This window comes from Oncorhynchus mykiss, chromosome 3 (genome assembly GCF_057628025.1).
Source record: "Oncorhynchus mykiss isolate SJ-2025 chromosome 3, ASM5762802v1, whole genome shotgun sequence".
NCBI lineage: Eukaryota > Metazoa > Chordata > Actinopteri > Salmoniformes > Salmonidae > Oncorhynchus > Oncorhynchus mykiss.
The window spans coordinates 69,726,150-69,848,045 of NC_143024.1; the positions used below are offsets into that span (position 1 = coordinate 69,726,150).

A 121,896-nucleotide genomic window follows, 5' to 3' on the forward strand; every position below is an offset into this window, starting at 1 on the left:
GGGTGAGGAGTTGCAATCTATTGCAGAGAGAGCCTGCAAAGTTCTGTCATACTTTCCAGGTCTATACCCAAACAGTTTGAACAGTTTGAAAATCAACCTCTCCAGAAATAAGTCTCACTGTTGCCGCCTGCTATCGACCCCCCTCCGCTCCTAGCTGTGCCCTGGACACCATTTGTGAATTGATCGCCCCCCATCTAGCTTCAGAGTTCGTTCTGTTAGGTGACCTAAACTGGGATATACTTAACACCCGAGCAGTCCTACAAGCTAGATGCCCTCAATCTCACACAAATCATCAAGGAACCCACCAGGTACAACCCTAAATCCGTAAACATGGGCACCCTTAGACTCTATCAATCACCGTGTTCTTATCGGCAGACTCAATAGCCTTGGTTTTCTAATGACTGCCTCGCCTGGTTCACCAACTACTTTGCAGACAGAATTCAGTGTGTCAAATCAGAGGGCATGTTGTCCGGACCTCTGGCAGTCTCTATGGGGGTACCACAGGGTTCAATTCTCGGGCCGACTCTTCTCTCTGTATATATCAATGATGTCGCTCTTGCTGCGGGCGATTCCCTGATCCACCTCTACGCAGACGACACCATTCTGTATACTTCTGGCCCTTCCTTGGACACTGTGCTAACTAACCTCCAAACGAGCTTCAATGCCATACAACACTCCTTCCATGGCCTCCAACTGCTCTTAAACGCTAATTAAACCAAATGCATGCTTTTCAACCGTTCACTGCCCGCCCGCACCCGCCTGCCCGACTAGCATCACCAACCTGGACGGTTCCGACCTAGAATATGTGGACAACTATAAATATCTAGGTGTCTGGCTAGACTGTAAACATCTCCAATCCAAAATCAAATCCAGAATCGGCTTTCTATTTCCAACAAAGCCTCCTTCACCCACGCCGCCAAACTTACCCTAGTAAAACTGACTATCCTACCGATCCACGACTTTGGCAATGTCATCTTACAAAATAGCTTACAACACTACTCAGCAAACTGGATGCAGTCTACACAGCGCCACCCGTTTTGTTACCACCCACCACTGCGGCCTGTATGCTCTCATTGGCTGGCCCTCGCTACATATTCGTCGCCAGACCCACTGGTTCCAGGTCATCTATAAGTCTATACTAGGTAAAGCTCCGCCTTATCTCAGTTCACTGGTCACGATAACAACACCCACCCGTAGCACACGTTCCAGCAGGTATATCTCACGGATCATCCCCAAAGCCAACACCTCATTTGGCTGCCTTTCCTTCCAGTTCTCTGCTGCCAGTGACTGGAACGAATTGCAAAAATTGCTTAAGTTGGAGACTTTTATTTCCCTCACCAACTTTAAACATCAACTATCTGAGCAGCTAACCGATCGCTGCAGCTGTACATAGTCCATCTGTAAATAGCCCACCCAATCTACCTACCTCATACCCATACTGTTTTTATTTGATATACTTTTCTGCTCTTTTGCACACCAGTATCTCTACTTGCACATCATCATCTGCTCATTTATCACTCCAGTGTTAACCTGCTAAATTGTAATTATTCGCTCCTATGGCCTATTTATTGCCTACCTCCTCATGCCTTTTGCACACATTGTATATATGCTTTATTTTTTCTACTGTGTCATTGACTTGTTTGTGTTATCGGCTTGTTTATTGTTTCTCCATGTGTAACTCTGTGTTGTTGTCTGTGTCAGACTGCTTTGCTTCATCTTGGCCAGGTCACAGTTGCAAATGAGAACTTGTTCTCAACTAGCCTACCTTTTTAGATAAAGGTGACAAAAAAATAAAAATAATAAAAAAATAAATAAATAGGGTTAGGGGCAGAGAATCCCAGTGGAGTGAGGGGAACTGACCAGGCAGAGACAGCAAGGGTGGTTCATCTCTCCAGTGCCTTTCTGTTCACCTTCATACCCTTGGGCCAGACTACACTCAATTATAGGATCTACTGAAGAGATGAGTCTTCAATAAAGACTTCAAGGTCGAGACCGAGTCTGCGTCTCTCACATGGATAGGCAGATCATTCCATAAAAATGGAGCTCTATAGGAGAAAGCCCTGCATCCAGTGTTTGCTTAGAAATTATATGGACAATAAGGAGGCCTGCGTCTTGTGACCGTAGCGTACGTGTAGGTATGTACGGCAGGACCAATTCGGAAAGATAGGTAGGAGCAAGCCCATGTAATGCTTTGTAGGTTAGCAGTTAAACCTTGAAATCAGCCCTAGCCTTAACAGGAAGCTAGTGTAGAGAGGCTAGCACTGGAGTAATATGATCCAATTTTTGGTTCTAGTTAAGATTCTAGCAGCCGTGTTTAGCACTAACTGAAGTATATTTAGTGATTGATCCGGGTAGCCGGAAAGTAGAGCATTGTGGTAGTCTAATCTAGAAGTGACAAAAGCTCGATAGATTTTTATGCATCATTTTTGGACAGAAAGTTTCTGATTTTTGCAATGCTACGTAGATGGAAAAAAGCTGTCCTTGAAACAGTCTTGATATGTTTGTCAAAAGAGAGATCAGGGTCCAGAGTAACGCAGAGGTCCTTTACAGTTTTATTTGAGACGACTGTACAAACATCAAGATGAATTGTCAGATCCAACAAAAGATTTCTTTGTTTCTTGGGACCAGTGCTATGATTGGGTCTAAAACCAGACCGAAGCATTTCATATACATTGTTAGGCTTCAGGAAGGCAGTGAGTTGCAGCGCAACAGCTTTTTCAAATTTTTTTTGAGAGGAACGGGGGATTTGATATAGGCTGATAGTTTTTAAAATATTTTCTGGGTCAATGTTAGCTTTTTCAAGAGAGGCTTTATTACTGCTACTTTTAGTGAGTTTGGTACACATCAGGTGGATAGAGAGTCGTTTATTATGTTCAACATAGGAGGGCCAAGCACAGGAAGCAGCTCTTTCAGTAGTTTAGTTGGAATAGCGTCCAGTATGCAGCTTGAATGTTTAGAGGCCATGGCTATCTTCATCAATGTGTCAAAAGATATAGTACTAAAAAACTTGAGTGTCTCCCTTGATCCTAGGTCCTGGCAGTGTTGTGCAGACTCACGATAATGGAAAAATATGCAGATTTGAAGAGGAGTCCATAATTTCCTTTCTAAATAAGTTCATGATTTTATCACTGCTGAAGTGAAAGCCATCCTCTCTTGGGGAATGCTGCTTTTTAGTTAGCTTTGCGACAGTACCAAAAGTAAAATGTAGGACCGTTCTTATTCTCCTCAATTAAGTTGGAAAAATAGGATGATCGAGCAGCAGTGAGGGCTCTTCGATACCGCACGGTACTGTCTTTCCAAGCTAATCGGAAGACTTCCAGTTTGGTGTAGCTCCATATCCGTTCCAATTTTCTGGAAGCTTGCTTCACGACTCAGGTATTTTCTGTAAACCAGGGAGCTAGTTTCTTATGACAAATGTATTTTGTTTTTAGGGGTGCGACTACATCTAGAGTATTACGCAAGGTTAAATTAAGTTCCTCAGTTAGGTGGTTAACCGATTGTTGTACTGCTATGTCCTTTGATACTTGGAGGGAGTCTGGAAGGGCATCTAGGAATCTTTGGGTTGTCCGAGAATTTATAGCATGGCTTTTGATGATACTTGGTTGGGGTCTGAGCAGATTATTTGTTGCAATTGCAAACATAATAAAATGGTGGTCCGATAATCCAGGATTATGAGGAAAAACATTAAGATCCACAATATTTATTCGATGGGACAAAACTAGGTCCAGAGTATGACTGTGGCAGGAGTAGGTCCAGAGACATGTTGGACAAAACCCACTGAGTCGATGATGGCTCCTTTTGGAGTGGGTCTGTGGACTTTTCCATGTCAATATTAAAGCCACCAAAAATGTGAATATTATCTGCCATGACTACAAGGTCTGATAGGAATTCAGGGAACTCAGTGAGGAACGCTGTATATGCCCCAGGAGGCTTGTAAACAGTAGCTATACAAAGTGATTGTGTAGGCTGCACAGATTTCATGACTAGAAATCTGATCGCTGGAGGATTCTTTTTTTTTACTGCGGGTAATGGAGTCGCCAAGGACTAGAGTTTTCAATTTGTCAGAGCTAATGGTGGGAGGCTTCGGTGTCTCAGACCCCATACCGGGTGGAGGAGAGACCAGAGAAGGTTCGGCCTCTGACTCGTTTCTTACTGGGGAGAACCGGATAAAAGTTTGTCAGCTGAATGAGCGTCACTGGTTGAGCATTCCTACAGCATTTCCTTCCAGAAGCAATGAGAAAATTGTCCGGCTGCGGGGACTGTGCGAGGGGATTTATATTACTATCTGTACTTATTTGTGGCACAGACACGGTTTCATCCTTTCCTACACTTAAATTACCCTTGCCTAACGATTGCGTCTGAAGCTGAGCTTGCAGCATGGCTATCCTCTCCATAAGGCTATCGTTCTCCTGTATATTATGAGTACAGCGACTGCAATTAGAAGGCATAATGTTAATGTTACAACTTAGCTTCGGCTGGTGGAGGTCCTGTAGAGCCATGTCCAGATAAAGCATCCGGTGTGGAAAAGTTGAATGAAAAAAGTCAAGCAAGGGAAAAAAATGTAAATATAAAATGGTAATTAAAAAGTAAAAACCTTAAAGTTGGTAGGTAGCAAAGTAATGCAAGCAACAAAACGCACAGCAGCACGTAACTAGACTTTATGATGTGCTACAGGCCCACACAGAGGTGTCACGTTCTGACCTCTATTTCTGTTGTTTTGTATTTATTTAGTATGGTCAGGGCGTGAGTTGGGTGGGCAGTCTATGTTTGTTTTTCTATGTTTTCGGCCTAGTATGGTTCTCAATCAGAGGCAGGTGTCATTAGTTGTCTCTGATTGAGAATCATACTTAGGTAGCCTGGGTTGCACTGTTTGTTTGTGGGTGATTGTCTATGTTAGTGGCTTGTGTCAGCACAGGGGCCTGTTGCACAAAAGTAGAATTAAGACATCCGGGATAAATGACTCAGCTGAGCTCAATGAAGCCAAAACATGTGCGTCCAGGCTTAATTGGTTGCACAAAGACCAAGCCAGGATGAGCAGACACGGATTCATTAAGCCAGGTGAAACCAATCCTGGATAGGTGCGCGCTCACGGCTCACTCAAATAGACCCCGCCACAGATCACAGATTAACTGATTTACCATGGCAACTAGAGCCGCGTACTTTTCCCCGTCGGAAGCACAAATCCTCATGGAGGCATACGAGGAGGTAAAAGATATAATTAAGAAGAAAGGCAACACCGCCACAGTGATAAAGCAAAGAGAAAAAGCGTGGCAAAGTATTGCAGACCGCCTGAATGCGTAAGTAGTGCACAATTACACACTCACCGCTCCGCTGAAACATCACAATTACAATTCAAATATTTAATTCACATCTCCAAAAATGCAGTTGTACTGTAATTATGAAACGGTTAATTTTTTTTATTGAAATGCACTGCAGATATGAGTGAAATTGTGTAAAGTAACTCCATCACACTGTATAAAGCTATGATAAAATTTTTGATATTTTTACTGAAAACAAGACAAAAATACCAAGTAATTTTTTGCAGTGTGACTCCATTAAGTGTAAGTGTGTGTGTGTGTGTGTGTGTGTGTGTGTAGATTAAACATGAACGGGCCAAAACGGACATGGCAGCAGGTCAAAATCAAATACAAGAACATTCTGCAGAATGGTATGGTCCCTGACTAATATTTAACAAAGCACAAGCATATATTGTACCCAGAAGGTGCCTGCTCACACATTGTCTGTACTGTTTTAGCAGTGAAAAAGAATACCCACAGACAAGGCACGGGTGGTGGGTCACCAAAGGCTGACCTTACCCCAGCAGAGGACATGGCCTTGGAGCTAAATAAAGGCAGGCCCGTCTTAGAGGGGATCCCTGGGGGGAAAGAGACGAGCATAGGTTCCTCCCAAGATGCCACCCGCTTCATTCAAGGTATGTCCTTCCATCTCTACATGGGATACAACCACATTCATATTGAATCAATTTGGACTGTCTGACTTTGGTTTACCTATTGCCTTGCAGTGTCTGGCAGCACTGTGTTCCTGTTAGAGCCACCAGCACAAGCACCAGACGATGCTGATCCAGTGAGTACTCCATCAAAGGCATACTGTAGGCCTGGCATGTCTTGTCTACTAGCTTCAATATGAATCCGATTAAATGTGATAGGGTGAAGGCCCCAGTGCAGCAGCAACAGCACATGATGGAGACGATGATGAGGAGGAGACCATCTCTCTGGATTCCAGAAGGCATGAGGTATCATGTTAAGACTGTGAAAGTACTATTTACTCTACAATGGTGAGGAGTCCTCATCAAAATCAAAAAATCTAATTTCTTTTACAGGACCCAGATGCTATACAGTGGGAAAACCAGCCTGGCAACATAGTGCGTATTAATAAAAGGACACCACATCCTGCCAAATTCCAGCTGCGCTAATTGTATTGTGTTCACAGAGCTCACAAGCTATCAGAAAGTTGTATGGCAACCACCTCCGGTGCCAAATAGAACTGGCAGACATAGACATTCAGTACAAGAAGAAAAAGATGGAAAATCTTGCACTGGAGTTCGAAATAAAAAAGAGGACAATTAGGAAACTGGACCTTGAAATAAAAAAACTTGAGAGGGAGGTGAGATATGCCTTCAATGTACACTGTATGCTAACTGTAACACAAATGTATTAATCATTATTTTTCTTTCCTCCCCCAGCTCCAAGAAGATGACACAGCTCAAAATAAAAATTAGGTATATTCTCGTAAAGTCAAGTGAGCCATGACATATGAGCTCTTATTGTGAGCACACAGGACGGTGGCATCTTTCTAAGGTTTTTTTTATTTTCCCAGCAATCAGTACAACCAAGTCATCGTTATAAGGCATCGCCCTCTTTTGCCCACCCCCCCCAGCACCAGGTGTGGCCACTAGCCTATATGAAGGCCCAAAATTGTGTGTTCCTTTCTGCTCTGACAATGGCATGCCCATTCGTGCGAGATGTGGTGGATGAAGAAGCACTTGTGCTGAGGAGAGCCTTCAGGTGAGAAAGGGTCTTCAGGGACCGGTTGGACCCACTGGCCTTCCCTGATGACCATCTATATGAAAGATACAGGTTTTCTGCAGAAAAGCTACATATTGTTTTTACAGTTTTGATACTTATGACAATGTGATACTTAATATTCTGGCACATCAGCATGTCTTTGTTTATGAAACCATACTGAAGTACAATTTCACGAAATGCCCCACATCTGTCATTTTAACAACTGTCCTCCTTTAAAACAACTGGTTACAATATTATGACTTGTGTTTTTTTCCCCTCTGTGGCCCTAATATTCTAGCATTTTATATATAGCCTTATAGTCTATGGGAAACTGTAAATTATCTAATGATAGCAACATCATCTAAAAATCATTTTTTATCCAAAATCATTGAAATTAATGATCACAAACGTTTAAATAACAGTGGGTCTAGTTATATGTGATAACAATGTATAGTGAGCAGTGAAATAACTATTGGTTTCCATTTGTGGTGACTGCTGACTGACATTAGGGATGAGATTAAATAGATCCTGGAATTTAGCCTGGTCTGGAGCAGGCTAGCTCCACAGAATAAATCTCCATGGTAATTTATACCATAACATATCCTCCTGCCCCCTATCCATCTTTAGTGCAACCGGATTACGGATCAATTGAGCCAGGATCACCAAGATATCCTGGCTTAATCCCTTATCCTAGTTTTGTGCAACAGGCCCCAGGTCTCATTTTGTAGCTTCACGGTCGTATTTGGTTTATTGTTTTCGTTACTCTTTTGCATAGTGTTCAGTCTTTCTTTATTAAAGATTCACCATGGACACTTACCACGCTGCGTATTGGTCCTCAGATCCATCTCGCCTCTCCTCTTCAGATGAAGAGGAGGACGGCTGTGACAAGAGGTATACACAGACACCATTAAAAGGGCTCGGGAGGAGGAACTTGGTTCAGAAATCTCAGATGAGGACTGGGTAGAAGCTCTCAGGAATATAAACCACAGATCAGTGAATGCCAGACACAACCTTGTTTAGTTTAAGGTGATACACAGGTTACATTACTCCAAGGTTATACTGCATAAAATATTCCCCGACAACTCACCACTGTGTAAGAGGTGCAAGCAGGATGAGGGGACTTTGAGTCACTTATTTTGGACAAGTTACATACTTACTGTTAGTTAAATACTTACTAAGTTACATACTTACTGGGATCTCATTTTTTATTACTTATCTAAAGCCTTTGATAGAGTTATAACCCCAGACCCATTGATCGCTCTGTTTGGTACAGTTGATGGGAATAATCAGGAAGGGACTCTATTAGTCAAAAGGCTCATATTGCAATTTTGGAAATTGGAGACTTTACCTACCTTTGAAATGTGGTTAGGGGATTTAGGGAATGTAATGCATATGGAAAAGTTTCAATACAATTCCCATGTTTTACAAATATGGCAGCCAATACTGGATAAATGGGCTATTCCCCCTTCATAAGTAGGTTGATGATCTGATGCTACTATTTTCTGTACTTCACTCAATATTTATTTTAGTTAAACTACCCTGCTTGTAATGACTGTCTTCTTATATGCTGTCTTCTTATAATAGGTACCACCTAAAAGGATTTTAAAATTGTTTTTTTGTATGTGTATGTGAGTTAAGTTGTCTTGTCCTCTAAATTTGCCATCCCATTCAACAGTACAATGAATGTCAATGTTTGTATCTCTGTCTTCTTTTTTTATTGGAAAATAATAATATTGGAATTAACATTTCTATTCTCACTAAGACAACTGGAACAAACATGTGCTTAAAGGAGAATAATCAGATTTATTCAAAACAGTCAACTTTCATAAAGAACATAAATTATGTACAGAAAAGTATTTACAGACATGTGCATAGCCAATAAAGATTTGGACAATAACACTTTTGATACATAATAAAAAGTTTTAAAAAATGTAAAAAGACGGAACAGCAGCTTCTGCCATTTTTAGGGTGAAGGTGTGCGTCTCTTTGTTAATAACATTAGAAATTGCGCACCAGCTGTTAAGGAAGTCTCAAAGTTTTGCTCGCCTGAGTTTGAGTACCTCATGACAAGCTGCAGACCATACTATTTACCAAGAGAGCTTTCATCGATATTTTTCATAGCTGTCTATTTACCACCACAAACCGATGCTGGCACTAAGACCACAATCAATGAACAGTATAGGGCCATAAACCAGAAAATGCACATCCAGATGCGACACGTCTAGTGGTTGGTGATTTTAATGCAGTGGTACCAATGCACCAACAGGACCCTTTAATGCAGGGAAATTGAAATCTGTTTTACCTCATTTTTACCAGCATGTCACCTGTACAACTAAAGGCGAAAAAACTCTTGATCATCTTTACTCCACACACAGAAAGGCAAACTAAGCTCTCCTTTGCCCTCCATTTGGCAAATCTGACCATAACTCTACCAGTGATGTGCTCAATACGGAAGTCGTCCAATGAAGCGGATGCTTAGCTACAGGACTGTTTGGCTACTACAGACTAGAATATGTTCCAGGATTCATCCGATAACATTGAGGAGTTTACCACATCAGTCGTTAATAAGTGCATCAACGATATCATCCCCACAGGGAGGGTACATACATATCCCAACCAGAAACCATGAATTACAGGCATCATCCACACAGAGCGAAAGGTTAGAGCTGACGCTTTCAAGGAGCGGAACACTAATCCATATGCTTATTAGAATTCCGCTATGACCTCCAACGAACCACCAAACAGTCAAAACATCAATACAGGACTAAGATCGAATCCTACTATGCTGGCTATAACGCTCGTCGGATGTGGCAGGGCCTGTAAACTATCACTTACTACAAAGGGAAACCCAGCCGCGAGCTGCCCAGTGACCCGAGCCTACCAGACGAGCTAAATTCATTCTATGCTTGCTTTGAGGCAAACAACACTGAACCATGCATGAGAGCACCAGCCATTCCAGATGACTGTGTGATTACGCTCTAGCCTGTGTTAGCAAGACCTTTAAACAGGTAATCAGACAAATTACCAAAACACGTACTCAGAGCATGTGCTGACCAGCTGGCAAGTGTCTTCACTGATATTTTGAATCTCTCCCTGACCTCGTCTGTAAAACCTACATGTTTCAAGGAGACCATCATAGTCCCTGTGCCCAAGAACACTAAGGTTACCTGTCTAAATGACTATCGGCCTGTAGCACTCACATCTGTAGCCATGAAATGCTTTGAATGGCTGGTCATGGATCACATCAACACCATCATCCCAGACACCCTGGACCCACTCCAATTCACATACCACCCCAACAGATACACAGATGACAATCTTTATTGCACTTCACACTGCCCTCTCCCACCTGGATAAGATGAACACCTACCTGAGAATGCTGTTTATTGACAATAGCGCAGCATTCAACACCATAATGCCCTACAAGCTTATCACTAATCTCAGAAACCTGGGACTGAACACCTACCTCTGCAACTGGATCCTGGACTTCCTGACAGGCCGCCCCAAGGTAGTGAGGGTATGTGGTTGACCTAATCACTGAAAATGATGAAACAGCCTATAGATAAGAGGTCAGCGACCTGGCATTGTGGTGCTAGGACACCAAAATCTCCCTCAATGCCATCAAGACAAAGGAGCTGATCATGGACTACAGGAAACGGAGGTCTGAGCATGCCCCCATCCACCTCAACGGGGCTGTAGGGTTGAGAGCTACAAGTTTATCTGTGTCCACATCACTTAAGAATTATCATGGTCCACACACGCCAACACAGTCTTGAAGAAGGTACGACAATGCCTCTTCCCCCTCAGGAGGCTGAAAAGATTTGTCATGGGCCCTCAGATCCTCAAAAAGTCCCTCAGCTGTACCATTGAAAGCATCTTGACTGACTGCGTCACCACTTGGTATGGCAACTACTTGGCATCTGACCACAAGGTGCTACAGAGGGAAGTGTGTACAGCCCTGTACATCTCTGGGGCAGAGCTCCCTGCCAACCAGGACCTCTATACCAGGCGGTGTCAGAGAAAACCCCCTAGAAATTGTCAAAAGACTCCAGCCACCCAATTCAGACTGTTCTCTCTGCTACCGCAGGACAAGCGGTACCGATGCACCAAGTCTGGAACCAACAGGACCCTGAACAGCTTCTACCCCCAAGCCATAAGACAGCTAAATAGTCAGTCCATGTAGCTATTGGTGAACTATTTCACTATCTGGATTGACCCTTTTTGCACTAACTCTTTTGACTTATCACATACGCTGCTGCTACTGTTTATTATCTATCCTGTTGTTTAGTCACTTTATCCCTACCTATATGTACATATCTACCTAAATTTCCTCGTACCCCTGCACATCAACTCGGTAATGGTACCCTGTGTATATAGCTAAGCTATCATTACTGATTGTTTATTTATTCCTGGTGTTATTATTTCTCTCTTTTTCTCTGCATTGTTGGGAAGCAAGCATTTCACTGTTAGTCTGCACTTGTTGTTTATGAAACGTGACAAATACAATTACATTTTATTTGTCTGCCTTACAGGTCACTAGCCTGACACAGAGAGATGCTCCTGGGCCTTACAGGCAGCCTTACCTCAGCTGATAAGCATCTGGTCAAGGCAGACAAGCAGGAAGTGAGTATATGAGATAATTGAGGCCTTACTCAGTGCAGCAGCAGTAGCAAGAATGATGAGGTAAGAGAAGAGGAATCTATAGACCATTACCTCAGTCTGGCTTAGCTGGACCTAGTTGTCTAGTAACAACACATACTCTCAATGACACCACCACCTTTTTAGGAAAGAATCACCCAACTCCTTATCTGTGGAGAAAAAACATAGCATAAAATCTGATGATGATGCCGGTTTTGGAACCTTTGGAACATAGGTATCTGTTCCTGATAGAAATGAAATGAAAATGTGTTCCTGCTTGATTAGTCTGTAAATAGCCAGTGATAACCACCTTCAGCGCTCACATCTGTAGCCAAGGAATACTTTGAAAGGCTGGTAATGGATCACATCAACACCATCATCCCAGACACCCTGGACTCACTCCAATTTGCATACCGCCTCAACAGATCCACAGATGACGCAATCTCTATTGCACTCCACACTGCCCTTTCCCACCTGGACAAGAGGAATACTTACGTGAGAATGCTGTTCATTGACTATAGCTCAGCATTCAACACCATAGTACCCTCCAAGGTCACCAGTAAGCTAGGGACCCTGGGACTGAACACATCCCTCTGCAACTGGATCCTGAACTACCTGATGGGCCGCCCCCAGGTGGTGAGGGTAGGCAACAACACATCCACCAGGCTGACCCTCAACACACCCTCAGGGGTGAGTGCTTACTCTCCTCCCGTACACCCGGTTCACACACGTCTGGGTGGCCTCACACGACTCCAACAACATCATTAAGTTTTCTGACAACACGACGGTGGTAGGCCTGATCACCGACAATGATGAGACAGCCTGTAGGGAGGAGGTGAGAGACCTGGCAGTGTTTTGCCAGGACAACAACCTCTCCCTCAACGTCAGCAAGACAAAGAAGCTGATTGTGGGCCACAGGAAACAGAGGGCCAATCACACCCCCATTCACATTGACGGGGGTGTAGTGGAGCAGGTCGAGAGCTTCAAGTTCCTCAGTGTCTTCATCACTAAGGATATATCATGGTCCACACACATCAACATAGTTGTGAAGAGGGCATGACAAGGCCTCTTCCCCCTCAGGAGGCTGAAAAGGTTTGGCATGGGCCCTCAGATTCTCAAAGAGTTCAACGGGTGCACCATTGAGAGCATCTTGACTGGCTGCATAGCCGCTTGGTATGGCAACTGCTTGGCATGAAACCGCAAGGTGTTACAGAGGGTAATGCGTACGGCCCAGAACATAACTGGGGCCGAGCTCCCTGCATTCCAGAACCTCTATACCAGGCGGTGTCAGAGGAAGGCCCTAAAAATTGTTAAAGACTCCAGCCAACCAAGTCATAGACTGTTCTCTCTGCTACCGTAATGGCAAGCGGTACCGATGCACCAAGTCTGGAACCAACAGGACCCTGAATAGCTTTTACCCCCAAGCCAAAATACTTCTAAATAGTTAACCATATCGCTACCCATGCTATCTGCATTGACCCTTTTGACTCATATTCCTAGTTATGTTATACATAGCTACCTCAATTACCTCGTACCCCTGCACATAGACTCAGTACTAGTTCCCCGTGTATATAGCCAAGTTATCTTTACTCATTGTGTGTTTATTATTACTTTTGAATTATTTCTCTATTTTCTCTCTTTCTGCATTGTTGGGAAGGGCCTGTAATTAAGCATGTTACTCTACACCTGTTGATTATGAGCATGCGACGAATAAAATTAGACTTAATTTGATTATTTTGAAAAACTAAAATGAAACTACATGTTGTAGTTTCACTGATAGTCATACTGTAGTGGTTGAGATCTCTCGAAACTCTCTCACTCCGGTAACTACCCTCTTGGACCCAATGCTTCTTTATTCTTCCTTCTTTAACAGTTACCTATGCTGTGGTTGCTGGCATGGAATCAAGGAATGTTCAGAACGCACCTGAGAATGTCAACAACAAAAGTATTTAGAAGACATGAAATCACACACAATGGGCATTTATTACAACAGAAGCTTCAGTTCTGTGGTCGGTGGTGTGGGCACGCATCCCATTTCTCGTCCGTAATCCAAGATAAAATAAAACATTTCGGGGGGGGGGGGGGGGGATTTGAGGAGGGTTGGAAAACGCAAGATGGTATCGCAGCCTTTGCATCATCTAAGAAATCATCAAGGAATCAGAGACTGTGTGTGGCATGGCACTCACTCCCTTCCCCTGATAGCGAGCCAAAACGTCAAACTCTGTGAAATGAAACGCGATCGAATGATAACCACAGCAAACTCTGGACTTGTGTCCACACCCAAAGGAAAACCCATTCAGTCAGTCTGCCAGACAGACTCCACTCACTGTACGCTTTGATTCCACATCCCTCTTGGTAACGACTCGCAATGTCTAGTATATTAATATGGACAATCTGTCTAACATGAGATACAGGTCAAAAGCAAATGTTCCATCATTTTTCGTCTTTCAGATACAGAGAAACTGTTTTTTTCTCCCTCTCCTTCCCCCCTAGCAGGCGCCAGTCATTAGTTTGAAGAACTGAACATTGTCGTCTTATACCTACTGTCGTCAGAGAGAGAGAGAGAGCTCACAAAGCTGCCTTTTGAATGGTATAGTTTGAGTCTTTGAGTAATCTTGGCACCCCAGAACAAATCTCCTGCTGTTAGAGAGATTCTCTGGTGCTTTTATATACTTTTTAGCCAGTAGTTCTGACAGTAGCGCTCACGACTCAAAAGTGGTTACTAAGTCACATACAGTGCTTTCAGAAAGTATTCACACCCCTTGACTTTTTCCACATTTTGTTGTGTATAACAACCTGAATTTGAAATTGATAACATTGTGATTTTTTTGTCATTGGCCTCCACACAGTATGCCAAAATGTTCAAGTGGAGTTGTTTTTCATTTTTTACAAATTAATCAAATAAAAAAAGCTGAAATGTCTTGAGTCAATAAGTATTTAACCCCTTTATGGCAAGCCTAAAAAGGTTCAGTAGTTAAAATGTGCCTAACAAAGTCACATAATAAGTTGCATGTTTTTTTTATCATTACATGATCTTTGAATGACTCTCTCATCTCAGTACCCCACACATACAAGTATATGTAAGGTTCCTCAGTCTAGCAGTGAATTTCAAACACAGGTTCAACGACAAAGACCAGGGAGGTTTTCAAATCCCTCGCAAAGTTGTTAATCTATTGGTAGATGGGTAAAAATAAAAAAAGCAGACATTGAATACCCCTTGTGAAGTTATTATTTACAATATGGATGGAGTATCAATACACCCAGTCACTACAAAGATACAGGAGTCCTTCCTAACTCAGTTGCCGGAGAGAAAGGAAAAGGCTTAGGGATTTCACCATTAGGCCAATTGTTAAAACATGTAATGGCAGTCATAGGAAAAAACTGAGGATGGATCAACAACATTGTAGTTACTCCACAATACTAACTTCATTAACAGAGTGAAAACAAGGAAGACTGTACATAAAAAAGTATTCCAAAACATGCATCTTGTTTGCAACAGGGCACTAAAGTAAAACTGCAAAAAAATTGGCAAAGCAATTCCCTTTTGTTCTGAATACAAAGTGTTATGTTTGGGGCAAATCCAATATAACACATCACTGAGTAAACACTCTCCATATTTTCAACCATAGTGGGGCTGAATCATGTTATGGGTATGCTTGTAATCGTTAAGGACTGGGGAGTTTTTCCGTATGAAAAAAAAGGAACGGAGCAAAGCACAGGCAAAATCCTAAAGGAAAACCTGCTTCAGTCTGCTTTCCACCAGACAGTGGGAGATTAATTCACCTTTCAGCAGGACAATAACCTAAAACACAAGGACAAATCTACACTGGAGTTGCTTACCAAGAAGACTGTGAATGTTCCTGAGTGGCCAAGTTCAAGTTCTGACTCAAATCTGCTTGAAAATCTGTCAAGTCTTGAAAATTTGACAGAGCTAGATCTATATTTTTTAAAGAATAATGATCAAATATTGTACAATCAAGGTGTGCAAAGCTTGTAGAGTCCTATCCAGAAAGACTTACAGCTGAAATCACTGCCAAAGATGACTCTAACATGTATTGACTCAGGGGTGTGAATACTTATGTAAATGAGATATTTCAGTACATTTGCAAACATAAAAAAAAAAACATGTTTTCACTTTGTCATTATGGGGTATGGTGTGTAGTAAATGGGTGAGATAAATATTTTTATTTTTAAATCAGGCTGTAACACAGCAAACTGTGGAATAAGTCAAGTGGTATGAATACTTTCTGAAGGCACACTTTGTGCAGATATGTGCACCACATCATTGCTCTCTGTGTCTCCCTCTGCTGTGTCCATTGAGCCGCTGGGCCCGCCATGCAACCTCATTGGATAACACCGGACAGGCCTCTTGCTTGTTGACACTCAAATGAGAGGGGTTGAAGCTCATTGGCTCAAACTAATTGCTAGGGGGCTGGTCCACGTGGAGGGCATGTATGTAGGTTTAAAAAATACTTTTAGTCGCCAAGCTACCGGAGCATGTCTTTAATATCTGTCATAAGAGACTAGCATATGAGGGCATAAGATTGATGTTATTCTGTTCTCATATCATCGGCCAACACCTCATTCATTACTGATTGCATGCCATAGTCCCGGCTGAAGGACCAATAGGACTTTCCCATGAAGTCATCCATACACCAGGGGATATCAGTAGACCAACACTACCACAGCTCTTCTCTCCACATCACATCAGTGCTGTGTTGTTGATGATGTCTGTGGCTTGGAATTATCCTGGGACATGGACATGTTTTGATAATCACGGCTGTACATTCCGATCGTTCTTTGCCATAAAAAAAGAACAAGTTTAGAAGTAAACTATGAGAATGTAGTCTCTCTATCATACTCTCTGAAAATTGTCCAGCTCTTTAAATCAGAATGCCAGAATTCCCCTGACTTTGTAGGTGTATGACTACAGAACCACATCTAACATCCCACCTCTCTCTACCACATTTTTATCTCACCTGACAATACTACTTACTGGTAGGCCTATATTATTTTTTTTCCAGGACAAAGGATCCTTTTTGCTTTCTTTGATGGGAGTTTTGCTGCATCTTGTCTGGCCTGACTCAGTTCAACCCTGCATAGTTAGGTTGTGTTTTGGAGAGGGGTGAGGATGAAAAGGGCCACGGACAGAACAATGGAGCACCTGCACAATAATGAGCCCTCAGACTGAACACACATGCAGCTGGCTTGGCTGAGGAGTCACGCACGCACGCAATAAAAATGAGCATACATTCCTAAAATACAAATCCTAACATAAAAACATGGTAGTAAAACAATTGTTTTACAAAATATGAGAAGTGGATGCTAGTTGGACATGATGGAGCTAAAGAACTTTTAACCATATGGACACACACACACACAGACACACACACACACTTATGGCTGGCTCTCTTTAAAGTGGTCAGAGATTATCTTCCACCACACCTTACATCCCCCTGGATGGAATTCCCCCTCTCACACCCACCCACACCAACGTGTCATTCTTCCCCTGAGTCGTATTCCGGTATCTTCACAAAGGAAGAAACTGTATTTGTCTTTGGGTGACCGGGCCATTTAATGGGCAGAGAGAGAAAGAGATAGATGGCCTGAGTAGGTTCATTCACACGTGTTGTCAGTGTCACTATCACTACCAGCTATCAGCTTTCTATCGTCACTTGAATGTGGGACAGAAACTATGTTCAGTTCAAGGGTGAACAAAAGAAAGTCTGTTTACTCTCTGCTTCTACTTTTAACTCTGCCAGCGAGTGAGAGAGAAAGTAGTACGCAGCTAGCTAGGACATTAGTCATCAAGAATGTCTTTCCCTTTTAAAGGAAAAAAAAATCCCATCATCCAGAATACTAGACTTTGAGTGGCTAAATTTAATCTGGCTGGTCAACAACAAGATTTCCAGACCTGTGGATATCATGGATCATATTGAAGGAATGAGGGGGCCAGAGGGGTGAGAGGGAGGTAGGGGTGAGGGGGAATGGAGCAGCTCCCAGGCTCCATAGCGGCTCAGTGTCACAGAGATTGAATCAATAGGGGGGCTATTCAAACCTCACCACTTGTCTAACTAAGTACACTGTAAAAAATATCCGTCATTTTACTGGAGAGAGACAACTCAGGACTGCCATGTGCCAAACTTTGTTTTCAGAAATGTTTTTGCCTTGAAGGTTGAACTCCTCTGTGGTAAATAATTTAGGGTATACATTTTATGACAGCTACTGGACATACAGTGCATTCAGAAAGTATTCAGACCCCTTGACTTTTTCCACATTTTGTTACCTTACAGCCTTATTCTAAAATTGATTCAATAATTCCCCCCCCCCCCTCATTAATCTACACATAATACTCCGTAATGACAAAGTGAAAACAGGTTTAGACATTTTTGCAGAAAATATAAAATATAAGCTGAAATACCTTATTTACATAAGTATTCAGACCATTTGCCATGAGATGTGAAATTGAGCTCAGATTCATCCTGTTTCCATGGATCATCCTTGAGATGCTTCTACAACTTGATTGGAGTCCACCTGTGGTAAATTCAATTGATTGGACATGATATGGAAAGGCACACACCTGTCTATATAAGGTCCCACAGTTGAGAGTGCATGTCAGAGCAAAAACCAAGCCATGAGGTCGAAGGAATTGTCCGTAGAGCTCCGAGACAGGATTGTGTCGAGGCACAGATCTGGGGAAAGGTACCAAAAAATGTCTGCAGCATTGAAGGTCCCCAACAACACAGTGGCCTCCATCATTCTTAAATGGAATAATTTTGGAACCACCAAGACTCTTCCTGGTTCTGGCCGCCCGGCCAAACTGAGCAATCAGGGGAGAAGGGCCTTGGTCAGGGAGGTGACCAAGAACTAAATGGTCACTCTGATAGAGCTCCAGAGTTCCTCTGTGGAGATGGGAGAACTTTCCAGAAGGACAACCATCTCTGCAGCACTCCACCAATCAGGCCTTTTTGGTAGAGTGGCCAGACAGAAGCCACTCGTCAGTAAAAGGCATATGACAGCCCGCTTGGAATTTGCCAAAAGGTACCTAAAGGACTCTGGTCTGATGAAACCAAGATTGAACTCTTGGCCTGAATGCCAATTGTCACGTCTGGAGGAAACCTGACAACATCCCTACGGTGAAGCATGGTGATGGCAGCATTATGCTTTGGAGATGTTTTACTGCAGCAGTGACTGGGAGACTAGTCAGGATCCAGGGAAAGATGAACGGAGCAATGTACAGAGAGATACTTGATGAAAACCTACTCCAGAATGCTCAGGACCTCAGACTGGGACAAAGGTTCACCTTCCAACAGGACAACAGCCAAGACAACACAGGAGTGGCGTAGGGACAGGTCTCTGAATGTCCTTGAGTGGCCTAGCCAGAGCACAAACTTGAACCTGATCGAACATCTCTAGAGAGACCAGAAAATAGCTTTGGAGCGACGCTCCCCATCCAACCTGACAGAGCTTGAAAGGATTTGCAGAGAAGAATGGGATAAAATCCCCAAATACAGGTGTGCAAAGCTTGTAGTGTCGTACCCAAGAAGACCCAAGGCTGTAATCACTGCCAAAGTTACTTCAACAAAGTATTGAGTAAAGGGTCTGAATATTTAAATGTGATAGTTCACATTTAGCTAATTTTTTCTAAAAACCTGTTTTTGCTTTTCCAGTATGGGGAATTGTGTGTAGATTGATGAGGAAAACCTGCTTTTTTAATACATTTTCTAACAAGGCTGTATCGCAACAAAATGTGGGAAATATCAAGGGATCTGAATAGTTTCCGAATGCACTGTATCGTTAATTATATTTTAGCATAACATCATAGCTCCATCCTCGTTGATGGAAGATTAGCTGCCTGATGATGTGCTGTAGCTAGCTAACGTTAGTTCAATACAAAGCTGTGCCTTGAAATTAAAATGTACTGTAGCTAAACATACCATTTTTATTTCCAGCAGCTATCGTAAAAATGTATCATATAACCTAGCTCTGTAATATAATTGTGTTATTGCCTGGACTGTTAGCTAACTAGCTGTCTTTAGTTCATTCAGTTTTGGTGCCTTCTTGAAATTCTCAAAGTTGAACACCTCCACCATAAACAATTTCACTGGCAAGCTATATACGCTAGCTATATAATAGATCTGCTTGATATCATGCGTTTGTTGCTGCTGGTGTGTTAGCTAAGTTAGCTAATGTTATTGTTACGTAGCTAGTTAACTGGCTACAGCCAGGGTCAGATGGTAAACGCTGTCACTTGGCAGTGAATTAACATTGGACTAGCTATTTTAACTACTGTAACTTAGCTTAAAGTTCTGGTCTGGGTATCTCAAAAGCATAGTATCACTAAGATCATCTTAATTCCATTCAAACTAAAATACTACCTTAGGGTTACTAACGTTATGCTTTTGGGAAACCTAGCCCTGGCTATTATGAATCTCAAGGCCCAGCGTTGTAATGAGTGAATGAACAGAGGACATCATGAATTTTCTAGCTGTCTAATGTGGTGAAAGGATGCTGTACTGCCAGCTAAATTAGTAGTTTGTTAGCTCACTCACTCGTTCAGATTAACTTGGCAAATGTCAGCTAGCTATTTAGGTATGATAACAGGGTAGCTCACGTCAGTTCAGATAGTAGGACCCATGATTGTCATGGCAATGAAAGGCTCTTTTATTGTGTCCTTCAGATATCACAAACAGTTGGATATCACTCAAATAGCACCTGTTCACCTATGTGACAAGAACTGCATTTCTGTTGGGTTTTTCACAACATTTTCCTGTGTGTATCAAGAATGGTCCACCACACAAAAGACTTCCAGCCAACTTGACACAACTGTGGGAAGCATTGGATTCAACATGAACCAGCATCCCTGTGGAAAGCTTTCGACACCTTGTAGAGTCCATGCCCCGACTAAATGTATATACAGCATATAGAGTACAGTGTATTTCTAATTATGCTGTGACCTATATATAGATACCAGATTGATTGCTGTCATTGACAGTTTTGTATGGTGCACATTATAAATATAAGTCCAGGTGTGAATTCTACATATTAAAGCTTTTTCAAATGGAAGAATTTTAATGATCTTATAATGCGCTCAAAAGTTACTTAATCAATAAACTGAACGTCTACCATCGCTCATGATTTGTTTTTGTTATTTTGTGATGTGTTCTATCCATAGGACCAACGGCTGTCCCCAAGCCCTCTCAACCAGTTTCGTCAGAGCCTCCTCCAACATTAAGAGCAGGTCCCAGTTCCCCATCCAGTGAAGTGTTCACAATTCCTTGCAACAAATTACTCTAACCTCACTCTTGCAATGGAAGAAAAGAAGGGACCAGGCAAATCACTAAGAAGAGAGATGGTTTGTATTGTCACTGATGATCTACTTAGCAAAGAGACCAGGCACGGAAGACAAAAGCTTGGCAAGTTGCTAAAGAGATCCTAGAGAATTATCCCAGCACTTTCCAAGACAGAAGTGGAAAGAATGTAATTGGAACGGGATACGGTTCACTCCATGTACAGATGGAAAACGGAAATCAAGAACTCCTTGAGGCTGACCTCTGCACCAACAAAGAGGCAAGCAGTGAGTGAAGATGGGGTGAAAATGGTGGGAGAAGGAAGTCAAAATGTTCAGATCGTTATGGATGCGTGGAGTGGCAGGCAACAGCACACCTGACACGCTGATCCTCAACACAGGGGCCCCTCAGGGGTGCATGCTTAGTCCTCTCCTGTACTCCCTGTTCACCCATGACTGTGTGGACAAGCACAACTCCAACACCATCATTAAGTTTGCTGACAACACAATAGTGGTAGGCCTGATCACCGACAACAATGAGACAGCCTATAGGGAGGAGTTCAGAGACCTGGCAGTGTGGTGCCAGGACAACAACCTCTCCCACAACATGAGCAAGACAAAGGAACTAATCGTAGACTACAGGAAAAGGAGGGGCCGAGCACGCACCCATTCACATTGACGGGGCTGTAGTGGAGCGGGTCAAGAGTTTCAAGTTCCTTGGTGTCCACATCACCAACAAACAATCATGGTCCAAACAAACAAAAACAATGGTGAAGAGGGCACGACAACACCTTTTCCCCCTCAGAAGACTGAAAAGATTTGGCATGGGTCCCCAGATCCTCAAAAGGTTATATTTCTGCACCATCGAGAGCATCTTGACCGGTTGCATCACCGCCTGGTATAGGATCTACTCGTCATCTGACCGTAAGGATCTACAGAGGGTAGTGTGTACTGCCCAGTGCATCACTGGGGCCAAGCTTCCTGACATCCAGGACCTACACTACCTAGAAGGTCAGCAACCCAGAGTTGCCTCTACACTGTTGACGTCGAGACGGGTGTTTTGCGGGTACTATTTAATGAAGCTGCCAGTTGAGAACTTGTTAGGTGTCTATTTCTCGAACTAGATACTCTAATGTACTTGTCCTCTTGCTCAGATGTGCATGCAAAATCTTTTCTGTCTCCTGAGGGGGAATAGGTTTTGACGTGTTCGCTTCACGACTGTCATGGTGTGTTTGGACCATGTTAGTTTGTTGGTGATGTGGACACCAAGGAACTTGAAGCTCTCAACCTGCTCCACTGCAGCCGCATAATGTGATACATTCAATATAATTTGACTCTCACGGAAGAACTGATTGAAAAGAAAATGCATACGAAAACATTTGCATCCAGTGCATTGCAATTAACATGGAAAGCAGTGTGAACACATGGAGGAGTGGCTCTACCTGTTCGAGGCGGCCCGTCTCTCCGATCACACAAACACCCTCCATGGCATAGCTGGCTGAGGAAATCTCAAGAAAAGAAAAGAGCATCAAGGACTTCCTTGAAACAAAATATGGTGACAGAGCTATGCGAAGACCCAGTAAAACTGCTATCCTGCATTGCAGAATACTTAAAGGAAAGTCCAGAGGAACTTTTATTTCAAAATGTTTTTTTATTTGTTATATCTTTGTCCACGTAATTGATCACGTTTTTTAAATTTTCTTGGTCTTTTGCCTTTTAGTTACTGCATTGAACTGAGATTGAACAGAATATCCCAAGCACCCCCTGCATCAACATCATGGGTTTGTAGTGTGAGTTGTTTTCATTTTCTTCTCCCAACTATTTAAAGTAGAACACTGACCATAGTTTACTTTTCACTCCCATTCATTCCAATTGATTCTTATTCACGCCCATCACTTGTACAGAATGAAATCGCCAACACATTTTTGGGACACTGAAGCATTTTTTCCCTTTTGTCTCTATACTTCAAAAGTTTATATTTTAAATGATACAATGACTACAGAGGTTAAAGTGCACATTTTCAGCTTTAATATGAGGGTATTTTCATCCATATCAGGTAACTGTTTAGAAATTACAGCACCCAAATTCATAGCATATGAATGATTACATCAAGCTTTTAACTCTTGCAATGGTTTGCAATGGTGAGAGGTTAGGATGTCTTGGGGGTATGATATTTGTGCGTCCGTCTCTGACTTTCTTACTCATCATTATTCACGATTCATTTAAGTTTATCCGTAATCATGGTAGCATCCACATTAATGTAGAAGTGTTTAGAAACATATTCTATTCTTATTTACAATAAAAAAGACTCCAAAAGGACAGTGTTATTTACCATTAATTTCTTTTGGGCACAAAATAATCTGAAACACAGCCAAAACAAACAGTTATTTTACTTACTTTTTATTCTAGAAGTTTCCTGGGGATCAATCCAGAACGGGGGTCAAAGACCGAGATGAAGGGGAAAAAACAACATCACATTCCTCCCAAACTGGAAGACAGGTGTGTTGAATTTATCTCTGAACTGATCAATTAGCTCATTTGGTCAGGTGTTGTGACTAGTTGGAGCAAATTCCTGCATTACCTGTGGCACTCCAGGAACAGGAATGCATACCCCTAGTCACTACCATCATGGGACTTTAATTAATTGTTTTATTCTGTGTTATAGCATTTAACTCACATAATGCAAGGTGCATTTAATGTGAAAACCATGGTATTTAAAAAAATAATCAAACCCGAAACCCGACCACAAAGAGCACTAATCACTCATTACTATGAATTTGAAAATTATTTCGTTAACTTGTTCTCTCTTTCACCAATAAAGACAACATCAATGTGTACTTTTGGTCATGGATTTATTATGGTTTACACATTGCTATTTCTAATATTGAATGTATTTGTTGTATTGAGGAATCTATTGTTTGTTCTTTTGCAACAAATGTTTTCTTTTTTTCTTTTAACTACTTAATCTGATAATTGAAAAATGTCTTTAAAATAATAGTTTCTGTACATTTACAAAGCCTACATAGACAGAGGAAAATAAGAAAAAGGAACTTTGTGTATATACGTACATGGAGGGAGCACTATTTTAACAACATTTCCATATATCTGGGTCTCCTGAGTGGTGCAGTGGTCTAAGGCACTGCATCTCAGTGCAAGAGGCATCACTGCAGTCCCTGGTTTGAATCCAGGCTGCATCACATCTGGCCGTGATTGGTTGTCCCATAGGGCGGCGCACAATTGGCCCGGGGTAGGCCATAAATAAGAATTTGTTCTTAAATGACTTGCCTAGTTAAATAAAGGTTAAATAAATATACAGACAGAAAATCTACTGGCAAAGAATGAACAGTATATTTTCCACTATTTTATGGACAGTTCCTTCAAAGAAATGACAGAAAATACTGTATAAACACAGTGACTGTCCATTAATAGACAGATATTTGAATAAATATGTAAAAAAAAATAAAAATACAAATAAAAAGTATTCCCTTTAATCTATTACAGGGAATGTCCGTAAAAATAAGGAAAAAAACATGTTTTTTAACAGATTTATACAAATATCAGCTCCATCTATTAACGAACACTGTGTTTATACAGTATTTTCTGTCATTTCTTTGAAGGAACTGTCCGTAAAATAATGGAAATTGTAACAGTAAGTTTTGGTCAGTAAATTTTATGTTTTTATATGGATTATTTTTTTTACAGTGTATGTGGCATAGGGGACTATCAGCTCTTTCATAGCCATGGCCAGTGCTGCCCCTGCTGAAGGAAAGGTCAGGGGGCTCCTTTGCTTTGTGGAGGTGATCCCTACCCTGGCTAGAGCTGGGCTAGGCTAGCCACTGAATGACATACAAACGTGAGCTTTGTGGCCCTGAGTGTACCTTAGTGCTCTGGAAGAAAGGAGGTCAAGATGGTGGAAGGAAGGGGTGAGAGGATGAAGGGGGAGGAGGTGAGGGTTTAGGAGCTAAGGGGTCTGAGGGGGGATGGGGTAGGTTTAGTGACAAGGCTCTAGTTGTTTTCCTGCAGAGGGAACAACTTTAACGTTGTTGACTTGCTGTGTCAACCTCCCCCCACGTGTTGACCTGGAGTGCAGCATATTTCGTTGTTTTTGTTTCATCCATAAACAGAGTAGAAGAAGGGGGTGTACGGAGGGAGCACAGTTAGCACAATCACTTAGAGTGATGGGTTAATGAACTTTCTGCTCATTAGTCGCTTGCAAATATGTTTTCATGTCTTCAAAGCCCTTCTACACCGCTTTACTCCCCCTGTGAGTGTGCTGGTGGCTTCTAGTGCAGGTCGCTCCAAAGGTCACAATGTCACCCTGCGTTGGAGGGTGAGGTAAACAGGGGAACAATAAGCCTTGAGGTTGATCCTAAGACACCGACTGTTTGTTAATGTCCGTAGTCTTAAGAAGAAATGGGACGTTTATTTAAAGGGTATCTAAAGTACATAAGTCCACTACACAACTACACAGCTAACAAGCCCCAATATTACAGCAAACCTAAGAACAATCTGTTGTGTACTAAGCTTAGAACTGCTCTATATGGTGATCCTGAGATCAAACACAATGGTGAAAGAAGTAGGAATGGTAACTGTATTTTCACTGGAACACATCTGTTGAAAGTCTGCCGAAAAGCCAAAGCTGAGAAAGTATAGTATGTTTCAAACAGCCAAGGCAACTTCACCAACATAAAACTTGTATAATATGAAATGATATAGAAATATTTTTTAACACCTAGTTTAAGTGTTTAGTTGAGCAGTTCCTCCTTCGCAGTCCCAAACATGCTATTCACCCAACAGGCCAGTGTCAGGCGTAGCTATCTAGCGTACCCACTTGGCACATATAAATGGATACATTTCAACCAATTATCTCCAAGAGTGTTTTTGGGAATGCGTGGCGTGTTTTGAACGGTTTGTGCTTGTGTGTGTTCTGCTCATGTTGTACAAGGAGATCATACATAAACTCTCAACATGTTGGTAAATGTGTTGGCTCATTCTGTTTACACAAGGTAATGACACATAGCTACTTCTGTCATTTTGGAAACCTTAACCTCTGGCTCTGATAAACAGCAACAGTCAGATAAGGCTCTTTCAGGGGAACCTGCTGGCTGTGATGTAATAAGGCCATGTGGCTACACGCTGCTTCATCTAGGCTCTCTCAGATCTCTGCTGTTTCCCAACGAGACCAGCCCAACCCACCGTCATCACAACAATAACAGGGAAGCCTCAGGAATTAACCTGGTACAGTGTGACTGTCTCTATCAGCCGTATTACCTTCAGCAAATAATGGACAGCTAGGTACAGCTAGTAACGTTCTGACAGACAGTAGTTTATACTGTATGTTAAGCAGTTAGTCTGTTCCCCACTTCAGCAAATGATGAGGAATAGGCAGCTACTGTAGTAAGCAAGAGGCACAGTCCTGACACTAACAGTAAGATGTTTTACGTATTAAGCAGTATAGATGGAAATTGCTTTTGATATTCCTTTGTTTTGTACATTCTGTTTTGTTGTGTACCCCTCCCACTACTTTTCATACCTAGCGGCTGATGAATGTTGAGTGCCTGAAATGACTCACTAAAATGATTTTGACCACAACACTGGAGAATAGGATAATGATGCAGAATAAGCATTTATTTTAAAGTTACAAAATATTTTAAGAAAACATATTTTACTTTACATAAACTGTACAGATGACATTGACTAAATGATTCTGAAACAGGAACTAAAAATATATTTTTATTAAATAGAAAAACGGGAGAAAAAAAAATAGAATTAAAGATGAAAAATGAAGTGTCCACATGTGTATTGTACAAAATAGATAGAGAAAGGAAATAATATAACTAAGAAATAGAATCATCATATTGTACCCTGATACGTAGATTAGGCCTCTTATGATCAAACAGCATTGTACACAGAAAGTAACGTGATGGCCTCGCCATCTTATTATAATAATAAGCTCAAATAATATTGGCCTCTTTGGTTCCATTAATAGGTCAAATAAAATTTGTACAAAAAAAATACAATTTACTTCTAGAAAAATAACTTTCAATGGCAGTTTGTTTATTAACTAATCCCGCAACTTTTCAGTGCAAATGTCATAACAATCATTCGCTTTGGAAAAATGGAAGCGAAAGATCACATTTCAAGTATTTGATAAGAGGAGTTAAAGACTAGGAGAAGAGGAGAAGAAAGATCATTTCAGTCTGGTAGAGTTGTGTAGGTGGGCATGGGTGGGTTACTATACATTGCATAAATTACGTGGCACTTATTTATGACAGGACACTCAGTACCCCTTTGAAGGCATTTCAATATGCAAGTGCTATTAGGAGTGGGAGTGTGCATTTAAAGAGTTTAGTCTGCAAGTGCTACACTGCACCATCATGCCCTGTTGGCCCATAACAAGAGTCTCCTCCTCGTCCACTTCGAGGTCCACTTTATCGAAACAAGTAGGGGCAGTACGGACTCTGTTTTCTCTGGATGAAGTGTGTGTAGAGTTGTGCACTGTACACAAAGTACCATCTCCACCTTCGAACTGAGTGCTCGCCTGCAGTACGGTCACAGACTGGAAGAGAGAACGTGTGGTCCAATGTCAACAACAACATGTCAACAACGTTGTTGTTGTGTCATCACCTCACCTGGACAGGAGTGTAGTCCCAGAAAGGCTTTATTCAATAATAAGCGCAGGCTGATACACTTTCTGTAATAATTCCACCGGATCGAATGGGACAGTCATAGTGTCTTTGACAGTCTTTATGGAAGTGCTGGTGTTTCTAATTGTATTATCCGATGAATTGTCATTGTCAGTGCTTTTGTTTTGTCAATGTTCTGGTGTGCTTCAGTACTCAGGGGGGGGGGGGAAAGAAGCCAATGTGCGGTTGACTGATCCTGGACCTGTAAGCTTCCTTAAAGGTCCAATCCAGCCCTTTTTATCTCAATATCAAATATTATCTGGATAACAATTAAGTACTTTACTGTGATTGTTTTAATTAAAATGGTCAAAAATAAACAAAAATAACTTCTTAGCGAAGAGCAATTTCTCAAAGAAAAATGTTGCTACGACTGTCTGGGAGTGGTCAGAGTGGTAAGGGGAAACTGAAAACGACCTGTTATTGTCAGAGAGGTTTGGAACTCTTTCTTATTGGTCTATTAACTAATTTAACACCTGTTGATGTCACTAGGCTGGCCAAAACTCCATCCCACCAAAACAGGCTGAAATTTCAGGCGGTCTTTTCAAAAGACTCTAAAAGGGCATTATCATAATTTTCACACTTTCACAGTATTATTCCAACCACATAGTGTGGAAATATATATAAAACACGTTTTTGACTGCACTGGGTCAATAAGCGCTTTTCTTTCCATCTTCATCAGAGAAGAGATAAAGTACCATTATTTTTCATCTAAAAATGGCAAACTAGAAAAATAATATAATTTGGTGATCAACCATTCCCTTCTCCTCCCATAACTCTGTTCTTAATATGAAATGGACAGAAACTGGCCTCGCTCAGCCAGATAAATAATCCATTAGTACATGTTTGCTTGTACCATATAACTAAATATATAAATATATATATATTTAGTTATATGGTATATGTGTATAGTACAAAAAGGTCCTTTTGTACAAGACTTTTTAACTATAGTCAAAGTTCAAAGTTTAAAAAAAATCACAGACAGTCTCAGGCACAGCCACACTCTTCCACTATCATATTGGGCACATCTCGTTTTACTATGTTGTACTCATCGTCGAAGTACAGCATAGACATGGTGCTGAGCTTGGTGGGGATACAACAGGAGTTGACCGAGCCGGGGCTCATGCCCCTCATCCGGTACTGGTTGACCACTGCCGTGTGGAACGACGACGCTGACCCCGGTACCCCCGCCATGTACGCCGGGCAGCTCCCCTCGCAGTAGTTACCGTAGTAACCCGCAGGTGCGATGATCCAGTCGTTCCAGCCAATGAGGCGGAAGTCAATGTAGAACTGCTGTCTGCAGCACAGACCTCCACTGCTCCCGTCACACTCCAGGCCCCTCTTCCTGATGCGGTGCTTCCCTTCCACCTGCCGCGCCCGGACCACCAGGAAGGGCCTGTGTGAAGGGTCTGCTGTGTCGACTAAGATAGGAACCACGTTGGACGCCTCACAGCCATCGCAGTGCACCTCAAGGTCCTGCCGCCGGCCACCCTTACCAAACACGGCCCTCACGGCCTCTGACATGGGGAATGTGTGCCAGCCACTGCGCTTAAGGTCCACGCGCTTCTCCACCAGGGTCCACCGACCTCCTCCCCCTGGCCCTGTTCCCTCCCCGGCTCCACCTGCAGTCCCAGTCCCTGCCTCCTTGTAGTGGATCTTCACTGTGACTTTTCGTCGAGGCCCTTTCTCGGAGCCGGTGGGCTGCAGCCTGAAGTAGAGCCACAGGTTGGCCTGAGACACGTACAGGTTCTGGTTCCCTTCACTGGAGATGAGGAAGTAGAGGCTGGACTTAGATGCTTGAGATGAAGTCAGCTCATCTGATGGAGAGAAGAAGAGAGGGATTAGGATGTGGGTTTAGTGATATACTGTATATTGTACAGCATGGTTCCCAAACTATTTGGCCCTGCATGTCTTGTGAGTACAAAAAAATATATATAATTGTTGGACATAAAAGACTGTAAAAACACCAGAAAATCAGCTCCAAGTGATTTTAATTTTGGAAATTTGTTCCAAAATATTCCGACGCGTAACAATATGATTTTACTGTATACAAATGTAAGCTTGGTTTGAAATTATTATAGTTTTAAACAAATATTATATTTGTTTGGGCTTGACCATCCGCCCCCTGACCATCCACTCAAGTAAAAAATTGTCCCGCAGCTGAATCTAGTTGAACGCTGCTGTACAGTCAAGGGTCAAGAGAATAAACTAACATGATTTTTAAGAGCAAGTTAGAAAAGTTGACACAATTCACAAAGTAAAACACATAGTTTTCCAACTTCTGTCTGTGTGAATGAAAGTAATGTAACACTACATCTGAGTATCATTTGTAAGAGGGAGAAAGAAGTGGACAAACAACAACAAGGTGCATGAAGCAGGTAGCCAGGGAGGGAGCAGTTCAGGTAGCCAGGGAGGGAGCAGTCACTTCTGTCTCTCCTCTCACCACTCTCTTTCTCACACATCACATGCTGTTAGCCTAGTTCCTTATAGGCTGTTTCTCCTGACAGCCCAGTTCTGGGAGCAGGCCCAGTTGGCCTCAGGTCAGATTGTGAAGACTAGCGACAGAGCCAGAGATAGAGGAGAGAAGGGGAATGGAGGAGAAGAGAAGAGGGGGAACAGAGGGGAGGGGGGTGGGACAAGGCGCGGGCCCCGGGGGGTTCATTGAGTTCGCTGAGGGCTATGTGTGTGTGTGTGTGTGTGTGTGTGTGTGTGTGTGTGTGTGTGTGTGTGTGTGTGTGTGTGTGTGTGTGTGTGTATGTGTGTGTGTGTGTGTTGTGAGGCACTGCTATGAAAACCCCTGAGCTCCCCAGAGCCTTTGAGACTGACAGCATAAAGACCCGAGTGAGGTATTAGGAGACAGCCGCGCTGCAGCCTGGAATTAAGCGCGTGGCCCTCCTAACCAAAAGCATGATGAGGCAAAACTAAAATCCATTTACATGACACTGGCCACTTTCTAAAATGAAACAATGAAGAGATTCGAAATGTCTAAGGCATAATGGGGTTTGGGGTTGGCCATATATTTTTTTAAGCCTAATGATGTCTTCCAAATTACTGTGAAAACCGAGAAGTTTCTGTTTGAGAGTTAGCCAGGATCGTCTTCGGCTGAGCACATGCTGAAGCGGCTAAATTACTTTGTTTGCAAACTGATTAGTGTGAGTTGGTGTCAACAGCTGGCCACCAAAGATGGTCCTTTGTAAAGCGACCCTATGCCTACAGGGTACTCCAGTAACAGTGACTTTAAATTAATGCACGCGCACACACTCACACCCACACACCACGCGCACGCACAGACTCGCATTATCATACACACACACACACACAAACACATACAGTGTAAACAACCATCCCTGTGGCAACAACAAAAGCACAAGGCATTTTGATACCGAACCCTCAGGGTGCAGTCTCAAGTATTTAAGAAGAAAAGTATGCATCTGAAGTGTATATATAAAGGCATTGATGCAATAACAGTTTTAACCTGATTTAACTGCTGTCCTTGCCCAAGGACATGAGTATATATCCTTGCCTCATTTCATATCATGACTTGCTGCTTGCCTCAACAGCTCCCAGTGATCAACAGGGGAGATCCTAGGCCAGGGCGTTTCTCTATCTGTGCCCTGAGTGACACTGTGCGTAAGGCAATGAAGTGCTGGGTGGAGAGAGATGGCAGTCTGAATCTCTAACAACAAAGATGCTACAGTCTGGACTGAAGCATTGTCATATTTAAAAAAATATATGTGGTGGAGTGTATCTGTAGCTTTTCCCCTATATCCCATCAGTGAAAAAAATACAGACATTTTTTAATGACCCATAACTTAGGGTAGCTGAGACTGGCCACATTCAACTGGTTGCTGGAGTGGATTGAGAATCATCCTGCTGGAAAACACTTAAACTATTTACCTTTTCTTTGCTTTTAGAAAATCCCACAAAAACACATAGCCAGTGCTTGAACCAGGCTTTAGGGAGGTGAGTTCAGGAAGGAGGTGAGGTGATGGAGAAGGTTATGGAGGAGACCAGTTAAACAAGGAGGTGTGCTGCCTGGGTTAGTGTGACTGGGGTCAATGTGCTCCTGGGCCAGGCAGGGTTAGGGCAGGGCAAGGGAAGGGAAGGGAAGGGAGGGGAGGGGAGGTGAGGTTGACATCTGGGTGGACCTCTGTCTCTCTGGATGGAGCTAGTGCTGCTGCAGCTACACCTGCCTAAGCGTGTCTCCACCTGTGCCACCAACACAAGGACAGGGCAGGCAGGTAGGAAAGGTAGGCAGGTGGGCAATCAGGCAGAGAGAGAGAGAGAGAGAGAGAGAGAGAGAGAGAGAGAGAGAGAGGCAGACAGACAGTGTGTGTGCACGCATGTAGCAGGGTGCTATGCTCATTACTCAAAGTCTGTGTCGACAGAGACCAAATGGCGCGGAGCACCGTTGCTCTGACATGAGCCTTGCCTCGCAGTCAGACACACACGCACACACACACACGGCTCTGACAGGCATCCCTTAGGCTGCTGGAGCACAACGCTCAGCTCAGCACTCCAGCAATTCCCACAGAGGGAAATAGGAGAGGAGAGGGGAAAAGAGCAGAACAGGTCAGGGTGAGCCCCAGAGAGCCCCATAAAGCGCCATAGAGCTGGACTTTTGGCCAGTAGTTAGTAAGCTGCTTTGCTGGTAGTGGTGGAGGAGTGAGTTTGAAGTTGTACTTAAAAAGCTTAACTCTTGATGGTTTAATAAAAGCTTTGAAAAGCAGTTACACATGGAAAAGCACATGTATAATGATGTATGAGCAAGGGGTGAATCTACAGTTAGTCAGAGCACCTGACATATACTCATACACACACACTTGGATTGAGTGTGATGTGGAAAATTCCATGAGCGGCTTCAGACAGGGCATGATTGACGTGTCTTCATGAAAGACCCTGTCCCAGAGTAAACCCAGCAGCCAGCCCTATAGCCCTGAGAGGAATACATCCCAAATGGCACCCTATTCCCTATATAGGGCACTATTTTTTACCGTTTTTTTCCCAGGGCCCATAGGGCTCTGGTCAACATTAGTGTACTATTTAGGAAATAGGGTGCCATTTGGCACACAACCCAAGGACTGGGCCAGAGTTAATGACATCCAATAATGAAGTCTTAATTCGTGTCTTGGACCGGAGTCACAGGGAGTTCAACAGGTCCAAGCGGCTATACCAACGACAATCGAGATGCACACATCTCCCCCTGCACTCCGCTCCGCTCCCGTGGTTACGGGACACTGAATCCCTCCGCCAAAGCGAGGGTACGCGAGACTGTGTCATAAGAGACGGGTGGTTGGCACTGTTCCTCACCTGGAACCTTGGCAGCAAGCCTCAGCCTCTGCTCCGCTAGGCGGTCATGAGACTGAATACTGACTGAGAGATAAGAGCTATAGCTGTCTTTTTCTAGAGGACAGCGTCCCACACAATCAACTCTTTTTTTTGCCAGTAACGCTCACCACAAACTCCCCTAGGCCTCTACCAGCCATCCAGAAATGTCCATCACAAACTCCCATAGGCCCCTACCAGCCATCCAGAAATGTCCACCACAAACTCCCCTAGGCCCCTACCAGCCATCCAGAAATGTCCATCACAAACTCCCATAGGCCCCTACCAGCCATACAGTAATGTCTACCACAAACACCCCTAGGCCCCTACCAGCCATCCAGTAATGTCTACCAAAAACTCCCTAGGCCCCTACCAGCCATCCAGTAATGTCTACCACAAACTCCCCTAGGCCCCTACCAGCCATCCAGTAATGCGCACCACAAACTCCCCTAGGCCCCTACCAGCCATCCAGTAATGCGCACCACAAACTCCCCTAGGCCCCTACCAGCCATCCAGTAATGCGCACCACAAACTCCCCTAGGCCCCTACCAGCCATCCAGTAATGCGCACCACAAACTCCCCTAGGCCCCTACCAGCCATCCAGTAATGCGCACCACAAACTCCCATAGGTCCCTACCTACACACCTTGATCTTTGACTGTGACATCATTAAAGTCCCTCTGCTTGGGTCCCGGCCTGTGCCTGGGACTGGTCTAGCTGCCTCTCTCCAGGCTGCTCCAGGGGCCTTGTCCCTCTTTCCATGCCCTTGCTGGCAGCCTGGGCTCTGGGGGTGAGTGCCAGCTGGCCTGAAGGCAGAGGGGGTCTAGAGAGCAGGGAGCAAAGCCAGTTCCATGGCACAATGCTGCACAAAGGCTCAAAGGTATCGTGTATAATGGAAAAAAAGCAAAGAGGCCTGGTTGGATGAACCTTTATATGACAAAAGCATTCTTTAGAAAATGGAGATATGGGCACACCATACACCCCCTCCCACCTCCTCCATCTCTCCATCCCCCGAACCCACGACTCAAATGTCTCATGCATTATTCTGAGCGTTTTCTTTTGTTTTCTCATGCTTTTTGTTCTGAATGTTGACATATTGGGTTTAGCAAGAATGCACAGTGCTCTCCCAATAATTGCCTTGCTTTTGTTCCCTTGTCATGAGTGTGCTTACATCATTTCTATTGGAGGGTGACAGCTAGGAACCCATCCAGGCTGATTGTATACTGTGTGCTACAGCGTTGCACTGTGGGACCGGCATCTCACTTTGTTTCTTAATGGTATGCTTTCTCTGCTAAACAAACACTACATCTCAAATATGATGTTCTCACTGCACTAACCTGGCAATTATTGGTTTCAGTTGTTAACAGACAATAGGTGTGTGTGTGTGTGTGTGTGTGTGTGTGTGTGTGTGTGTGTGTGTGTGTGTGTGTGTGTGTGTGTGTGTGTGTGTGTGTGTGAAGGGGGAAAGGAGGGGTTTATCTTCGGACCCTTAAGACTTAGCTACATACACATTCTTAGAAAGTTGGATAAATGGCCAATTGAAGGTTTTTTCCCTTAAAATAGAGCTCTATGCCTAAACACGTTTAACTGCTGAAATGGGATGCAGGGTGCTTTACTATGTCCTATACAACACATGGGGGCCATTTAAGGTTTCATTATATAATGATTTGTTGAATTGTTGAATGAATGAATGAATGAATGCATGCAAGTTGAATAATGTTATGTGTCATGTTGACTTAGTGAAAGACCGTTGTAATATCAGTTGAATTTTAAGGATATAGTCTTTCTTCAAAAACCGAAAACGAAAATGAAAGGCATTGGCTGTAATAGGCTACACACATCTGGGTTGAGAACTTTACGAAACACACTAGATCCCATCAGATGAGGCATTCAATCTCGATTATGAGGCAATTATATCGTGATTATGTAGGGTTGTATCCTGCGCAATTATGGCTGTCCTGATAGGAATATTAATTCCTCGAATCCTCGGAGGGGAAATGTGCTATATGCTCCTACTACACCTTTTGAAATTGAGTCATGACTGAGAAAAAGAAAGGGAGAGAAATTAGTTCGATAAATGCTCTGATTATTGATAATTAGGCTACCTGATTCGGCGAAGCTGATTATCTCCGAAGTCTCTTGCCCCTCGTTACTGTAGGCAGCCTGTCCATCAAGGTTAGGGATCTCAACCCTTCCGTCTTCTCGTAGTTTACCTGCGTGTAGCCGCCTCAGCGCTGTCACCATTGCCGCTTTCGGGATAGGATGTGTGATGTTGGGTCTTTCTCTCATTTGTAACCTGTTCAAGATGTGCCTCTTAACTGCTTCCAATAAGTCTATATCCACCCGTTCTGACGCCTCCGGCATCCCGCACGAAGCGCACGACTCCTGGGTCACGGTTTGAGTCTCTGCCCCAGTTGTGCCCAAAGTAAAGCAGATGGAAAGGATGCAAGCCAACGTGAGATTATATCTTTTCATTTTCCCTTTTTGAGACTGGAATTCCCAAGCACGATGGAGAGGAAGAATATTGGTTATTCGATACAGAGAGCAAAGAAAGAGAGTTAGGCTACTTCACAAGTTTAGCATCCTGGTAAATATCCAGCTCTGCGCCAGCGGGAATAGTTTGCACATGGAATTATGATTGATGCACACGTTAGGGTAATCCAAAATAGTCCATGCGGTTTTTGTATTCCAAAGAGGTTGCTGTCAAGAGCTAATAGATTATTCCAGATGTTCGTATTTGCTTCCTCTCGAGCCCTGTAAAGCTTGGGTCCTTTTTGTGAAGCGCACTACAGTTCAGTTCTCATCTAAAGCACAATTCCAGAGGTGTTGGTTCTTAACCGGATTTCTTGACCGGCGAATCTGAAATGAGCACCGTGTGTAGTAGGCTATCTGAATGGCATTACCGCGTCTGGCATGCCATTTCTTCAAATTTAACAAAACGAATTATTATATTCCATAACCTTTGCAAACCACATTTAGTATCTCACCGGTACGTGGGCTTTGTATCCGTTGATCAGGAGACGAAACGTTTGATGTGAAGTTCCAAATATGACGTTACCTTTACATTCAAAGCACTCCTATAAACGCAATTTTAGGAATCCAACTAAATTGCAATCGAATTCATACCCAACTAATCCCTAGATCACTGTCTTGTTTGTCTACTGGTGAGTTTGAGTAGACTATCCTATGGGTGTGTGTATGCGACGGCTCTGTGTCCTGAAATAGATGCTGTTATCTTTACAATGTTCTCCTTTGCAATCACGACACGGAGCCCACAGCACACGGAAAGTTTTTATACAGGAGTTGAAACCACGTGGGGCGTTCCACCAACAGGGCTCAAGGGATTATACACTGCTGCTAGAACTATCTGGGAGGAAAGCTCCGCGGAGGATGGAGAGAAGACGTTCCTATGGTTACAATAAAAAGTAGTAGAATACGATAGAGAACACATTTTAACCCTACATTATAATTGTACACTTCATTACCTCATAGGCCTAAACAGGCCTAAACAGATAGATTGTCATTTTGAATAAATGTGGGGCTATTTCGGCAAGACATCGCATGCTCTAAAATTGGAAGGATTTTATAAATGTTGGTATTATGGTGTCTGAAACAAACAAACAGATGAAACGAACAAACATAAACATGGACGCACGTATCACACACATACACAATGTGTTTAAACCATCGGATTTTTGTAAGGTCCTACAAGTTTCGAAAGCCAACGACATGGTTTTGTATGTAGATAACTCAGGATAGGCAAATCACTTGACTGCAATGGGATACCACTCATAATGCAGTGTTCATACTGAAAGGCGCGTGCTTTCTGTGCGCTTTTACGCATGAGGAAAAAATGTTATAAACAGCGCCACCTTTTGTTGAAACACTTTCCCTACATTATTAAAGCATGAATCTGAAAGAAATCTGCTATTCTTTTTTGAGGAAAGTGCCGACACACCGATCAGAAAACAAAGGATGTCTAAATATATCAACAAGTCCCGACCTTTATGTAGGTTAGTGGGACAAGTGAACTGGCGCATTAGCCAACATTCAAGCGTGGTCGTTGATTAGGCAACAGTATAGTTACTTTTCCAGGCAGAGGCTTTACTAGACAGTCACATAGAGACATAGGCCTGTGTGTGTTTATCTGTTTCTCTCTCTCTCTCTCTGTGTGTGTGTGTGTGTGTGTGTGTGTGTGTGTGTGTGTGTGTGTGTGTGTGTGTGTGTGTGTGTGAGAGAGAGAGTAGGAGAGAAAGAAGGGGCAGGGGGTGGTAATAGTAATTTATGTAATTAATAAAGATGAGTTCTAAACCCTATACCACTGCACAAACAGGGTCAAAACAACATGACTCAACAGTGCTTTTGCTTCATAGGCCTAGCATTGTCATGGATTATGCAACAGTATACTTACTTTTCCAGGCTTTGTTAGACAGTCACATAGGAACACAGGTGTGTGCGTGTGTGTGTGAGAGACACACACACTTCAATGTAGTTTATAGGGTTGATTGAACATTTAAAAATGTTCTTCTCTTCCAATGTACTTTAGATATCACATTTTTGTAAGGTTCTGACAGTAAACGATTCGGTTTAGTGTGTAGGCTTATGGGTCTACATAGTTATGACTTATGTGCTTTTACGTATGAGGAAAAATAAAATAAACAGTGCCACCCTTTGTTGAAACATCCACTACACTATTGAGCCATTAATCTGAAAAACCTCTGTTGATTATTTTTGATGACAGTACCAAGACGCTGATCAGAAAGCAAAGGCTGTCTAAAAATGTCAAAACGTCCAGGCCTTGATGTAGGTTAGTGGGTCAAGTGAACTGTTGCATTAGCCAACGGTCAAGAATGGTTGTGGATTAGGCATAGGGACACAGGCCTGCGTATGTATGTGTGTGTGTGTGTGTGTGTGTGTGTTTGTGTGTGTGTGTGTGGGGGGGGGGGGGGGGGGTGTAATAATAATTTATGTCATTCATTAAGCTGAACTCTATACCACTGCACAAATCGGGTCAAAACAACATGACTCAACAGGGCTTCTGCTTCATAGGCCTATTACACTCTTAATCATGCCCATATTCAGTGGTCTCCATCATGATTGACAGAGAGAGCCTTCAGACCAGGGGTCAAAGTCATTTTGCCCATGAGGCCATTCCTGTAAAGGCTTCTCTGTACCCACTTGACTGTGTTCATTCATTGCTTGTGTGTGAACTTCTTCTCCAACATGAAATACTTTCTACTAATCTGAGAGGATATTGATGGGAGCACAAGTGGGGCCCATTGACATGTCGAAAATGGCTCCAGTACTGCATGTTTGACACCCATGCTAGACTGATGGAGAAGAGAAGGTGGACCCATAACCTGATTTCCTCCTGTAATAACCCTGTAATAGCCTCCTAATGCGGCAATGGAGAGACTATTTATATAACATGTTGTGCTCTCAGTTTTGATATAAGTAATCATAATTGCCAGTGGTAACACGAAAATATTGTATCTCACCTTTTGAATTAGTAATCCTTCAGTAGAAGAACCTTGAGAATATGATGTCAAAAATCTTTGTTAGTACCTGGCGCCATCATGTGGAGTGAGAGCACATTGCATATATATGGAATATATTTTATATTTATCAGTATTTGAATAACAGACACGTATTAATCAGATTAAATGTACAGAGTGCAATGCATAAATATAATTTATAATTTTTGGTGACTGCAATATCTGTGCAACATCGAGTAAAGCATACAATACAAACAAAGACAAAATAGTTCTACGCTTTTTTGGTATGAGTAAAAATAATTACCATTAGTGCCTTTTACGTCTCTGATATTTTAAGTAGAAATTGTGCACGAATATTGCATTTAAAAGCCTGTTACATTACATTAAGTGCCCTTTAATATAGACCACAAGGAAAATTCCGTAAAACGTGTTTTTTTTTATGTGAATAAAGGCTTTTGAGCCCTCTGTGTCTTCTCTTCTTACCTAACACTAATCTGTGAGAACAATATTTTCGGTGAACAAATGCTTCATTTTGTCGTTATAATAAGGTTGGTAGCAACATGTGAAATTTGTTGCAGCTCAAGTTGACTACAAAACCCACATTGCAATTATCTCGCTATGGTCTGGCTAGCATGTGAAGTAGCTAGTTATCTATAAAATCTCCCAAACAAACTGCACAATCCATTTTGGAGTCTACAATCTCACCATGTTCGACCTGCAGATCGATGTGCCTCACAGAGTGGAGTCTGACATTTGCGATGGCACCATGCAATGCACCCTGGACTGAAGTGTGGCAGACAAATAGGAGAAATGTGTTAGACCCTCTGTTAAATTACAAGTTTCTCGAGGTAGAAATATGATCAGTGGCTCATTCGAGAGAAGACAACCTACCTTGTATGACATCGGGCAATATTGAAATCTGACATGTATGATAGACGTTTTCACGAGGTAAAAAGTCGTACTCCTATTAACTTCCAAAGTTCTGTATCCAATCTTCAAGGAAAATAGATTGAAAGGGAAACGTGTAGCTCTCGTAGTCGATACACTATATATTGATAAACAAATGTTCAGAGACACAAAGACTACTCCATGGCTGTTCTAAATATGACAAAGTTCCCATAGAGGAGTTGAACAAGGGAAACACAATACTAGACATGGTACGGATTATTATAAAAACATTTAAAAAAGCAATAAAATACAACAATTGTTAAAGAAATAAACTACAACTACACCTTTCTAGATAGGGAATGGTGGAAAATAATTCGTTTTAGACTTTCCATTTATAGTATTTCATAAATCGATAAGACAGAATTAAAAGAAAGGATGATTAGCGAAATAATACATCTTCAAATATAAGGACCTGGAACACAAAAGTACTCAATCAACATGGTAGAGATAAAACACAGAGGACATGAAAGGCAGAGTATGTGGGTATGTGTGCATGTATACACCCCTTTGAGAGACCACTTTGAGAGACCCATACACAAAGGAGCAGTACTTATGTGTTTTATGGGCCTGCAGTAAGTAGCCTATACGCAGCCAAATAAGAAAGATGAATGTGGTCAGAGACCTACTAAAGTAGCACCGCCCTCTCAAGATTCTGAACCTGCCTGGCAGGGTTGGTCCTACAAAGCCAAAGCCCCCTGATGGGAGAGCATAATATACAAGGAAATTCTCAAAGCTGCTAATGAGAACCTTGATGACCTTCTACCTAGCCGGTGGGGATTCTGGTGGGGTGCCCCCACCCAGGCAGTGGCAGTGCTGGCAACACTAGCTGCAGTACCCCATGGGGAGGGATCACACTCGGACATTTAAGAGAGGGCACATATTATTGTGGCCCTGGTGACACAAAATCATCAAAGATCTGAATGCACAGAGATGCTTGGGAATAATGTCACAAAGGGGGACCGCGTGTGGGTGTTTCAGGGGAAGGGGGTATATCTGACCTCCGTCACCTAAGACGTGACAATGGTTAATCAAATCTCCCCATTTTTACTCAATTTTGCATGTCTTCTCATACAGCTGCAACTGTATATGCATTCGTAAATCAAGGCCTTTCTAGAGATGGGCTCTGGGATGGAACAACTGTTGAGCATCTGAGTGTATGGTTGTTTGTGGGGGAAAGGGGTTGAATGTGTATGAGTGTTTGTGTGTGTGTATGCATCAAATAACTGTTGCTAGGGAGTAAAGATCTAATGGACAATATAGGATGAATCACAATTATTGTTTGTTAAAATAATAATTGCTTCCCAAAATGTAATTTTTGTTATGGCAATACTGGTAAGAGGTAACATCCTTTGCATAAACTACCTACATTATTACAAATATGAGCTTCCGGCGCCAACAGAGATGGCCGCCTCGCTTCGCGTTCCTAAGAAACTATGCAGTATTTTGTTTTTTTATGTGTTATTTCTTACATTGGTACCCCAGGTAATTTGAGGTTTTATTACATACAGTCGGGAGGCACTACTGGATATAAGAGCAACGTCAACTCACCACCATTACGACCAGACTTTCCCGAAGCGGATCCTGTGTTTTGCCCACCACCCAGGAAAATGGATCGGATCCCAGCCGGCGAACCAAAACAACGTCGCTGTAAAAGGGGCAGACGAAGTGGTCTTCTGGTTAGGCTCCGGAGACGGGCACATCGTGCACCAATGTCCAGTGTCTTGACAACAGGGTTGAAGAAATCCGAGCAAGGGTAGCATTCCAGAGAGACATAAGAGACTAACATTCTTTGCTTCATGGAAACATGGCTCACTCGAGACACGCTATCGGATGCCTTATGATTAACAAGACGTGGTGTGATCATAACAACATACAGGAACTCAAGTCCTTCTGTTCACCTGACTTAGAATTCCTCACAATCAAATGTTGACCGCATTATCTACCAAGAGAATTCTCTTTGATTATAATCACAGCCGCATATATTCCCCCCCAAGCAGACACATCGACGGCCCTGAACAAACTTTATTTGACTGTATGTAAACTGGAAACCACATATCCTGAGGCTGCATTCATTGTAGCTGGGGATTTTAACAAGGCTAATCTGAAAACAAGACTCCCTAAATTCTATCAGCATATCGATTGTGCTACCAGGGCTGGTAAAACCCTGGATCATTGTTATTCTAACTTCCACGACGCATATAAGGCCCTCCCCCGCCTTCCTTTTGGAAAAGCTAACCACGACTCCATTTTGTTAGTCCCAGCCTATAAACAGAGACTAAAACTGGAAGCTCGCTCAGGTCTGTTCAATGCTGGTCCGACCAATCTGATTCCACGCTTCAAGATTGCTTCGATCACGTGGATTGGGATATGTTCCGCATTGCGTCAAACAACAACATTGACGAATGCGCTGATTCGATGAGCGAGTTTATTAGCAAGTGCATCGGCGATGTCGTACCCACAGCAACTATTAAAACCTTTGCAAACCAGAAACTGTGGATTGATGGCAGCATTCGCACGAAACTGAAAGCGTGAACCACTGCTTTTAACCAGGGCAAGGTGACCGGAAACATGACCGAATACAAACAGTGTAGCTATTCCCTCCGCAAGGCAATCAAACAAGCTAAGCGTCAGTATAGAGACAAAGTAGAGTCGCAATTCAACGGCTCAGCCACAAGAGGTATGTGGCAGGGTCTACAGTCAATCACAGATTACAAAAAGAAAACCAGCCCCATCACGGATCAGGATGTCTTGTTCCCAGACGGACTAAACATCTTCTTTGCTTGCTTTGAGGACAATATAGTTCCACTGACAAGGCCCGCTACCAAAACCTGCGGACTCTCCTTCACTGCAGCCGACGTGAGTAAAACATTTAAACGTGTTAACCCTCGCAAGGCTGCAGGCCCAGGCGGCATCCCCAGCCGCGTCCTCAGAGCATGCACAGACCAGCTGGCTGGTGTGTTTACAGACATATTCAATCAATCCCTATCCCAGTCTGCTGTTCCCACGTGATTCAAGAGGGCCACCATTGTTCCTGTTCCCAAGAAAGCTAAGGCAACTGAGCTAAACGACTATCGCCCGTAGCACTCACTTCCGTCATCATGAAATGCTTTGAGAGACTATCACCTCCACCCTACCTGACACCCTGACCTACTCCAATTTGCTTACCACCCCAATTGGTCCACAGACGACGCAATCGCAATCACACTGCCCTAACCCATCTGGACAAGAGGAATACCTATGTAAGAATGCTGTTCATCGATTACAGCTCAGCATTTAACACCATTGTACCCTCCAAACTCGTCACCAAGCTCGAGAACAACATCTCCACCTCGCTGATTCTCAACACTGGGGCCCCACAAGGGTGCATTCTCAGCCCTCTCCTGTACTCCCACCACTGACTGCATGGTCATGCACGCCTCCAACGCAATCATCAAGTTTGCAGACGACACTACAGTTGATTACCAACAACGACGAGACGGCCTACAGGGAGGAGGTGAGGTCCCCCGGAGTGTGGTGTCAGGAAAATAACCTCTTAAGCCAGACCCACCCACTGGACAGTGAACATTTAAAATAAATGACAGTTTGCTAACATTAGCTGAAAGTTTACATTTAGTTAAAGGATGTTCACTAGAGTTGTTAGTGACAACGTTTAATGACTAATGCTAGCCAGCTAGCTAGTCCTTCATCAGACTTGGACACTTATTTTCTTACACTCTAGCTCACACTCTATTGAACTATGTGGAAAAGTCATCGTCATCTACATCACCACGTAGACAATCTTCTACAACTGCTACCACATTCACCATCTCCTCAAGACATCATTACTGGCGTACCCAAAGAGGACACATTGCGGGCTGAGACACTGTGGTGTCTGAATATTATGGAGTCTGAGTGGCATGGTTTATAAGCAGTCACCTGTAACATTAAATTATTTTTAGGAAAATGTTATGTTTGTTTTCATAGTTCATATTCTGTCTGTGACACACACAGACACACACGTTCACACACAGGCTAGAAACAGAATTCTTCTTTTTTTTACTCGTGGGTGTGCTGTTCTCATCGATGTTCTCAGACAGTGCAATAGCCAAGACCTTCGCATGCTGCGCAACAATTCCAGCTGTGTACACACGTGGCTTGGCTCCTAATTTCAAGCACTTAAAAAACTAAAAAACTGTCTAAAAAACTGTCTGCTGGGGAGGAGGACTATGTACTTCTCTTTGATGAGAGCCTTAACAGAAAATCACTTTATGGGACATGTGACTGTGTTGGACCTTAAAGCGGTCTATGAGAAGAGCACCGAAGATCTACCAAAGAAAAACATGGTTCAGATCTCCATAGATGGACCAAATGTAAATTGGTCATTTTACTCAAAGGTTGAGAAGTCCCTCCTAGATTTTGATGTACACCTTATAAACGTTGGCAGGTGCGGTCTCCATATAGTACATGGAGCATTTCAGAAGGGAGTGGAAGAAACAGAGTGGAAAGTTGATAGTATACTGCATGCTATGTACCAACTTCTGAAGGATACTCCAGCCGACAGGGAGGACTACTTTAACATCATTGGATCATCAGATCCCCACTGCCATTTAAGTTTTGCAAGACATGGTGGGTTGAAAATGCGCCGGTGCTTGAAAGAGCTTTAGAGTTTTTACCCCATATGGCAACAAATGTGAACTCTGTAGAGAAGAGATGTCCAAATACAGGCACAAAGTCATTTTAGGTGATTCAAGAGGCTGTTAAGGACCCTCTCAAGACAGCAAAACTGAATTTATTCTTGTCAACGAGCAAAGACGTGACACCATTCCTCACACGCTACTAGACCGATAAGCCCATGGTGCCATTTCTCTCTACAGACTTGTTCAAGCTGCTTAAGAGCTTGATGAGCAGATTCATTAAGCCAGCCCTCATGAAAGAAGCGTAGACCCCTCAAAAACGTCTTGATGTCGAGGTGAGCCAGTCATCCAATCACATCGACTCGTCACAGGCCGACTTGGGCTTTGTTACTCGAAGAATTGTGACAGAGTTGTCCGCAGGGAAGAAAATTGAACAGAAAACATTGATGGACTTCAAAATCGCTTGCAAAAAGTGTATGCTCAAAACTGTTAATAAACGTATTGAGATCTCCATTGAAGTACTCTCTGGTCTCGCATCTTTCTTTCTTGGATCCAAGAGAAATTGCAGGCACAATTGGAAAGATGCTGTGTACAGCTAAATTGAAAAAGCCCTGACCTACCTTGTAAATATACATTGGGTGAAGGAAGAAGATTGTGATGACATCATTCATCAATACTCACATTTTATTGATGACATTGTCCAGGCCCAACACTCAGAGTTTGCTAACTTTGATCCTGTCCAAGACAGCGTGAACACATTTTTACATGAGTACATGTCAAAGGACAAAGAGCTCAGAAATCTATGGAGACTTTGCCGCCAACTCCTCTTACTGTCACACGGGCAAGCCTTAGTAGAGCGTAGATTCTCCATCAATCGGCAGATTGAAGTGGAGAACTTGAAGGAAGATTCGTATGTAGCGCAGAGATATATAGTTGACCACATAAGAGCTGTGGGTGCCATGCATGTGTGCATTGACAGACCGCTGCTGATGTCAGTGGTAGCTGCAAGGCAGAGGTATGTGACACATCAAGAAGAACAGAGACAGAGAAGAATGGACGAGCAAAAAAACATAGAGAAAATACCTTATAGATGAAATAGATGAACTGAAAGGGAAGAAAATAAGACTGACAGATGACATAAATGCTCTCTAGACCTCAGCAGACAAATTTGCACTCAAAGCGGAGAGCACAGGCAACCTCAGTCTTATTGCCAAGTCCAATAGCCTGAGAAAGGGTGCTAAAGATAAAAGAGCACAAATAGTTGAAATAGCAACACTACTCAACAAAAAAGTGAATGTTAAAAAGTTAACAGTTTGAGAAAGGGCAAAACACTATTCAATGAGTAAGTGATACAAAAAGAAGAAGTAAATTAATCAAAAAGCCAACAACCCCAGAACACATTGGTTGTGGAAATGTTTAAGTTATTTTGATCCAATTCATTTTCATCTAATCTTTTATTGTTGCAAAACATTTAATTTATGGTCATGTTTTTGTTTATTTATCTTCTATTTTGGTCATGGTCATGTTCATGAAAAAAGGTCATGTTTTTGCTCTGCGACATGTTTTGTGTTGTTAAGCTGGTGCTAATGAAATAAACAAAGAATTACTTAGCTCTTCGAGTCTCTGTCTCTATCGCTCAATTTACACAATATATTGTTTTGCTGTGCTGTGTTAGAGAAGGCAAGAGACCACGTAGTCTGCCATCACTGTAACAGTACAATTGAGAAGTGTTCACACATTCAAGCTTCTCTCATTATAAAAATTCTCAGTGTTGTAACAGTAATTAACCTTGATCCGTGTCTCAAACTATGCCATGTTGGGTCCTTGAATTTGAGGGAATTGGGCCTGGAAAGTCCTTGAGTTTGATGTTTAAGAAGCGGTGGGAACCCTGTCTCCAGTAGGTACCAAAACATTCAAAGGCCCTTATCTCAAAAGGGAGTTTACAAGTTTATCAACTTTCAAAGTAGAATTACTTTCCCATTGTTCCTCAACAATGCTGTGTATGATATATTATTTTGGAGCTCTGAGTTTCTACTTTAACTTGGGGTCTGTGATAGATGTGATGTTAACGTTAGCTAGCTAGCTAGCTAAAAAAATGAGCTAAAATCCCAATCCATAGTGTAACGTTACTAGCAATAGAAACCAATTGTCATTGCTAGCAAGTCAGCCATTGAACTTTAGCTGGCAAGCTAACAGCAAGCTTTAACTAGCAATACAAACCAATTGCCATAGCTAGCTAAAGTTAAGAATATAGGTTCAATGTTAGCTTATTAACATTATGCTATAACTAGCAATGCGAAATGGCATTCTGAGAAAATATCACTAACGTTACACACACTTCATACATGCACGTTAATGTTAGCTAGCAAGCCAGCCATCGAATTCCAGCTGGCTAGCTAACAGAAAGCGTAACCTCTTACAGCTACCCCCCTAGTTTTTTACATATCCGCCTAAAGACATACCCAAATCTAACTGCCTGTAGCTCAGGCTCAGAACCAAGGATATGCATATTCTTGATTTCATTTGAAAGAAAACACTCTGATATTTGTGTAAATGTGAATTGAATGTAGGAGAATATAACACAATAGATCTGGTTTAGCATACGTTTTTTCATTTTTATTGTTTTATCATCATCTTTAAAATGAACAAGACAAAACAAACATTCAGAAAGGATGATGGGGACAATTTCAGTGAAAAAAATAGGAGGGCAACAGTACTTGTGCAAAGTTTCAGAATGATAACTTCCAAAATGAGTGTGCTACATGACATTTATCATGAAGTCACCCAGGTGGCCAAATTGGTGAAGTTATACATTTTGAATGGAATAACTATATACTGTACAAAATACCAAAATGGTATTCTAACACACCCCCACTCAAAAAAATTGAGAAAAAACATACATTTACAAAATAACACTTTCAATATTTGGAAGACCCTCAGTCCTCTACACGGTGTAGCCTCCGACACATTGGTGCGGCTGGCTTCCGGGTTGGATGCGTGCTGTGTTAAGAAGCAGTGCGGCTGGTTGGGTTGTGTATCGGAGGATGCATGACATTCAACCTTTGTCTCTCCCGAGCCCGTACGGGAGTTGTAGCGATGAGACAAGATAGTAGCTATTACAACAATTGGATACCACGAAATTGGGGAGAAAAAGGGGTAAAAATTCAAAAAAAATAAACAAATAAAAAAATAAACTTGCAATGAAAACAACTTTCTGACAAAATTAAAAACGTATAATATCTGAAACTGTAGCTAGATTCTTACCCGAATACATGGATGAAAGCTTCATGGCAGACTGCAACCCCTTTTATTACATTTTCAGAGTCAGAGTCAGAATGGCATGAACATCCTCCAGAAAGTAGCCCATCACAATTTTTTCCCACTGACCTTTGTCGATTGTGCCTGATAAATTCAGGGCAGCAATGTTATTGAGAGCAGTAGCAACATATTTTCAGCTCTTCATGGCTAATGTTATATATTTCGTAAAAACTGTAGTAGAAAGGATTATCTACTCATAATGAGCAGCTCATTTTTATAGACACAAGCTGCTACACCGCAGACAAATCCAAACTCATCTCTCGGCATGTCCAGCCCACTCATTATCTCAGCCAATCATGGCTAGCGGGACGGTTGCTGTCTTTTTCTGTGGATAAACAAACTAGGCTCGTAGTTTAACAATTTTATTTGTATTTACACATGGCATACAAGTTTGTTATTAAGGCACATGAAAGTGCACATGGTCGAGAAGGCATTTCTGTCAAAAAAAATGTATAACGTTCAAACGGCTCTCCTGTGAAGTTGTAACTTGCGACATACGCCTAGTTTCCTGAATCGGGTCACAGATGTGGATATGTGTATGTATACCCCAAAAATATATGGGAGATTGGAAATTATGCAGACAATTACATTGATGGAACCTACAATCTATCCGCTATATTAAAGCTGATCCACCCTGTTAAAAAAATACTTACAGTGTAGTGAGAGCGGCTTTATCTCAATGCTACCTCATACCTGCCAAATTTCTGTCTGCTTGAACGGCAATTTCTCAGATATACATGAAAACATGAATTGACCCAGGGAACCGATAGAACATTGCTCAGAGATGCACACAAACAATATAACATTCAAATGGGTGAATATTTACTTTAATAGGCACTTACTATAGTATTTTGTTTAAATTTAAGATGGGAAAACACGTTTATTATTAACTTGAACATTTGCTCTTCATGACAGAATGTTAAAATTAAGTAAAATTTTGTTTTGTTTTTTTACTACTCAAAAGGCACCTAATTGGTGGAATGACCAACAAGCTCTCAGTGTCATTGCAGAATCTGATATTTTACCATTAACAAACATTTCAATGGTTAAGTTTAGGAATTCATTCAGAATTGTTAAGGTAATGGTTAAGGTTTGGGATAGGGTTAAAATTCAAAATGCAAAACGAGGGTCTAGCCCTGGGATTGAAAACTTGACCCTCGGAGCTGGAGCTCATCCGCCATCCCCAACACCCTATTTGATGGTAATAGCTCTCAATGTTGCCCCTAGTGACCGGTTTTCAGTGGTGTAAAGTATTTAAGTAAAAATACTTATAGTACTACTTAAGTAGTTTTTTGGGGTATCTGTACTTTACTTTACTATTTATTTATTGACAACTTTTCCTTTTCCTCCACTACATTCCTAAAGAAAATAATGAACTTTTTACTCCTTACATTTCCCTGACACCCAAAAGTGCTTGTTACATTTTGAATGCTTAGCAGGACAGGAAAATTGTTGGGAGATTAATTCAAAACCGGCAGTGTTGGAAAAAGTACCCAATTATCATACTTGAGTAAAAGTAAAGATACCATAATAGAAAATGAAAAGTCACCCAGTAAAATATTACTTGAGTAAAAGTCAAAAAGTATTTGGTTTTAAATAAACTTAAGTATCAAAAGTAAATGTAATTGCTAAAATATGTACAATATTTCAAAACCAATGTGTTAATTGGGGATATTCTCCCATTTTCACAAACACAAAACATAAAAAAATTCAATATTTTTAAGTACAAACAATTTCATAATTAATGTGGTTTAACACTTGGTTTAACATTGACAACAATGTCCTTTTTTTAACTATCTAAAACATAACACTTGGGAATATAGGTACAATGATTATTTTGGGGATTCTCTGCTAAATAGATTTGCTGAATTGTTTTCTTAAAACTGAACGATTATTCAGCTGAATTAACAAAGATTAAGATATGTACAGTATATTTGGGACTGATATGTGGACTAAATAACACCTTAGCATGGGAACGCTATGCATCAACAGCTGCATCACACCACGCTTTGTGATACATTTCCATATAAATATATACATTTTTCTTTTAAATACAGTGGCTTGTGAAAGTATTCACCCCCTTGGCATTTGTCCTATTTTGTTGTCATGCAACCTGGAATTAAAATAGATTTTGGGGGGGTTTGTATCATTTGATTTACACAACATGCCTACCACTTTGAATATGTAAAATATGTTTTATTGTGAAACAAACAAGAAATAAGACAAAAAAACTGAACTTGAGTGTGCATAACTATTCACCCCCCCACCACACCCCTAAAGTCAATACTTCGTAGATCCACCTTTTGCAGCAATTACAGCTGCAAGTCTCTTGTGGTATGTCTCTATAAGCATGGCACATCCAGCCACTGGGATTTTTGCCAATTCGTCAAGGCAAAACTGTTCCAGCTCCTTCAAGTTGGATGGGTTCTGCTATTGTACCACAATCGTTAAGTCATACCACAGATTCTCAATTGGATTGAGGTCTGGGCTTTGACTAGGCCATTCCAAGACATTTAAATGTTTCCCCTTAAACCACTCAAGTGTTGCTTTAGCAGTATGCTTGGGGTCATTGTCCTGCTGGAAGGTGAACCTCTGTCCCAGTCCCAAATCTCTTGAAGACTGAAACAGGTCTCCCTCAAGAATATTCCTGTATTTAGCGCCTTCCATCATTCCTTAAATTCTGACCAGTTTCCCAGTCCCTGCCGATGAAAAACATCCCTACAGCATGATGCTCCCTTCACTGTAGGGATGGTGTTCTCGGGGTATTGGGAGGTGTTGGGTTTGCGCCAGACATAGCGGTTTCCTTGATGGCCAAAAAGCTCAATTTTAGTCTCATCTGACCAGAGTACTGTACTTTTGGCGAACACCAAATGCGTTTGCTTATTTCTTTCTTTAAGCAATGGCTTTTTTCTGGCCACTCTTCCATAAAGCCCAACTCTGTGGAGTGTGCAGCTTAAAGTGGTACTATGTACAGATACTCCAATCTCCACTGTGGAGCTTTGCAGCTCCTTCAGGGTTATCTTTGGTCTCTTTGTTGGCTCTCTAATTAATGCCCTCCTTGCCTGGTCCATGAGTTTTGGTGGGCGGCCCTCTCTTGGCAGGTTTGTTGTGGTGCGATATTTTTTCCATTTTTTAATAATGGATTAAATAGTGCTCCGTGGGATGTTCAAAGTTTCAGATATTGTTTTATAACCCAACCCTGATCTGTACTTTCTCCACAACTTTGTCTCTGACCTGTTTGGAGAGCTCCTTGGTCTTCATGGTGCCGCTTGCTTGGTGGTGTTGCAGACTCTGGGGCCTTTCAGAACAGGTGTGTATATATACTGAGATCATGTGACAGATCATGTGACACAGATTGCACACACTAATTATGTGACTTCTGAAGGTAATTGGTTGCACCAGATCTTATTTAGGGGCTTCATAGCAAATGGGGTAAATACATATGCACCACTTTTCCATTTTTTTATTTATTTTTATTTATTTAAGTAATTATGTAATTTTTTTCATTTCACTTCACCAATTTGGACTATTTTGTGTATGTCCATTACATGAAATCCCGACAAAAAATCTATTTAAATTCTAGGTTGTAACACAACAAAATAGGAAATACGCTAAGGGGGATGAATACTCTCCAAGGCACTGTAGTTTATAAAATGCCATCCCTTCTCTCAAAGCTCAGAAGTCAGCCAATGTCATCTGCCACACAGAGATGACCGTGTGTCTAACTAAGGGCTTTCCCCCCAGCACCAGTAGCAAATCAGGCAGGTTTTGTGCTATGCTCTCATGGCTCTCCTCTGGTTTACCTGAACCATTCTCCTCTATATTCTCACAGCTCCACTGCTTACTGAAGGCCTCCTGGTTCTCAAAGGTCAGACAATTCCCCAACAGCTGAGTGTCATTCCCACTTAGACCATTACAATAGTCCTCCACTTCAGTCAATAGCTTCTCCGAGCTACTAAACGTCTCCAGCTCTATAGTGCCCTCTGTCTTTGAGGGGGATGGGAAGCATTTGTTCTTGAACGGCCGTATCTTGCTGTCAAGTCTGTTTCTGATGGTGGTGCTGGGGATCAGGGTGGTGCTGGTGGTTGTGGTCACGGAAGGCTGGTAGCTAGGGCCCAGGCCAGCACAGCAGTGGTAGATCCTGTGGGGAGGTGGGTTGGAGCCGGGTAGCACGGCTAGCTTCCCCCAGGTCTGGGTGGTGAAGCTGTACCTGTGGATAAAAAGCATCTGCTAAATGGCATATCTTATATTATTATATATTCAGTGTAGCTTGCTTCAGCAAGCGCACTCTAGATATTTCTCATACTTCTGACTTATAGTTATTACTATTATTTAGGACGCTATTTCTCTTACACCACCATTTACGATAGAAACTCCATTCAAAATGTGAAGAGTGACTCAGGTCTGAATGGTGAAGCTGTACCTCCATAGACAGCTCCTGGGTGTGTGCTGGCTCTCTCCTCCTCCAAACAGAAGCATGCTGTCCCGGTAGACCACAGTTGAGTGGCCCACCAGCTTAGAGGGTCCTGATCTGTATAACACATCCACAGGACAGACAGGAAGGAAGGAAAAACAACACAACGCATTGTTAAACCAGCAACACAATTCGTCTATTGTTCGTTTTTTTGCTTTGTGTGGAAAAGATAACATCACTTAGATTGCTGATTTACTTAATGTGCTGTGTGTACATAAACTGCACAATCCCAATTATTTATTCAAACATAAAAATTAAGAGTGAATTATGATAGAGGTTTGTGAGAGGTTAAAGCTACAAGTTAAGCAAATGAATCTGGTGGCTCGGCGCCAGATAACATTGTCTGGTTTCAGCTGTTTTGCATTTCCTGTTGAGAGTAGAAACGCTGAACAAATTGCCACACAAAATAACTGAGCCCATAAAGAGACATTATAATTGACATGATATTGCCCTCCATAAGGCTGTTGAGGTTGTCAGTGCCTGAAACAGACCTGGGTCAAATACATGATCTCAAATTTTTTCAAATACTTGACCGGAGCTTGACTTAGCTTACCCAGTACAATGGAGCCAATGGAACAGTCCTAAAAGTATTCTCCATAATGGTATTGAAAGTTGTCAGTGCCTGAACCCTTGAAAACTACTTTCACAGATCTGTAGTATCCAGTGAAACCCCAGAGGCAGAGAGAGAGAGAGAGAGGCAGAGCGAGAGAGAGAGGCAGAGCGAGAGAGAGAGGCAGAGAGAGAGAGAGAGAGAGAGAGAGAGAGAGAGAAAGAGAGAGAGAGAAAGAGAGAGAGAGAGAGAGAGAGAGATAGAGAGAGAGAGAGAGATCACTCACGTGGCGTTGAGACAGCTCCAGGAATGACTGGTAGAGTTCCATCTCCACAGATCCCTCTGCTCCCTCAGGCCTCTCAGACCCCCGAAAAGGTACATGCAGTCCAGGTGTGTCATGGCAGAGTGGCTGTGTCTGGGACCAGGACCCACCTCTGTCTGGGTACAGTCCAGCAGAGACCACAACATAGTGTCTGACACACACATGGATGGACACACACACACACACACACACAAGACAGTGTTAAGTGAAGTGTTGAGAAATTCAAAACATATTCCAGTCATGACATCATTATTGTTTTCTCTGGAAATGTGACAGCAATGCGTTGTTATTAAATGATAATCACGAAAACCAAATGATCTATCCATAGAAAACGTCTAACTCACCAAATTCTAACTTCCAAAACTCCTGTGATGAGGCTCTCATGTCAATGTATCCTCCGTAGATGTACATGGCAGAGCTAAACACCACGGCACTGTGGCCCTTCCTGTTGACTGGCACTTGATTCTGTTAACATGTTAGCATATGGACGGCCATGAGGGATGTCATCAATATCAGTACAAAGCATGGGAACCGTACTTGATCAGCTATTACTATTAATCATGCTATGGGCCAGTTTATAGAGCTACCATATGCTGTTGTTACATTTAGTTAATCAATTGATTATGTTTTTCATTCATTGCAGTTAAAACCGTACTTGATATGAGAGGGTATACAAATTCATATGTACTGTTCTTTTAATAATTTATAGTGGTGCATTTGTGCGAGTGCAAGCTGTGGAAAATGAGCATGGTTACATTATCACACTCAATTTCCCTGGTATATGGAGCATTTACTTTTACATTACATACCTGAGGGGGGTTCCTATCCTGCCAGGACACCCACTGCTCTTTCACTGCAAGAGATATGAGAAAGGACACTGACAACTGTGCAGGACTCACAGAGAAACAAAGGCAGAATGGCAGCTTTTCTTTGCCGTCACTCCCTGTGAGAACTGTGAGCAAGTACCAACTTTTTATGTTGTCAGGTAGGATTTTAAATGCCAGATTGCACATGTTTTAACACTTCTTTCTTGTGAGGAGTAGGAGTGTTTTGGATGTTGTTGGATCATTATGATTGTGTCAGTAGTTATTGAGGTGTATGTTGCCCACAGTGGATTTTACCAATATCAAACACCCAGAGGGGGGTTTTCCATATAGTGTACGCAGAATCAATCATTCCACCGAAGACATACAGAACACCCTGTAAAGATAATGATTTACAATCAACATTGAGCTACATGAAGCCTACCATGTACAGCAATGCTAAGCAGTCTGAGATACAATGACATTGATATTACCTTGATATAACCATACAGATGACATAGATAGAACCCTACCTGATGGGCCACCATGGAATGTTCCTGAAGCTCCTCAGGTGCTGCCTCACAGCTACAGTCCAACTCTGTCCACTCATTGCGTACTACATAGACACACACAGTGGTTAGGTCCATACCCACATTCCTAATGTGTAACAACATCACTGTTTAACACTGTTATAACATGATTGAATCACAGTCTGCATAACTGACATATACAGTTTGTAGCAGACCAGGTCACAATATATACAAAGTTATAATAATTATGACTTAGAAAAAGTATAGTGTATCTGACACTTACTAATCTTTTAATGAACCTAGAAGAAAATATTGGCTGCATGCTGGCCAGCTATATTAACAGCCTGTCACCAGAGACTAGTCACTTACCAACATTATACCTCCAGAAGTCCCTGAGCGAGTGGCTCTCCCTCCCTCCCAACACAAAGACACTGTCCCCGTAGGAGCAGCAGGCATGCTTGTAGCGTTCACATGGTGCAGGGCCACTCTGAGGCAGTACGGTCCACAGGCTGGGGCTGCTACTGCTCCTCCGGCTCATCCTAGGGCATCCTCAATCTCAGCTGTCATTGGGCTGCTATTCTCCTCAGGAAAATGACTGCATGGTGAAGAATAGGGCACAGCAACACTAGTTGTCAACCACTAACCACTACAGGTGTCATGTGACAGTGAAGAAATCTTTAACCAAAACAGTGAACTATTATCCTCAGGAAAAAACTAACAGTGAGGTTTCTGATGTCATGCTTCTCTCTGAGGGGAATGGACAAGTTCCCTGGATTATGAACGGCTTCTCTGTCCCCGGGTGTGACAAAAACCTGTTTGAAGAGGCACCTAATATAATAGACAATGCACTGCAACCCCAGGCAACACCATTGGTCAGGACACAAAGTCGGCCACCACCACACTCCATTATGTCGCCAACGTATGGATGACAGTCCTACATAGACAGTTACCAAGACAGCATTTGTTGTTGCTGCTGAAGTATGCTTGTGTGCTCATCTGACACCCTCTACAGGCAGAGCACCTGACTCTGTGGGTAAAGCAGCGAGGAGACTTCCCTATGCACGCAACATATTCATTATTTTAACTCCTCACACTCTTATGACTATATAATAGCCTGAGCCTATATCTGCTATGTTGTCTTGCCAACTTTGCCAGGCCAAACATACACAGCACAATTAGATCTGGGACCAGGCTAACTGTATACAAGTACTTCATTATATAATCAGAACAGTCAGCTTCATACCCAAAAAGAGACATTTGTCTTAGTACTTTGTATGGTTTTTTCAATATTCATAGTATATTGATTTGTAGAGTACAAACAAGCAACAAGTAACCATGGCAACAGTACACATGTTGTCACCACGAATGATGCAGCTCCCCCTTGGGCCAATCAGTGTAATTTTGTAAATGTGAATCTCTATGGCAAGACATATTATTCACCCAAGTTTCATCAACATTGGGCCAGTGCTGTCTGAGATATCGCATGTGACTAACGTACTAACGAGCTAATGGACAGAAACAGATCCACAGTCCCCTCCAGGGGTATAGTGCTACACAGAGCTGGTAAAAATATTTCTGGAAAATGTATTCCGAAGCAATGTCTCGCAAGATCACATAATGATTCATTCATATTATAACAGAACTGAATATAATAGCATGACATAATAGGCCTATAATGTTACTGTTACAAAAAAAAAACTCCACATTTTTTGTGAGATTTTAGGATGGTTAGCTTTAAGATGCGCCAAAATCCGCACCTGCCACGAGGCAGAATATATACTTTGATTGAAACAAAATACAATGTTTATAGTTTAACAACATCTGGTCTAATTCGCTCACAAAACAGTAATTCAAGAAGATCTAAATTCATATTCCCATGAATCTGATTGAAATCAAATGATTGGTATGCAGACGAGGTTTGGACATTTCACCGGTAAAACATGAAGAATTAGGCCTATCATTCACGATTCACAGTGATGATGACATATTTTGAAAATAGGTATGCCTAACTTGGTGTTTGAGGGTGAAACAAGTAAGACATTTTCTTGACACAAACCAGGTTTCCATCCAACGTTTTTATGCAAGTAAAGTAGGCCTACATGTCGGATTACAAATGTCACGACAGGCCTGATGGAAACAGCAGATTTGTCCATAAACTTTCCAAATGTTGACAAAACAAAATACGTTTGACAAGATGGGATCTTTTTGTGTCGGTAAAATTAATTATGCAAAAAATGATGCACCTTTATATGCAAATATTGATATAATAACTATCATATCGATGTCACGCCATAACATGTCGTGTGGTCCTCCCACTAGGACTTGCAGTTTATTATGCTACAGATGAAATAAGTTATGATGAACTTCACAGGGTGGTGAAAGTGCATGGTGATGAGCTTGATGCTACTTTCTAATAAATATTGATATTATTCTGGTGACATGATGATCAATGATTGGCTGCCGTTTGACAAATAAAAATAATCTCGCTATTTTGTCTATAAAAATCTCATGTAGGCCTGGTAGGCTATACCTGCTCTGTATCTGCCAGCTGTTGGCTAGAGTGCATGTGCCATGACCAGTGTTTGCACATTCGCTATATAATCCAAAATAGTTGAAATAGTAGATGGAAACATCTCTGGTGGGAAAATGTGAATATTGTTTTTATGCAGATTTTTGACCTAAACTGTATCTGGGAAAGTCTACACTTTATAGTTATCAGATTCACATGGAATTGTTATGCAATTCAAATGTTTAAATATAAAAGTATTGGTGAAAAGATTAAATGTCATTTTAGCTTCCAAATTAGAGATTTGAGTTTTCATAAGGTTAGGGCTCTGCTGTCCCCGTAGGAGCAGCAGGCGTGCTTGTAGCGTTCACATGGTGCAGGGCTATAAACTATGAAACACACCCTTCTCCCTCCACTATATAAGTCCTTGATGAAAATGTAACCTCTTGTTCCAGGTACATTAGGATGATGGTCCGATGTCAGAAGGGTTCAAATAATAACTACAGAATGAAGCCAACCTCAGCATGAGCTTTGGTTGCGAATGGTATGAACTCTTATTCACTATAGAAGTGATACCTCCTAGCCGTTGAGTTAGCAGCAGCCGCTGTAAACGTGGGCTAGGAGAGGACAGACAGAGTATCCCGTCTACCACACAACGACGACACTACAACATTTCCACCAGAGACACTCTTCAAAGGACTCTATTGGGCAACACGGCCTTCAATCTACCACCGACCTATTGAAGCGCAGTTCAGAGTAAATATTTATTGCATTTTCCTTTTCCAAATGGCCGGTAATATAGAATGCATAAGATTCTGTATCTACGATAGAGTAGCTGCCTACGGCCCGATAGAGACATCGCTTCTCCCTTTGTTCTTCAGTCTTCCCGCTCTTTCACTCAAACCCAACACCCGTTCTTTGTGTAACCAGCTGTCATATCTGTTCCGTCCGCTAGGGATGTTTTCCTTTACGACATAACTTGTAATCATGTATGATTCAATCTGTGTATATGTATTTCTGTGTGATTAGTTAGGTATTTAGTAAATAAATAATTAAACCCAATTTTGTATTGCTGATTCAACTTGTTAGCCAGGGTTCGTGAAGATAACCAAGAATTTACAACTTTCAGATGAGACTGAAATAAGGTGACGATTAATATTGACTGCTATTGATGTAAAATATTACTAGGTCTTTAAGAGTTTATTCGGAAGATAACAGCTCTATAAATATTATTTTGTGGTGCCCCGACTTTCTAGTTAATTACATTTACATGATTAGCTCAATCAGGTAATATTAATTACAGAGAAAGGATTTTATAGAATAGCATGTCATATCACTTAATCCGGCATAGCCAAAGACACGACACACACCAACAAAAGCTGAAGAACATACGCACATCCTGGTTCTTTCCGCAGGTGCTCGAATTGTAGACAAACTCATAGAAAACAGAATGGAAAACGCTGCACACTGCTGCTCATGCTCCCAGGTGATTTTATTTATAACAATGTTTCGACCCTTAGGTCTTCATCAGGCATCCATATCCCAGGTGGGGGTGAACAGTCCTATGCGGCATTTTCCTTTCTGTTTTCCATATACCAAACCCCCTTGGGCCTTATTGCTTAAATATATAATTGATGCAGTTTCAATGTTGTTTGAGTTGCTTTGTGTATCACCAAATTTGCTTGAGATCATTGATACTGCAACACCTCTCACTGCATCCAAGTTGCTTGACATAGGCATTTCAAAGAGTTGTCAGTCAAGGCGAACTCATGAATATAATCTCCCCGCCCACTCAGCCTGTCTTTTCAAGCTTCCTGGTAGTTGCCATGAGAGAAAAAGTACCTTTCAGAATGACTGTTCAGGACCTTTAACATACTTATTTATAACATTTTTGGAAGGAAAACTATTTCACTCATATTGTAATTAATTCTAGATCATATTTCATATAAATCTGGAAACACTGGACAGTTACTTTAAAAGGTTGACTTTGGGGAAAAACCCAAAACAAAGGCTTTAAACTGTATAACTGATAAATGCACCATATCAGGTAATTTAATGGTTACTGTTTTTTTTAGGAATACGATATTTTGCTACGGTAGTGCCATTTCTTACTGATCTCTGTCCAAAAATAAATCATGTGAAATGACATCAACACATACTGGAGGAGTTCCTAGCTAGCTACAAGTGGCTAGCTTAGCTAATGAACTAGCTAGGCCAGTCACAGCCTTCATGACCAGAATGACACATCGATGAACCACCAAAGGCATACCTCATTTCGGTAAAAAAAAATCAGAAGGAGTTGGATCGTTTCTTGTGCCCAAAGTCGACCGTTAAAGCTAATTTCCTGCAATTCTACACATTTTGCCATTGCTTATGACATGTTCATATGCTATCTGGGGGGCCCCCAACCTCAAGGTTGTTTTTGTGTTCTAAAAAGCAAGTAGGTCATTGGGAGCAGTACCTATCTTCCTCTATCTTGAATTAAGAATTTAGATCATTGTAAATGAGTCAATATTATATGACACTGATTAAATTGAGAAGCATAAACACAGCCCCATGACTGTGTGAAGGCATACCCTATGTGAACAGGAAATTATATAGTCAATTCCTTCACTGATATTATATTATATTCTTCTATCTCAACTGTTTTCAAGTGATTTTCTGAAGGCTTCTATTTCTCTGTTCAATCAACTAGCCTACCCTGATTAGAAAGGTATGGATTAAGAAAGGTGCGTTGCAATGTTATTACAAACTACAAAGCACAAACTATTATTACATTGTTATTACGAAATCGAAGGAATAGTCAGATCATGGAAAAATACAAGTTTGACATCTCTGGAAGAGAACGTCTAGGAGGGGCACGTGACCGTTATTTCAACACTCAGGGCACGCTATTTCACTCTGTGTCTGTTTCTTACCACATTCCTCCTACTGACTTTATAGTTCCATGCTGTTATAGGCTACTACAACCTAGTCAGTAAAATTAAAAGTACACCTACATCTCAAGATGTAGCCAAGGATACTTATTCTACAAATATCATTTGCATAGGCTACTACATACAGTACATTACATGAAGTGTCTTTTCCAGAAGAGAAACTCACAAGTGACAAAAGTTTAGCTACAATGTGAGCACGGTCACTGGCCAGAAATGTTTCATTGTGTAAAATAAAATGAATAGATGATTTGCAATGTCTTACTTATGGCATTAGAATAATTGTTGGTTTCATTGTGGAAATATATCATTATAAAACCCTTACGAAAAATTAACCAAAACCACTATTTCAATAGCTAATAAAAACGTAATGTATTTTATTTTCCTTTTAGGCTACATTTTACTAGGCTACATAGCCTACACAGCCAAAGCTGAACTCACTTACTGCATCGTTGAATAGTCTATACATTGAAAATGTAAAGTTACATCATAGAAAACAAAATTACCGATTAGAGAGCGGATATCTCACCCGTTAATCTTCATTGGGTTTTGCTGCGCCGCAGTGATCATCCGGGCTTTGAAGAGCATTTCATTCAGAAGGAGGGGCATATTGTGGTTTGAGCAGGAAGTGTGGGTGTTTCTCTAGACTGAAAAATGAGAAACTCTTCCCCAGCACTGGAGAAAGCACGTGATAGTAGGCTACTATTTGCACCCACATATTACAGTCAAATGTAAATGTTTGCCTGTCAGTGTAATCTGCATATGTCCACTTTACTACTATAGGCTACTATGACATAAGGAGAAAAAGATAAGAAGCACGAGATAGGCCACTATGAAAAGCATGTGATTGTTTATGATAACGAAATATTCCATTCAAACTTGACCTTGAACCTATAAAAAGTTATTATTGCATACTGTCTATGACAATTAGGTGATTTATATTCCTTATCAAATGCCAGATCAGTGGAATATTTTCTGTCACTGGAAAAATATCCCTCTAAAAATGATATCCAAAATTAGTAATGAAATCTTATCTGTTGGTTCCATAATAAGAATTGGCCCTCAATTCTGTACATTAAGGACAAAGAGCTGGCTAATGTACTGTTCCATATTACATATTCAAACATAATTGACTTGTGGGGATGAAGAGTAATATTTGTACTTGTTATATTCTCCCGTAATAAAAGGTTACAGGGTTTTTGTATTGTTTGCTATGGCATATACACTGAGTATACCAAACATTAGGAACACCTTCCTGATATTGAGTTGCACCCCTCAGTAATGCACTGAGGTCAAGTGAGCCGACACTCGCAAAACGAGGTCAAGCCATCCGCACGTTTCCACTTTACTGTATTGTATGTTTTCTGGTAGGGAAACTGAGTCGGATGCACGCTCATGCACAGATAGAGACGATATAGCTACAAATAATTCCAATTAAACAGTTTGAAGCACACGTAGTGAGTATTCCATAATCAAAATGATAAAAAATAATGTATTTAATTTTTGCGCCTTATAAAACATTTCTTTGATATCACGATTAGAGTGCGGCTGCAGATGCTGCAGTAGCCTAACGGTGATGCTGTTTAGGAAATATTAAATTGTTAAAATGTTATAATTTTAAAATGTTAAACTGTTATAATCTAAACCCGGCACAGCCAGAAGAGGACTGGCCACCCCTCAGGGCATGGTTCCTCTCTAGGTTTCTTCCTAGGTTCCGGCCTTTCCAGGGAGTTTTTCCTAGCTACCGTGCTTCTATATCTGCATTGCTTGCTGTTTGTGGTTTTAGGCTGGGTTTTTGTATAGCTAGCACGTTGTGACATCGGCTGATGTAAAAAGAGCTTAATAAATAAATTTGATTGATTGATTAAAGCAAGATGTGTTTACAGTAATGACATACGAACACAGTACACAGACATACACAGATGCACACACACACACACACACACACACACACACACACAGCTTCACAGCAAGATCTAAGTGAACTTGATATATTTTTAGTAGATTACTAATCTATTGTGATGACCATTGTTACCATACAATAACCATGTTATGCCAGTTTAAAATGGGTTAATGTAATTGGTTATTCTATATTAAAGTGAACTTTTAAGTAACAATACCATTTTAGCTAATTAAATTGGATGGTAAACATTTTGTCACATCTGCCACTAGTACATCATTAATCCATTGTCATTAAAATTGTGAGGTATCTGTGACCAACAGATGCATATCTGTATTCCCAATCATGTGAAATCCATAGATTAGGGCCTAATGTATTTATTTAAATTGACTGATTTCCTTATATTAATTGCAACTTAGTAAAATCTTTGAAATTGTTGCATTTATATTTTTGTTCAGTATAGGTGAGCTTGATATAAGGACATCCGTCTATTTAAATAAATAAATTAGGCCTTAATCTATGGATTCCACATGACTGGGAATACAGATATGCATCTGTTGGTCACAGATACCTCACAATTGGCCTCCGGATCTCCTCACGAGATTCACAACGTTGACATCAACAAACCGCTCGCCCACACGACGCCATACACGTTATCTGTGATTGTGAAGACGGTTGGACATACTGCCAAATTCTCTAAAACGACGTAGAGAAATTAACATTCAATTATCTGGCAACAGCTCTGATGGACATTCCTGCAATCAGCATGTCAATTGCACGCTCCCTCAAAACTTGAGACATCTGTGGCATTGTGTTGTGTGACAAAACTGCACATATTAGAGTGGCCTTTTATTGTCCCCAGCACAAGGTGCACCTGTGTAATGAGCATGCTGTTTAATCAGCTACGTTATATACCACACCTGTCATGTGGATGGATTATCTTGGCAAAGGGGAATGCTCACTAACATGAATGTAAACAAATTGTGCACAACATTTGAGAGAAATAAGCTTCTTGTGCTTATGGAACATTTCTAGGATCTTTATTTCAGCACATGAATCATGGGACAAACACTTTACATTGCATTTATATTTTTGTTCAGTATACATCATGACCGTAAACACATCTTCCTTGAAAAAATTAACATTTCCTAAACAGCACCACCATTAGGCTACTGCAGCCTAACTCTACCTGTGATATCAAAGTAACTTTTGATAAGTCGCGAAAATGAAATAAACGATTTGGTATAATTTTGATAATGGAAGATTGAATATGTATTCTTCAAACTGTTTGCTTGGAATGATTTGTAGCGTACTGTCTCTACCTGTGCATAACGGTTCAACAGACTCAGTTCCCTACCAGAAAACACGTGATACCGTAAAGTGATGTATATTCACTCAAAAATGGTAGGCGTAAACTGAAGAGCGGATGGCTTGATCGTGTTTTGCAAGTGTCGGCTCCAGCGATGGGCATTCCGGCTCTTTTCAGTGAGCCGGCTCGTTCTGCTCAGCTCACCAAAAAGAGCCGGCTCTTTTGGCTCCCAAACGGCTCTTTTAAAAATATATGTTTTGTATTTTTTCAAGTCAAACAGTTTGCAATAGTTTGACTAAGATTGGTGTTAAAACAATCCTAATTAAATTCTTAAATAAAATCATACTCTACCTTAACCACAATGTATTTCAAATGCATCGGTTTGTTATGAAAAAGAATGCTATTAAACATTTGCATTTAAAGTATAACTTTTTAATGTATATAAATAAATGTAAAAAAGACGGATGCTATTACACATCTGCATTTAAAGTATGACTTTTGTAATGTATATAAACAAAGTGCATATAAATGTAACAATTCAAAACAATTCAAAACGAATACAATCTGAACAACATAATAATAGAATATTGCACCATATCAAAGAAAAATAAATAACAATGTGCAAAACTGCAGCATCCCACTTAAAACATTAAACTGGTCCCTCTTTTCTCTCTCTTCTTTATTGCCATGTTATAACCAGCAGAACACACCAATGCTGACCATATTTTTATTTTATGAGAGATTTGCATTCTGAAATACAAGCTGCCTCACTTTCGAGGGGCTGATGTGGTTTCTTCTCTCAGTAATTATTTGTCCCGTTTTCGAGAAGACCCTCTCAGAGGGAACGGATGTGGCCACTATGCAGAGTCTCCCTGTCATGACTTTGTCTCCCGATGGCTTACTAGAGGCCTTGTTCTTCCACCAGCTCAGAGGATCTGCAGATCTATGGAGGATGGGCTCCTCCAAATAAGATCAGACATCCATTATGACATCTGCTGAGGGATTCCTTCGTGCTGCATCCCCAGTTGATCTCTGGTCAAAAAGCATCCAAACAGCAGATGTTTGTGGCACTACTGCTGGTGCTTCTGCTCCATCTGATCCCTCTTCTTCCTGTTGCCGTGGTGCTTGAGCCAGCTGACTGCTGGGGCTGTTCCTCCCTGCTGCTGAGGTTATTCTTTGAAGAGCCTCATCAATCGCTCTGGCATCACTGAAGGCTAACTTCTTAAACCTGGGGTCAAGTGCAGTGGTTTCTGAAGGCACGTGATTATATTCCATTCTGTAGAACTTTCTGTCCATTGATGAACATAGGGTGTCCATCAATTCTGTCACATGTCCTGTGGTTACATTTGCTTCTCTCTGGCAGCTGGCTGTGATTTGCTGCAAACCACACGGGAGTATAATTTCTGCGGCTGTCATATAGCTGAAAAGAGAGAACAGTAACCTATTAGTTCAGGTTCATGTTTTGTCTACTGATACTACATTCTCATCTACTGCTCATTTACATATATAATACTGGATTAAATAATTATGTAGTAATAACTGCTTACTGTACCTCTCCCCACAGGGACCTGCTCAAAGGGCTCCAGGACTCTGCACACCTCCACCACCTCCCATTCCTCGGGGGTCAGAGCATCAACAGGTGCATTGACAATGGCCAAGGTAGAGATGACATCCTTTGACTCAAGAAACCACTTCAACATATAAAATGTTAAATTCCACCTTGTAGTGCAGTCTTGTTTAGGCCTCAGCTCAGGCATCCCCATCTGGCGTTGTGTAGACTTTAGTTTTTCAGCACCTACTGTGCCCCTGTGGAAGTATTCCACAGCTGCTTTCATTTTGTCCACAGTGGGATTCATCACCTTCAGAGCGTCTCTTACAATCAGGTTGATTGTGTGGGAAAGACATGGATGATGGGTCCATATAAACATTTTCATTTCATTCCTTGGTTAAATTAGCTGGATTTTCGCTAACACAACAGACCACTTTTCCATCTACTTGCCATTCTCTGGCCACACTCAACAGTTCCTCTGCCAAGTTCTCTGAGGTGTCTGTCACTGAACTCAAAGCAGTCCAGAAGACAGCTAGACATTGAAAAATCTTCAATGATGTGACATGTAACCAACATATAAGAAGTGGTTACCCTTGATGTTCAGCAGTCAGTGGTAAGGCAAACTGCAGTAGCTTTTTGGACTCTTTCCCACACTGAAGCCTGTGTGTTCTCATACAGTTGTGGAATAAGTGATTTTGAAAGGGTTTTCCTGCTTGGAATTGTGTACATTGGATTTAGACTATTGCTATCATTTCTAAAACCTCTGTCCTCCACGATCGAAAATGGCTGGAAATCAGTGGCAATCATTATAGCCAATTCAATATCAATTTGACCTTGTTTTGCTACAGACATAGACTTTGGCATAAACTGGTCCATAGAAGAATGTGTTGCTGTGGGTTGCGGAGTAGGCCTACTTGAATGAGTGGATACATCTCCACGTGTGGAGGTGCTGGCTCCACCACTATCACTAGCAGGCCTGCTAGTTTCTCGAAGCTCCGCTACAGCTAGCTTCACAGTTGGGTGCACAGTTGGCACATGCCGGTGTAGGTTGTGCGTAGAACCGGCTTTATATGAGATTTTGTTTTGACAAATTCTACACTGTGCTCTAACATTGTCTACATTATTATAATGCATCCAAATGTTACTGTGCTTCCGACTCATTTTCCAGCTGTTGTTTTCACAGCTGTCCTTCCTCTCTCTCCTCGGCTGCTAAGTGTGTGACTGTGAGTGAGTTGGCCGGGCCCTCCCTTATGTATCTTTGGTTCATTGGTTGATACTGCGTGTCTGACAGGAACAAACAGCACTCACAAACTTTTACAGATGCACAATCGAGAGCATCCTGTCGGGCTGTATCACCGCCTGGTACGGAAACTGCTCCGCCCACAACCGTAAGGCTCTCCAGAGGGTAGTGAGGTCTGCACAACGCATCACCGGGGGCAAACTACCTGCCCTCCAGGACACCTACACCACCCGATGTCACAGGAAGGCCATAAAGATCATCAAGGACAACAACCACCCGAGCCACTGCCTGTTCACCCCGCTATCATCCAGAAGGCGAGGTCAGTACAGGTGCAACAAAGCAGGGACCGAGAGACTGATAAACAGCTTCTATCTAAAGGCCATCAGACTGTTAAACGGTCACCACTAACATTGAGTGGCTGCTGCCAACATACTGGCTCAACTTCAGCCACTTTAATAATGGAAAATGTATGTAAAAAATGTATCACTAGCTACTTTAAACAGTGCCACTTCATATAATGTTTACATACCCTACATTACTCATTGTCACGTTCTGACCTTTATTTCCGTTGTTTTGTATTTATTTAGTATGGTCAGGGTGTGAGTTGGGTGGGCAGTCTATGTTTGTTTTTCTATGATTTGGGTATTTCTATGTTTCGGCCTAGTATGGTTCTCAATCAGAGGCAGGTGTCATTAGTTGTCTCTGATTGAGAATCATACTTAGGTAGCCTGGGTTTCACTGTGTGTTTGTGGGTGATTGTTCCTGTCGTTGTGTTTGCACCAGATAGGGCTGTTTTGAGTTTTCACATTTCTTGTTTTGTTAGTTTATTCATGTATAGTGTCTTTATTAAAGTACCATGAATAACCACCACGCTGCAGTTTGGTCCGCCTCTCCTTCACCACAGGAAAACCCTTACACTCATCTCATCTGTATATACTGTACTCTATACCATCTACTGCATCTTGCCTATGCCGTTCTGTACCATCACTCATTCATATATCTTTATGTACATATTCTTTATCCCTTTACACTTGTGTGTGTATAAGGTAGTTGTTGTAGAATTGTTAGGTTAGATTACTCGTTGGTTATTACTGCATTGTCGGAACTAGAAGCACAAGCATTTCGCTAAGCTCGCATTAACATCTGCTAACCATGTGTATGTGACAAATAAAATTAGATTTGATTAGATTTGATTTGAACAACAGGTGAGGCTGTTAGTCTGAGCAGACAGTTAGAACGAATGTGTGTGCGCTTGAGCATTTAGGCCTATATATTTTTTTCCGTTCTTTGAATGAGTAATTTCTATTAATTAAAATATTTGGATTATTCATATCTTAATTTAAAAAATATTTTTATAAATAGATCTGGCTCTTTTGATATGCGAGCCGGCTCCCAACATTCACCTACAAGAGCCGGCTCTTAGAGCCGACACGTTCGCGAACGACCCATCACTAGTCGGCTCACTTGACCGCAGCCTCAATATATCGGGGCATGGACTCTACATGAGGTCGAAAGCATTCCACACGGATGTTGGCCCATGTTGACTCCAATGTTTCCCACTGTTGTGTCAAGTTGGCTGGATGTTCTTTGGGTGGTGGACACGAGAAACTGTTGAGTGTGAAAAACCCAGCAGCGTTGCAGTTCTTGACACAAACCGGTGCGCCTGGCACCAACTACCATACCACGTTCAAAAGCACTTACATCTTTTTGCACATATACACAATCCCTGTCTCTTGTCTAAAGTCTTAAAAATCCTTAATCAACCTTTCTCCTCCCCTTCATCTACACTGATTGAAGTGGATATAACAAGTGACATAAATACGGGATCATAGAGTTCACCTGGATTCACGTGGTCAGTCTATGTCATGGAAAGAGCAGGTGTTCTTAATGTTTTGTAGACACTGTATTCTGTTCTATTCTGTTTATTCTTATCAACAGGTGGCACTATGATACAACATTATTTAGGCCTATTACCAGCAGCAAAACATCCTACACATCTTATTTAAACATCTGTCAAATGTAATCCATAAAGAAAACCAGACAAAATATAACTGATAACTGATTCTGTGTTCATACATTTACACAAACGAAAGACAAATAGGCCTATGTATGAAGATCAGTATTCATACTAGGTGCAGTGTTCCTATTCAAATGCTTTCAAACGAACCCCTCGCTTTTTAAAGTAGCTCACTGACCTAACACAGATGGATTGGTGAAAGGAGAGATTTATCCCATAACTTTCATCGTTCCATGTCACTCCTGATCAGAGATGAGCATACTACTTAAAGTAAGGAGGAAAGGAAGGATCCATTTGGACGATATTATGACGGGGCCATTTGGAGTGCCAGCGCAAGTGAGCTGTTGTTGACATCATATCCTGTCGGGCTTCTTCCTCCCTGTATGTCCGGAAGGTGGGGTTTTGAGTTGCAGCGGTTTGTGTTGGAACAGTGGAACTCGGCAGCCCTATGCCTCGCTATTCACCATTAATGCACTCATCAAGATAGCAGCAAGAAAGGGGAAACGTCAAAATCTTGCTTTGGTAAGCTTTCAAAAATATCTAATAAATAAATGTATATTTATTACAGAGCATTTATATGTAGCTATAGGGCTACTACGTCTCTGTTCTTTCAGAGTGAGACTACCTACCAGTCGAGGCAGGTTTTCCCTCCCTTCCTTCCTTTCCTAACTAAAATCCTATAGATTTGCAGACTATGGGAATAAATGCCCACATTTGTGACTTATGTTTGAAACGACCATAATACAATTATTCCAAATAGTGGTAGGGCCTTTACCAGTTGCACTTATCCAATTGAAAGCACACTCCCCGAGGCGGTAACGGGGATGTGGCACGATGATAATAGAAGTCCTTTAGAGACCATCAGTATTTTTATACATTGTTGCACTCGGCGGTATTATGGACTAGTAAAACAACAATGTTGCTATAATGTTGTTCTTGTATCAAGGCCAAAACAACGATCATTGATGATTAGGCTAGGCTACTGTATCACTGCGATCTTTTCGTATGTTTATTTATTATCTTTTAGTCAGCTGTTTTGGCTGAATGTAATTTCAATCATATTTTAATCCAAGTATTTAATCTGATCCCTGGCCATGAGCCACACACATTAAAAAAAACACATTTCAATTTCACACCACACACTTGTACAGGTTACACACTTGTCGATGTGTTTAACAAGACAAATATATATATTTGTATAAATATGTTTCCTTTAGATACAGTAGGCCACATATTAGATACAGTAAGAGTGTCTTAGGCAGCTGGCTTCCCCAGATACAATGTTTCATTTACCTCTCCCACCATTGATTATCCCAACAGACCATTTTGTGGGTAATTACACTGTTAAAACAGGCTACTATGACTTTGGGACCACATCAACCAGAGAATATACATAGAAGGATACTTCACATCTTGTTCCACATTTGCCTTATGCATGTAAACAACACTGTGCTGCCGACATGGTTTTGTACCATTCATACATTGTTTTTACAGATGTCTAATGAGGTTGCCACACCCAAGGTAGCTCAGAAAAATGTGTGTTTTAGTCAAATCTGATCGATAAGCAAAACTGTCTTTTCCCATAATATATTGTCTGTACTTTAGGACACATTTATCATGCATGGGTTAGTATCTTGTCTCTTTAAAACAGGAATGACATGTATGTACTGCCCTGTCAAAATTGTTCACCAGGTCAACAGAGCAAGGCTACTTAGGCCTATAAGTAATGGCATTTTCATTTGTTACCAAAACCGATGCAGAGTATTTAGACTGAATTCTTTTTGGTGTTTAAATCTTTATTTTTGAAACATGTAGGCTAATAACGCAGATCCTTCCTGGTTATGCTCAGCAACAATCATGTCATGTGGCCTTTATGAAGTTTATAAATGACTTAAATATTGCCTTTTTGTTTTAATTGGATACAGCATGCCCATTATTTTGTTACTTCTTACTGTTGTTCTTCAAGTTGGGTGTAACCTTTATATGGCCTTTATCACATGACATGACAGACATGGGCTGTATGGTGTGGAACAGTTACATCACCCTTATCACCAGGGTGTGGGAGGGGCACACACACACACACACACACACACACACACACACACACACACACACACACACACACACACACACACACACACACACACACACTTTCCTCTCTCTCCAGCATTCTGACCGTACTGTGCTGTAATAAGTTAACATAAGACACTGGCCTTGCAACTCAACATTAGGAAGGTGTTCCTAATGTTTGGTATACTCAGTGTAAATGAAATAAAAATAGCCGAGTACACACCAAATGTTCAAATCAAAAGGCTATTGCACAGAAAAACATGGAGTCAGGTGCATCACAAGTTCAGAACCGCTGGTCAGCAACATAATAAACTAAAGCACTCATCATTGAGAACGAGAATGACTGCTAAGGCTTGATCCATAAATGCAATAATTAAATAGGTAGCCACGCCTACAAAATTAAAACAATCCATATGTTCAAATCAAAAGGCATGATTACCATGACATCAATACAGCAGCTACATACCGAGTCCCCGGTGCCGACACATTCAGAAATCAAAAGATGGTTTAGTATTTAGTTTAAAAGCTCTGACAAAGACCAAGAGAACAAGAAACACTTTTCAGTGAGAAAACAGAAATCCACTTAGGGGGAAAAATATATAAAAAATACTTATCAAATATGTATACTCTTAGAAAAAAAGGTGCTGTCTAGAAAAGGGTTCTTCGGCTGGTCCCATAGGAGAACCCTTTGAATAACCTTATTTGGTCCCATATAGAAGCCTTTTCTTTCCATGTAGAACCCTTTCTACAGATGGTTCTACATGGAACCCAAAAGAGTTCTACCTGGAGCCAAAGAAGGTTATTCAAAGGGTTCTCCTATGGGACCAGTCAACGAACCCTTTTGGAAACCGTTTGTCTAAGAGTGTTGTAGCCTACGATGCAATACGCGTGATCATTTTAATTTGAACACCACCACAGAAGCTTTGGGCACCTTCCCAGTTAAGTAGCCTAGTTTGGCTACTTGAAGAGAACTAGAACCTATCATTCGCAGCCCAACTCTTCCAATGCACTGTGGAAAAGTGTCTAACATCCTGGCATTTAAACCATACTCGATTTTCGAAATGTTGTATTCTATTAAACATTCTATTTTCACATACTGAGAATGTATCATGCATGATTGCGTTGTTTCCCGCTATTTGTTGATTTCGGTAGCGCATCACCATATCTAATTGATCAGCTGTTGTCAAAATGAAATGAGTATGACATCCCGGCATTTAAAGTATACTCGATTTTCAAATTGTCGCATACTAGTAAACTTTTTTTCCCTCAAGCATACTCAAACAGACTATTATTTAGGATGTAAGTATGGGTGTTCAGGCACAGCCAGTGAGCTGTGTAATAGTAACATCCCCATATTAAGCTCTCTGTGCCTCAGGGTGGACCAAGCCTAGTTTCATTCTCTCTCTTGAGGAATAGAGCATGGACAAAACCCACCCATTTTGACTATATTATGTGTTCCTCTGTTCTGTCATGTGGTAGTGCCACATTGGACTCTGAAGTGCAGCCAGTTAACCGTAACATTTACCCTGTTAAGTGAAACTGCTGACTACAGTATATCCTCCATCAACTGGACCAGTTGTTGTTGGCTGTTACACATTCCTGACAATATTGCAAAAAATAATACAGGAAATAATCATTTCAAAATCAAGGGAATCAAATCAAGGGAATCACAAGGAGATGAATGATTCCGAAGTGTAGTAGCCTAGATATTCCATATGTAAACATAGGCCTGTTTTGTACAGCTGGTGTTGCCTTGTGCTTTCCCTTCCTTGTGCTCTTTTAAGTTTCAGAAGGGCACCCAAAATAAGGTTGTATTCAGAGCATTCTTCTGTCTTTGAAGGCAGAATGTAGAGACCGTCCTATCAGATCCTCATTTAGGTCCCCTTAATAAGATAACATGACTTTCTACAGCAGGAGTCCTGTCTAGTCTTAATTCACATCTTTTTTTAAGTTTAACTTCAGACGACCAGACCAGTGTGTCTGACTGAATGTGAAGGCATTCACATTCTCCTTCCCACAGCTGGTGTTCGTGTCAGGTGTCTTTGTCCCTAACTGAATAAACAGTTTTGTTTATAACCCATTAAAGTCGTCAGACTTTTGTTAAGTGAAGTTCTGAGAGATTCGGAATGTCTTATGACAAGGATTATTAATGGGTAATGGTCTAGGCTAGGGTATGCATGGTGGTCATAAATGAATGCTTTCGCAGATGAGAAAAAAGTGGCATGCAAGGCCTTGACTTTCTGATGCTGTTCTGTCTCAGTGAGACTGCTTTATTTCCCTCACTGATTGTGAAGGACTGTCAGAATCTTTGTTTCTGTGGAGAAAGGTCCTGAGATTGGTACTGGACTGACCCTGAATTCTTTCTCTCTCTCCGAGCCCTAAGACACTCACTCAGGCTGTGGATGTTTATGTGACTGTCTCAGAGCTACTCAAGGCCCTTTCGTTTAAAATGTAATCCTTCTGGTTATTTCCTGTTACTGGGAGCTGTCAGAAAGAATATGACAAGTATTATCTGATATAGCAGGGGAGCGGAAAAAATGGGTTTCCTTCAGGGTTCTTTCTTTCCAGTTTAACCTGATGACATTTCTGCTCCGATCCATGACAGAGAACCTCATGCACTATTTAAATATCTTCCTAGTGACTTTAGCTGACCGTCTCTGGCCTCCTGTCCTGTCTTCTAGAAATTCATTCAGAATGTAATGACATCTGAGTAAGAAGAGAACTGTCTACTAATGATGTTGGCGTGGAGGTTGGGCTAGACATGCACAGACATAGGGCCATTTTATATGACTTGGGAAAAGCTCATTTTCAGAGCGGAGAAAGAGAGACGGATCATCATGCCATCAATCGTCTGCTCTGCGTCAGAGTCAATGCTGTATATTTGGTTGTGAGAGTTAGGTCCTATCAGTGACCTCCTGGTGATGAATGCCTTGTTGGCTGGATGCCCCTTGTGCCTACTGGAGAGAAGAGAGAGGAGTTTAAGTAGTGGGAGCCAGCTACACCTGGGTTCAAATACAATTTGAAATTCTAAATACTTTAGGTGTGCTTGATTTGAGTATGCCTGTTGCAATGTAGTCAATGGAAAAGTCCCAAAAGGTGCACGCCCCACCTGCCTGATATTCCAGGTAGGCTAAAGCACGTATTTCTTTTTGACTGATGTCGGGGATGTCTTTACGAAATGATTGTTTTCTCTCTCTTTCTCCCTTTCTCTCCTTTATTCCACACATTTCTGACTGAAGACAGGGATGTCTTCACGAAATGCTTGTTTTCTCACTGCATGTCCCAGCAAGTCCTGGGAGGTGGCTGGTCCCCTCCTGTTGTAATGTAGCCAATGGGAAAGTCCCAAAAGTTGCAAGCCTCACCTGCCTGATATTCCAGGTAGACAAAAGCAAACGCTCAATGTATTTCAAATACAGAGTATTTGAAGCCAGGTCTGGGTGGTAGTGGGTACCAGCCCTTCACCCTCCCTGGACAATAAACATAAACATGTCCACAAGCAGGGCCTCTCTAGGGAGGCTGGACTGAGGGAAGCTCTCCTCTCGCCACAACCCAGCCCTGCTTGTCACCGAGTAAGCTCCTCCAGCTCTGCTCAACTTCACCCAGAGCCCAGACCCACTCATAGTCTGTTGACTTTGACAAGGGAAAAGTAGGCCTACATGTGGAAAAAGGGTTCTCATAACTTCTCTTTTTGGCCCTGCTTAACTTATGTATCTGCCAGCTAGTTTGTGGTTTTTGTATCCATCTGGCCTTCTTTCCCCTTCTCCCTTTGTTCTCTCATTCCTTCCACATCTTTCTCTCGCTCTCTCTGACTGAAGCTGGGGATGTCCTTACGAAATGCATGTTTTCTCACTCTCGCTTTCTCTTCTTGCTTCCATGTGTCTCTTTTTGACTGAAGCCGAGGATGTCTTTATGAAATGCTTGTTTTCTCACTGCATGTCCCAGCAAGACCTGGGAGGTGTCTGGTCCCCCTGAGATTGTGCTCCTAACACATGAAGTTAAGCCTAATGCATAAGCTCACTACCATAGTAACATGGGTTTGATTAGAATCAGACGTTTTCTCCTTAGGCCTAAATGGTATGCAATCCAATGTATGGATTCTATGTGTTTAACTTTTTACTTTTTAAAACCAATAACACTAAGCAAAATGACTACAAATGCAAACAGGACTATATTCTGCCTTACATCTAAGTACAGACTACAGAGAGAAGCTAGCTATGCATTTTTCATTATATATATTTTCAAGACATGGGCCTTATTCTGAAGTAGGTTGGTCCGGACCGTCGTTGCAAAGTTTATTCTTATCCCCTCCCTCTCTTACATACTCTACTGTAGTACATATTACATAAGGCCGTGTTCTGTTTTTAGGAAACAAGGCTTGATGAGGCTTTACCACAGGCATATACCATTCTACTCTAATTTTTCAATGAACAACAATGTCCCACGGTCTCATAGCCTAGGCCTAACACTGCTGTCAGTCTGTCCCTGACTGTGTGCTCTGTTGAGGTAAGTCTTAATAATCACATTCATGTGGCTAGGTATGTTATGCTGTCTCTCTCTGTGCCCGCTGTGTATGCTAGTGCCTCTCTGTGCCTGCTTGTGCTCTATTGAGGTTGTAGGCCTACATCTCATTTGACTAGCTCAGGCTGTGTGTGTCAGTGTCTCTGACTGTGCCTGCCTGTACTGGGGGACGATTTTCGAGGGCCTCTCAGGCTGATTACAGTTCATGCCACTGCAGATGTGTGGCATTCTCCCACTCATGTCAAGTGCTGGTCATCTCTATGGGTACTGGTAATGGAACTGTGGGTTATGTTGGGTTATGTTGCAAGAGCTGTACTATCTGCACTAGCAGTGCGTGATATGGCTGTAGTGGGAGATAGACAGAGAGCCAGCGGTCTGGGGTCTGTTCAGTGCTTAGAAGGCCCCGACCGTGTCAGTAGTTGGATGAGGGGCTGATATGTTTATCGCCATCACAGTTGCTCTGACTAGCAGGTTTTGATTCCAGGCCACTATGGCCACATAGCATCTGAGTCAGAAGGATGTGAGTGGGATGTGTTGGATAGATATGAGCGTCGCCATCACTCTGATTGCTGTCGTTTGATTCCAGGCCACCACATAAAAGCATCTGTTAGCATATAATTTAGCACAGCATATAATCTACCGTAGTATAGCATCTACCATACCATAGCATCTAGCACAGTAAACTCAGCAAAAAAAGAAACCTCCTCTTACTGTCAACTGCATTTATTTTCAGCAAACTTAACATGTGTAAATATTTGTATGAACATTAGAAGATTCAACAACTGAGACATAAACTGAACAAGTTCCACAGACGTGTGACTAACAGAAATTGAATAATGTGTCCCTGAACAAAGGGGGAGTCAAAATTAAAATGAACAGTCAGTATCTGGTGTGGCCACTAGCTGCATTAAGTACTGCAGTGCATCTTCTCCTCATGAACTCCACCAGATTTGTCAGTTCTTGCTGTGAGATGTTACCCCACTTTTCCACCAAGGCACCTGCAAGTTCCCAGACATTTCTGGAGGGAATGGCCCTAGCCCTCACCCTCCGATCCAACAGTGCCCAGACGTGCTCAATGGTATTGAGATCTGGGCTCTTCGCTGGCCATGGCAGAACACTGACATTCCTGTCTTGCAGGAAATCATGCATAGAACGAGCAGTATGGCTGGTGGCATTGTCATGCCTTGAGAGTCATGTCAGGATGAGCCTGCAGGAAGGGTACCACATGAGGGAGGAGGATGTCTTCCCTGTAACACACAGTGTTGAGATTGCCTGCTATGACAACAAGCTCAGTCCGATGATGCTGTGACACACCGCCCCAGACCATGAAGGACCCTCCACTTCCAAATCGATCCCGCTCCAGAGTACACGCCTCGGTGTAATACTCATTCCTTCAACGATAAACGCGAATCCGACCATCACCCCTGGTGAGACAAAACCGCGACTCGTCAGTGAAGAGCACTTTTTTGCCAATCCTGTCTGGTCCAGCGACAGTGGGTTTGTGCCCATAGGCGACATTGTTGCCAGTGATGTCTGGTGAGGACCTGCCTTACAACAGGCCTACAAGCCCTCAGTCCAGCCTCTCTCAGCCTATTGTGGACAGTCTGAGCACTGATGGAGGGATTGTGCGTTCCTTGTGTAACTCGGGCAGTTGTTGTTGCCATCCTGTACCGGTCCCGCAGGTGTCATGTTCGTATGTACCGATCCTGTGCAGGTGTTGTAACACGTGTTGTAACACGTGGTGTGTCACTGCGAGGACGATCAGCTGTCCGTCCTGTCTCTTTGTAGCGCTGTCTTAGGCGTCTCACAGTACGGACATTGCAATTTATTGCCCTGGCCACATCTGCAGTCCTCATGCCTCCTTGCAGCATGCCTAAGGCACATTCACGCAGATGAGCAGGAACATCCTTTGGCATCTTTCGTTTGGTGTTTTTCAGAGTCAGTAGAAGGGCCTCTTTAGTGTCCTAAGTTTTTATAACTGTGACCTTAATTGCCTACCGTCTGTAAGCTGTTAGTGTCTTAACGACTGTTCCACAGGTGCATGTTCATTAATTGTTTATGGTTCATTGAACAAGCATGGGAAACAGTGTTTAAACCCTTTACAATGAAGATCTATGAAGTTTTTTTGGATTTTGACAAATTATCTTTGAAAGACAGGGTCCTGAAAAGGGGACTTTTCTTTTTTTGCTGAGTTTATATAGCATAGCAGATAACATCTGCTAGCATCTTTTTCCTGGTTATGCTACCACCATGTTGAGCTCCAAGCTCCTCTTTGGATATCCCAAAGACCCCCTTGCATCCTTCACTCTAGGCAGCCAGGCATCCCTGATCCCTGAGAGGGATTTGAGATGAACTGGGACATGCCCTGTCTCCATGGTAACCCATTGACTGGAGCCTAGGGGCCACTGTGTGTGTGTGTGTGTGTGTGGGGATGCTTTGTTTCCCTTGAAAACTTTCAGAGGATGAGTAGGCCTACAGCTTACAAATGTTAGCCGATAGAGCTAAGAGATGGGGACAAGACAACTAGGAGAGGAGGATGCAGTTTCTTTTTTGGAAAACATGGAGAGTGAGCTGTAAATTAGTACTACAGATCAAGAAATGTACCCGAGTCTCAAATGAAAGGGAATAAATAGAAAAGCTGATTGAGTGCTTAGGAGTTGTATGAGTGTGTGGTAGCAGTATGGTATTGGGGGGTGGGGAGAATCTGGGAGGTTCCCTGTATCCCCTGTATAAGTCAACCCCCCCCCCCCCCCTTTCCTAATCATCCCCAGATAGACAAAAAAAAACAGTCCTCTGGTACTGAACCCCAACTGAAAGACTACTCCTCTCTGATGTCATCATTTTCTACATATTCAAGAACATTGTGTATAGCTCCTATAAGACCTATAAACAGTAATCTGTTTATCAGACCTATAAACACTGATCTAAGTGTGTTAGATCAGCCCTTATATATGATCTATTCTCCCTATTTAAATACTAGGGAATGCCCTCCACAAGTGCATTTATGAATGTAGTGAATTAGGGGTGTTAAGAATTCAGAAGAGTGAATATACTACTAAGCGACTAGGGTGGTTGGATCAGGCTTGAAACAGAGACCCAGTTTAGCACCCTGCTGCCCAAATTAGTCAAAGAGTCCTCTGTGTGTTCCTCTGCTGGGGATGGTTAGTATGCATTGTGGGGTGTCGGGCAGCTCAGATTGGGGAGCTGCTTTACCTCACAAATTAGCCCCAGAATCTTTATTTTAACTGAATGGACCTTAAATACTGTTTCAAATATGATCTTTAAAGAAAGTAAACATTGAACAAAAATGCAATTAAAGTACAAATAAATCCCTCTCTCCGTCTCAATTATTCATAAGCCGTCTGATGATAAACAAGAGGTGGTTCCCAATAATATTTCCTTTCTCCTGAAGTGTGCACCCGTTCACTACTTCCTGGTCGAGGCATGGACGTTTAACCATATTTCTTATACTAGGCAATTCCTTTTAAATCAGTGAAGGGAAGTGAAGAAGTTTACACTTTGGGAGAAAGTAGGTCATTGGGACATTCCCAGAGTCTGTGAGTATTCCCCTGCTTTCCCTCTGTGCAGGGTGCTGCTTAGGTTACAGATGAAATCCCCTTCCCCTAAACACCTGCTTCATGACTTTAACTGTAGAGTCCACTCTGGCCACAATCAATGCAACAATAATCCATAAGCTATCTACCATACTTATTCTAGAGAAAGACTAGAAGGGAACTTGCTGCTCGTACCATTCCCTTTGTGTAAATAGGAGAAAGAGAATAGCTTTTTGTGTGTCTCTTTCTCATCGGTTCTGTGCCCCTAGTGTGTGATGTGCTGAACAGGTGAGGAGGTTCTGTGCCCCTAGTGCATGATGAACCGAACAGGTGATGAGGAACTGGCTAGTCCTGGTACTGTTTTGGAGGGAAGTGAGATGTGAGTTCGTCCAGAGGAAGTGCATATACTGTGGCTTGGGGTGAGAGCCAGGGTTTTAGAAAAGGGAAGGGAGGCCTGGCTGGGGGATGTTTTCTGGGCCATCGATCCCCCTGTTTTCCCCATCACATTTTTCAGAAAGTCCCCAACTGGCCTTTAAGGTGAAGGCAGGAAGAGTCCTACCAGACAACTGCATTCTAAACACTTTACCAGAGTATGCTAACATAGTGGTCGCATCATGGCTCATGTTTTGAAACTCATCACGTTTTATAGCTTCAACTTACTTTTATGATTAAGGAAGGAAGGAAGGACTGACTAAGATTTGTTGAAGATATTGTAGCATGACTAACTGAATGAATAACTGATCTGTTGTTGATGAAGTTACATTATCTGAATTAATTTAATTAAATGAGATTGTTTTCCAGTACTATACTTCTATTTCAGTCAGTGTGTTGTTGATGTGTCAGTGTAAATGGCAGGATATGTTCTCTATCACAATAATATGGACCTGACTCTGGCTTCTGAAACCCATCATTTCAGTCAATGTTCTGTTAGGTTGACTGCTGTTTAATTGTAGTTACCTGTACACCATGTTGCCTGTCACCTGACTTTATCCTGACTGGCATCCTGACTTATCCTGTCTTTATCCTGACTGGCATCCTGACTTATCCTGACTTTATCCTGCCTGACTGGCATGTTTCTAGCAGCAATCACCTGTTCTGCTCCTCGTCCCTTCCTCCTGCCCCTCCTCCACCCAGTGTCCTGGGCTGAGCTCCTTTCCTGACATGTGCCTTGATTGACCCCAGCCCTCCCCTCCCCCTTGTCGCCTCTGCAGTGGAGAGGGTTTGAGGTCACCCTGATCAAGCACTTCTCATCCAACAATGCACTGATCTACAGATAAGTATTTGTAGTGGACAGAGTAGTACACATGCAGAGGACACCTGACTGAAGCCTGGTTCTATCCTACACTGCATATTACACATTACACTGCAATAAATAGGCCTACTGGATAGGCTGTGGGAGGCTAAAGACTTTGCCAGGAATTTCCCAGTGTCGCACTGTGTTGTGGGCTATTCCATGTCAGAAGATGCCAAGACAGTGAAGAGAACATGGGACTGCCTAATGGGCTCTTCTCTGCCGCTATATGGACTCACTGTGCTGTCTGTTGTATGGGATGTGGAAGGGTGGAAGACAGTAGAGAACATTGGATGCCTGGCTGTGCTGTATGGACTCACTGTATCGTCTGTTTGGAGAACATAGGCTTCCTTCTGCCTGCTATATTGACTCAGTGTATCGTCTGGGGAATCCTAATGAATTCCTGCAGCCTGGTTGTATGCTCTAGTCATTTATATTTCAGCAGCTCCTAGCTGTCAGACACAGACCGATCATGCAGATAGGCCTTGTATAGCCTTACAACCCTCTACTGTACTATGTTGTATATATAGGTCAGGTAGTTTGCAGTGTTTTCTGTTGGGGACGGGCACTCAAGGCCACCCTCCATTTAACCTTAGCGTAGACTTCATTGACTGGCACTGAAGTTAGAGGAAATGGAGGATCCCATGACTCATTCTCGATGGGCCTCTCATTCACAAGTCATGTTCGTTTTTCTTCTTCATTGAGCCTACAATGACAATGACGTTATCCACAATGAAACTGTAGTAGTACTATAATGTAGTGTATATTAGGCAGTAGCATTGATTGGTACAACATTTTAAATTGAGACCTACCTGAAAGTGAATGAGTGATAAACTAGGCTGAGTGGTAGTGTAGCGGTTCTGCTTTTCTTGCTCGGTCTCATTGTGTGTTGGATGGAAGTAATACATTTACTGTACCTCCTGTTTTAAAGTGCTGAGCTCGTCACTTAGCAGGTTCAGCCTGCAGCCACCCGGTGTGTCCTTCCTGTCCACTCAGGTCTGCCTCTGTCGGCCTCTAGAAACAAAGACAGGATGTTACATGGGCAGACCCATTTTTTCCTTGACAGGAAGATCCAGGGTGACCTGGCATCCCATAAGGCCACTCCTCCCTTCACCCCCCCAGTTAGTGGTTTTACCTTCATGAAGCTATTTGTTTTCTGCTACAGACATATCATAGCTTAGCTGTGGGCAAGTGTGCAGGAAAAACAGTTGAGTGTCCAGGTTTGTTAATCGATATACTCCACAGCAGGTATTCCCAAACTGGGGCAATGCCGTCGGGGGTACGCCAAATAAAATACAATTAAACCATCTAGTGTTCAGCGAAATAACAACACAATGTCAAGTACAGGTAGCCCAGTCAAATAATTAACATCCAATCACATTAACCTTTACTCTCTCGCTGGAATTCCACTAACGGTCCGTATGTAGCCAAACGTAGCTGCTGCTCATTCCGTTTGCTCAAAAATTGATAAATGGTTAAAAAAATGAAGGCCCGCGTCCAGAGAGACACATACCAGCTCTACTGGTAGTACTGCTACTACCAGCAGTACTACACCTGCACCTGTCGACAACACAAGTTATTCCGCTTCCACGAGCACATCCAATGCTAGCATCAGTAATTCTACATTTGTTGTTAGCCCAGCTAGCATGGACACTGACAGTTGTGATTCTGATGAATAAAAAAAAAGTTGTGATTATGATGCAGCCGAAGAGCTACTGCCCCCTTACCTGGGAAAACACCAGACAACAGACATGGGCATTGGACCATCGAAGAGGCGCAAATATGATGAGAACTACATTGATTTGGGGTTCACCTATATTGAGAGCAGTGCCTTTCCTCAGCCACAGTGTGTTATATGTGGAAAAGTACTATCTCACAACTTGATGAAACCTTCACTCTTGCGCAGACATTTAGAAACAAAATATGGCAATTAGAAAAATAAGCCACAGGAGTTTTTTGAGCAAGAATTAAGACGACTTTCGAGTAGTAAGACATGTATAAAAGCAACAGACACCATTAATAAGAAGAGGCTAGAAGAGTTTTATATGGTGTGCTACTGAGTGGCTAGGACAGGCAAGCCCCATACTATTGTGGAGGACCTAATTTTTCCTGCTGCCGCAGATATGGCTGGGACAATGCCGGGGGGAAATGCCAAAAAAACTATACAGACAATGCCTTCATCAAACAACACTGTTTCACGATGCATTAGTGACATGGCAGGAGATGTTTTGAAACAATAACTGCTTCGCATACAGACGTGGTGAGCCTGGCCCAGCTCCTAGTACATGTCCATTACGTTTATGGGGGGTCAATTAAGGAAGACATCCTATTCTGCAAACCACTGGAAACCAGGACAACAGGAAAGGATATTTTTAAAGTACTGGACAGCGTTGTGACATCAAATGGGCTTGGTGGTCAAGATGTGTTGGTATCTGTACTGATGGCACAAAAGCCATGACAGGGAGACATAGTGGAGTGGTAACGTGCGTGCAAGCAGTTGCTCCTGACACCACTTGGGTACACTGTAGCATCCACCGAGAGGCTCTTGCTGCCAAAGGAATGCCTGACAGCTTGAAAGACATTTTGGACACTACAGTGAAAATTGTTAACTTTGTTAAAGCAAGGCCCCTGAACTTTTGTGTATTTTCTACACTATGCAATGATATGGGCAGTGGCCATTTACAACATACAGAAGTGCACTGGTTATCAAGGGGCAAAGTATTGACACGTTTTTTTTAAATTGAGAGACGAGCTATCTGGGTGATGTTTGGGTCCACTTACCGATATCTGAGCAAGAGCGCCTCATCGAAATTGCAACAAGCGGTTCTGTGAAAATTGTATTTAATCAGAAGCCACTGCCAGATTTCGGGATCGGGCTGCTCTCCAGAGTATCCTGCCTTGGCAAATCGTGCTGTTAAGACACTGATGCCCTTTGCAACCATTTACCTATGTGAGAGTTGATTCTCGGCCCTCGCTAGCATGAAAACTAAATACAGGCACGCATGTGTGTGGGAAATGATTTAAGACTCTCTCCAATACAACCCAACATTGCAGAGTTATGTGCATCCTTTCAAGCACACCCTTCTCATGAACCTGTGGTGAGTTATTCACAATATTCGATGAACAGATAAAGTTTTATCTGTAAGGTGTAAAGAGAAAAATGATTGATTATAATAATGTGTGCCCTGGTCCTATAAGAGCTCTTTGTCACTTCCCACGAGCCGGGTTGTGACAAAACTCACACTCATTCTTATGTTTAATAAATGTATCGTATAGTGTATGTGTGGCAGGCTTTCAATGATGGCAAAAAACAACATTTGAGAGTGTACTGACCCTGGTGCTATAGATGGGGTATGCAGCTGGTTTGGGAACCACTGCTCTTTAGTAATAAAAAATGTTGTTTTTGCTTTAAATTCACCATCAAGATTATATATTCTCTATCCCGGATGCCAGTTATTTGACTTGACTTTACAGTCAAACAGTAATATGCACACTCACTGAAACACTGTTTGAGTGTGTTTATGTCGAGCTGACAGGTTTGCTGGTATGGAGGATCAGACAAGAAGACTTTCCCAGGAAGCTGGGAAAGCTCTGAGTTTCCGAAGACAGAAATCCCCTGAGGCAGGATGAGAACCGGAGACCAGCAAAGTCTCCACCCCTCTAAACAGAAACTCTCAGCCAGTTTTGGGCAAGTCTATGGGCTAAATGTCCCCTCCCTAAAATGATCAGTGATGAAAAATCAGCGTGCTGGAACAAAGTTCGTCTTTAGTCGTCACGTCCCACAATCCGTCGACAGATGCCACTGGGCAATTCCACAGTAATGGAATATTTTTTTTTTCGCTTAAAATATCTTTGAAATCAATGGTTTTTGTTTGGTATACATTTTAAAGTGGAAAATCTGAGTCTCAGTGTAATTCCGTTACCATGCAATTGTCCTACTAACATTTTTCTTATGTGCATCAGTCCATGAGAGTTTACCTGTACAGGTGTGGGGTGGGGGTTGACATGGTAACTAGCTAAGCTTGGCCGTGGCCATGCCTTAGAGTGAAGGGTAGAGTGGAGAGAGAGATGTGTGTCAGTAGGCTACTATGCTACACAGAAACAGGAAGGACAGGGCTTGGTCCCATCCTTGACAAAGCCTTCACAACAGTGTGAAGGGAGAGGTCACAGGATGTTACATAATACAATTAATTTTTACAGCTCCAATGAATCATCATTACAGCGAATGTATGAGGGGAGTTGTTAAAATGTTTGGAGATGACTTCACTTGTTCGTGTGGTCAATGTGTGTAGGAGAGTTGCCTAAAAATAATAATCTGTTATTTCCATGACTCTTTCTGTTGATAACTCACAGTTCAAACACTGCTCTAAGAAGTTCTAAACCTGTTCTCACTGAAGCTCAAAGAACATGATTGTTAAAATATATTGCAGACGATATGTTATTAAACTGCTTTATCAAAGGCTATCAAGTTGCCCAGAGCATATTATAATTTCACCCACTGAACTAGTTTGACATAATGTCCTTCGTCACTAAAATCCACCTGAAAGCAATTGTACAGTTTTCTGTGTATGCAGATATATTGCCCTGGCCTGAAGGTGTCTTACTGCTCTTCCTTTTAGGTTTTCTATGAGTTAGGCTGTCCTTAAAATAGGTATTTATCATGGTTCAAAATCCCACCCTACAGTAGGCATGCGTTTGATCGGTGGTATTGCCCTTTAGATGGTGAACCCCACTAAGCCAGCTATTAAAGTCTGCTGTGAGATTCATGACCAGCCTATTTGGCAGTGTGGGGATGAGGTTTGGGACTGGCTGCAACGTAGGCTAGTTTAGTTTCACAAGCTTGGTTCAACTATGTGTAAGGTTTTGTGAGTGCTTTTCATCAAACAGGTTGACCATCAGTTTTAGTAGGCTCTGTGATTGACTGGGCAATGTGTGTGTGTACTGTGTGTATTTGGTATTTTATTAGGATCCCCATTAGCTGTTGCCAAAGCAGCAGCTACTCTTCCTGGGGTCCACACAAAACATGAAACATAATACAGAATGACATAATGTCACGTTCTGACCTTAGTTCTTTTGTTACGTCTTTGTTTTAGTACGGTCAGGGCGTGAGTTGGGTGGGTAGTCTATGCTCTTTTTGTCTCTGATTGAGAATCATACTTAGGTAGCCTTTTCCCACCTGTGTTTTGTGGGTGATTATTTTCTGTACTGTGTTTTGCGTCACCGTTCAGGACTGTTCATTTTATTGTTTTTGTTCAGTATTCTTATTAAAACAATATGGACACTTACCACGCTGCGCATTGGTCCTCCTCTTCTTCCACCCACGACGAGCGTTACACATAATACAGAACATCAATAAACAAGAACAGCTCAAAGGACTGTTGCTGTGTGTATTATCTGTATTGTTTGTGTGTGTTCACTGACTGACTGTTGTACTTTCTGTCTCTACAGGTGGTGTCAGTGAGTGTTTGGACATAGTGACGGTGTGTGACAGAGACCAGAGATGGCTGCCAGTAAGAGTAAGACCCAGAGTTCTCTGGCCTTGCACAAGGTCATTATGGTGGGGAGTGGTGGCGTGGGCAAGTCCGCCCTCACACTGCAGTTCATGTACGACGAGGTGAGAGCACAACACACATACTTGTTAGGGCTGGGAATATCCAGGGTCCTCGCAATATGATATTATCATGATACTTAGGTGCCGATATGATTTTATTGTGATTCAATGTTCTTAACATATTGCTTACCATATATCTGCTGCAGAGGGACAAGAGAGAGCCATAAGAAAATTTGTTTTGATCAGTCATGGAAATAAGTGCTGAAAACAAATTGGCTCCATATTTAAAAATAATATGGAGAACAAGCTATGAAGGAAAAAAACTGGAATTTTGGTGCAGGTACAGCCAACTAGTGCAAAACATGATATGATAGTCAAAACTATACGATATATCGTCAGTTAAATATCGGGATATTATTTTTATCGACTTTCCCCCCCATCACTAATACTTGTTACTTTTTGTCATATGTTAATGTTTCAAAGCTATATTGTGTAGAATATTGTGTTTATACCTAACTTATACCTAATATTCTTGATGATGCCTCCCAGCCTATTTCCACATTACACTCTGATGTACTGTCGTGACTGATGAATCGTTCTGACGGTTCTGTGGTTCCTCCTCCTAGTTTGTGGAGGACTATGAGCCCACCAAGGCAGACAGCTACAGGAAGAAGGTGGTGCTAGATGGAGAGGAGGTCCAGATCGACATTCTGGACACGGCTGGACAGGAGGACTATGCTGCCATCAGAGACAACTACTTCAGGAGTGGAGAGGGCTTCCTGCTAGTCTTCTCCATCACAGAACACGAGTCCTTCACAGCTACTGCAGAGTTCAGGTTGGTACTATGACTAACTCCTCATGTATCCTAGCATGGCATTGACGGCAGCCTAATGTGATTCAGACTGAACACTCACTATGACAGAAGTGACAGAATACTTGGAAACTATGATTTGCGTGAGTGTGTGTTTGCCTGCGATTTATAGACCTAGGAAATAATTTCCATGACTTCTTGATTGTAAGACCATACACCTCTATTCCCTTTTCCCTATGTTTGTCCTTTGCACCTGACCTCAATGCTTGTCTCTGGATCCAGATAAAGTATTTGTAATGCTTGTAATGTGTGTTTCAGGGAGCAGATACTGCGGGTGAAGGCAGAGGAGGATAAGATTCCTCTGTTGGTTGTGGGGAACAAGTCTGACTTGGAGGACCGCAGACAGGTCTCTGTAGACGAGGCCCGAGCCAAGGCAGAGGAGTGGGGGGTGCAGTATGTAGAGACATCAGCTAAGACACGAGCCAACGTTGACAAGGTACTGTCACTGTGTGTGTGTAATTACTGCAGACAATTGTGTTCTATATGCCATTTTCAAGTTGATAAAGTGATACAGAAATAGTGGTGGACCATGACTGATAATTGTCTGTTCAGGTAAATGTGTCTAGCAACATTGTTTATTTTAAATTCTCAAGGTATTCTTTGACCTAATGCGAGAGGTGCGAGGCAAGAAGATGTCGGAAAACAAGGACAAAAACGGCAAGGGAAAGAACAAGAATAAGAACAAGAAGAGTTTCAAAGAGCGATGCTGTTTACTCTGAACCCAACATAGACCTTTACAACACAAAACACCACAATCTATTGTTACTCTGAGGAACCAACCAGCTCAGAATCACATCAGAACATCCATCCTCACATTGAGTCAAAAGTTTTAGATTTGTTTTTAATCTGGCCATAGTAGGTTTGTTTAGCAGGTATGGGGTTAGTTCCATTTCAATTCTGTCAATTCTGTAAGAAAACTAAAATTCCAGTAGCAATTTTGTTCATTGCTTTTCAATAAGGGAAATTGGAATTTCAGTTTACTTCTAGAAGTGAAATGGAATTAACCCCAACCCAGGTGTTTACCATGTTCTCAACCACTGTTTTTGCAACTAAAACTTAAGGTTAGATAGCCTGACTGTTTATTGTTTTTAATGGAAGGTGGCCATTGTTCTGCTACTCTGTGACTTGATCTGCAATGCCTGACCGCTCCCCTGATAATGACCAAACTGCCTCCAACACTAACTTCAGTCTGCTTTGATCTTGTGCTATCTCAATAGATCTGTCCTTTATGATCAACTTATGATTATACCATTTATTTTCATCAAGAATGGTCCTTGGGACATTTTTGTCTAGAATGGGAATGGATCTGTGAATGGGGATTGTTTCAGTCAAGCACAGAAATGTAGCGAAACTCATTTCAATGCTTTTCACTGATGTCTATGTGGTCATGGACATCACCACTAATCTGTGTTTCTTAATGAAAAAAAAAAAAAGATTTCCGAGTTAGTAAGAGTTGGGGACTAAGACTGAACTTGTCATTGTTTCCTCTACAATAGGATAAAGCAATTGTCAATCAAGAAGGCTCATGGCCTAAGGATTCAAAGCACATGTGGGGGCCAGGAGTTTCTTCGGGTCAGTTTACATTGTCAGGAAAAACTCCTGAACCTAGTCTAAGAATGATGGATGTTGAGGTGTGAAGTTGTAAGTTTACTAACCAGAACTCCCGTGGCAGTTAGCATGCAGTGTTTTTGGAGCCACCTGCTGGCACTTATTGGGTACTTCCTGGTAAATACAGGAACTGAAATGGAACTTTGCCACATCTATTAGTCTGTGCAATATGGGTCAGTTGGCACCATAAGAGGAGAGTGAGATTTAAGTACACTCTGTGTTGCCATTAACTATCAGCCAGTCAACGTCAGCTTTGGGTTATTAATATTTGTACTTATTATGGATTTTATTCTAATGCTTTTGTAGAAAGTGCACTACATTGTTGCCAATACCTTAAAAAATAAGAACTCTTCAAAGTTCCCATGCTGGAGAATGCTTAAGCAGTTTGTGCCAACACCATTAAGGATATCATGAAATAGGCTACCAACTTACTACCAATTCACCCCTCTATATAAATAATGTTTGTATATTAACTGAGTGTATGTATGTATGTGCATCAGACAACAGTTGATACTTCTGGTTCATTTGTGTCTGTGTGAACAAACTTTGGTCATGTTCATAAGGCATCAAATTGAACAAAATGGACAGGCACATGAAGGGACTACCTGGACTTGACCAATAGGAAATTGATTTCTTTTTTTTCTTTTTTTACATAAAATAATGTATTGTGCCCTAATGAATGCTACTCTGGTGAGGGACACAGCTCATTTGCTGTTATTGTTGGATCAGTCACTCTGTTCTGCCCTACAACAGTAAAGTAATATTTCCAACAACCACTGTCCTAATCATTCTGCTCTTTAATAACAATGTGTGTCCTACTCTTTTCTTTTAAAGTTAGTCTATTATTGCTAGGTTTTCACCTTTTCTGAACAAAAAATACTTCAAAATATGTTGCCAAATAAATGCTTTTTTCTTTGTAAAGTTGGTGGTCTTCAATCGCAATGTAAAATGGTCAATCATGAAATATTGGATTCAACCTGTTAGATTTAGACAATGTTGTCTTTGTTGGTATGTGTTGAATGTATATTTTGAAATGCCTACTAGTCTCAGTACATGATACATCTCATATTTCCTTCAGAATTATAGTGTAAAGTACTGTAATGGTAGGGAAACAAACATGCCATACAGTATCCTCTACAGGTCATTCACAGTACATTGAGATCTTACTTTAGATGCAAAAAGTGCATAGCAATGAATGGGTACACATATTTGAGCTGTTAAGCATTTATATTAACCCTAAAAGCACCAAAAGGAGGACACTTTTTTTTTACCCCTCGGGGTCAAAATTATATTTCAAAACCCTTGTTTTTATCCTTCTGAAATTTTAGGACTTTGTCAAGCAGAGTTAGTTCCCCCCCATCACTCAAGCAGGTGGAGTGAAATGCTATTCACACTTCCCAATCCAAAGCTTAGTTTTAAAAAAAGATCAGAAACCAAGTCCCTAGTAGAAGGTAAGCAAATAAACTAAAGAACTGACCCTGTAAAGAAACACATTTTACTGTACCTATCTGGTGTATGTGACAATAAAATAAACATCTACAATTCAAGTCAGAGGTTGACATACACCTTAGCCAAATCCATTTAAACTCAGTTTTTCAGAAGTTTACATACATTCAATTAGTATCTGGTAGCATTGCCTTTAAATTGTTTAACTTGGGTCAAACGTTTCGGGTAGTCTTCCACAACATTCCCATAATAAGTTGGGTGAAATTTGGCCCATTCCTCCTGACAGAGCTGGTGTAACTGAGTCAGGTTTGTAGGCCTCCTTGCTCACACGCTTTTTCAGTTCTGTCCACAAATATACTATAGGATTGAGGTCAGGGCTTTGTGAAGGCCACTCCAATACCTTGACTTGTTGTCCTTAAGCCATTTTGCCACAACTTTGGAAGTATGCTTGGGGTCATTGTCCATTTGGAAGACCCATTTGCGACCAAGCTTTAACTTCCTGACTGATGTCTTGAGATGTTGCTTCAATATATCCACATAATTTTCCTTCCTCTTGACGCCATCTATTTTGTGAAGTGCACCAGTCCCTCCTGCAGCAAAGCAACCCCACAACATGATGCTCCCCCCCCCCCCCCCCTCCCGTGCTTCACGGTTGGGATGGTGTTCTTCGGCTTGCAAGCCTTCCCCCCCTTTCCTCCCAAAATAACGATGGTCATTATGGCTAAACAGTTATCTTTTTGTTTCATCAGACCAGAGGACATTTATCCAAAAAGTACGATCTTTGTCCCCATGTGCAGTTGCAAACCGTAGTCTGGCTTTTTTATGGCGGTTTTGGAACAGTGGCTTCTTCCTTGGTGAGCGGCCTTTCAGGCTATGTCGATATAGTACTTATTTTACTGTACTTTATCTTCACAAGGTCCTTTGCTGTTGTTCTGGGATTGATTTGTACTTTTCGCACCAAAGTACGTTCATCTCTGGGAAACATAATGCATCTCCTTCCTGAGAGGTATGACGGTTGCGTGGTCCCATGGTGTTTATGAACATGGTACCTTCAGGCGTTTGGAATGAAGGATGAACCAGACTTGTGGAGGTCTACAATTTTGGCTGATATCTTTTGATTTTCCCATGATGTCAAGCAAAGAAGCACTGAGTTTGAAGGTAGGCCTTGAAATACATCCACAGGTACACCTCCAATTGACTCAAATTATGTCAATTAGCCTATCAGAAGCTTTTAAAGCCATGACATCATTTTCTGGAATTTTCCAAGCTCTTTAAAGGCACAGTCAACTTAGTGTATGTAAACTTCTGACCCACTGGAATTGTGATACAGTGAATTTTAAGTGAAATAATCTGTAAACAATTTTTGGAAATATAACTTGTGTCATGCACAAAGTAGATGTCCTAACCGACTTGCCAAAACTATAGTTTGTTAACAAGACATTTGTGGAGTGGTTGAAAAACAAGTTTTAATGACTCCAACCTAAGTGTATGTAAACTTCTGACTTCAACTGTATCTAGCTGAAAATATGGACTCAATGATAAAAAAAAATTAAAGTTTGTGATAAAAGCACCAGATTTGGCACAGAGATAGAAAATATATGGAGCCGCCGGTCTACATATCACCTGTAATGCCCTGATCAGTGGCTATTTTAGGACATACCGGTATGTCAGATTAGCTCAATCGCCTTTGAATGAATAACAGAAACATGTTCATGACAAGTTGCTATGGATGAAATGGATCAAAATAACTTGACTATAAATGTGTGAAAATGTTACAAATATATGCTTATTTTGGGGATTTTAAACCATTTACTAAGATTGAAAGAAAAAGTGTTTCCAAGTTTCCAATTCCAATTTGAGGTAAAAACATTACCCCTGTCGGTGTTTATAGGAGTTGAAATATGTTGGTGCTTTTCGGATTAAAACTATTATATTTGCTTGTTTCATTAGTCATAAAGCAGAAAGTATTTAATAAGACACTCCCAAGGAGTCTACAGAATGAGTCTGGTTTTCTGAGGGGAATCCAGGGCATTATTAGGGCTCTCAGCTTGATTTTACCCCTCTGAGACTGCAGGCCAGACTGTCTTTTTAGTTTAATTTAGATGGATTATCAAGCTAGTTAACTAACTAGGTATAGGCTATTGCTAGGTAGCTTTTGATGCTTATGACATTGTTACATTTATCAGGGACTTTTTTATTAACTAATACTCATTTTCATTCTGATTTACCTCACTAACCAACTCAGCAAGCAATCTTGAAGCTAGCTAACTGACTGTAGACTATCACAGGCTAGCAACCTATACTGGGTATAATTTTTGATATGTTGTTAAATTATAGGCCACACATAGTGCATAGTGCATTTCATCAGATATCTTCTCTATTCTACCAATATTTGGTGATATTGCATTTCTTCTTCCTCTTACCAGATGGTGGCTCATTCACTGAGAAGCTTTACTGGTTTTATTTTGGGCCGTTTGAATTGAGTGACGTCACGTTACACGTGAGGAAAGAGGAGGGATCAGGGGAAATGGTGGTTGCTAGGGCTGCCTGATCTTGTAACAGAGGCTCGTGGAAATTTCACCTCAATCTCACCTGTAAACCATGCCCACGTTCAAATAAAATCTAATTGTATGTCACATGCATACAACAGATGTAGTAGACCTTACAGTGAAATGCTTACTTACATGCCCTTAACCAAAAATGCAGTTTTAAGAAAAATATGTGTCAAGTAAAAATAGAAAAGTAAAGAATAAGAAATAAAAGTAACAAATAATTAAAGAGCAGCATTAAAATAACAATAGCGAGGCTACATACAGGAGGTACCGGTACAGAGTCAATGTGCGGGGCACCAGATAGTCGAGGTTGACCATATTCCAACAACAGCATATTTCCATGAAACTTTTAACACTATAAGGTAAATGGTTATTACTCCTGAGTCCTGCTGTCCACGTTTACATTTAAATACCAACTCAAAACAAGTCTGACCAGACGGACAGCCCGGCAGCATGATATGAAGCATAGTTTGAAGCATGCTAGCTTTAGTTAGCTAATGTTACATCCAGAATACCAAACTGAATAAATACAGCACTTTGAACCTCAAAACTTCTTAGCTAAACTTGAGGTCATGTTACTTAACATATCTTGAGAATGAAATTGCAAAATGACTCACCTTTTTATTGTTTTAGTTAAGAATAGTCATACCATTATGTATTAGGTATTATTGTTTATTGTATTTAACTCCAATTTTTTTGCCAAGTAAGTTGACAATTTTCCAAATCATTCTCATTTACTTACAGCAACAACCTGGGGAAGAGCGACACGGGAGAGACGAGGCATGAAGGACCCCGCCATGTTGTCAGGTGAGTGATTAGTAAAGATGGTTCTTAGCCTATTACTTGCCTCCCTGACATCAGACCAGCTGTGATACTTCTTCTTAGCTCTGCCTTCCCTTGCCCCTCTTAAACAGATTAGGAGGTCTGCTAAACTCACAGTGCGGTACTTATTTAGAAATGTCTGAAAAGGGCAAACTGAGGAAGACTAATGACCGATGCAGTGTCACCAGCGCACTCCTAAGTCTTTTATCATTCTACAGAGTGGCTCGTCCTCTGTGTAACCCTCATTATATTTGAGCTAATGTTGGGGATGAGTATGGACTAGTGATAAAGCACCATCCCACTTTTTCTATTACACAGAAAGAGAAACAGACTCAGTGTAATTGCTCTGGAACAAAATGTAAATATAATGGACAGAAAATGACTTATATTTTATCAGGGTAAATCACCATGGCTTCGTATTGGATAGTTTGGAGGGGGCTATACTTGTTGGCCACAAGGTGGAAGTCACACCATTCATAACTTTTCATCTGTCTATATTTTCAATGTTTCATGTAGTCTTCATAATATGATGGATATGTCCATACTGCTGATTAGCTCTTTTCATATAGCCAGTAAATTATTTTTGATTGCACAGTAGAAGAGACACTTGTCAGTAAGACCAATTCCTCTTTCAGCAATTCTCTCTCTGTAGATGACTGATGGTGTATCCCCAAATATTCTATACAAACAAATCCCATATTATGTGAACATCAAGACCTGGATCCATATTGTGAGATGGGATAGACTAGAGGAGATATGGGGAAAATGGCGGTGGCAGAGGTATAAGTACGTGAGGCTGTATATTGTGACATCCACCTTGCTTGAGAGTGCCGTTGTACAGTAGTTCCCTATATGGCTGGTTAAACAGACCCAGATTGTCCAGGAGTAAGCTTAATCTGGGTCCGGGAAACCAGTGCCTTATCATTGCTCTCCTTATTGTTCACTAGCAGCCATGTTGTGTAGCTATCAGGGAGAGGGGATTGGGGACTGTGAAGTTCTCCATTGCATCTCACAGTAGATGACCCATAGAGAGAAGTTGCCTTAATGATCAGTGAAATTGTCTGTATTAATGGTGGAACGGGGCTGTGGGGAGTATACTGCACTGGGAAATGTTAAATAGGCTGTTTAATGATTCCAATTCAACAGCATCTCAGTATCTGGCCTCACCATTCATCAACCCTGTAGGTCTAGAGAACAGTGCCCACAGAGCTCAAAATATATATTTTCTTCTGCTTCACTTTGCAAATCGTGAGTTTTAATATACATTTTTTACCATCATGAGATGCTTGAGGTTCATGAACCTGTATTGTTTATTGACACACCTGAAATGAACTACTCCCACATCCTCTACATATAAAACACTGATGGGAAGTTAGTACAAGGAGAGCCTGAAGGAGAGTGGAAAAAGTAAGGAAAAGGCAACCACAAGATCACACATCACGGTCAGCGTTGCTTAGTTTAACTAACTTGTAGAGCCATGTGAATAGTATGAATAACTTGTAGGTCTGAATAGATTAATTAACTTGTACAGTATATGTAAATGGTGTCAAATGTGATCCTGAAAGCATAATTTCTAATCATACTCGGCCCTGACAACCTACTTAATATCAGTCATCAGGGATGGGATGTTGTCGAAGAAAACAATTTACTGATGACAATTCATTTGACCCTCGGTGTCAGAGGGCTTTGTGATGGAAGGGACTCAGCATGGGAGCTGAGAGAGGAAGGCTGCCTCATTACTTCTGCTTGATTGCAGGGGATTGAGAATGAGAACAATGGCAGGAGGCAAAGGTAAACTATCCTATCCTACTATCCACATTAATCTGCATGACGTGTGCGCAATGATTGCATCAGGAATTCAGCCTGCTTTGTTTTGATGGAGCTATAAAGTAGGGAATGATCCAGAGAGAATGCAGTGAACTGAGGGGTGAATTGTTGGAAGTCCCCTAAACAAGTTGAGCAACGAGTAGAATACTAATGGGTTTGGAAAGAAAGAAATCAGATGAGATGTGGCCAAAACTAATGATTGTGATTCTGATCTGTTATTTGTAAAAACTGAGGAACTTGTCTGATGAAGGACCTTGTACAATAGGCTTGTAGCATACTGTCTGTGCCTATAAGTTATTAAGAAAGATCCAGGAAATGAGATGACCTGTAACATTCTATGATACATTTGCATTCACATGTATGCATCCGTCCTTTTAAAACACATACAACTGTGATATTCTGATTCCCTCTCTGTGACCGTTCTAGCGTATATACAGTACCAGTCAAAAGTTTGGACACACCTACTCATTCAAGGGTTTTTCTTTATTTGTACTATTTTCCAAATTGTAAAATAATAGTGAAAACATCAAAACTATGAAACAACACATATGGAATCATGTAGTACCCAAAAAGGTGTTAAACAAATGAAAATATATTTTTTATTTGAGATTCTTCAAAGTAGCCACCCTTTGCCTTGATGAACGCTTTGCACACTCTCAACCAGCTTCATGAGGTAGTCACCTGGAATGCATTTAAATTAACAGGTGAGCCCTGTTAAAAGTTTATTTGGAATTTCTACCTTCTGAATGTTTTTGAGACAATCAGTTGTGTGGTAACAAGGTAGGGGTGGTATATAGAAGATAGCCCTATTTGGTATAAGACCAAGTCCATATTATGTCAAGAACAGCTCAAATAGGCAAAGAGAAACGACGTCATCATTACTTTAAGACAAGAAGGTCAGTCAATCCGGAAAATTTCAAGATCTTTAAAAGTTTCATTAAGTGCAGTTGCAAAAACCATCAAGCGCTATGATGAAACTGGCTCCCATGAAGACCCAGAGTTATCTCTACTGCAGAGGATAAGTTCATTAGAGTTAACTGCAAAAAAAACAGCCCAAATAAATGCTTCACAGAGTTCAAGTAACAGACACATCTCAACATCAACTGTTCAGAGGAGACAGCGTGAATCAGGCCTTCATGGTCGAATTGCTGCAAAGAAACCACTACCAAAGGACACCAATAACAAGAGACTTGCTTGGGCCAAGAAACACGAGCAATGGACATTCGATCGGTGGAAATCTGTCCAAATTTGAGACATTTGGTTCTAGCCGGCAGTGTCTTTGTGAGACGCAGAGTAGGTGAACGAATGATCTCCACATGTGTGGTTCCCACCGTGAAGCTTGGAGGAGGAGGTGTGGTGGTGCTTTGCTGGTGACACTGCCTGTGATTTATTTAGAATTTAAGGCGCACTTATCCAGCATAGCTACCACAGCATTCTGCAGCGATACGCCATCCCTTCTGGTTTGCCCTTAGAGGGACTATCATTTGTTTTTCAACAGGATAATGACCCCAAACACACCTCCTGGCTGTCTATGGACTATTTTACCAAGAAGGAGAGTGATGGAGTGCTGCATCAGATGACCTGGCCTCCACAATCACCCGACCTCAACCCATTTGAGATGGTTTGGGATGTGCAAAGTGTGCAAAGCTGTCATTAAGGCAAAGGGTGGCTTTGAAGAGTCTTTAACACTTTTTTGGTTACTACATGATTCCACATGTGTTATTTCATAGTTTTGATGTCTTCACTATTATTCTACAATGTAGAAAATAGTTTTAAAAAATAAAGAAAAACCCTTGAATATGGAGGTGTGTAAACTTTTGATTGGTACTGTTTATATATGCTTTGAGGCGCACACAGTGCCAGTAGAACCCTTGGGGATAGAGATGGGGCTTTGGCCTGATACAAGATCACTTTTGATCTCCACGCTAATAAGCAGTATATTCCATTTCCATTTGCTTTACTGTTGTATGTTTGTTTGCACACAGGTATAGAGACAGACTGAGACAAACCAGGGATATTTGCATATGCATTCGTGGACTCTTCCCGGAAACGTATGTGGCAATTATATTTTGACAGACCATGCATAATATAACGAAAGCATTCAATAAAGTTCTAAAAAAAATGTGAACATACACCAAGGAAATGTCATCTGTTTTAGTCTCACAGGATTTAGATCAAAGAATGTAAACTATAGAGAACCTCCTCTGGTTTGTGCTTTACTGTCCAAAATTATTTAGAGGTTGTTATTGTTGTTGTGTTTATTTCAATTTAAAAGTTGTTATAGTGCGGCATTTTCTCAATATTGCATGGAGATTAACATAGAGATTCCGTTATAAGGGCTGCCTGCTATAAAGGTATTCATATATGGACAGCTGCACTCACTGGCACTCTGCTCCCTGTCAATCAAACCTAGCCATGGGCAATGATGAAGTCCGTCTGAACAGTGCATGTCATTACTTCTTAAGTGCAACCTCTCAACTGACAGTATATTCAGCTTTATTTTTACAGACATCATAGTCTATATTTACTAATTTAGTGGAAATAGCCTATTAGCCACATGGGCGAACACACACACACACACACACACACACACACACACACACACACACACACACACACACACACACACACACACACACACACACACACACACACACACACACAGAGAGTGATTCATTATTAGTTTGTCTGTGCCATTGAACAACGTTACTACTGTATGCCTCATTTGATCTGGAAAAACACTCATTAAGAAAAAGTGAGCTATTGACTTACAACAACAAATAAAAAGTTAAAAAGCAATGGTATTGAGGGAGGCGAAGGTTTATAAAAAAAATAACCCTAAATGAAATAAATGTGGTGCATGCCAATTAGTGTTGAAGATATTGTCTCTTGACTGATGCGTTGCTGCTGTTGATACAGCATATCTAGGATCAAAGCTGGAGTTGAAGGATCACTTTTGGAGATTGTTTTGATTTCTAGACTTTCTGATTTTTGGAAGAAAGTATATATTTAAAGTTAGATGGGAAGAGAAAAACTAATGCTGTATTGAAAATTAGGAGATAAATACTTTAAACATGCTGGTACTTACTCTTTCCCGATTTAAAGATGACATTGTCTAGATATGAACCAACAATTGTCAATTTCAATTGGTACTGAGCATTCATATCTATACGAATCACAAAATTAATAGAACATTACATTAATTGAAATGAAATCAACTAATTTGTTGGGATTTTTTTTAAATATAGATTTTTTTTGGGGGGGGCTCACTTGGCAATACAGTCTCCAAGAGATTGCTTTGCTTTGAAGAATCTGACTCAAAATGAAGGAGTAGACATTTTCAAGCACAAAGGAAGGATTTTATGTATTGTACAGATATGACATGCAAGCTTCCATCCAGAAGCAATTTTTAAAGTAAAGAACAATCTTTGAAAGTGCAACAGCTCCCCATTCATAGTGTCACTTTGGCTTCAGAGAACGAAACAGATTCCCGCAATGCAACTGCCACATGTCATTCGCACTTAAAGTGAAAACTGAAGTCAATAGAGACATTTCTCCCTGTGTAAGGTCAATCACTGTTGTAAAACAAGCCTGGGACTGTACTAGTCTATGCCACAGGAGGTTGGTGGCACTTTAATGGGGGAGAATGGGCTTGTGGTAATAGCTGGAGCGGAATAGGTGGAATGGTATCAAATACATTTCCATTCAATTTGCTCCGTTAAAGCCATTATTATGAGCCGTCCTCCCCACAGCAGCCTCCACTGGTCAAAATGCTGGTGTGTTTTGGATTTCTAACCCCTTTTAAGCGTTGTGTTTTTGAGCTTCAGACTTTTGGGTTGTCTGTCTCTGTAGATACCAACCATTAGTATGTGAGATTAACAGGGGCTGAGCTAGAGCAGTGTTTATGAGACAAGGGCGGATTCCGAAGGCCTGGGGCCGAGTCTTTTTACAAAATTGTCTGTTGAATCCAAATGGTTTAACCTACACGCTACTAAACAAAAATATCATAGGAAATCCCAGGACATAATTGTCCCTGACTAGTTGGATATTAATTTCCTAGTAAGCAAACTATTTCTGTACTTACAGCATTCATATAAATATATTTCTATCAGGATTTTGCTTTGGTGGACCCTATTTTTTTATTGACATTTAAACTCAGGAATGCAACTTTTATGTTCTACTTGCAGCCCTGGTTGTCCTGAAAAGAAAATGTCAAAACCCTTCACTGTGAGGATAAATATAAGGGCTGGACATACATATAAATAGAAAAAGTCAGAAAAATGAAAAGTCAATTTTTTCTGTGCTCTCAGGATCGATAGGGTTAAACCAACTTGAAAAGGACCACAAGCTTTGCGTTCGAGATGCTTAATGCACATTAAAAGATTACCTGAACAGAGGAGTGCATTTCTGTGGAAACTGCCCTTTGCAGAGTATTGATTGAACAGTGGAATCAAGTTGGATTGATGAGCGGAATTTAAACTGTATCCCTCAATCTAACAAGCACGCTCACTGTTCCAGGAGACTTAAAAAGTGCCTTTTACAGTTGGCAATTGAACATACATGAGTTAGGGGAGAGGATCAATTCTTGCTCACCTCATAACTGGATTGCCTTGGGTTGTGTCACAAATGGCACCTTATTCCCTATATAATCCACTACTTTTGACCAGAGACCTATTCGGCCTGGTCAAAAGTACATAGGGAATAGCGTCCCATTTGGGATTCACACATTGTGATGTAATTACTACTATTATTACTGTTGCTCTTCCCTACTCAATTTACAATCTGAATTTATTTCCTCTAAAAATAAAGTTCAAAGTAAGTAAATATAAAGCACAGTCAGGGTTGGGGATGAACTGATTACATGTTCAATCAGTTTGTGGACCCCAGGAAGAGTAGCTGCTGCTTTTGCAACAGCTTATGGGGATACAAATAAAAAGTAATCTGATTACAAAAAACCGGCAACTGTAATCAGTTACAACATTTTGTAATACGATTACAGATAGTTTTGAAAAACTAGATGATTACTTTTTGGATTACTTTTACATTCGGAAAGGATGTTTGTGAGAGAAAAATACATCACGACACGTTTCTGTTTTCTTTAATACAGCATTGAAAAGAGAGTTTGTTCCACCTGAGTGAGTCTGACCACAAGTCGGAGACCACTATGATGACACACCAAATGCATTTGATGGAACTTGTTTTCTTCTTCTAAGGGACGGATCGCAATTTACTGGGGGATGGGTTACATTTCATTTGGTACTTCCCTTATGCACTGTGCTTTTCCATGTGCTAAATTTTACTCTATCACAGGTCAGTATAGTCTACCAGTTTAACGGTCTATCCAGCCCTTTATCCACCATTCATTGTGAAAATAGTGGTAGGTGGATCGTTTGTCCAGATCTGCAATTGGTTAACTAGCAATCATACCACACATGCAGTAAAAACTATAAAAAATGCATCAATATTTTATATGAATAGACAAGAACAAATAGGAATAGCTGATGGGTAGCGAAGAGGCCAGGTGCATCATTACGCATGAAAGAACAGTGAAGACAGTAAAAATTGTTTGACCTTGTTTAGGGACAATACAATTATCCTACCTAGACTAACCTACAACACTACAATGCAATGAATAGTTGCTTTATTGTTTTCAAGTCAGTACAACATTCTAGCCTACTCTAAGCTGCAGTAAAAATGTCATTTGAATAACGGAGCAAAAGCCCTGTGATTTGAACGTTTCATTTGAATCAGTTGTGGGTCTACTCTCAACAGTTTATAAGGTCTAGAAAGGCACAGTAGCAGGCCAGTCTTGCTATATTTTTACTTCAGATACTGAATGTGCTGCCTGTTGCTGTAAGGACCGACTCTGGAAAAGAGAAGCAGGTACGCAGAGTTGAACATTTAATAAATAATGGACACGGAACAGGACAGGAACAGCATCAGAACAAGGTACACAATGACAAACAACAAATAATGCAGAAGCGGGGAACAACCTCGGGTACAGACAGATATAGGGGAGGAAATATACACAGGTGAGTGAGTCCAGGTGAGTGTAATGAATAGCTGATGCGCGTGACGAGGGGAGCACGTGTGCGTAATGATGGTGGCAGGAGTGTGCAATGCAGGGCAGCCTTGCTCCTTCAAGCGCCAGGGAAGGAGAGTGGGCATCAGGGAAGGAGAGCAGGAGCAGGCGTGATGGTTGCAGATCATCATTCTCCCAATTCACTCTATAATAATGTGGCCACATATGCTCCCAGCAGGCCCGGGGCTCGGTTGCATAAAACATCTTAAGTTAATGTTCTCCTCATCATTTCCTTTAAGGTTTACTTAACTTTAAGTAAGTTGCACAACATTTTTTAAGGTGAATTTCTCCCTTAAATTAAGTGAAAAGTTCAAGGGTGTCCATGAGGTCCCTAAGTGCTTCATTCAGTATGGATATCAATGTAAACAGCATTTGTGGAGGTGAATGTTGTTTTCTTTTGTCTTGGTTTCAAAAGGAAAACATCCATCAACTAGCTAGCTAGATACTTAGCTAACCAATGGAAGGTGCACCATGCACAATCCATGGCTACAAAGCTAGCTGGCCAGCTAGCTACCTACTCTGTAAGTTAGCTTGACGTGCTAGAAAGTAATCGAAACAAGTTAAGATAAAAGTAACTGAAAGAAATGTGTTTTATTATATTCTGAATCAATTAGTTTATCCTGTCTTGAATGTAGAGGTTCTATTTTGCCATCTTCAAAAATAAATGTGATCTCTTTAACAAGAGTTTCAGTCAGTGAATCAGGTTATTGCCGTGGTAACCATAGACTCTTTCTGCCATACATGCCTTCAAACTACAGTAAAACCCCTAAATTATGCCCTTACCTAAGGAAATGTTTGAGGGGCTCTATGCAACACGCTTAAACAATTCCCTTAGGTAAGGGACAATGATTCCTTATGGTAAACCCTTAAGGGGAACACTTAAGGTTTTGTTTTTTGCAATCGGGCCCATTTATTCAGGAGAGTTTAACACATGCTCTGCCTCCTCTCCAATCCGAGCGGCTATTCCTAGCGCACCTAGAACTTAACGCTTCAATATAGCTTAAATATTTATCATTTAACTTTTAAAATTGATTTTCTTTTATATGTGGCATAAACATAACCAGTCACAATGTTTAAATCTAGGCTACTTCAAATGTTTCCTGTAGGTATGTGCACATTCATCTAAAATATACTTCCAGCATCCTCAAAATGGCTTGACATAAATTGGGTTTCCATCCAACCTTTTGAGTAAAGAAGCCTACATGTCTGATAAAAATGTCAACACATCATGGGAAAGAATGCAGTTTATTACAGATGAAATTAGTTATTCACAGGATGATGTGAACTTCACAGGGTGATGAAAGTGCACAGTGATGAGGTTGATGCTCCTTTCAGTAAATATTGAGTATTATTTTGGTGAAATGGTGATCGATGCTTGGCTGCCTTTTTGACAAATAAAAGTAATCTTGCACTTTTGTCCATAATAATCTCATCATGTAGTAGGCTATACCTGCACTGTATCTGCAAACTGTTGGCTAGAGCGCCCTTGCCAATACCAGAGTAATGCGATGGAAAATGCGATGGAAACCCATTTAAATGTTTTATTCAGTACATGGGAATTTGGTGGACTGTATGAAACATGACCCACCAAACTGCACTTCTAACACTCGCCCGCTTATCCGTGTCAGAGGAAACACCATTCAACTGATGAAGCAGATCAGCCTGCAGGAGCCTGACCCACCACAAGGAATCGCTAGAGCGAGATGAGCCAAGTAAAAACAAAAGTTTGAGGGAAAATAGTATGCCGATAGTGAAAAGCATACAAGAATATACATTTTAAAATTAGAAGAATGCTGGCTACTGTTCAACTCCCTATTGAGGTAGGATGCAATTTTGGAATTTAAATGTATTTATAATAATTTGTTTTGTCATTATTATTATTGTACAGCAATGTTATTATTGTAAGCCTATTTATTAATCGAAACCAGTTCTTTAAATATGCAAAACCTGTTTTGTTCAATTCTGTTGAGACATTTTCATTGGCTAAATTAAATTTGATCTGTCTTTTTAATTGTGTGCTCTGTATCTGGTTTATGGCTTTATTGTAAGTAGGTATGTTGTAAAATAAATAACATTAGCCTATTTCTGTCATTTGTTGAGTATGGTAAGCACTTGCTTTTGTTGGTAATTGTGCAATATACCTTGTTCAAAAGTTTTGTAAAGGTTTAAACCAGTGTTTTGTTTAATTTTGTTGAGACATTTTCTTTGGCCAAATTAAGTTCCAACTATATTGCTGTGTTTGCCACAATATAATAGCCTGCTCGTATTTTCCCTATAGACAATAACTTGACTACATTTGATATTATCCTAGCAAAGTGTAAAACCTTTTGTGAAGGTTTGGTGTGGCTATTATTAAGCTTTAGCTACTGCATGTCATGCCTGCTCCCGCTCTTCCCCCCCTGGAGCTCGAGCATTAAATCAAATCAAATTGTATTGGTCACATATACATGGTGAGCAGATGTTAATGCTAGTGTAGCGAAATGCTTGTGCTTATAGTTCCGACAATGCAGTATTGTCTAACAAGTAATCAAACAAATTCACAACTACCTTACACACACAAATGTAAAGGGATGAATAAGAATATGTATATATACAAGTTGAAGTCGGAAGTTTACATACACCTTAGCGTAGAGGCACTGAGTTTCAAGGTAGGCCTTGAAATACATCCACAGGTACACCTCCAATTGACTCAAATGATATCAATTAGCCTATCAGAAGCTTCTAAAACCATGACATAATTTTTTCCAAGCTATTTAAAGGCACAGTCAACTTAGTGTATGTAAACTTCTGACCCACTGGAATTGTGATACAGTGACATAAGTGAAATAATCTGTCTTTAAACCATTTTTGGAAAAATAACTTAAACATGCACAAAGTAGATGTCCTAACCAACTTGCCAAAACAATAGTTTGTTAACAAGACATTTGTGGAGTGGTTGAAAAACGAGTTTTAATGACTCCAACCTAAGTGTATGTAAACTTCCGACTTCAACTATACATATGAGATGAGTAATATAATATGTAAACATTATTAAAGTGGCGTTATTTAAGGTGACTAGTGATACCTTTATTAAGTCCATTTATTAAAGTGGCCAGAGATTTGAGTCTGTATGTTGACAGCAGCCTCTCTATGTTAGTGATGGCTGTTTAACAGTCTAATTGTTACGGTGCGTGAATGAGGACCCAAAAGCGAATTAACGTAAACAGAGCTTCTTTAATAACAAAACATACGTAGGCTCAGATGGACCGGCAGATTCCGACAGGACTGGACAAGGTTGCAGCAAACATGACGATAGTCTGGTTCAGGCATGAATAACACAAACAAGAATCCGACAAAGACAGAAACAAAAACAGAGAGAGATATAGAGGACTAATCAGAGGGAAAAAGGGAACAGGTGGGAAAAGGGGTGACGAGGTAGTTAGGAGGAGACAAGGAACAGCTGGGGGAAAGAGGGGGAGAAAAGGTAACCTAATAACGACCAGCAGAGGGAGACAGGGTGAAGGGAAAGGACAGAAACAAGACACAACATGACAATACATGACAGTACCCCCCCACTCACCGAGCGCCTCCTGGCGCACTCGAGGAGGAAACCTGGCGGCAACGGAGGAAATCATCGATCAGCGCACGGTCCAGCACGTCCCGAGAGGGAACCCAACTCCTCTCCTCAGGACCGTACCCCTCCCAATCTACTAGGTACTGATGACCACGGCCCCGAGGACGCATGTCCAAAATCCTACGGACCCTGTAGATGGGTGCGCCCTCGACAAGGATGGAGGGGGGGGGGGAAGACGAGCGGGGGCGCGAAGAACGGGCTTGACACAGGAGACATGGAAGACCGGGTGGACGCGACGAAGATATCGCGGAAGAAGAAGTCGAACTGCGACAGGATTAATGATCTGGGAAATACGGAACGGACCAATGAACCGCGGGGTCAACTTGCGAGAAGCGGTCTTAAGGGGAAGGTTCTGAGTGGAGAGCCAAACTCTCTGACCGCGACAATATCTAGGACTCTTAGTTCTACGCTTATTAGCAGCCCTCACAGTCTGCGCCCTATAACGGCAAAGTGCAGACCTGACCCTCTTCCAGGTGCGCTCGCAACGTTGGACAAAAGCCTGAGCGGAGGGGACGCTGGACTCGGCGAACTGAGATGAGAACAGCGGAGGCTGGTACCCGAGGCTACTCTGAAAAGGAGATAGCCCGGTCGCAGACGAAGGAAGCGAGTTGTGGGCGTATTCTGCCCAGGGGAGCTGTTCTGACCAAGACGCAGGGTTGCGAAAAGAAAGACTGCGTAAGATGCGACCAATAGTCTGATTGGCCCGTTCTGCTTGACCGTTAGACTGGGGGTGAAAGCCGGAAGAGAGACTGACGGAAGCCCCAATCAAACGGCAAAACTCCCTCCAAAATTGAGACGTGAATTGCGGACCTCTGTCCGAAACGACGTCTGACGGAAGGCCATGAATTCTGAAAACATTCTCGATGATGATTTGTGCCGTCTCTTTAGCAGAAGGAAGCTTAGCAAGGGGAATAAAATGAGCCGCCTTAGAGAACCTGTCGACAACCGTAAGAATAACAGTCTTCCCCGCTGACGAAGGCAGTCCGGTGACAAAATCTAAGGCGATGTGAGACCACGGTCGAGAGGGAATGGGAAGCGGCCTGAGACGGCCGGCAGGAGGGGAGTTACCGGACTTAGTCTGCGCGCAGACCGAACAAGCAGCCACGAAGCGACGCGTGTCATGCTCCCGGGTGGGCCACCAAAAACGCTGGCGAATGGAAGCAAGCGTACCCCGAACGCCAGGGTGGCCGGCTAACTTGGCAGAGTGAGCCCACTGAAGAACGGCCAGACGAGTAGGAACGGGAACGAAAAGAAGGTTCCTGGGACAAGCGCGCGGCGACGGAGTTTGAGTGAGTGCTTGCTTTACCTGCCTCTCAATTCCCCAGACAGTCAACCCGACAACACGCCCCTCAGGGAGAATCCCCTCGGGGTCAGTGGAGGCTACTGAAGAACTGAAGAGACGAGATAAAGCATCAGGCTTGGTGTTCTTAGAGCCCGGACGATAAGAAATCACGAACTCGAAACGAGCGAAAAACAGCGCCCAGCGCGCCTGACGCGCATTAAGTCGTTTGGCAGAACGGATGTACTCAAGGTTCCTATGGTCAGTCCAAACGACAAAAGGAACGGTCGCCCCCTCCAACCACTGTCGCCATTCGCCTAGGGCTAAGCGGATGGCGAGCAGTTCGCGGTTTCCCACATCATAGTTACGTTCCGACGGCGACAGGCGATGAGAAAAATACGCGCAAGGGTGGACCTTGTCGTCAGAGAGGGAGCGCTGAGAAAGAATGGCTCCCACGCCCACCTCTGACGCGTCAACCTCGACCACGAACTGTCTAGAGACGTCAGGTGTAACAAGGATAGGAGCGGATGTAAAACGATTCTTGAGGAGATCAAAAGCTCCCTGGGCGGAAACGGACCACTTAAAGCACGTCTTGACAGAAGTAAGGGCTGTGAGAGGAGCTGCCACCTGACCGAAATTACGGATGAAACGACGATAGAAGTTCGCGAAGCCGAGAAAGCGCTGCAGCTCGACGCGTGACTTAGGGACGGGCCAATCAATGACAGCCTGGACCTTAGCGGGATCCATCTTAATGCCTTCAGCGGAAATAACAGAACCGAGAAATGTGACGGAGGAGGCATGAAAAGTGCACTTCTCAGCCTTCACAAAAAGACAATTCTCTAAAAGGCGCTGGAGGACACGTCGAACGTGCTGAACATGAATCTGGAGTGACGGTGAAAAAATCAGGATATCGTCAAGGTAAACGAAAACAAAGATGTTCAGCATGTCTCTCAGGACATCATTGACTAATGCCTGAAAGACAGCTGGAGCGTTAGCGAGGCCGAAAGGAAGAACCCGGTATTCAAAGTGCCCTAACGGAGTGTTAAACGCCGTCTTCCACTCGTCCCCCTCCCTGATGCGCACGAGATGGTAAGCGTTACGAAGGTCCAACTTAGTGAAAAACCTGGCTCCCTGCAGGATCTCGAAGGCTGAAGACATAAGAGGAAGCGGATAACGATTCTTCACTGTTATGTCATTCAGCCCTCGATAATCTATGCAGGGGCGCAGGGACCCGTCCTTCTTCTTAACAAAAAAAAACCCCGCTCCGGCGGGAGAGGAGGAGGGGACTATGGTACCGGCGGCAAGAGCTACAGACAAATAATCTTCGAGAGCCTTACGTTCGGGAGCCGACAGAGAGTATAGTCTACCCCGGGGGGGAGTGGTTTCCGGAAGGAGATCAATACTACAATCATACGACCGGTGTGGAGGAAGAGAGGTGGCCCTGGACCGACTGAACACCGTGCGCAGATCGTGATATTCCTCCGGCACCCCTGTCAAATCACCAGGCTCCTCCTGTGAAGAAGAGACAGAGGAAACAGGAGGGATAGCAGACATTAAACATTTCACATGACAAGAGACGTTCCAGGAGAGGATAGAATTACTAGACCAATTAATAGAAGGATTATGACAAACTAGCCAGGGATGGCCCAAAACAACAGGTGTAAAAGGTGAACGAAAAATTTAAAAAGAAATGGTTTCGCTATGATTACCAGAGACAGTGAGGGTTAAAGGTAGCGTCTCACGCTGAATCCTGGGGAGAGGACTACCATCCAAGGCGAACAAGGCCGTGGGCTCCCTTAACTGTCTGAGAGGAATGTCATGTTCCCGAGCCCAGGTCTCGTCCATAAAACAGCCCTCCGCCCCAGAGTCTATTAAGGCACTGCAGGAAGCTGACGAACCGGTCCAGCGTAGATGGACCGACAAGGTAGTGCAGGATCTTGAAGGAGAGACAGGAGTAGTAGCGCTCACCGGTAGCCCTCCGCTTACTGATGAGCTCTGGCTTTTACTGGACATGAAGTGACAAAATGACCAGCGGAACCGCAATAGAGACAGAGGCGGTTGGTGATTCTCCGTTCCCTCTCCTTAGTCGAGATGCGGATACCTCCCAGCTGCATAGGCTCAGCACCCGAGCCGGCAGAGGAAGATGGTAGTGATGCGGAGAGGGGGGCAACGGAGAACGCGAGCTCCTTTCCACGAGCTCGGTGACGAAGATCAACCCGTCGCTCAATGCGAATAGCGAGTTCAATCAAGGAATCCACGCTGGAAGGAACCTCCCGGGAGAGAATCTCATCCTTTACCTCTGCGCGGAGACCCTCCAGAAAACGAGCGAGCAAAGCCGGCTCGTTCCAGCCACTGGAGGCAGCAAGAGTGCGAAACTCAATAGAGTAGTCTGTTATGGATCGATTACCTTGACATAGGGAAGACAGGGCCCTGGAAGCCTCCTCCCCAAAAACAGATCGATCAAAAACCCGTATCATCTCCTCCTTAAAGTCCTGATACTGGTTAGTACACTCAGCCCTTGCCTCCCAGATTGCCGTGCCCCACTCACGAGCCCGTCCAGTAAGGAGAGATATGACGTAGGCGATACGAGCAGTGCTTCTGGAGTAAGTGTTGGGCTGGAGAGAAAACACAATATCACACTGGGTGAGGAACGAGCGGCATTCAGTGGGCTCCCCAGAGTAACACGGCGGGTTATTGATTCTGGGCTCCGGAGATTCGAAAGCCCTGGAAGTGGCCGGTGGATCGAGGCGGAGATGGTGAACCTGTTCTGTGAGGTTGGAGACTTGGGTGGCCAGGGTCTCAACGGCATGTCGAGCAGCAGACAATTCCTGCTCGTGTCTGCCTAGCATCGCTCCCTGGATCTCGACGGCTGAGTGGAGAGGATCCGAAGTCGCTGGGTCCATTCTTGGTCGGATTCTTCTGTTAAGGTGCGTGAATGAGGACCAAAAAGCGAATTAACGTAAACAGAGCTTCTTTAATAACAAAACATACGTAGGCTCAGATGGACCGGCAGATTCCGACAGGACAGGACAAGGTTGCAGCAAACATGACGATAGTCTGGTTCAGGCATGAATAACACAAACAAGAATCCGACAAAGACAGAAACAAAAACAGAGAGAGATATAGAGGACTAATCAGAGGGAAAAAGGGAACAGGTGGGAAAAGGGGTGACGAGGTAGTTAGGAGGAGACAAGGAACAGCTGGGGGAACGAGGGGGAGAAAAGGTAACCTAATAACGACCAGCAGAGGGAGACAGGGTGAAGGGAAAGGACAGAAACAAGACACAACATGACAATACATGACACTAATGGCCTTGAGATAGAAGCTGATTTTCAGTCTCTGGGTCTCAGCTTTAATGCACCTGTACTGACCTCACCTTCTGGATGATAATGGGGTGAACAGGCAGTGGCTCGGGTGGTTGTTGTCCTTGATGATCTTTTTGGCCTTCCTGTGACATCGGGTGCTGTAGGTGTCCTGGAGGGCAGGTAGTTTGCCTCCGGTGATGCGTTGTGCAGACCGCACTACCCTCTGGAGAGCCTTCCGGTTATGGGCGGAGCAGCTGCCATACCAGGCGGTGATACAGCCCGCCAGGATGCTCTCGATTATGCACTCCTGCCACCATCATTACGCACAACTGCCATCCCCCGTCACGCGCGTCAGTGATTATTGGACTCACCTGGACTCAGTCACTTCTGTCGTTACCTCCCCTATATCTGTCTGTTCCACCTCTCTGTTCCCCGCTTCAGCATTGATTGTCTTATTTCCTTGTGTACCCGTGTGCTAACGCTGTTCCTGTCTTGTTTCATGTCTGTTCCTGATTTTAAAGAATTGACTCCCCGTACCTGCTTCTCTACTCCAGCGTCGGTCCTGACACTGCAAGCCTATGATATGAAGGCAGTGTACAACAGCGCTCCAACTGACTCCTACAGTTGAACTTGAGGTGAGGAAGAATGTTACTCCTATAATCTAACAATATAATTATTTTCTTTATATAAAAGATTCTGATTGATAAATAATGAATTAGCCTCCTTCTGTACATCTATATCTGTATAGCAGACGCAGTTGCCATATTACATAAAAATATGCATGTTGGTGTAGTACCATGCCACCGGCATATCTCCATCTCTCTGGGGTTAGGCCTAAGCTTCTCTTCCTTTGTATAGTCTATATCTTTTTGTAAATATGAATATCATACAGTGGACACCTAAGCCTATAGGCCTATGCATGCAATGCCCTGATGCATTTAGTGCTTAAATCTCCGACAGCTGAAGGTGGACAATTGTTGCTTTAGGATAATAGCCTAAAATCAAATAAAAATCTAAAGTTATATAAAGTTTTGCATGTTCTGCACATCAAAACACAAGGAATGGTGTTTTTGTAGTTTGTTATAGGCTGTTTTTTAGAACAAGTAAATGTGGTTCATTTGGCCAATATCCCTTGTTTATTTATGGCACTTGCTGCTCCAATTATGATCTGAATGCATATGGATGTCCAGTAAATGTCTCAAATGTCTGGTAAATTAAAATCTTACCGGTCACGTTGGTTGGCGTCAAATTTTCCTAAAGGAAACCCTGAAATGTGCATATTGTTTTCATGCAGATTTGAGAATATTCGCATAGAAATCTGTCGCCAACTGGATGGAAACCTATAGACACCCTAAAGACATGTTGATTATGCCTGCACATCATGTTTTCCTGGTATTTTACAAGTGTTCCATCCCAAGAATAATCAGAAACATATTAATATGTCTGCATGTGTTTAGAGCTTTGATCGGCATGGAAATTCTGTCTGATGCTACCTGATCCTAATGATACCATACATTAAATACATTTTATAAGCCCTACATTAGACATTTTATGAGCCCAAGCTCAATAAAGCCCAAATGATTGTGACGTTATCTAACACACAACCAACGGTATGATATAGGCTACCACACATTACGCACGACAGAAAAACATAAAAGCACATAGACGTAGCGATGTAAAAAAATAAGGTGACACCTGAAAGCCGACCCCCGAAAGCCAGATGAAGATGTGTAAATTAGAGGTGCATTCAGTCCTTATATTACTGTAGCATATGCTACAGTAAATGTAGGGACTACAATGGAAATTGGTCCCCTACTTTATTGTGCAATCTCGGTCACTTTTACAATTATTTGTGTATATACTGTGCACTACCGTTCAAAAGTTTAGGGTCACTTGGACATTTTCTTGTTTTGAAAGAAAAGCACATTTTTTGTCCATTAAAATAACATGAAATTGATCCGAAATACAGTGTAGACATTGTTAATGTTGTAAATGACTTTTGTAGCTGGAAACGGCTGATTTTTTAAATGGAATATCTACATAGGCATACAAAGGCCCATTATCAGCAACCATCACTCCTGTGTTCCAATGGCACGTTGTGTTAGCTAATCCAAGTTTATCATTTTAAAAGGCTAATTACTCATTAGAAAAACATTTTGCAATTATGTTAGCACAGCTGAAAATGGTTGTGCTAATTAAAGAAGAAATAAAACTGGTCATCTGTAGACTAGTTGAGTATCTGGAGCATCAGCATTTGTGGGTTCAATTACAGGCTCAAAATGTCCAGAAACAAAGAACTTTCTTCTAAAACTCGTTATTCTATTCTTGTTCTGAGAAATGAAGGCTAATCCATGAGAGAAATTGCCAAGAAACTGAAGATCTCACACAATGCTGTGTACTACTTCCTTCACAGAACAGTGCAAACTGGCTCTAACAAGAATAGAAAGAGGAGTAGGAGTCCCCGGTGCACAACTGAGCAAGAGGACAAGTACATTAGAGTGTTGTTTGAGAAACAGACGCCTCACAAGTCCTCAACTGTCAGCTGTATTTAATAGTACCCGCAAAACACGAGTGAAGAGGTGACTCTGGAATGCTGGCCTTCTAGGCAGAGTTTCTCTGTCCGGTGTCTGTGTTCTTTTTCCCATCTTAATCCTTTCTTTTTATTGGCCAGTCTGAGATATGGCTTTTTCTTTGCAACTCTGCCTAGAAGGCCAGCATCCCAGAGTCGCCTCTTCACTGTTGACGTTGAGACTGGTGACTAGTGCCAATAATTATAAATATGGCATCAAAATGTTGAATATCAGATTCCCCCTAGCTGATCATTGTCTGCAACCAGTTCTGATCGTGAAGTAATGAATCAGGCAGTGTGGGCTGTTCAATTTATTTTATAGTACAATGTAGGGTCATGAGAAAATATATTTACGTTTGGGGGAGAGGGGCACATTTTTTTATGACAACTTGAGTTGGACCAGCCCCCCCTTGGTTATCTGTCAGAGTTTCCAGTCACTATCCTGTCAGTTAAACCTAAGTGGGATGTATATGTTTTTAAATAGACAAGTGTGTGTGTTTGCGACTGGCACTTGGACAGACAGAGGAAAATAAAATATGTCTACCATCCACAGACCATATTTAGAAAACATAAATAAGAAAAGAAAATCAAATATGTACCTGTATTCATTTTATTTTTGTCAAAATGTCATGTTAGGTGTGGTCTTGGCTATAATTGTCATCAAGCTAGATAAGGACAATAGACAATACCTGCACCTTCCGTTTTTCTGTTTGGGATTATTTCAGGTGAACGCACAAACTAACTTTCTGAAGACTGGGTGCGTGGTACTTACTAAATGTTACCCTATGGGCCCTGGTCAAAAGTAGTGCACTATAAAGGGAATCGGGTGCCCTTTGGGATGCACCCTCATTTCAAGTGCATAAGGTTTTTCCTTACTTCATAGCTCATGGATAAAGCCAGGATATTTGTCTTAATAAGGAAGACTACTAAACTGCATCCAAATGGCACCCTCTTCCCTACAGCAGTGTTTCCCAACTGCAGTCCTCAAGTACCCCCAACAGTACATATATTTTTTGACATATTTTAATAAAATAATAGTATTTTACCCTCTTTTTTGATCTTGATCTGCAACTCCCCAACGTGCTCGGGAGGCGACGGTCGAGTCATGTTTCCTCCAAAACATGACCCACCCAACCGCGCTTTTTAACACCCTCCCGCTTAACCCAGAAGCCTACCGCACCAATTTGTCGGTGTGGAGGGAACAGCCTGCAGACGCCCAGCCTCCCACAAGTAGAAGCTAGAGCACGATGAGCCATGTAAAGCCCCCCCTGGCCAAACCCTCCCTTAACCCTAACGACGCTGGGCCAATTGTGTGCCACCTTATGGGACCCCCGATCACGGACGGATGTGATACAGCTCGGGATCGCACCCAGGTCTGTAGTGATGCCTCTAGCACTGCGATGCAGTGCCTTAGATCATGCGCCACTCAAGAGGCACTAACAGCACACATTTTTGTTGTAGCCCAAGACAAACTAATTTGATTCAACTCATTGAGGGCTTGATGATTGGTTGACAAGTTGAACCGTGTGCTTGTCTAGGGCTACAACAGAAATGTGTGCTGTTCAGGGTACTCAAGGATTGGAGTTGGGAAACACTGCCCTATAGTGCACTACTTTTGACCAGAGTCCTTTGAAATAGGGAATAGGGTGTAATTTGGGACGCACCCCTGGACTCCTGCTTAGCTTTCGACAGGCAGATCATTTCACCCACACCGACGGCACTGTTTTACTGGCTAACCTCCTAAATGCACTTCAGCAGTTACCTGAGCATCTCCGAGCTCATTTTCTGGCTCAGTGCAGGTATGGACAAAGCTAAATCAGGAAGTAATGATGAAGCTCACCCATGTCTAAGCACTAGGAAAAACACTCTGTGCATCCCAAATGTCACCCTTTTCCCTACATAGTGCACTACTTTTGACCAGAGCCTTATGGTCAAAAGTAGTGCACTATACAGGTATTAGGGTGGCAGTCAGCAGGTGTCAGGGAAGCAGATTCACAAAATTTCCTCAGGAACCTCATTAGCCCACAGTTGACTGACTCTCTAATGATTCTTATAGCTCTGTGTAACATACCTACAGTACCTAACCCATTCACAACCCTACTATCTTCCCTTGTAGATATTAACTTATTTTAACACATACAACTTCCTTATAGGTACAGTAGTACTAGGGCATAGAAGGGGACACCTCTCTGCGGAACAGACTAGATTGGAGACATCTTTGTCGCGTCCCTTGGATCACTTAACAGTGGTCTCACGTTTCTCACAAAGCACCAGGGGGGTTAAGAGGGAAAACAGGCAACTTTATTTGAGTTGAGGCAGAAAAAGAAGTGTGTTTTATGATGGATAGTAGAGACTGAGAACCGTGATTTGAGTCTCTAGGAGAGCTGGCAGAACTGTGGTGGTGACCAGTAGGTCAGCCATCGATTCCCAGCCACCTCTACTGAGCCTCTAATAAGACACTTGTGATTTCCCTCATGCTAGATTACTCCCCTTGTGTGCTTCTCCTCCACCTTGCCAGTTATGTACAGTCTCACTAGGGGAAGTATGAAGTTGTGTGTGTGTGTGTGTGTGTGTGTACCAGGAATATATTAAATCTTCAATGACTAAACTATATGCAGTGTGGTTGGCATAATGAATAGATCAGAATTGGGCTGCCTGTGTAAAAGCAGTGAGCAACTGGAGAAAGCTTGTGGTCGACTGTTCTGAAGCCGAACAAAAATGATATGCCTTAGATCCAAATGCCAATAATTACATGTGACAGTCATCAAACTCCTCCTTTCCAACCTGAAATATACAATACTTTGACCCCAGCCTGAATGCCCCAAGGACACAGGGGCCTGAGGGTAACAAATCTTTCTGAGGCAAGATGATGACAAACAAAGCCTTTTAAATGTTCCCATTTTCTCCCCATGTCAGTAAGAATTGATGTCTTGCTATGCAGGCCACAAATTATCCAGAAAGGGAAAAGAATGCGCTGCCAGTTCAGTTTCCATGTGGACGGGAGGAACCCTTCTCTGGAGAGGTACTGCATAATGCATCCAAAATGGCACCATATTCCCTATGTAGTGCATTACATTTGATCAAGGCCCATGGGTCTCTGGTTAAAATAATACACTTTTTAGGGAACAGGGGACCATTTGGGATGTAGTCCTACAGAGGTCAACCTTTTGCTTATTGTTTTTCATGAACACACTTAGGGAATGCGCCGACCTCCAGCCATCTTGAATGCTTTTTATTGAGTTTATTTTGCAATTCAAGAGAAGCGAGAGAGGAATTCCAGTAGCTATAATAAAAACAAAAAAATACAAGGTTACTAAAGGTTGACTAAAGGTTAATGATCAAAAGGTTAATGTCATTGATGGTGATGCCATATTTACCGTTTCAATTTGACACACACTTGGGTATAATGTAAGATTTCACTAAGCCTGATGCTCAGACTGATAGTTGAGCTGAATCCCTGTACATGGTTCTGAAATCCCAAATCCCCTCTCCGTCCACCACATGGGGACCTCTATCCTCCAGATTGGTTGAGCAGAGCTCCACAGGTGCAGAGCCCCAGCCTGAGCTTCATTAACTGATAGCAGCAGAGATGGAGGCGTCAGCAGGGGAAAGAGACAGGGAGATAGTGAGGAGTCAGATAAAAAATTGTCACCCAACTGGGAGATGGACTGCGTCCCAAATGGCACCCTTTTCCCTATATAGGGCACTAGTTTTGACTAGGGCACATAGTCAAAAGTAATGTACTATATATGATATAGTGTGTAATTTGGGACACACCTGGAGACTGGGGCACAGTCTGCCGTTGGGACTTGCATCCACTCACCAGGACTCCATTTCAGATGTCTGGTTCCTCTCATTGCCTCTGGTAACCCCTGAAGAGGGTAACAGCATGTGGTTTCAACACTATAAGAGAGTTGAAATATCACAAACCTGATCAAATGTAGGCCTTCATATAGTCTAGCGAGTTGTGTGGACTTATAATGGCTTCACTTGACTTAACGTAATCTATTAACATGATCTTGCACTAATTTCGACCAGGGTCCATAGAGAGCCAGAGAACCTGTATAGAATGTGATGATATAGAATATATAATAGAACGTGATCATGTCTTACTATTATGCTGAGGATATATATATATATATATATATATATATATATATATATATATATATATATATATATATATATATACAGTTGAAGTTGGAAGTTTACATACACTTTAGCCAAATACATTTAAACTCTGTTTTCACAATTCCTGAAATTTAATCCTAGTAAAAATTCCCTGTCTTAGGTCAGTTAGGAACAACACTTTATTTTAAGAATGTGAAATGTCACATAGTAGAGGGAATGAGGGAGGGAATTTTATTTGTTTCATCACATTCCCAGTGGGTCAGAAGTTTACATACACTCCATTAGTATTTGGTAGCATTACCTTTAAATTGTTTAACTTGGGTCAAACTTTTCGGGTAGCCTTCTACAAGCTTCCCACAATAAGTTGGGTGAATTTTGGCTGAATCCTCCTGACAGAGCTGATGTAACTGAGTCAGATTTGTAGGCCTCCTTGCTCACACACACTTTTTCAGTTCTGCCCAAAAATGTACTATAGGATTGAGGTCAGGGCTTTGTGATGGCCACTCCAATACATTGACTTTGTTGTTGTTATTTTTGTTTCATCAGACCAGAGGACATTTCTCCAAAAAGTATGATCTATGTCCCCATGTGTAGTTGCAAACCGTAGAATGGCTTTTTTTTATGGCGGTTTTGGAGCAGTGGCTTCTTTCTTTCCAAGCTGTTTCAAGGCACAGTCAACTTAGTGTATGTAAACTTCTGACCCACTGGAATTGTGATACAGTGAATTTTAAGTGAAATAATCTGTCTGTTAACAATTGTTGGAAAAATTACTTGCGTCATGCACAAAGTAGATGTCCTAACCGACTTGCCAAAACTATAGTTTGTTAACAAGAAATTATTGGAGTGGATGAAAAACGAGTTTTAATGACTCCAACCTAAGTGTATGTACTCTTCCAATTTCAACTGTGTATTCCTACTAACACTGACTTTGTTAATAACTACTTTATAGAGGGAAAATGCACTTGCTACGACTGATATGTGGTTGTCTCACCTAGCTATCTTAAGATGAACACACTAATTGTAATCCACTCTGGATAAGAGTGTCTGCTAAATTACTAAAATGTAAATGTATGAGGATTTGATGATCAGAGCTTAATGATGCCTTTTCTCCGGCCTGGAGGGGATCCGTTCCTCCTACTGCTGCATATTCATGATCCTGTCCTCTTTTGTTGGGATGACTAAGAGAGGCACATCCTGATCACAGCACTGGGAGCTCAACCTTGTTCTTCTATCCAAGCGCCTGTATAGAGGTACACTGGAGGTACACTGGTAATTATGTTAAACAATTGGCCGAGCAGGAATCCTCTAATATAAGATGAGAGACATGACAAGACCAGGTCTATTAACCTGGTAATGACCTTGAAATGTAGACAGTGTATATCCAATGGTACAGTGAATGGTGAAGTTAACTAGTGGTGTATATCAAGCACACAGAGAATATGCCATTTATTCAATATGGCTAGACAAAATGACACAACATGCAAAACTATACTTTATGTTAAGAGAAAGGTAAAGGGGATACCTAGTCAGTGCATTCTTCCATATTTAACCCAACCCCTCCTAATCAGAGATTGTAATGTATGATTGTAATGTTTCTGACGTATCATTCTGATAGAATAGACATTGAAGCTGCATGCACTCCAGGCTGTTGTGGTATGATACAGATGGAGGATGTAGATCTTAATTTGATCGCCCAGTTGCAGGATAACGTTCTTGCAATGAAGGAAATGTAAAACTTGTAGTGTATTTGAAGTTTAAAAAGGCATTTGAAGTTCTCAATATTTACGATATATACAACAGCCTCTTTATTGATTTCTCTCATATATGGACATGATCTATATCCCAAAGCAAAGAGATTATATCCTGTCATTATTCTGTTGATAGAACGGTAATGACTAGTTATAGTAACAATCTTTTCCTGAACAATATGACTATTACCATAATGGAAACTACCCAATTTGGAGGGATGTCAGAAGGGGTAGCCAAATGGCAGACAGATGACAGGGCAGACATGATTCTAATGGATTCCAATGACTCTGTTAGATTTGTTTTTAATCAACAGGGAAGTACACGGAGAGGAGTGGAGAGGAGAAGAGAGGGAGGATGCAGTTCTGTTTCAGAATCATCAGTGTTGAATGTATTTTAATAGTTCTCTGTGTGTAACAGAGAGTTAATGGAGAATACAGTGGCTCTCAGGACTGCTGGATAACTGAAGGCTTTATGTCACAAATTGTCAATCTTGATTCACAGGTGGGACGGAAGTTGCATGTCTACAATACATCATTATAAAGGGCTATTGTTTTATCATCTGTGAAATGCTGTAAATGCCCTTGGATTTGGCAGATCCAGTGTACTAGTTGTTTGTAATAATGCCTCCTGATCTGGAGGTCTCTGCTGTGAGATCAAAGCTTTTAACAAGGGTCTGGCTAGTCAGCATACTGCACAGACAGACAGACGGACGGACAGACGGACGGATAAATAAACGTTTCTTATTTAAAAATACATTCCTTGAATTACTCCACATAACTGGGGGAAAAAAACATGGACAGCTGGCATGTAGAATAAAGGCTCATACTCATACCTATAAATACAAATATTTCACTGACAGACAGACGGACGCCCCTATATCAGACCTAAGGCCCTCCCCAGCCCTCCTTTCATCAAATCTGACCATGACTCCATTTTGCTCCTCCCTTCCTATAGGTATAAACTCAAACAGGAAGTATCTGTGCTAAGGACTATTCAACGCTGGTCTGACCAATCCGAATCCACGCTTCAAGATTGTTTTGATCATGCGGACTGGGTAGCTAACATTGACAATTATACTGATACGGTGATTGAGTTTATCAGGAAGTGAATAGGAGATGTACCCACTGTGACAATTAAAACCAACCCTAACCAGAAACCGTGGCTAGATGGCAGCATTCATGCAAAACTGAAAGGGCAAACCACTGCATTCAACCATGGCAAGGTGACTTGGAATATGGCAGAATACAAGCAGTGTAGTTATTCCCATTGCAAGGCAATCAACAGGCAAAACGTCAGTATAGAGACAAAGTGGAGTCGCAATTCAACGGCTCAGACACAAGACATATGTGGCAGGGTCTACAGACAATCACGGACTACAAAAGGAAAAACCAGCCACGTCGCGGACACCAACGTCTTGTTTTCGGACAAGCTAAACACCTTCTTTGCCCGCTTTGAGGATAACACAGTGCCACCAACGTGGCCCGCTCCCAAGGACTGTGGGCTCTCCTTCTCCGTGGCCGACGTAACTAAGACATTTAAGCGGCCCAGACGGCATCCCTAGCCGCGACCTCAGAGCATGCACAGACCAGCTGACTGGTGTATTTACGGACATATTCAATCTCTCCCTATTCAAGTCTGCTGTCCTCACATGCTTCAAGATGGTCACCACTGTTCCTGTACCCAAGAAAGCAAAGGTAACTGGACTAAATGTCTATCGCCACGTAGCACTCACCTCTGTCATCATGAAGTGCTTTGAGAGACTAGTCAAGGATCAGATCACCTCTACCTTACCTGTCACCCTAGATCCACTTCAATTTGCTTACCACCCCAATAGATCCACAGACAATGCAATCGCCATCACACTACATACTGCTCTATCCCATCTGGACAAGAGGAATACCTATGTAAGAGTGCTGTTCATTGACTATAGCTCAGCATTCAACACCATAGTACCCTCCTAGCTCATCATTAAGCTCGAGGTCCTGGGTCTGAACCCCGCCCTTTTCAACTGGGTCCTGGACTACCTGACGGCCACCCCCCGGTGGTGAAGGTAGGAAACAACACCTCCACTTCGCTGATCCTCAACACTGTGGCCCCACAAGGGTGTGTGTTCAGCCCCCTCTTGAACTCCCTGTTCACCCATGACTGCGTGGCCACGCACACCTCCAACTCAATCATCAAGTTTGCAGACAACACAACAGTAGCAGGCTTGATTGCCAACAATGACGAGACAGCCTACAGGGGGGAGGTGAGCACTCTGGGAGTCTGGTGCCAGGAAAATAACCTCTCACTCAACGTTAACAAACAACGGAAATGATCGTGGACTTCAGGAAACAGCAGAGGGAGCACCTCCCTATCCACATCGACGAGACCACAGTGGAGAAGGTGTTAAGTTTCAAGTTCCTCAGCGTACACATCACTGGTGAAGAAGGTGCAACAGCGTCGTGTGTACGTGGAACCCTCACAAACTTTTACAGATGCACAGAGCATCCTGTTGGGCTGTATTCCTGGCTGGTACAGCAACTGCACCTCTTGCAACAGCAGGGCTCTCCAGAGGGTGGTGCAGTCTGCCCAACGCATCTTCGGGGGCAAACTACCTGCCCTCCAGGACACGTACAGCACGTCAAAGGAAGGCCCAAAATATCATCAAGGACAACAACCACCCGAGCCGCTGTTTGTTCACTCCGCTATCATCCAGAAGAAAGGTCAGTACAGGTGCATCAAAGCTGGGGACAGACAGAGTGAAAAACAGCTTCTATCTCAAGGCCATCAGACTGTTAAATAGCCATCACTAGCACATTAGAGGCTGCTGCCTATATACATATTGAAATCACTGGCCACTGTAATAAATGGAACACTAGTCACTTTAATAATGTTGACATATTTTGCATTTCTCATCTGTTATGTGTATACTGTATTCTATTATATTCTACTGTATCTTAGTCTACGCCTCTCTGACATTGCTTGTCCATATATTTATACGTATATTCTTCATTCCATTCCTTATTTACTTAGATTTTTGTGTATTGGGTATATGTTGTGAAATAGTTAGATATTACTGCACTGTCGGAGCTAGAAACACAAACATTTCGCTACACCTGCAATAACGGGTGGCAACAGGGCCACCCCCACTGTTACACCCGCCCAAGCCCCATCCTGCGACCTAAGAGGTATGTCACCAAACCCACTGGCTCCGGGTCATCTGTAAGTCATTGCTAGGTAAAGCCCTGCCTTATCTCAGCTCACTGGTCACCATAGCAGCACCCTACCGCAGCACGCGCTCCAGCAGGTATATTTCACTGGTCACCCCCAAAGCCAATTCCTCCTTCGGCTGCCTTTCCTTCCAGTTCTCTGCTGCCAATGACTGGAACGAACTGCCGAGCAGCTCACAGATCACTGCACCTGCACATAGCCCATCAGTAAAGAGCCCATCCAACCAACTATCTACCTCATCTCATATTTGTTTTTGTGTTTATTGTTATTTCTTTTATTTATTTTGCTCCTTTGCACCCCAGTACCGCTACTTGCACACTCATCTTCTGCACATCTATCACCCCAGTGTTTCATTTGCCATACTGCAATAATTTCGCCACTATGGCATATTTATTGCCTCACCCCCTTTATCCTACCTCATTTGCACACACTGTATATAGACTTTCTCTATTGTATTATTGACTGTATGTTTGTTTATTCCATGTGTAACTCTGTGTTGTTGTTTGTGTCGCATTGCTTTGCTTCATCTTGGCCAGGTCACAGTTGTAAATGAGAACTTGTTCTCAACTAGCCTACCTGGTTAAATAAAGGTGAAATAAAATACAATACAAATGTATCAGACGCTCAACATGCTCTTCTCACACCTACTGTGATGGTCCGGGCCTAAACCACAACATCATTAGACACTATGGAACACAATGCTTTTACTATCTCATCTTGGAATATACAAGGTCTGAGATTATCTGCCTTTGGCCTAAATAGCAGGAACCCTGACTTCAACAAAGAAATTGGAAATACAGACATTGTCATCCTTCAAGAAACATGGTACAAAGAAGATGGACCCACTGGTTGCCCTCTATGTTACAGAGAGCTGATAGTCCCTTCCATCAAACTACCAGGTGTGAAACAGGGAAGATACTCAGGGGTATGCTTATTTGTTATAGAGCAAATCTAACCCACTCTATTAAATTAGTCAAAACAGCAACATTTTACATCTGGCTAGAAATTAATAAGGAAATGATCTTAACAGAAAAAAATGTCCTTGTGTGCTACCTATATCCCCTCAATAGAATCCCCATAATTTAACGATGACAGCTTCTCCATCCTAGAGGGGGAGATCAACAATTTCCAGGCTCAGGAACTTGTACTAGTCTGTGGCAATCTAAATGCCAGAACTGGACAAGAACCCGTCACCCTCAGTACACAGGGGGACAAACACCTACCTGGAGGTGACAGCATTCCCTCCCCCTATTCCCCTCTAGACACAACCAACAAAAACGTGTCACAACTCCTGTGCAGCTCTGTCGGACGCTGGGTATGTACATAGTCAATGGTAGGCTTCGAGGGTACTCCTATGGTAGGTACACCTATAACTCATCTCTTGGCAGTAGTACTGTTGACACCTTTATCACTGACCTCAATCCAGAGTCTCTTAGAGCGTTCACAGTCAGTCCACTGACACCCCTATCAGATCACAGCAAAATCACACTCTAATTGAACAGAGCTATGTTCAATCATGAGGCATCAAAGCCAAAGGAACTGAATAATATTAAGAAATACTATAGATGGAGAGAAAAGAAAATTAAAGGTTACACTGTAATAGTGAAGGGGAAAACTTGGTAGTAGAAAACCTAAACAGTGTATTTGACCTCTCAGCTTCCCTATAAAATGAAAACATGTCAAGCAGACATCTAAGAAAATTAACAACAATGACAAATGGTTTGATGAAGAATGCAAAAACCTAACAAAGAAATTGAGAAATCTATCCAACCAAAAACACAGTTATAAAAAAATAAAAAAACACAGAGACGCAGAAAACCTGAGCCTACACCTTCACTATGGTGAATCACTAAAACAATACTAAAATGCACTATGGAAAAAGAAGGAACAGCACGTCAGAAATCAGCTCAATGTAATGGAAGAAACCGTAGAATCTAACCACTTCTGGGAAAATTGTAAAATTCTAAACAAACAACAACACAAATACTTATCTATCCAAAATGGAGATCTATGGATAAACCACTTCTCCAATCTTTTTGGCTCTATAACAAAGAACAAACAGAAAAAACATGTACATGATCAAATACAAATCTTAGAATTGACTATTAAAGACCAGAAGCCACTTGATTCTCCAATTACATTGAATAAACTACAGGACAAAATACCAACCCTTCAACACAAAAATGCCTGTGGGGTTGATGGTATCCTAAATTAAATTATAAAATATACAGACCACAAATTCCAATTGGCTATACTTGAACTCTTTAACATCATCCTCAGCTCTGGCACCTTCCCAAATATTTGGAACAAAGGACTGATCACCCCAATTCAAAAAAGTGGAGACAAATTTGATCCCAATAACTACTGGGGGATATGGGT

General features: G+C 42.0%; 3 protein-coding genes and 2 long non-coding RNA genes across 6 annotated transcripts; 3 read left to right on the forward strand and 2 right to left on the reverse strand.

Annotated features, from left to right (window-relative positions):
- The first annotated feature begins 5,564 nt into the window (after positions 1-5,564).
- LOC149984664 (uncharacterized) lies at positions 5,565-6,735 on the forward strand. The gene is made up of 3 exons (XR_016494796.1): positions 5,565-5,668; positions 5,756-5,932; positions 6,023-6,735. It is a non-coding gene; the product is annotated as an uncharacterized LOC149984664 (long non-coding RNA).
- A 19,819-nt stretch (positions 6,736-26,554) lies between these two features.
- On the reverse strand, positions 26,555-36,234 carry LOC110520286 (inhibin beta B chain). The gene is made up of 2 exons (XM_021597476.3): positions 35,065-36,234; positions 26,555-29,452 (listed from the first exon to the last, which is right to left on the reverse strand). The coding sequence occupies exons 1-2, from the start codon at positions 35,432-35,434 to the stop codon at positions 28,623-28,625; spliced, it is 1,200 nt and encodes a 399-aa protein (XP_021453151.3). The 5' UTR covers positions 35,435-36,234; the 3' UTR covers positions 26,555-28,622.
- Positions 36,235-47,679: 11,445 nt separating this feature from the next.
- klhdc3l (kelch domain containing 3-like) lies at positions 47,680-60,092 on the reverse strand. Of its 2 annotated transcripts, none has more exons than XM_021597477.3 (9): positions 59,958-60,092; positions 54,382-54,607; positions 54,016-54,098; positions 53,801-53,879; positions 53,489-53,532; positions 53,024-53,144; positions 52,644-52,830; positions 51,757-51,864; positions 47,680-51,543 (listed from the first exon to the last, which is right to left on the reverse strand). In XM_021597477.3, exons 2-9 carry the CDS (start codon positions 54,548-54,550, stop codon positions 51,009-51,011), a joined length of 1,326 nt encoding a protein of 441 aa, XP_021453152.2. In that variant the 5' UTR covers positions 54,551-54,607; positions 59,958-60,092; the 3' UTR covers positions 47,680-51,008. The 2 variants fall into 2 exon arrangements, with proteins under 2 accessions (XP_021453152.2, XP_021453153.2); XM_021597478.3 differs by having other exon boundaries at positions 59,981-60,086.
- A 7,806-nt stretch (positions 60,093-67,898) lies between these two features.
- On the forward strand, positions 67,899-86,741 carry ralb (Ras-related protein Ral-B). The gene is given in 5 exon segments (NM_001165088.2): positions 67,899-67,988; positions 84,348-84,513; positions 85,077-85,285; positions 85,580-85,757; positions 85,915-86,741. Coding segments are annotated over 4 exon segments (627 nt in total). The 5' UTR covers positions 67,899-67,988; positions 84,348-84,399; the 3' UTR covers positions 86,041-86,741.
- A 4,928-nt stretch (positions 86,742-91,669) lies between these two features.
- Positions 91,670-109,087, forward strand: LOC149984665 (uncharacterized). The gene is made up of 2 exons (XR_016494797.1): positions 91,670-91,734; positions 108,377-109,087. It is a non-coding gene; the product is annotated as an uncharacterized LOC149984665 (long non-coding RNA).
- The last annotated feature ends 12,809 nt before the right edge of the window (positions 109,088-121,896 follow it).

Excerpts from the sequence above, each read along its gene's own strand:
- LOC110520286 (XM_021597476.3), bottom strand. The coding sequence starts at position 35,434 with ATGAAAAGATATAATCTCACGTTGGCTTGCATCCTTTCCATCTGCTTT. Across the intron at positions 29,453-35,064 it reads AATCAGCTTCGCCGAATCAG|ATGAGCTGACTTCATCTCAA; the intron begins GTAGCCTAATTA and ends TCTCTCCATCAG.
- klhdc3l (XM_021597477.3), bottom strand. The coding sequence starts at position 54,550 with ATGAGCCGGAGGAGCAGTAGCAGCCCCAGCCTGTGGACCGTACTGCCT. Across the intron at positions 54,099-54,381 it reads CTTCTGGAGGTATAATGTTG|TACGCAATGAGTGGACAGAG; the intron begins GTAAGTGACTAG and ends GTGTCTATGTAG. Across the intron at positions 51,544-51,756 it reads CCCAGGAGCTGTCTATGGAG|GTACAGCTTCACCACCCAGA; the intron begins GTACAGCTTCAC and ends TTTTATCCACAG.